This window comes from Talpa occidentalis, unplaced genomic scaffold (genome assembly GCF_014898055.3).
Source record: "Talpa occidentalis isolate TD23 unplaced genomic scaffold, MPIMG_talOcc4v2.1 talOcc4.14, whole genome shotgun sequence".
NCBI lineage: Eukaryota > Metazoa > Chordata > Mammalia > Eulipotyphla > Talpidae > Talpa > Talpa occidentalis.
The window spans coordinates 13,490,469-13,605,503 of record NW_023601433.1 but is presented as its reverse complement, the minus strand read 5'-3'; the positions used below and the strand labels follow the sequence as shown (position 1 = coordinate 13,605,503).

General features: G+C 40.7%; 4 protein-coding genes and 1 long non-coding RNA gene across 7 annotated transcripts; 3 read left to right on the top strand and 2 right to left on the bottom strand.

Annotated features, from left to right (window-relative positions):
• Positions 1–4,565: 4,565 nt before the first annotated feature.
• MTMR10 (myotubularin related protein 10) lies at positions 4,566–49,583 on the top strand. Its single transcript, XM_037510104.2, has 16 exons — positions 4,566–4,672; positions 5,152–5,212; positions 14,836–14,972; positions 15,259–15,331; positions 15,860–16,002; positions 22,692–22,782; positions 30,025–30,190; positions 31,841–31,928; positions 32,011–32,099; positions 34,241–34,371; positions 35,822–35,891; positions 37,066–37,136; positions 40,843–41,012; positions 42,939–43,109; positions 45,264–45,446; positions 45,980–49,583. The coding sequence occupies exons 1-16, from the start codon at positions 4,613–4,615 to the stop codon at positions 46,574–46,576; spliced, it is 2,301 nt and encodes a 766-aa protein (XP_037366001.1). The 5' UTR covers positions 4,566–4,612; the 3' UTR covers positions 46,577–49,583.
• Positions 49,584–49,685: 102 nt separating this feature from the next.
• Positions 49,686–69,821, bottom strand: FAN1 (FANCD2 and FANCI associated nuclease 1). 2 transcript variants are annotated; one of them, XM_037510103.1, is made up of 14 exons: positions 69,785–69,821; positions 67,778–69,165; positions 65,850–65,990; positions 64,078–64,279; positions 61,583–61,816; positions 60,524–60,655; positions 58,003–58,111; positions 56,798–56,917; positions 53,737–53,901; positions 53,230–53,377; positions 52,451–52,554; positions 51,697–51,891; positions 51,009–51,137; positions 49,686–49,938 (listed from the first exon to the last, which is right to left on the bottom strand). In XM_037510103.1, the coding sequence occupies exons 2-14, from the start codon at positions 69,012–69,014 to the stop codon at positions 49,801–49,803; spliced, it is 3,054 nt and encodes a 1,017-aa protein (XP_037366000.1). In that variant the 5' UTR covers positions 69,015–69,165; positions 69,785–69,821; the 3' UTR covers positions 49,686–49,800. The 2 variants fall into 2 exon arrangements, with proteins under 2 accessions (XP_037366000.1, XP_037365999.1); XM_037510102.1 differs by lacking the exon at positions 69,785–69,821 and adding an exon at positions 69,416–69,650.
• On the top strand, positions 52,352–68,980 carry LOC119244355 (uncharacterized). Its single transcript, XR_005124955.2, has 5 exons — positions 52,352–52,576; positions 55,915–55,993; positions 57,470–57,517; positions 60,125–60,268; positions 67,817–68,980. It is a non-coding gene; the product is annotated as an uncharacterized LOC119244355 (long non-coding RNA).
• Positions 69,822–72,517: 2,696 nt separating the features above from the next.
• MPHOSPH10 (M-phase phosphoprotein 10) lies at positions 72,518–88,212 on the bottom strand. Of its 2 annotated transcripts, XM_054694792.1 has the most exons (12): positions 88,045–88,212; positions 85,438–86,176; positions 84,863–85,011; positions 84,179–84,350; positions 83,872–83,892; positions 82,040–82,181; positions 81,217–81,284; positions 79,232–79,369; positions 78,498–78,608; positions 75,742–75,849; positions 74,515–74,745; positions 72,518–74,145 (listed from the first exon to the last, which is right to left on the bottom strand). In XM_054694792.1, exons 1-12 carry the CDS (start codon positions 88,131–88,133, stop codon positions 73,999–74,001), a joined length of 2,115 nt encoding a protein of 704 aa, XP_054550767.1. In that variant the 5' UTR covers positions 88,134–88,212; the 3' UTR covers positions 72,518–73,998. The 2 variants fall into 2 exon arrangements, with proteins under 2 accessions (XP_054550767.1, XP_037365998.2); XM_037510101.2 differs by lacking the exon at positions 83,872–83,892 and having other exon boundaries at positions 72,519–74,145; positions 88,045–88,211.
• Positions 88,213–88,643: 431 nt separating this feature from the next.
• On the top strand, positions 88,644–111,502 carry MCEE (methylmalonyl-CoA epimerase). The gene is made up of 3 exons (XM_037510100.2): positions 88,644–88,741; positions 97,712–98,049; positions 107,334–111,502. The coding sequence occupies exons 1-3, from the start codon at positions 88,687–88,689 to the stop codon at positions 107,484–107,486; spliced, it is 546 nt and encodes a 181-aa protein (XP_037365997.1). The 5' UTR covers positions 88,644–88,686; the 3' UTR covers positions 107,487–111,502.
• The last annotated feature ends 3,533 nt before the right edge of the window (positions 111,503–115,035 follow it).

Sequence of the window (115,035 nt, the reverse complement as noted above, 5' to 3'; positions counted from 1 at the left end):
TTGCCTCTCCCTTCTTGTTACCAGCAGCTGCTGCTATTCAATGTCTGGATCCCTTCATTCACGAGCTCGAACTGGTAATAATCAAATGCAATTGTTTCTTTTCTCTGCTTAGAATACTTTAGGGAAAAAAGTGATTCCTTTCACCCTCTATTTGATTATATAGTAGTACAACAGGAATAATGGTCAATTGATTTTTCCTATTTGCCAGTTGTAGGGTAAGTATCAGGCTTTTCTGTCCTCCCGCCATTAGGATTAATGATGGATCCCTGTGATCCTGAATGCAGGCACCTGGAGTGGGGTGTGGGCACACATAGGTGGGTACACCTGGGCTGAGACTGGGCTTATAAGGGCGTCATCACGGGAGGAACCAGCAGAAGAGGGCAAGAGAACGAGCAGGAGAAAAGTGAGCAGTGGGAACGGAACCACCAGCAGAGAAGCACAGACCGGGCGAATGAAAAAGAGAAGCAGAAGAGAGAGAACCAGACCATGAGTGAACGTCGGAGAGCCAAGAGTGAAGATTCGCGGGGGCTGGGAGGTCTGCCAGCCTCCCGGCACCCTGGCCCCCCGCCTGCCATGTACCTGGTAAAATCCCAATAAAAGCCTGAAAAAGCCACCAAGGGCTCCAGGGCTGTCCTTTACCCATCTGCTGGGATCAGAGAGACCCTGCACTGTGCTATCCCTGCAGCTACACCAGTTTTCAAGGGAGTGAATTTGTTCTCATCCTCCAAAGGCAATGGGTAGATTTAAATAGATCTTCAATATTTGCCATTTCCTTTCTAATCTTTTTTTAATCTCTCTTCATTGATTTTAAGATTTTCCCGCTCCTTTTCATCTTTCACTTCGCTTAAGTCATAATCAATTGTGTTTATTCATCATTAGGTTTATTTTTCATTTCTGAAATAATTTTTTCTCTCTGAATTCTGGTCTGAGCTTGTTCATTTCATTTTTGATGTTTCTAATTCTGATTTAGTTTGTTCGTATCCCATTATTTTCTTAGCATCTTAGCTCACTTTAGAATTGTGGGTGTTAGCTCCAATCTGCTTTTGGACAGCTTTCTGCCATGCTTTGGTCTGTAGGGGTGTTATTCTGTTATTATCTTTTTGTTATGGTCATTTTCTAGAGGATTTGACTTCCATACTTTCCTGTTGCCTTTTTTTATTGTGAAATTAGTTTTATTTTTGATAGTTTTCAGAAAAGCTTTTCTAATTTCACAGAGAACCCTTTTGTTTTTACAGTGTAGTATTAAAAAGAAAATTAAATCTGATTAAATTTGGAGATCTTTGTCCTCCATTTTTATCTAGACCTTCTCTTTCCTTTGTGTTCATTGGCCCAGTTTTGTTTCCAGGCCCCCCAGCATTTGGTCCTTTCCTGGCAGGAAGTCCTAGTAGATCAGCTTCAAGAATTTCTACGACTCTTATTATTCTAGTGCCTCCAGACCTGATGCTATTGAGAAGGCAGTGTCTTCTCTGAGAAGGGAAAAACTCAGCTGCTGTTCTCCACTCCACAGGCTGGGCTTTCTGGTGAACACCTTCTGGTTATTTTGGACTTTTCCAGAGGACTCAGTGATTCCTTTTACTGATAGCGCAAAGGTCTTATGATTGCTTTGGGTTTGATTCCACTTCTATTCTGCAGATTATGGGGATAACATTTCACTTAGATTTGTTGCAGATGTTGTCCATAGGATTTTGGTTTTGCTTTATAGTTACTTTTTCTGATTTTGTGTAGCAGTTAAACAATTATGCCACTGCTGTCATCTTCCATAATCCCCCACCTTGGAGAAATGGATTTTTTTTTTTAAATGTCTTAATAACCATCTTACAGGACCACATATTCAGAGAGCGGCACAGCTGTGTAGACATTATCCATACCACTTTTAACCTTTTCCACTGCTACCACCCTCACCTCCTTTCATCTGGTTTGTTCTAATAACCCCCACCTTGTCTCCCAGCTTCTACAATGCTGTAGCACGACAGTAGTGGGAATGATTATTTTAAAATGTCAGATCACATCACTCTCTGCTCAAAACATTACAAAAGCTTTCAATGTTCAGCTTGATCTTTCTCTCTGACCTCCTCTTCTACTGTTTCAACTGCACTGAGGCAACTCTCACCTCAGGGCATTTGCACTGCTTTTCATGTTTCCCACCAGGCTTTTTCCTCACAACTTTTGGTCTGGGCACAAATGTCATCTTTTCAAAAGGGCCTTTAAGATCTCACCCTACCTCCCACTGAAGAGTGGAATGCTCATTCAGCACTTTTTTTTTATGGCACCTGTTATCTGAGATGTTATCGTTTTTAAACTAGCTTTCTACTTATGATGAAAATGCCATAAAAGCAGGAACTTTGTCGTCTTATTCAGTGACCTGAATAAGTCCTTGACACAAGTTAGTATGCAATACAAATCTGGTAACTGGATGAGTGAATACAAAAGTAGTTAGAACCAAATTGGTATTCAAGAAATGTTAGCTCTTTTTCTCTTCACAGGAAATGCTCTTTCTGGAATGCCACCATTCCCAATGATAAAAGAAACAATAATGGAAACAGAAAAATAGCAGAAGCAGAATAGTGATGGTAGAGCCAAAAAGAAGGGCATGGTCAACTACTCCAAGCTTAGAGTATCAAGGTGATGAGGACTGCTAAGAGGCTATAAGACAAATGTTATAGACTGCTCTGCGTCCTCTCAATACTTACATGTGAAGCCCTCATCCCAATGTGACTGTATTGGGAGATAAGTCTTTTTAGGAGTCAAATTAGCACTCCCATAAGAAGAAACACCAAGCTCCAAGTTCCCCCCAAGTCCGTCAACTTCCCCTTGGCTGTGTGACTATTAGTCACTGCCTGCAAGCTAGGCAGAGCACTCTTACCAAAAATGTACCTTGTCTGTACCTTGATCTTGACCTGCCCAGCCTCCAGAACTATGCGGAATAAATACCCATTGTTTAAGTCACCCAATCTATGATATTTTGTTATGACAGCCCAAACAGATTAATACAATGAGATATCTGGAAATATCGTAACATTTGGTTAGGTCAGTGACAAACCTGGAAATCAGAGTTTTTCCTCTTCAATTGTATGGTTACTTGTTACAGTTGTAGACACTAAGAAAACCTGTACAGCAAACCTAAATCAGAGTAAGTCATTAAGTATAAAGAACAACCCACATACTATTTAAAAATATTTGTGGGGTGAAAATCCATTTCGTGTACAGAAATCACAAGTTAGTCACTAAAATGTATATGCCTGGCCTCCCTGGTGGCACAGGGGTTAAGCACAGCACTGGAAATGTATCCGCAGCCTCTGTAGCACTGAGTTCTATCCCCTGCTGGCCAGGGAGTTACCCACATGGCGCAGCAGACCTCTCCTGTCTCACCTGCTGCTCCCCTCAGCAGTGTATTTCAGTCAATCCACCTGTTCCGTTCCCCACTCTGTTTCTGGTGAATCCTCTCCCCCCACAACTCTGGCCTGTACCCCAGTTCTTGTATGCAAAAATAAATAAATCTTTAAAAGAGTAAAATAAAATAAAATGTATGTGCCAAGCAGTGTTTTTAACATCTATACCCCCATGGATTGGATGTTCTGAAGCAGAATTGTGCTCCCTGGGCTTTTCATCATTTATCCCCCCTGTAGAAGACGGGCAAGAAAAGAAGGACGGTAACTTGCTTAGTTACCTATGTCCACATTAAAGTCTAGCAAGAAGGGCAGAACTTAACAAACTAAATCGAGGCCGGTTGCCTGCCAATGTCACCTGCCCACAGGTCCCAAGTCTTAGCATCCCATGGAAACCAGCAGTCAGCTCAGCTGGTAGGACACCCCGCCTCAAAGATTTGCGCTTAGAAGGGAAGATGAAGAAAATCTTCCCCAAATGTGGAAACAACACCATTGAGGGACTATCATCGACGGTACGGACCGCGCAGAACCAGTGGCCCTGGTCACTCCCGGGCGCCGCGAGCGTCCCTAGCCGAGTCCCGGGCACCAGAGTCCCCTTCCCTCCGCCCCGGGTCCCCCTCGACGACTTAAAAAATCAAAGATCGGACGAGCCGGGCGACTAATGAGGCTCGGGTAAGGGCGCTGTCCGAGGATATGAAGCCCTCGCAGCGCCGGGTCGCGGCCGCCGCGCGCTGCCGCCATGGCCCCTGCGGGCCGCCGTAGACCCCCGCGGGCCGCCCTGGGCCCCGCCGGCCGCCGTAGGCGCGACCCGCCCGCCTGCCTCCTTAAGATGGCCGCCGGGCCCCGCGCCCCGCGGCGCCCTCGCTGAGGTTCCGGCTGCCCGCGCCGGGCGCCCGCCTTTCATTCGGGCGCCAGCGCGGCCTAGAGGCCGGAGAGGCCGGCCGGCGGCCCCGCGCACCGTCTCCCTGGGCGGGGCGCCGGGCCCCTTCCGGGGATGGGCCCCGGCGCGCGCGTCGGCCCGACGCTGCCCCCGCTCCTCCCCGCGCGGGCGGGCGCTCCGCCGCGTCCCCGCCCGTCAGTCCGCCGGGCCCGGCCGGCAGCAGACGGGGCCTGGGCGGCCGCGCCGGGAGCACAGAGCCCGCGGGCGCCCGGAGGCGTCCGCGCCGTCGCTGGCCCGCGGCGGGTCCAGGCTTCCGCCCCGGCCGCGGCGAAAAGGCGGCGGCACCATGTTCTCCCTCAAACCGCCCAGACCTACCTTCAGGTCCTACCTCCTGCCGCCGCCCCAGGTGAACGGCCCTTTCCCCGCCGGCGCCCCGGGCCCGGCGCTTCCGGGGAGACGCCGGGCGGCCCGGGGGAGCCTCGGGGGCACCCCAACTCCTGCGCGGAGCCTCCGCCGGCTCGGTGGGAACTTGCAGAGCTCCGCCGCGACGCCCGACCCCGAGACCTGGGCCCGGGGTGTCGCGGAGGCACGAGTCCCGGGGGGGCGCCCCGAGCGCGGCCGGCTGCCCGGGAAGCCGGGGTGCTGCGCGCGGTTGGGGACCGGGCGGAGGAGGCTGGCGCGGGCGCTTGTCTTGTTTTATTGTGAGATGCCAGCTGGAGAGCGAGCAGGTCTTAGAAGGGGCTTGGTCTCGTGGGAGCAAGTGTTGGTGGGGAGTTCCTTGTCCGTCGCTTGTCACTTGTGTCGTAACTTGGAGAACCACATTTGCTGTAGTGTCTCGCGGGGGAGGGGAAGGAGTTTTGACTTCTTTTGCTGATGTTTTTTCAGGCTGACGATAAGGTGAATTCGGAACCGAAGATCAAAAAACTGGAGCCAGTCCTTTTGCCAGGTACTAGCGGGTACTGGAGTGATGCGTTCTGGTCTGAGATTATGGTGCCTCCTAGAATCATGTGGTTAACTTTTCTCCTCTGTTGACTTTAAACTTTGTCCAGTTAGAAGTACAACGACTGAGGGTGGAAAAAATACAGTTGGTTAAAACTAAGCCAAGAGTAATGATCGATTGATGTTTGTGCTGGAAGTCTTAAGCATCACAGAAAAATCAAGGGTATCGCTACCTCGTTTCCTTTTTTCTGTTGAATTTTTTTAAGCCATCTTTAATTGCTTAGGCAGTGAAAGTATTCTTTGTGTCTGTCTGCAACTTGGTGACTTAATGATTAACAGATTATCATGTTAACAGTATGAAAAGCAAATTTTATCTATGTCTATATGCCAATAACAAGTTTAGTGAACTTTTAATTACTTGGCAGTTGTTTTTGAGGGTGTAGGCTGTGTTTGCAAACTGACTTGTTTGGGTTTAGAAGGGGGTTTCCCAACAGGTACTATTGACATTTTGGGCCCCAGTACTCCTTTGCTGTAAGGATTATCCTGTGCATTATAAGATGTTAGGCAGCATTTTTGGCCCTACCCACTAGATGCCAGTAGTACCCTCCTCCTCCAACTGCTAGGTGTGACAACGGAAATGTCCTCAGATATTATAAAATCTTTTTCTTTCTTTTTTTTTTTTTTTTTTTTTTGACCTGGGGGTGGAGGGGAGACATATTTTTTCCCAATTGAGAATCACTGGTTTGGAACAAAATTTATGTTGGAGGACCTCAGATGTAGAGATAGGGCTTGGTGGCAGATAGTTTAAAGTATATAATATATTATTTGATTCGTATTTCAAATTGTTCGATAATTAGGAAGAGTCAGTCATTTGCTATGATTATGGGAGAGGTAGGCAGAGACTCAGGAATACTTGTTTAAACCTGAAGTATAATCAAATACCCGTTTGTGTGTCTACCATCAACATTTGAAAAGTCTCAGGCAGTACTTAAGGACAAATCTAGTAAAATGATTTGAACTTTCTTTATAGTACTGTAGTAATTGGGCAAATATTGAAACTGCATTCTGTGCTTTGTGAAAGTTTATTAAGAACAAATACATTAAAGATGTTAACCTATGGTTCCATATGGTAGATGCTAACTCTTTAAAAGTTGTTTTAAACTTTATTATAGGAGTTACAAATATTTTCCCTCGAAAATTTTACCCAAAAGTATGTACTAAATAGTCCTTTGTGCTTTTACTCAGAGTGAGCAATGGAATTAATAAGTAACTTGCTCCCTGTGTCCGCTGTTTTAGTCTTAGTCATTCCAGGCATTTAAAAGTCAGCTGTGGGGAACAGCTCTTGAACTTTGGCTTCCTTTACTTTGTGTGACTGGCCCCGTTCTTAGGCTTTTATTTCTCTTTCCCGTATTATAATATAACACCAACAAAGAGCATGATCTTAGCTACAAATGATGGTATTTTTTTTTTAACTTTTGTTTTAGAGATGCTCATGAAAACTGTTAGTAAATGTTATTAAACTTAAAGAACTTTACATCAAAGGATTATCCAGTCTATAGAATTGACTAAAAACATAACCTTTCCACTCAAAATGTCAGAGCTTCCTGGAGAAAATGTAAGCTCATTCCTGACTAAGTGGTTTACTTGTCCTAGAAGTAGAGGCTAAACCCAAGTCTTCTCACCATGTTCATTTTTCGCCCATTGGCTCTGTGTGTACATGAAGGCTCTGGTACCCTGCATTCTGTTTACACCTGCTCATTCCTTATAGAACATTTAGCCAGTCCTAAATTAATGTGTCTTTTTTCCCCTCTTCCCAACTCCTGTTCTTATCTTCTCAGCATCGCCTTCCCATTCTCTTCTCTGTTCTGATTTATCTGGGCAATAGGAGATCTTTTGTGTTTCTGCTTCACTTTTCATGTCACATTTCTCCTTTTTTTTTTTTTTTTTAAAGATTTATTTATTTATTCACACAAGCACTGGGTACAGTCAGAAGCGCGGGAGGGTAAGAGAATTCACCAGAGCCAGAGCTGGGAACAGAACAGGCAGACCAACGAGATACACTGCTGAGGGGAGCAGCGGGCGAGACAGGAGAGGTCTGTCGCGCCACGTGGGACCCTTGCTGGCGGCTGGGGATCGAACCGGTGCTGCAGAGGCTGCGTGCAGCTTCGCAGCCTAGCGCTCAACCGCTGAGCCATCAGGGAAGGCCCCCATGTCACACTTCTGATGACCACTCAGACCTCTTTTGCTCCTTCTTTAGCCTGCAGCTTCCTGCACTATCCATGAAATCTGAAAGACAAGGGGAAATTACTGAAATATTGTTGACCTAAAGACCTGGGCTGGGTTAGGGCTGTTATCGAGAAAACTAATACTATAGCTCTGGCCTTTGTTACACTCAGAAACCAAGAGAAAACTTGGCCATGTCACCTGGGGCTTTACACAGGCACACAGAACAAGAAGCAATTGTTCAGAGATGCATGTTATGTTCAATTGCATGTTATGCTTTGGCGTAATGCCTGGGTTCAAGGATATCCTACTTCAGTTGCCCAAGGTTTGAACTTTTAATTCAATAAGCAGGTGAAAATTAGAATACAAAATGAATTATTTGTATGCAGTTACCATGAGCTCTTTTGGAACTTAACAAGTCTAAATTTAAGATGATCTGCATCTTTCATTAAGAAAAGAAAACAGAAGAAACTGACTAGTAATTTAATTTAGAGTGTGGTTTATGTTAGCAATTTTCAACTTGCCTAGTTCCTGAAATTCCTTGAGATAGAAATAGTTCCTGATTCAACTTTGTGTCCCTGAAGTCTAGCAAAATGCACTGAGACATTAATTGAACGAATGACTGAATGAAAGGACCCCTCAGACCACCTATTAAAATAGTATTGTCAAGTGCGTGCATGTGCACATGTGTGCACACGTGAACACGCACACAGCAACCCTCAGATTCAGTAGTAACAGGAAGACTTATTTTATGCCATGCGTCTCTGCTTTCTCCCAGAACCATACTTCTCAACAAAATTATAGCTGACCCTGGAATTAAAATACAGCCCTCTGTCAAAGCAGCTACCTTGGCTTTCTCGTCATCTTTCCGCCGTTATATGAATCTTGTTCTTTTAATGATTGTGTGTATATGTGTAAAACCACCCAGTCCTTTTGAAAATAGGAAGAGTGTGAATTTTAACGTGTATCTGTGTTCCAGCTTATATTTGTTAAAAGCAAGTATTGCCAGATCATGCTCATTGTAGATAGCTGCTGGATGGGTAGACTGGTTTCTCTTGGGTGCCTGGTTCTGTGCTAGCTGAGCTTCCTGTGAACAAGGTAACCTATATCAGTGGTTCCCAGATTCCAGCTAGAACCTGACTGGCATCAGATAAGGAAGAAGTTTTTACAGCCCTTATTCAAATTGAGAAAATTAAGAAAAATGTAGCTTTTTTTCATAAAGGTAACTCAGTTTCATTTAAAGGATTGTCCTTTATTCTGAGATTTTTGTCCTTTTAGTTCCTTTGGCACAGGTATAATATTCTTTTCTTTTTAAGCTGGCGAAATGAACACTAAGAACACTTCATTGGTTCCCTGAATTGTTTTTGTAGTATACAAAACAATTTGTGGATACTGGTTTGTGGATGCTGAACTGGGAGCCATTCAATGAGATATTATACTATTCAAGGTGCAATTTCATGAGCACTCACAGAACATGGATTTTGTCTGCCTGGGAGTCTTTCCACCATCTTCTGAAAAAAAGGCAACCTCCCTCTTTTAACAAATTTGGCTCCCCACATCTCTACCTATCCTTAGGTTCTAGCGTGACCAGTAAGGATGAATAACCTACCTCAGATAGTAAGCCTGAGTACAGATCTGCTCCAAGTATTTTCAGAGTGATACTAATGGACGAGCTCTTTTTGGTCTTGCTGTCAGTGGCCAGAATTCCAGAAAACCTGTCCAAAAAGAGTAAAGTCACACATTGAGAGAAGCAGAGACACTGACCTCATTATTGTTAGCCACTGCATTTCAAGTATCCTCCTGCCTACCTCACAGATACTTAAAAAGATCCATGACCTTTGGAGAGTTCTAATGGTGCTCAAGGTCCCAGGTTCCATTTTCCGTGAAGTCCAGCTACAAAGCCACAGAATTCCCTTTTTGCTAAGTTAGGTCCATACGCATTTGTTAACACTTTGAACTATATTCCTTAACTAAAATGTAATGAATGTGTCATGACTTTTCCAACAACCCAGTAGCTTACAGATTGCTCCTCATAACAGCCCTATCAGCTCGGGTATCGATGTATCTTCATTTACCAGAAGAGAAAACTAGTTGTAAAGGGGAGAGCCAGAATTCTAAGACCGACTTCAGGCTGTGCCTTTAACCACTAAGCAGCAGGACCTACCTGTCCCCATGCTGGTGATATTAGGGTACAGAGTTACGCTCTGGAACTAGATAGAGGGCCAACTGGATGTCAGTTTAAAGGGAGTTCTCTCGTGAGGGAAAAAGAGCTCTCTGTGGCTGTGCCCTTTCCATAGCAGGGACGAATTTTGACCCAGCTTGAAGAGTGACTTTCAGACAATTTCATTTGCCAGAAGATGGACTATCTTGGGAGGCAGTGGACTTCCTGTTACTGGCTGCTGAAGCAGAGACTGGTGGAATGCCAGCAGCTTTGTTGTAAGGATGTGAGATTTGCATTGAGTGGGGCTTGGGGGCCTTGTCTCTCTCCTGGCTCTGGGACATGGATCTTTTTAAGGATCTATTTGGTAGGAGGGAGGATGACTTGAATTCTGTGGCTAACAATAATGAGCTCATTGTTCTGCAGGTATTGAGTGCTTGTTTGATGCTGCCTGGCAGAGGAGTAACAATTTGAAAGAGTCAAAGTCCGGCACTTAGTTTCAGTTCACTGGGGAAAAGCCTAAGTAGAGGAGAATAAAGGTTGTGAGATCTCAGAGCAAGGTCACCTGAGCCAGATTTGGGGGAGGAAGTGATGTGTGCTCTGCATCTAGAGTGCCTCGAAGTCTCAGCCTTGAGCTAAGGCTGTGGTCAACTTAGCTCTTTCCTGCCGTCTGTGATGCCTGTAGCGCTTTCTATCAAGATAAACTATTCCATGCATAGATGGATAATGAATGCACTGACTGTCAATCTTTTGTAATCAATCAGAAAAACATAGCCGTGGGCCATCTAGAACATGAAAGTAGTCTTTTTTTTTTTTTAGCGTCTTGTTTATTTTTTTTAATATATTCACGGTTTGGACCTTTATTTTTGTTCTGTTCTTGTTTTTTGCCTCACTGTCTCATTTCCTCACTTCATTATGAATCCCCCTTCTTTGGGTGTTGTAATATGTTTTGTTTTTAATCTTTTTATAGGTAGGCTTTAGAGAGATCATTGTAATGTTTTAATGCATGCATACATTGCCATTGAAAAACCAAAGTACTTGTAACTTGCCCCTTGAACTTTGAACAGTGTCATCAACTGCAGTGTCATAGCTTAGGTTTGTGCCTCACCTGTAGAAGCTCTAGAGTGTGTGGGGTGGTCTGTGGTTCCCTCCGTAGGCTGCTGCTACAGCACCTATGTCAGCATTTCAGTACTCACCTTACTCCCAACTATCAGTCTATTAGTACCTTGCAGCTCCTGCGCAGAAACATTTCTTGAACCTCCATACATGAAATCCCGTTAAACAGGATAAAATCCAAATTTGTGAATCTGTGGTTTGCTAACTCTTTACCTTGCTCCCCTATTCACTGTTTCCATTCCTCACTCCTCTCCCAGATCCCTTATTCCTTATTTAGGCCTTTGTTTCTGTTGTCATCACACGTCCTCTCCAGCTTAACTTCTTGCCTTCAAGATTTCCTTCTAATGTCTCCCTAAGGACTGCGTTGCTAACCTTGCATGATTACATGCTTTGTTGTATTTTGTGTGACCTTCAGAGTCAGATCCTGCAGAGCTTCCTCCACAAAAGGATTCCTTCAAAGGAATCCATGAGGGTTGGAATCAGCTTTTTCAGACTCCCGTTCATGTTGCTCATCTGAATTTCCTCCCATGAATCAGAAATGTTCTTTTTTTTTTTTTTTAATTTTTTTTTAATAGAGGCATGTTTTATTTATTTATTTGTTTGTTTATACATACACTGGGTACAGTCAGAAGCGTGGGAGGGTGAGAGAATTCACCAGAGCCAGAGCGGGGAGCAGAGCAGGCAGAAGGACCGAAGTACACTGCTGAGGGGAGCAGCGGGCGGCAGGAGAGGTCTGCGCGCCATGTGGGACCTTCCTCCGGTGGCTGGGGAGCAGCAGGGGATCGAACCGGCGCCGCATAGGCCGCGGGCAGCTTCGCAACCCAGCGCTCAACCGCTGCGCCACCGGGGAGGCCCCAGAAATGTTCTTTTTTTTTTTTTTTTTTTAATAATAAATTTTATTTTTATATTCCCCCATACAATTGCAAACGCCCCATTCTGACCCCAATCCTTCCCCTCCCGCCCCCCGCCCCCCAAAAAGTGTCTCTGGTTCATAGTTTTTTGTTGATTTTGATTTTCACTTTCTTATATTCATTTTCCTGGTCCCTTATTTAAGTTTTCTAGATTCCTGCTATGAGTGAGACCATCCGGTATTTTTCTTTTTCTTTTTGGCTTATTTCGCTGAGCATGATCCCTTCCAGCGCCATCCATGTTGCTGCAAATTGCATGTGTTTATCTTTTTTGAATGCTGAGTAATATTCCATGGTATATATGTACCACATCTTCTTGATCCAGTCATCAATTTTGGGGCATTTGGGTTGTTTCCAAAGCTTAGCTATTGTAAACAGTGCTGCTATAAAAATAGGGGTGCAGGTGCTCTTTGGAATGGATGTTTCTGTGTCCTTTGGGTAAATACCTAGGAGTGGAATTGCTGGATCATATGGAAGCTCTATGTTTAGTAGGTCCAGAAATCTCCACACAGCTCTCCACAGTGGTTGGACCAGTTTGCACTCCCACCAACAGTGCAGAAGAGTTCCTTTTTCTCCACACCCTCGCCAACTTTTGTTGTTGCTAGTTTTTTTAATATGTGCCATTCTCACTGGTGTGAGATGGTATCTCATGGTAGTTTTGATTTGCATTTCCCTGATGACAAGTGATGTTGAACATTTTTTCATATGCCTGTTGGCCATTTGCATTTCCTCTTCAGAGAAGTTTCTTTTTAGCTCTTCTGCCCATAGAAATGTTCTTAATGGCTTCAAGAATGGCTAATCCTTTCCAAAAGGTTTTCAGTGGGCTTTTCCCAAAACCATCAGAGGAATCACTATCTATAGCAGCAATAGCCTTACAAAAAGTCTTTCTTAAATACTAAGAGTTAAATACTAATTCCTTGATCCATGGGCTGCAGAGTGGATGTTGTATTAGGCGTCATGAAACAACATTCATCTCCTTGTACATTTCCATCAAAGCTGTTGGGTGACCAGGTACTATGCCAATGAGCAGTAATCTTTCGAAAGGCACTTTTTTTTTTCTTGAGCATTATTTCTCAACAGTGAGCTTAAAATATTCAATAAACCGTGTTGTAAACAGAGGTGCTGTCATCCTGGCTTTGTTGTACCATTTATAGAGCCCTGGCAGAGTAGGTTTAGGGTTGAGTGGAGCCCTAGGATTTTCGGAATAGTAAATGAGCATTGACTTCAGCTTCAAGTGACCAACTTGAGCCCCTAATAGAAGAGTCAGCCTGTCCTTTGAAGCTTTGAAGCCAGGCATTAACTCCTCTCTGGCTATGAAAGTGTTCCTACAGCAGGCTGTCTCACTACATTGGAAATCGAGTGTTTAGTGCAGCCACCTTCATCAGTGACCTTAGCAGGACCTTCTGGACAACTTGCTGCAGCTTCTCCATCAGCACTTGCTGGTTTACTTTTACTTTCATGTTACGGAGACAACTTCTTTATTTAAACCTCATGACCCAACCTTAAACTTTTTTCTGCAGCTCCTTACCTATTAACTTTTAGAACTGGAGAGTTACATCCTTGCTCTGGGTTAGATTTTAGTTTAAGGGAATGTTGTGGCTGCTTTACCTTTTTATCCAGACCTCTAAAACTTTCTCCATATAAGCAATAAGACTATTTTACTTTCTTACCTTTTTTTGTGTGTCACAGGCGTAGTATTTTAATTTCCTGCAAGAACTGTTTCTTTGCATTCACAATTTGGCTGTTTGGTGAAAGAGCCATAGCTTTAGGCTTGTCTTGGTTTTCAACGTGCCTTCCTCTCTAGGTTTAATCATTTCTAGCTTTTCATTTAAAATGAGAGATGTGGGCCTCCCCGGTGGCGCAGTGGTTGAGTGCTGGGTTGCAAAGCTGCCCGCGGCCTTTGCGGCGCCGGTTCGATCCCTGGCTGCTCCCCGGCCACCGGAGGAGGGTCCCACATGGCGCGCAGACCTCTCCTGCCACTCGTTGCTGCCCTCAGCAGTGTACTTCGGTCCTTCTGCCTGCTCTGCTCCCCGCTCTGGCTCTGGTGAATTCTCTCACCCTCCCGCGCTTCTGACTGTACCCAGTGTATGTATAAACAAAACAAACAAACAAATAAATAAATAAAAAACATGCCTCTATTAAAAAAAAAATAAAAAAAAAGATGCGTGATTCTTCCTTCCACTTGAACACTTAGAGGCCATTGAAGGGTTATTAATTGACCTATTATAATTTTAGTATTTTTGTGTCTTAGGCAAAAGAAGGGCCCAAGGAGAGAGAGCAGAGGGACCAGCCAGTGGGTCGGGCAGTAAGAACATGCACATTTATTAAGTTCACGTGCAGTCTTATGTGGGCACAGTTCATGGTATTCCAAGATAATCACAATGCTGATATCAAAGATCACTGACCACAGAGCACTGTAACATATAATAATAATAAAGGTTGAGATATTGTGAAAATCGCCAAAATGTGACACAGACAGGAAGTAAGTCCTTGGTATTAGAAAAATGGCACCAATAGGGCCTCCCCGGTGGCGCAGCGGTTGAGCGCTGGGTTGCGAAGCTGCGCGCGGCCTCTGCGGCGCCGGTTCGATCCCCGGCTGCTCCCCGGCCACCGGAGGAGGGTCCCACATGGCGCGCAGACCTCTCCTGCCGCCCGCTGCTCCCCTCAGCAGTGTACTTCGGTCCTTCTGCCTGCTCTGCTCCCCGCTCTGGCTCTGGTGAATTCTCTCGCCCTCCCGCGCTTCTGACTGTACCCAGTGCATGTATAAACAAAACAAACAAAGAAACCAGCAAACAAATAAATAAAGCATGCCTCTATAAAAAAAAAAAAAAAAAAAAAAAAAAAGAAAAAAAAAGAAAAATGGCACCAATAGAATTGCTTGATGCAGGGTTTTCATGGACCTTCAATTTGTAAAAAAAAAAATGCAATACTGGGAAGCACAGTAAAGTGATATGTGAGAAAGGAGCTGTGCCTGTAGTCAGGAACGCAAACATGGGTGAGCCATTCTGTTCTACCATTCTGATTCCCACACCCTTAGTCTCCATCGCTCTATCTTACAAATGAGTACAACCCTTCATTACTGTTATTGTTGTAAGTGCCAGCACATTCAGTTTTTAGCTTAAGTTTTCCTTGTTACTGCCATCATCATGAAATAATCTTTCTAGGTCATACAATAACTGTTGAACACTTTATGGTTGTAGCTCACACAGTATTTTTCTTTTTAAGGAGAAATTGTTGTAAATGAAGTTAATTTTGTGAGAAAATGCATTGCAACGGACACAAGTCAGTACGATTTGTGGGGAAAGCTGATATGCAGTAACTTCAAAATTTCCTTTATTACGGATGACCCAATGCCATTACAGGTGTGTTTTACTTATTTACTGTTTTATTGTCAAGGTGTTTGACTCTAAACAAAATACTATATAAAGCACAGGTACGAAGTAAACATGAACACAGCATTTCTTTCTCCCTTGCTGTAGTACTAAAGTGTGTTCCAAGATACTGCATCCTTGTGATTGTCATAGCTGCACAGACAAAAAGCCTCTTCTTTTTAAAGTAGTTATCACAGTTTCTCATTGCACCTCAAAATAATGCTCATTGCAATGTTATCAGGAAAAGAATTAACGTGAATATAATTTTTTATTTCAGAAATTCCATTACAGGAACCTCCTTCTTGGTGAACATGATGTTCCTTTAACGTGTATTGAGCAAATCGTCACAGGTATGTAGTATTCTTTCTCACTTCATCAGTGCTGTTTCTACTCGGGAAGTACTCCTTGAAGAGTCATCCATCTTAAATACTTGAGTTGGAATTTTATTTCTGTTGGTTTCCTTATTTTCCCTTCATTTCTCTCTCTCTCTCTCTCTCTCTCTCTCTCTCTCTCTCTCTCTCTCTCTCTTTTTGAGTACCAGAAACATGAAGAAAATGTTTAAAAATGGCAATATGAAATGTATTGCTGTTTTTATATTCTAAGTCTTGTCTTTATAATTAAAATTTTAATCATTAAGTATGCTTAGATGGTGGTGGGTTTGTGGAAAGAATCATTTACGGTATCTTCACACACAGAATTCAAATTGATCCCCCAAAGTGCTAGGAATGATAGACAAGTATGAACGATTGCAGAAAAACGGTGCTCAAGTTCTGGGTGGCCTTACAATGATTTTCAGTAAGAGTTTTTTAGAAGTATACTAAAAAGTGAGTAATAAGAAAGAATTTTTACACATTTTTTTCTTTATTTTTCTTTTTTAGTAAATGATCACAAGAGGAAGCAAAAAGTCCTAGGTCCCAATCAGAAGTTGAAATTTAATCCAACAGAGTTAATTATTTACTGTAAAGATTTCAGAATTGTCAGATTTCGCTTTGATGAATCGGGTCCTGAAAGTGCCAAAAAGGTAATAATGCTGTTAAGTTTTATTGAGTTCTCGCGTTCATACTGTATTGACCTACTTCAGTTCTGTATGGAAGTTCTTGCTTCTCAATTGCTCAGATTTGGTGATGTGTTATCAGATATCTCCTATGTAAAGTCAGTCAGGAATGTAAGTAGAACTATTTCCCCTGACTAATTTATGGCTGCTTGAAAGGATGCTATATCATCTCTTTATTTTCATTTGTTCCTAAAATCTTTAAAACTGTCATGTGAAGATTACTCTCTCTTACATTACTGACTGGTTTCTATCTTAGCTAAAATGATTGAAAAGGTGGAGATATATTATAATTGAGGCTTGGCAAGATTTTTAATTTACTACCCCAGTGTTTGATTAACAAATTAAAAATTGGACTTAGGGGGCCTCCCCGGTGGCGTGGCGGTTGAGCACTGGGCTGCAAAACTGCCCGCAGCCTCTGCAGCGACGGTTCAATCCCCGGCTGCCAGTGAGGGTCCCACATGGCGCATAGACCTCTCCTGCCGCCCGCTGCTCCCCTCAGCAGTGTATTTCGTCAGTCTGCCCGTTCTGCTCCCCGCTCTGGCTCTGGTGAATTCTCTCACCCTCCCGCGCTTCTGACTGTACCCAGTGCTTGTATAAACAAATAAATCTTTAAAAAAAAAAATTGGACTTAGGTTACATAAGGGTTAGGTAAATGTATAGTTAAGGTATGGCCTAATAATTACTGGTACTTTAAAGAAATCTTAATGAATTAATTTGAGTAATATTTCACAGGGACGGCTAAATAGTAGACACTTTTTACTTGGTTTGTTTTTTCCCTGCATTCCACTGAATGTTTATTGCCTACTCATGGAGTAAGATTCAAAAACAGAAATCCTCCCTTCTTTGATTCCGTGGATTAGTTTGGCAGAGGAATGACACTGCTGGACCTGGTCCAGTCTGTGGTGTGGCAGATGTAGAGAATATTAACAGAATTTCCAGGAGAAACCTGCTCCCATGTATTGGGAATAGAGGAACAGTGTCTTAGTGAAATAGGAAGTTGCTTTTTCTCAGAAATGAGGCAGCTTTTGTACCACCCAAAAATAGATGCATTTGTTTTGCATTGTCAATAGACTTATTGCAGTAACTTTTCTGTTGCTATCAAAATGAGGCTGGAAAAAAAGATCATAAGGCAGCTGTCTTCATACACTTTGGTGAGGAGGTAGATTTAATTTTAGGACTAGAACCAATAGTTTGAGATGACTATCTTAACATGCGTGACCATGGGACTAGGTTTTCTAGCAAAGTGATAGTGGGTTCTATGGCTAAAAGCTTTCAAATAGCTGTGTGTCTTACAACATGTTTCATTATTGAAAATTTAACTGGATCACTTAAAGTTCTTTTCAGGTGTTTAATTCTGCAGTTTTTGATTTTTGACATTTTACTCATTTGAGATGCCTATTTTTATATAGAAAGACTTTATAATTAATTAACTAGTACACTATATGTGAATATTTTAGCCAGGTTGCTGTCTTGATCTTAAATACTTGTAATTTAATTAAAGCATCAAAAATCTACTTATGAAAATCTTATTCAGGATGTATAGCATCTCAATAATAGGGATACCACAGAACTTAGGCAGTTGAGTTAGGACAGGATACTTTTTAAGTAATGAAATGATCCAGTGGTCCGTTATTCTTCAGAAACTTAGATCTCTCATGGTCTATTATATTTTTCAGACTATTTCAGTAATTGGAAATAATAGTATTTTGGCTTAGTTTCTTGAGCCATGTGGGATATTTGTTGGTTATTTTTGATGTGTGAGGCAGTGTCCAAATTTAGTTAAGAAAATAAAGCAGAAGGGGCCTCCTGGGTGGTGCAAAGGGTAAAGCACCGCGCTATGAAGCAATCCACAGCATAAATTCAATTCCCAGCCGGCCAGGGAGCAACCCACATGGCGCGGCAGCCCTCTCCTGTCTCACCCACTGCTCCCCTCACCAGTGTATTTCAGTCAGTCTGCTTGTTCTGTTCCCCACTCTGTCTCTGGTGAATCCTCTCACCACCCCGCTACACCTCTGGCCTGTACCCCAGCTCTTGTATGCATAAATAAATAAATCTTTAAAAAAATAAAGAAAATAAAGCATGAACAAATGAAAAATTACAGGACAAAGTAAAAGCATAAATGAATAAGTACCAAATGAATGAAATTGGTAATAAGTGGTCTGGAAATTCAGGCCACCTCTTATCTGTTGTGCTGCTGATAACTGATAAAGGGGCTTCATTGAAGTGTGTATACAAAGCAGGTGAGTCTGACTTTCTCTACTTTCCCAAGACCAAGTTTCTCACCAAGTCTTTCTCCTCTGTCTTAAAATATGAAAGATGTGCTACCTTAAGCCCAAAAGAAATGCACTCTTTTTGTCTTTTCTACAGTGCTGGGGGTCAGGGATAAGTAGAGGGGGGCAAAAAAGAGGCAGTAGAATATGGAATCTTTTCCCCGGATCTGCATATTTTCAAACAAGCTTTGACTGCCAAAGCTTATAGGCTTCATGAGTTAAAAACAAAAATTCTAGCATATTCTTTTATTTCAAGTGAAAGTTTTCATCTAATGTTAGTTAACAGCTGGGAAGATACAGCTTGATTTTATCATCTAGAAATTTTGAATGCTGAGTTTTCTCTGGAAATGTTTCGATTTTTACAAGTTGTTTCAAAATGACCACATGCATAGTTGAGTTCTCTGGTAGGTAAACCATTGGTAATTTTGAAATATGGGAAGCATTTATATTTCTGTTTGAAATATGAAATCACGAAATACTAAATTGGTTCACATTTTGTTAAATGTGAAGCCTCTGGTAGTCGAGTGGGTGTTGCCTGAACTATGTCAGGACTGAATTAAATGAGTTTTGCTGCTGCATCCATTAGCATTCACCCTCATTGTTCTTGGGCTACCACAAGAAAATAGCGTGTTTGGGAAAGGTCTATATAAAGAAAAAAGAAATTCGATGATGCAGAATTGAACATCTAAACTCAGAACAACTTTGAGCCACCATTTCCTTTTGAAGAACTTTTGCTCAAAGCGGAAAGATAAAGATTTGTTTTTAATGATTTATCACTTTAAAATATATCTACACACACACACACACACACACACACACACACACACACGAGATGGTAAGTGAAATAGATGCTCTTTGTGTCTACTTCATTTTGCATTTATTTAGTTGATTGTGAGTCACTTGTTCAGGCATACTTTGTAGAAATGAAAATTCAGCTCGTCTATTTAAAGTTGACCTTTTTCTGAACTGTCATTTTTACTTTGACTCTGAGACTTAACTCCTTGGTGGTTGGTTTTCAGACAGAGATTTGCCAGTGTGCTAGAACTTGATGAGATTTGAACTTCTTAAGTGCTGTACCTCCTACTAATTTTAGAGGAGAGCCATCATCTATGGGTACTTCTGACTTCTGTCCAGACAAAAAATCATCAGCCTTGGTCAAAAAAAAAAAATCACTTCAAAAGTAGTTTACTTATTTTCCTGCAATAAAATATTTACCACAATTTGACATCTTTAATACCAAGAGTTTCTTCATCACCAGGGCAAATGAACTATTTCAGAGGGAGTTTTTAAAGATACAAAGTTTGTTTTTTTTTTTTTTTTAAGTATTTTTAATGCATAGGGAGGACACTACAAAATTTAAATGATTTTATATAGAAATAAAAGTTCCTTTTTTAAGCCTTTGAAACTCTTAGTAATAGAAAAAAGGAATGTGGACATAGGCTTTAACAACAGTGTGTATTTAAAAGTTCAAGGGAAAGAACCCCTGGCTTGCTTTCTCTTTTCAAGAGGTCCTGTAGTAACAATGTAATCAAGTCGTCTGTGCCTTTTTCTGGATTCACAAAGATACCCCTTACTTAAGCTTTACAAAAATAAGTTATACACACATGTAATTACACTCCCAAAAAGCAGCTTTAGTTTAAGTCCAAAAATCAACCACTGAGTAAGTGATTAAACAAAGTTTCAGTATCACAGTATTTTTTTATAGCCTTCTTTAAATGCAGATGTTTATTAGGACATACTCACTTGTTTTCTAACCTTTGGACTTTTGGAAGTGGGCTACATTATATTTTACCTAGCAAAATGACTTTTTGTTTTTGCTTTGTGGCCAAATGTACATACTCCATAATCAATGATCTTTTGTGTAAACACTGCCTGTTGATTCTTTTCTGAATGTCTTAGAGAAAGTGATAGACTTGTACTATTGAATTGGAGCATTTCCATTACAATGTTAATAAATAGCTTTGTCAACAATATTTTTAGTGCTGCTGTTATCATAAAGTACCTTCAGAAAGCTACTAAAGAGGTGGCAAGAATGCAAAGGTCTTCGCCCTTTATTCAGATTTACAGAGATGTCCTTCCTGATCTGCTTCTCTATAAATAATTAACCTACTTCTCCCTGTCTGTAGTGCTTCCTATACCCTTCCCTTCTGGATCTTTTTTCTCCTTTAGCACTTAAATTATTTAACTTGATGTATTTTTTATTCTTGTTTAGTGTCTGTCTTCCCCACTAGAATGTGAGATGAGTGAGGACAGGGATTTGTGTCTGTTTTGTCCACTGCTGTAGCCCCAGGACTTAGAACATGATGGACGTTCAGTAAATATCTGTTGAATGAATGAGAGATGGGGCATTACCATGAAGGAGCTGAAGGAAGTAAAACCAAGAACTCCAATGCCTACTTTATATGTGGATAAACCACACACATAACTCTTAACATGAATACTTTGGAAGTACAGCTACATAAGCACAATGAATGAAAGAGACACTGTTGGAACTGTGCAGAGAGAACAGAGGTTTCTACAATAAATGGTTCAGTCTGGAAGATTTGTAAGAGATTAGAATTGAACAGAGGTGACAATTTCAGAGAGAGCATGGTTGGCTAGGCAGAATGTGGCTGGAACTAAGAGGAGATAGCTGGAACTAAGTCAGATAAAATATGGCAAGCAGGTGTTTCTCTGACCAGAGACTACTGAGAAGGTGAGGGAAATCAGACAGAAGACAGCCAGTTTGGTGAAAAGTTAAAAATAAGATATAATTTATTCTTTTATCTGGTAATCACATCAGATTATCCAGGGAGCAAAGTTACTAGTCAAAATTCCACTTTCAAAAGAGAATTCATAAGTGTTACAGATTTTGTTTTAAAATGTAGGAAAGCCCACAGAAATGTCTTAGTGAGTATAACTTAAAGATGTGGCTATGGTAGTGCAGGAAAATGGAAGAAAAATGAAAAATAGTCTTGAAAAAATTGTAACAAAGCTTAAAGGTTAAATATGGTCAGAGAAATAAAAGTGATGAGGACTTTTGCTGCTAGAAGAATTGCTGTCAGGAAGACTGTTGGGCAGATTGTAGATCGCTCTCTCCTAAATTTTTTATGTGGAACTCTCATAGAAAGATCTCTATATGCATCAGAAAAATAAGACTATTACAAGATGTTTCAAGCAGTCTTTTTCGATGGTGGTTTTGGCCAAAACTAGTAATAAACCCTGTTCCATTGATTGTATGTTTTAATTTAGTAACACATGAAACCTTTGTTTATAGATAACTTTTTAAAAATGTTTTAAAGACAAAGCTAACACATGCTTAATAGAGTTTGTATCAATCTACCCCAAATACCAATAGTTTGACATGGACTAACAAATTTTTCTTTCTTGCTCACTAAGGAATTTCATTCTGGCTTAATGCTTTTCCATCTAAGTGATATTTAATATTTTTAAGTAAGGTCTTTTGTTCTTTCCTTGCATATGACTTTAATTTCCTCTTTCCTCGTTGTTCATTTAAGACTTTTCTCCCAGCCTAGTCCAGGGCCTTGTAATCATAGAGCCCCATCCTTCTTACTTTTCAGTAGCAGTTGAGATAGTAATAACCATATTCCCATGTATGGAGCCCCTCCAGCAGCCAGGCATGCATTTATATTATTAATCTTTATCAGAGCTAAGGGCATTGTCTTTATTTTACAGATGAGCAGACTGATGCCCTAGATAAACTGACTTGACACAAGTTTCATGGCATGTGCATGCTCGAGTTAGGACTCACACCCTGACATGTTTGATTGGAAAACCCATGCTTCATCCACCTCAAGCACAGTCTCAAACTATTTTATTTTAAACTCAGCCTTCATTTTCAAATGTACTTCTTTGAGCCACCCATGTCCTTCTGGGTTTCTTGCTAATCGTGTGTGTGTGTGTGTGTTTGTGTGTGTGTGTGTATCAAGTTTAGATTTTTTTAATCCATGAGGTATGAATATTTAACTTTTCATACCTTACATTAAATTGTCCATATTGTTGGTATGAAATCATTATAGTCCACTAAAAATGAAACTTTTATTTTAGGTGTGGGTATGTCATGGCCTTTTGGAGAATGCTTCTGTAGTTTTCAAGTTTTATTAATTTGAATAAAATTACTTTCCTGTTAAAATTCAACTCAGCAGACATATACTGAATAGTTTCCATGTACTCACTAAAGATTAAACAGTATGTGAGGGTCACAACAATGAATAAGATATCTGGCCTTAAGGAGCTCTTTCAGATTCTAGATCAACAGAAAACTATGTAAATAAGTATCTATAATTACTGCCCCAAAATGATGCTCCCAATAATCAAGGCCTTATTGTACATTTCATTTAACTAAGTGTGTTAAAAATCAAATTCTAAATGTAGAATTTTTCCTAGGTATGCCTTGCAATAGCTCATTATTCCCAGCCAACAGACCTCCAGCTACTCTTTGCATTTGAATATGTTGGGAAAAAATACCACAATTCAGGTAAATATGAAAATATTAAATATTGTGACTAACTTTACATTGTGTAAATTTTATTATGTTTATCAGAAGGCTTCAAGTACATGAACTTTAATGATTATAGAATGACTAGCTTTTTAACTGCTAGAGAAATAAGCACTATAATTAACAGAGACAGTATTTGTCAGATTATTTCTTAAAAAGTGACCAGGCCGAACCCTGTCACTTATGAACCACTGTAACATAGGCATATAAGAATCATGTCAAATAATTTTACCTATATCAATGGCTTGTATGTTATGATGAAGGAAGATACACTTCCCCCTCTCCCCCCTTTTGTAATTGATAGCTTGAGTTAAAGTAATCTCCTCTTTTTTAATTTGATCTTTTAAGCAAAAAGTGAAAAGATAGTTAACGCACATAATCTTTTCTGACAAAGTTTGATTTCATGCAAAAGTTGAAGTGGTTATTTTTTAGTGGGCTTCAATAAAAAGTCAAAATAATGACTTTCTATTATGGAATAAGAATGATGAAAGGAAGAGGACCATTTGTCCAAAGGACAGGTGTATTCTGTGCATTTTCGTAAAGTTCTTTCCACATGTCTGTGTCAGCAGTGACATCACCAAATGAAAATTCCAGATGGTTGTATAATTTTGTACTTTCTTTTTACCTACAAATGTAACTTTAAGCAGCCACTTTAAAAATCTCATGAAAGGATAGATAGGAAACAGGTCATGTCTCATATTAACCCCTTTTTGGATTAGTAACCACTTGTCTACTGCTTACTGAGGCATTTATGCCACTTTTTATAGAAGAAAAATAAGTTCATTACATACTTAAAATGAGAGATCATTCAACCTTGCTTCCTATGGATGGAGAACTTACAAATTATTACTAGTAGTAGATTTTTTTACAATTAGTTACCTAAAAACATGGTGGCAATTTAAATAACATGCACAATCAAAAAATATATTCCAATATCACTATGTTGTAAATAAATTATAGGAACAGTACACAGTATCTGCAGATGCATATGGTACCAAGTACATTTTCACTACTTTAAAAGATAATTATCCACATGGTAGAGATGATACTGTAAAAGCATGCTTTCTAGAATGAGAGGCTTTTGTGGTACTAATGTTTATAGAAGTTAGATAACACAAAGTATAAGTTAATTTTTCTTATCAAAATAATTGTATCTTAGGTTTGAACAATGCAGTTTACTTTTTTAAGTTTATTTCTTCTATAAGGAAAAGTAGTCACGTGCCACATAATGGTAGTCCTGACAGGCTGCATATATCAGGGTAGTCCCAAAATCCATGCTGCATAGTGATAGCATAGCCCACACTGCCATTGTATTACAGCAGCATGAAGTCATGGATGCCCAGCTCCTCTTCCAGGATGCCCTCCTGTGCTGCTGTGTAAATGAAAAGAGAAGAGTTGTTTGGAGAATAGCTTATATTCTGTGATGTGTACAATGGTGAATTCACTTGCTACACATTGATCAGAAAGTACCTTAGTCGTTATATGACACATGACTATTGTAGATCCTGCACTGTTAATCAGGTGACTCTGCCTTTGGATCATCATCGAGGTGTACACTGTGATCATCAGGGTTATCTGCCATAAGATCTTCACCCACAGCTGCAAGAGAGTAGCTGAAGTGAAAGTTTCTAGAGATGTAAGAGTTGTAGGAAAGAGTCTTTGATTCCCACTTAAGTTTGTTTATGTTACTGACCAGTTGTTGATGCTACTCTCTTTCTGGTGGAAATGATCCAGTCCAGGGTACAGATCTGTAACTTCTGCAGTACTGTAATGACATGGATTCAGCAAGTAGAGTAAACTTCATTATGCATGTGGTGACCTGACCCTTGCTTAAGTTTCTTTTCAGTTTTCTTCATTCCTGGTGGGCCTCTCTGGGTTAATAATACTTTAAACAGTTTATTCAGACCATAGCTCTTCTGTGGATGTGCATATTTGCATCAGTCCTCTACATATTCAGTTGTTGATAAAATTTGATAATACCTAAAATATTCAGGAACTCTTTTTTTTTTTTTTTTTTTTTTTTTTTTTTTTTTTTTTTTCCTTCCATGCTTTTATTTACTTAACAAATTTTTTTTTTTTTTAAATATTAAATTTTATTTTTATATTCCCCCATACAATTGCAAACGCCCCATTCTGACCCCAATCCTTCCCCTCCCGCCCCCCACCCCCCAAAAAGTGTCTCTGGTTCATAGTTTTTTTGTTGATTTTGATTTTCACTTTCTTATATTCATTTTCCTGGTCCCTTATTTAAGTTTTCTAGATTCCTGCTATGAGTGAGACCATCCGGTATTTTTCTTTTTCTTTTTGGCTTATTTCGCTGAGCATGATCCCTTCCAGTGCCATCCATGTTGCTGCAAATTGCATGTGTTTATCTTTTTTGAATGCTGAGTAATATTCCATGGTATATATGTACCACATCTTCTTGATCCAGTCATCTATTTTTGGGCATTTGGGTTGTTTCCAAAGCTTAGCTATTGTAAACAGTGCTGCTATAAACATAGGGGTGCAGGTGCTCTTTGGAATTGATGTTTCTGTGTCCTTTGGGTAAATACCTAGGAGTGGAATTGCTGGATCATATGGAAGCTCTATGTTTAGTAGGTCCAGAAATCTCCACACAGCTCTCCATAGTGGTTGGACCAGTTTGCACTCCCACCAACAGTGCACAAGAGAGGAACTCTTTTTAGATTACATCCTTCAGACTGCTTCTTTGACAAGTACTTCATAAGCATTACACTTGGCCAGAGTTTTGTTAAGATTCTTCATAGGATAACATCCTTTAATATCCTTCCATGCTGTTGCAGAAGCATAAGCATCTTTAAGATCAAAAGAAGCCTGAAATTTCCACACACCACAGTCAGAATTCATTAATTTGTGAGTGAAAGATGCCCAATAATCCACTCTTGAACTCCTGGATGACACCTTGATTCATTGGCTGGATTAAAGAAGTCCTTTTTGCAGGCAGGTAGGTGACAAAGCTGTTTCCAAAAATAAGATTTAAGAAAAGAATCTTTTAGCCAGCCTTACTAGGCAATTTGAGACTTTCTTTCCTATTTAGCATCACAGGAGTTAAAAACCATTTCTGAAGAGCTCAGCCTTATCCAAGTCCTTCTGTGAGGACCCTGGAGTACAGGAAAATGGAAGCACCCGCAGGCTGTGGGCCATGACTACTGGCCCCACAGGATGCACTGACACAAACAAGAACAGTGATTCTGTTTTTTCTTTTAACTTGAAAGGGACCAGAAAGACTGTTTTTATCAGACATGTTGTTATTTTGCAAATAATGTCCACAACGTATAGATTTATCTTTGCTATAAAATTAGTAAAATGTCAGATTATACTTTAAAGAAGCAAAAGCCCCCTGAAGTTACTACTGCTTCAGCATTAGCAACTCGACTCCATCGAGTGTGCTTGCAAATTGTGATGTACGCTCACATCAGAAAAAAGTACATTTTCAGCAAAAATTTTAAAATTAACCATTTTGGTCTTGGTATTAGATTTTCTTTTAAATGCTTATTTGGAAAGCACAGAATACACATTTGAAACATGAAGGGATTTTTTAAGGTTGTTCCTCCTCAGGTGTTTAAGATTCTAAGTATAGCTATAAATGATTGTGACTGACGCTCTTGTCTCTTGAATCCTGGTCGTTCTTAACCAGCCACGTGCTTCATAGTTACTGGAGGAACTTTTAGAAAAACAACCATGCAGTTTCCACCCAAGCCCACAAAGTCGAAACCTCCCAGTTAGGGCAGTCTGGTTGACTCACCTCTCTTGAACTTAGTGCTCACAGTTCTATTTTTGCCACCTTTTTTATGGCTTCTGGTATATCATCACTACCATAGGCTTTCTTTTCTTAGGTTGACCACTGTTGTGTTTGCTGTTGCTTGAGGCAAATCTAAATATGCATGAGCTAATTAAGTGGAAACTCGAGTAAATCCCTTGAGGCAGTCTAAGATTAGTTCAGAAGATGGACAAGTTAAGGAGTGCTTAGTGTGTAGTTTCACTTCTAGTCAGCTGAGGAGCTGTGTCCTAAAATCTCAGTCAGACAGCAGGCAAAGGAGCTGATATACCTAAGGTCTCCCGCTTTGCCAGTTTGTTGCTGCAGTCAGTGATTCTTTCGAGGAGCAGGCCACAGGTAGTGCTTTCTGGAAAGCACTAGAATGTCTGGACTCTCAGCTGCCAGGTTGAGGGCCAGGTACACATTCTAAAATGAGCTATTACTGAAGAAGATATAGTGCATGTAAAAGGCCTAGTCCTGGTAGTTGAAAAATGGGAAAGTTTTGAACAAGCAAAACGGCAAACAGTATAAGAGCCTTTGGAAATTCTTACTTTATGTCAGAAAAATTTTCCTATTCTTACTTGTATCTTGAGACTAAAATATTACCAGATAAACAGTCTAATATACAATAGCACATTCTCAACCTAACTTATTTAAGTCTGTAACTTCAAAACTTAAAAAGTAGTCAATGCTATATTTTCAGCTAGGGGTATGCTGTCAGGCTATATAATTTTTTAAATGTTTTGAGTGTGTTTCTTAAACATTTTTAACAGTGGCTGTCCCCTTGTTGGGCAAGGACTTCCAGTAGTGTTGAAGAGTGCTTGCCTTTATAAAGCTTAATGAGGTTGATAACTTGCTGTGTGTTTCTGATAAATACACTTCTCAAGTTAAGGAAATGCCCTTTCATTCCTAATTTACTAATGTTTTTGTTTAATCATGAGCAGGTAACTATCACATGTTTTTCTGTACTTACAGACTAATTAGATACATTCAAATGATGAATTAGATTTTCTAATTGAGTAGTTTTCTGTGTTTTGTTTGTTTGTTGGTGCTCTGTAACACTGTGTGTAAAGTGGGGCTGGTTGGAAATCCCATAAAGGTTTTGCATTCTGGAGAGAACCTGATTCCCCATTCCTCAGCGCATCTTCAGGCTGTTGCTTCAGAGAAGTTGCTGGGGTAGAGTGGACTCCAGGATATGTGTTTAGAATTCACATTTTACTTTTTAACAAACTCTGCTAAAGTTAGGATCACTGGAGAGATCTGATGCCACTTAAAGGCTAAAATTCAAAATTCCTTGGGGGTGGCACTTTAAGACCCTGTGTAATGTAGAATAGCACTCCCTATCCAGTGTAGAATGTTCTCTCATCTGCACTGTGCAGTGGAGGGGCCACTAGCCTCATGGGGCTCTTAAGCACTTAAAATGTAACTGGTGGGACTAGAGAACTGAATTTTTCATTTTAATTTCAGTTTAAATTGCATGTGTAGCTAGTGGCTACTCTCTTGGGCAACACAGATCTAGTGTCTAGACCCCATCTAATTTCCCCACCTCTCTTTCGCCATCCCTTGCATTTCTGAAGTTCTAATTGTGTTTAATTTTTTAATGTTATAAATTACACTATGTTTTCTATGTACTCTATCCAACATGCCTACTACTTTCTCACCAGCTACCTGGCAACATTTGACTCACTCCTTAGGACTCTGTTCAGCTGTGTTCAAGTTGTGGGTCCTTTCCTCCCCAGTGAGAGCTTCCTCCTCCACGCTCCCCCTGCCCTCGGACATCAGCGCCCTGTGACTAGTGCTGAGCCTCCCCTTCACTCTCCTCCTATTGCTTTCAAGATAGAGATAGGATCTTTTTAGGTTTAAAATGTTCAAGTCTTAGCATATGATTGGTTCTCAGAATACCTGATTGCACCGGATGTTACAGTCCCTAGGAATGGGCATGGCATATCAACGTGACAATAAAGAGTTTCTCATGGCTGTAGGGGAAAGTGGGAATTAGGGATAATTAGAAGTAAAGTTCATTTCTGTGAGGGCTCTTTGAGAGAAACCATTTAGGTTTGCTTTATTTAGATGGAATATGAGCAGCATCAAGTTTGGAGCAAGGAGAACATCATGAAAGCGTAATTTCTGGGAAACGTATCTTGTAGCAAGCTGCAGGCTAGTTTGAGTAGAGCAGAGCATCATATCAGGGATGTCAGCTGCGAGACTGCCACAGTTGCAACCTGCAGCAGTGAGACACTGAACCAGGAAGGATTGGGCTCCCTGTCACCCAGGTTGCCAGGGCAGATATAACTGACAGTTGGGGCGACTTCTTTGTCTCTACTCACTCTGCAGACCCTCTTGAGGCTGTGGCCAAGCTCCCACAAGGTAGCAGCACTCCTCTGTGAGAAGGTTTCTTGCTGGGGAAATTCAGGTCTAGGCCCTCTCTTTGCTGACATCTGCATATGGGACTGCATTGGTGAAGTACGAGGAACCTATGTGAGATTGTCAAAGGAAAATTGAGTCAGACACCAAGAATTTTATAATAAGCAGTAAAAAAGGGTTGAAAAAAGTCTATATTAGAAAAATGAAAGATTTGGATAGCTTAAGAGATGATTGTTGGCATCATTCATTTCTAGGCAAAATGTATGCAGAGAATAGATTAACTTGTATCTACTCACGAAGGGGGCAGGGATATAGGAGGGATGGAAGACAATTAGAAGTTTAGGAGAAAATAAATGGAGAAGAAATGTAGTCAACAAGCATTGTTCATCGTTGAAGAAGGTGGTCCATAAAAGGGGGATGGAAAAATGTTTGCAGAAGTCTCTCCTTATCCTTGAAGGAGACGTCCCACGACCCCCGTGATGTCTGAAACCACAGAGAGTGTGGAACCCTGTGCTTTTGTCTCCTCTACTCAAAATACTTAGTGTGGTAGCTTAATTTATAAACTAGGTACATAAGGGATTAATAATATGAATAAAATAATATGATTGTAACAATAATATATTGTAATAAAATGTAGGTAAATGTGATCTCTCTCTCTCAAAATATTTTATGGTACATAATAGCTTCTGGCCCTGATTGGCTGTGGAGAGTGAAACTTCAGATAAGGTTATTATGTAGCTAGAGTCCTGTAGTGTGATTAAGTGAAATTTCTTCAAAATCAAGTTTACCTGTTTGTTTAAAGGCAAAGGAGAAAGACCCAATGGAAGGACAGAAAAAACAAAGGTGCTGAAGAGCTGAAAGAGATGGACCAGGACAAGAATAATTGAGTGCTTTGGAGAGGGGAGACTTGCCTTTCTCAGGACTGCTGGAACGGGGGACATGGTCCTGGAGAAACTTGAAAACTGAAGCAGGGAGGAGATAACACATCAGAGTGTGTTTGTGATAGGACGTAGGAAGAGAGGAGAGGGAGTATTGGATGAAATATGGCAGTTAAAACAAAATTAATTTGCTTTTTCCTATAGCCAACAAAATTAATGGAATACCCTCGGGAGGCGGAGGAGGAGGAGGCAGCAGCCCCAAAACTCCACTATTTGAAACTTACTCAGACTGGGACAGAGAAATCAAGAGGACCGGCGCTTCTGGGTGGAGAGTTTGTTCTATTAATGAGGGTTACATGATATCCACTTGGTAAGTCCATCTTCACCAATGTTGTTTCCAGCTGGGAATGTCTTAATAATAATCCAGCTCCACTGTCAGCAATAACTGTGAAGATATGGTTAATGGAATATTTGTTTTTAATAATGTTTTGTGACTATTTGGGGCCTTTAAACATGATCACAATATCAATATCCATTGAAAGAAATGGACAGTAATTCTTTGTTATTGTCAATAATGCATCCAGTGTTTGTTTGCATTTATTGCTTGTAAATGTGTTTTACAGACCTGTCACACATTGAGCCTGCGTGGTCTGGCACTTTCACTCTGCAATGGTCTCCTCCCACTTTCTTTCTACTTACTATTTATTTATTGGCAAAACCTGGTCATTTGTTCTCCAGAACTTTCCACACGCTAGGATAGCTGTGTCCCCATGGTATCTTTTAATGTTTTCGTCTGCCTCAGGTATTTTCCATAAAATGTCAGTTACCTCTAGAAGTTTAATGACTAGATTCCGCTTCCCAGTCTTGGCACAGATGCTTCATGAGGTTGCATCGTGTGTGCCTCCTGTTGCATCATCTGGGCCCTCAGCCTCAATCTGATGCTGACTGACCATGGGTCCAGCATTTAATCTATCCCATACAAAGTTCCCCTTTCATATAATCAGTTTAGTCACCAAAAAATGGTTTTCATCAGGAGGATCATTACCCAGATCCTTACTTCATTAAGAGTTGCTGTTGATGACATTCTGTCATTCATTGTTTTCTATCAGACTTTTCATCAACTCTTTAGTACCTGAAATACAGTTTATACAAGAAAGGTAGTATAAATGTTTACTTTTTCCCTTCATTTAACCAAGTTTAAGATTAATAAGCTAATTCCCTACACCCTCTCTCAAAATGATCAGAAAAATGGTTTTTAAATTGGTTTGTTTAATATCTTTTAGTGGTCTTGGTTTTTGGGAATACTTCATTTAAAGATCATTAAAGTCTTCACTGGTTCTTGCAAATAAACAGCATTTTTGAACAAAAACTGCTCTTAGATATCACTGGGTGGTCCAATACCAGGCGCTTCTAGGAGTATATTTCTGGGGCAAAGGTGCTTTGGAGCAATTAGCTTGAGCCTTCTGCCTCCCCTGGAATATAAACTTTGTGACCAGTGTGTTCTGCTACATTATTTGTTCAGGTCTGCTTCTATCTGCCTGCTTAGCCTGATGGAGGAAAGAAGAGAGCAAGAGGTTTTCTAGTGATACTTGTTGTGTGATTCATGCTAGAGTCTGAGTTTGAGGACTGGGACTGGAAAGGAGAGGAAGATAAAAAGGATGTAAAAACTTATTAGCATGTCTGTGGGTTGGGTTGGTTTGGTGTGCCTGGAATCTCTTTACCCAGTCACTATTAAGAGAACAAGATGGGTAGACTTTTCAGAAACGGCCTACATTTGATTAAAAGTCATTCTTGAAAATATTTCAAGTATTCTTTGGATTTTTCCCCTGCCATACATATAAATTGACCACATCACATATCTTAGACTAAGATATCAAGGATCATTAGTATCTTCCACTGTGCCCATCTGTGCCCACTAAGTAGGGGATACATATCTTAATTGTGAGTGGGGGCTACAGAGCACACTTATCCTGCCAAAGCATAGCACTCTTATGTTACAATTTGTTTTCCTCCCCTCCAGCCTTCCAGAATACTTTGTTGTGCCAAGTTCTTTAGCAGACCAAGACCTAAAGATATTTTCCCATTCTTTTGTCGGAAGAAGGATGCCAGTAAGTGATGTCTGTTAGAGATCAGTAATTCTGGTGTTTATTTCTTTTACCCAGTGAAGTGAAGGCTCTGCTTCTTTCCTAGCTCTGGTGCTGGAGCCACGCCAACGGCAGCGCTCTCGTGCGAATGGCCCTCATCAAGGACATGCTGCAGCAGAGGAAAATAGACCAAAGGTAATGAAGAAATGGTCGTTACGTCAGACATTTTTATCTGTCCTAAATATTTATAGTATCTAAATTTAAGTTATACTATTTTAATTCTTTGACTCATTAAACAATTGAGGATCTTACACTGCAGACATCTTGCCATACATGGCCTTTAACATACTTTCATAATGCAGTACGTCAGGATGGTTCAAGGCTTTCGTGTAGTTCAATGCATCTTATTTAACGTCTATAATAACTAGGATGGTGGTTTTAATTAGCCATCACAAACTGCGAAGGTTACCACGACCTCCATGGCATCAAAGTAGTAGGCAATTCCAGTCTTCTCAGGGCAGTAGCGTTCTGGGCCCTCTGCTCCTGATGCTTTCCTTCCTCCATGCCACTCTGCCTTCTAAGCCTATTGTCCTTTCTGCAGGCATAGTCTCTCTAAGACCATTTCTCTATATTCCCTTCCTAAAGAAATTCACTTGTAGCTGTGACTTTAATGACTACAGATTTTTATCTCCAGTCAAGTTCATGTCTTCCACATGTAAGGTCTCCAAGACCCTTGAAATTCATTATGTCCAAAATCAAACCCAAAGATATGGCTACCATACCCTCTCCCAGCCTGCTCTCAGGTGCCTAGGAGTTATGCTTGATGCCTTCCTCTTTGACTTCCCATCTCCATGTCCAACACATCATCAGATTCTGTTTCTTTACTTTTCAGAAATCTTACAGTCCATATGCTTCCACCCGTCTCCGCCCTACCACTGTGTTGCAGAGTGCCCTTGTTTCTCCGCATTGGGTCTCGTGCCACCCCTTGTCCTCCTCCTGGACTCCAGCCAGCCTGGACTTGCCCTGGTCTTTTCCAGTTCCTGATAAATATGGTCTTTTCTATCTCCTGATAAAGTAGCCATGTTCCTTCCTTCTGGCCTGCCTTTCTCATGCTTATCCACAAGTGCTCTCTGCCCCAGTACTGTGTCCTAGTACTCAGTCTTCAGATCTTACTTCAGACATCACTTCTTCCTTAAGATAAGCCTTCCCTATCGTAAGGGATATTTGCACAAATTAGATCAGACCTCAACTTACACATTCTCTTTGGCTGATTTTTTTCATAACCCTTATTTTGACTCTTAATTGTGTGGGTGTTACAGTTCAGTTATTGCCTGTCTTTCTTACTAGACTGTAAGCTCCGTGAAGTGAAGGGACTAAACCTGTTTTACACACCATTATATATTTAGCACAAAGGAGCGACCCATGACTAATTGAATAATTAGTCAATACTTAATTAGGTAAATGAAGAACAAAGAAACAGATCTTAGGAAACAGACTCAGAGAGTGCCTCAAAAATTGTTCATCATAGTCTATTATTGGTAGCACAGGATCTTAGGGTTTTTCCCACAGCACCTTAACTTAAGAAAATCACATATCCTGAAGCCAGTGTCTGTCAGGTGGCCTCAGATCACCCTTTCCAGAGAGGAAGAACTATAATTTATACAAGTCTGCATTCTCTGGCATATTTTAATTTCCTTTTAATCACTTTAGAAATGAACCCTAATGTGTCGTACTGCAAGCCTTGTTTTCAGTGACATAGTTGCTACTTAAGTGCTCTGTTAGGGGTGTTGCTGTTAAAGTGAAAATGGCAAAACTCTTTAGTGATGGTTCTAAAACCTTATGGCAGTTTGAATTATTTAAATTTTTTAAGCTAAGAATTATTTTAATTTCTTAAATACTCCATTCGTCATAATTGAGACAGATTCTCTTTGTTGTCCAACTTCATCTTGACCCCTTTTTTCCGCTTACTGACCTTTTCCAGCTTTCTGCAGCAGCCATGTTTGTGGCCTTTTCACTAGCTGTCTTTCTGCCTGGAACATTTGTCCCAGATCATTACAGGTCCCTGCTAACTTGGGTTAGCTTTAGTATCTTAAGGGAGGAGCCTTTTCTGACCATGTTACCCTACTCTCCTGCAGTCACTCAGTTCCATCACCCCTGGCATTCACCACGGCCTGTTCTCTCATTATGTATCCCCTGCCAAGAATGTAAACCCATGAAGGTGGAGACCCACTGTGTCTTGTTCAGCTCTCTAACCTCAACTCTTAAAGCGGTGACTTAGCTTACAGTAGCTGTTTAAAAGATACATGTGACTAAATGAATGGATTTTGTCTTTTTAGGATTTGTAATGCAGTAACTAAAAGTCATCCACAGAGAAGTGATGTTTACAAATTAGACTTGGATAAGACCTTGCCCAATATCCAAGAAATACAGGCGGCTTTTGTAAAACTTAAGCAACTGTGCGTTAATGGTAACTTCATTTTTATTTTTTATGCATATATATGTATATATAAAATGAATGGGAGAGCACAGCACTGTATGAGGCATGTGAGAAAAAGTGATATACCTTAGAAATACTGAAACAGATCAATTTTAAATAGAGATTCGTTGAAATATTTGCACAAATTATTGTATATCTAAAGTTCTTAGAAAATGAAGTTTAAACTGCTTTTCTTTTGGAAATAAAAATGAATCAGTTAATGGGGGCCTCCATGGTGGCGCAAGGGGTTAAGCACCACACTATGAAGCAATCCGCAGCCTCTGCAACATGAATTCGATCCTCGGCCAGCCAGAGAGGAACCCACATGGCGAGGCAGACCTCTCCTGTCTCGCCCGCGGTTCCCCTCAGCAGTGTATTTCAGTCAGTCTTGCCTGTTCTCTTCCCTGCTCTGTCTCTGGTGAATCCTCTCATCCCTCCCCCCACCCCCCCCGCCCTGTACCCCAGCTCTTGTATGCATAAATAAATGAGTCTTTTTTAAAAAAATGGATCAGTTAAGTCACCTTCAAATCATGAGGTATAATAGATAGTAATGTGTCTGCCCAAGGGAAAAAATGTTGCTACCTTGCGGATAGACTTACTAAGATTTTTATGCATATAGTTGTAATTTAAGATATACGACTTGACATGGATTTTTGAATAGAGCTGTGGTATAATCTTTGTGGCCTCAGAACAAATGCTTTTCATGTGTTCCATGTGCCCTGAAGGAATAACTCCTAGGGAAGTGTCTTTGGCACAAAGTGAGTCCCCCTTGATGTGTGTACAGAAAGACCCCCTAAGTCACCTGAGAGTCAGGAGACACGAACATGGATGCATGTCCTGGAAGGAGAGCTGGGAGAGTGTGGCAGTGGTAAAAACACAGAAACATGAATGGTTACCAGTTGTCTAGTGAATTCAAAGTGAGTGACGCCTGGGGTTTGTGAAGTGAGAGGCACCTTGAGATGGACCGGGACTCAACTGGGTAGCAAGTCACATGCCCTACGAGGAAGTTGCCCTCATTCCTGCATGGTCAGCATAAGGCCACATGAGGCAGCACTGGCAGAAAGGGAAGAGGAGAGAAGCAGTCAGGGCCAGAATCATCAAGGGGAAGTGGGGACCGGGCTAGGGGCGTTCTGAACTGAGTAGGAAGGTAGGGACTCACCAGCTCTTAGGAGGCAGAGGTGTTTGGATGCTCCAAGATTTCTTTGAAGGAGCCAAAAATATGATGGAGGCCTAGGGAATGCATTGGTTTTTATAGAATTGTAATTTACCTTAAATGTTTATATTATTAAATGAAAATGAATGGCACTTCCTTAAAGCCAGTTCTTAAGGAATATTTCACTCTCATGTTGATAATGTAAAATTAAGCTTTCAACACCCAAAAATGTGTGTTTGTATATACAGTGTTATATACTGATATATGGAATTACCATGTTTATTACAGAGCCTTTTGAAGAAACTGAGGAGAAATGGTTATCTTCACTAGAAAATACTCGATGGTTAGAATATGTAAGGTTTGTACAACTCCTTTCCTTCTTTTTTATTTATTTATTTATTTATTTATTTATTTATACAAGAACCAGGGTACAGGCCAGATTCGCGGGAGGATGAGAGGATTCACCAGAGACAGAGCGGGGAACAGAACAGGCAGACTGACGAAACACACTGCTGAGGGGAACAGCGGGCGCAACAGGAGAGGCCTGCCACACCATGTGGGACCCTCGCCGGCCAGCCGGGATCAAACCCGCACTGCAGAAGCTGCAGACAGCTTCACAGTGCTGCGCTCAACCACCTGCACCACCCGGGGAGGCCCCTCTTTTTTTTTTTTTTAATAATTCACAGGAGGTACAAAAATAGTATAGAGAGCCAGGTAGTCTTCAGTTTCCCCCAGTGGTAATATCTTACATAGCTAGAATATGCTGTCAAAATTAGGAAATTGTGGTTCAAGCTACAGGCCTTCCTCAGATTTCACCAGTTTGTATATATTTATCTGTGTGGGTGCATGTGTGCATGGTTCCGTACAGTTTAATCACATGTATGGAGCTGTGCTACCACCACCACAGTAGAGACAGAATTGCTTTATCACCACAGACTCCCTCATGCTCCTCTTTAGACTCGCCCCATCCCTGCTCCTGGCAACCTAATCTCTTCTCCCTCTGTAGTTTCATGATTTCAACAATATTGTGTAAATCAGCTCATCCTTTTTACAAAAGGTTAATGGATTTCCCTGATATAAAAATCAAAAGGTAATCTGTTGAAAATCATAAATACTGAAGAAATTCATAAAGGTTAAGAACACAAATACATAGAAAGTAAAATTAAATTTGCTTTATTTCACGTATTTTTTTACTTTTTCCTATTTTCATCTTTTTAAAATTTTTTCCAGCACAATCCCTAGTATCACTTTGATCTTTTCCCCCTCCTTGCTCCCTATTAACCTCAAAAGCCTCACTTCATTTAATGTCCACTAGTTTTTATAAGTATTTTGCTTTGTCAAATCATCTGCTATGAAAGCATTTGTTGTTGCTTTACTGGACATAATTCCCTCAAATTCCTTCCATTTTGCTGTAAAACTGGCAGCATTTTGTCTTTCCTTATGGCTAATATTCCGTAGTGTGATGTCAGGTACTTTTAAAAAAATACTTGTAGTGGAAATTTGATGTTTTTACAGTGTTTTTCTCTTTTCAGGACATTTCTTAAACATTCAGCAGAGCTTGTGTACACGCTGGAAAGCAGGCGCCTCTCTGTAGTCCTGCAAGGTAACTGATAACTGAAAACATGATCACATGCCAGCTTCACCATCTCTTATTTACTACACTATTACCTGACACACTGCAGAGTTTCCACATCTTCAGAGTCAAACAGTAGCACCAAGACTGCAAGCACAAGAACAGAAAAGAGATCAGTGTTCTCTCCGGTGTGATATCCTGTCCTCTTCCTTTTATTGTGGGGAGGGTGGGTCATAGCTCTAACTGGATTTGTACAAAGTATTGTCTTGACAGAGCATTCATTTACTCTTGTCTTTTTGATTCATACAAAGTTTAAATGCCTCTGGCTCATTCTAGATTGTGACTCTAAAGGAAGTTTGGTATCAGCAAATTGACTTGTATATACCAGTGGTGTGACTTTTTTCCAACGTTTATTAGTAAGAATAAACTGCAGTATAAAAATCATAAAAATCTTTCAGTTAAGGAAAAGGATAGTTGAATATGAAATAACTTTACAGCTAATGGAATTTCTGAGCTTACAGATAAAGTTAAATGAATCATGAACTAGCTACCTAATTTTATAATATACTGATATTGCATAGTAGGTAGTTCTACTATGCTACTGAAACTTCCAGGAGCATTTTTACCAAGTGTCAATTTAACTAATTTTAACTAGGTAAAAATATTTAAAACCCTTGTGGGGGGAAATACTAATAATGCAAGTAATATAATAATACAATTCCAAGTAATCCTTTCACTGAAGTGATCTGAGTGTATTTAACATGTGTGCAGAGACTAGTGACCAAGCAGTCTCTCCTGTAAACCAGTGAGTATTCCCATCCTGTTGCAAAGTTCCACTCGACACATTTCTTCATGCACTTGACCTCAGAAGAGGTACTGAGCCTATATTTACTAACACATTTTTTTTAGAATTTTTTTTAAGTTTATTGAGGTGTAATTTACATGCATATTTCAGTTATTTTTAGTAAATACAGAGTTCAGTTTTAGTAATTTTCCATCACCCCAAAAAGATTCCTGTGTCCAGTCCCAGGCAACACTAGCCTGCTTTCTGTCTCTCTGGGTTTGCTTTTTCTGCATATGCCATATAAATGGAATCAACATGTGCTCTTCTGCCTCTTCCCTCTCTCACTTAACATACATGTATTTGAGGGTCAGTCACGCAGCATATATCAGCAGTTTGTTCCTTTTTATTTTTGAATAGTGTTCTACTGTTTGTAAATACCTTTAATTTTTTTTTTATTCATTTCCTGTTGATGGACATTTGGGTTGTTTCTACTTTATGGCTATTATGAATTATTCTGTTGGGAACATTCAACAAAAAAAGGTCTTTGTGGGCACACATAGGTTTCTTGATTAGCTACTGAAATTGCTCAGTTACGTGGCAGATTTATGTTAACTTTATAAAAGAAACTGCCAGACTGTTTTCTAAGGTGGCTAGAACACATTTCCCTTTGTCTCAGAAATGTATGAGGATTTCTATCTCCACGTGGTCGCCAGTACTCTTCTTGCTGTCTCCAGGCTGTCATCACACTGGTGGTTGTGAAGCGTGGCGCTCATTGTGCTTTGTGTCTGTGTTTCTCCAGTGCCTTCATGTGCTCATTGCCAGTGGGTATTGTCTTTGGTGAAATAGCAAGTTTTTTGCCCATTCTTCTATTAGGTGGTTTGTCTTACAGAATTCTAAGAATTCTTGACCTATTCTGGGGACAAGTCCTTTATATTTTTACCTAATTAGCAAACATTTTCTCCTTTGTGATTTGTCTTTTTATTTGGTGACTTCTGAAGCACAGTTTTAAGATTTGTTATGAAGTCCAGTTTATCCATTATCTTCTGTATGTATCATGTTTTGGGTGTCATGTCTGAGAACTCTGCCTTATGCAAGGGTCATGAAGTGTCTCTCCTTTGTTTTATTTATTTATTTATTTATTTATTTATTTTATTTTATTTTTTTGTGGGACCCTCGCCGGTGGCCGGGGAACTAACCAGCGCTGCAGAGGCTACGGGCAGCCTCGCAGCCCAACACTCAACCACTTCGCCACCAGGGGAGGCCCTCTCCTTTGTTTTACTGAATAAGCGTTTTATAGTTGTAGTTCCTAACTTTCGATCTCTGACCCATTTTGAATGAATTTTTATGTGTGTTGCATTTCCTTATTGAATTGCCCCAACCCAGTTTATTGAAGAATCATTTCTCTATTGAATTGCCTTAGCATCTGTCAAAAATCAATTGACTGTAAATTAGAAGGGTTTATATTTAAACTCTTAGTTCTACCCCATTGATCTTTATGTCTCGCCTTATTCCACTGTCACACTTATCTTGAGTACTGTAGTTTTAAAATTGAGACGTGTATGTACTCAACTTTGTTTTCAAAATTGCTTTGGTTATTTTGGGTCCTTTGCCTTTCTCTGTGACTTTTATGATTAGCTTAAAAAGCCTACTGGAATTTTGATAGGAATATGTTGAACCTATAGATAAATTTGAGGAGTATGCCATGCCATCTTAGCAATTTTAAATCTGCCAGTTCATGAAATGAGCATCTATTTTATTTGGAGCGTCGTTTCATTTATCAGTAATGTTTTACAGTTTTTCTGTGTAAAAGCCTTACACTTACTAAAACTCTTAAGTATTTCATTTTTGATACTATTATTAATATGATTGATTTCTTAATTTCATTTTTACAGTTTTATTGTATACTCAAAATGTTATTATGTATGGAATTCTTGAGGCTTTTTCATTAGATCTAGTAGTTACTTTGTGGAGTCTTTAAAGATTTTTTTTTACACATAGGGTCACATTGTCTGCAAACATTCTTATTTTCTTTGCCTTTCCATTTTGCCTTTTATTTATTTTTCTTGTTTAATTCTCTGACTATAGCTTCTAGTATAATGTGTAATAGAAGTGGCAAGATCAGGCATCCTGGACTTGTTCCTGATCTTAGAAGGAAAGCATCCTATCTTTCACTAATAAGAATGGTGTTAGTCTTTTTTTAGAGATGCCACTTACAGTTTGAAGTTCTCACCATCATGGTTTGCTGAGAGTTTTTATCTGAAATGAATGTTGGATTTCTGTTACACAGATGTGTTTCTGCATCTAGTGGGATGATAGTATTATTTTTATACTTATTAATATGGTGTGTTTCATTCAGTGTCAGATGTTAAACTGACACTGTATTCTTGTATTCTGAAATAAATTCTCACATTCACGAGATAATTTGGTTTACTTATATTTTGTTGCTGACTTACACGTAATCATGAGGGCTATTGGACAGTAGTTTTCTTCTCATTTCTTTGGCTGGCTTTGATAGCAGGGTACCACTGACATCATTGAAAAGGACAACTATAATAGACAGACAGAAAATGGATGATACTGACAATCTCATTCCTCTCATCTACCTCTGAGTCACCATGTGGAGCTGTGGGTAGAAAGACTGTATTTACTATCCTTGACAAAGCAGAAATGGACTCTAGAAAGAGTTGTATCATGAACTATCAAAATGTGAGGAGTGCACTTCCTACTTTCTGTAAAATATTCATGTATAAAGGGCCATCTTCATTAAATTCTAATTATAGTTTAGTTGATCTTAAAAATCTATAATAGTTTAGAGTTGCTGGAATCCAGTGAAGCTTCCTAACATGGATTGTTTTGAAGGCAGCTTAGGCACAGAATACAGAATTGTTTACTTTTCCTTCCCTTTCAGCATTTTTCTATAGATTAATAATTTTCTTTCCATTTTATTGACAGAGGAAGAGGGAAGAGATTTGAGCTGCATTATAGCCTCTCTTGTGCAAGTGATGCTGGATCCCTATTTTAGGACAATTACTGGATTCCAGAGTCTGATACAGAAGGAGTGGGTCATGGCAGGATATCAGTTCCTAGACAGATGCAACCACTTAAAGAGATCGGAGAAAGAGGTAACAAAAAATCTTAACATTTATTATCAATCTTTAAGTATATTCAAGTTAAAATTCATGTCATTATGTGAAGGGATGTTACATCTTAAAGAGGAGGCCTCCCTGGTGGCACAGGGGTTAAAGACAGTGCTATTAAGCTACTGCCAGCCACTCCAGCACAAGATCGATCCCTGGGTGGCCAGGGAGCTACCTACATGGTGCAGCAGACCTCTCCTGTCTTGCCCACTGCTCCCCTCAGCAGTGTATTTCAGTCAGTCTGCCTGTTCTGCTCCCCACTCACTCTGGTGAATACTCTCATTCCCCGCACCTTTGGCTTATACCCCAGTTCTTGTATGCATAAATAAATAATAAATCTTTAAAAAAAAAAAAGTCTGAAAGACTAGGAGGCTCTGTAAAGTATGAATTTAGTACACCCTAGCTGCCTTAGTCTAAGACTAACTAGTGATTAGAGTCCAAACTGGTGTTTAATATCATTATAACTATAGGGGTGAAATTCTAAAAAAATTTTCTATTGAATTTCTCTAAATAGAAAGCTCATTAAAAAAAAGGTTGCATTAACTCTTCTGCAAAGTAGATTGAGCACATTAGATACTTCGAAAAATCTGTTTTGGAGTGCTACATTTTCTTAAAATGGAGTGCATGGTGTAAGATGAGAAAGTTTGAGAAGGAGATCTCTGATAGCTTTGGATCTAGTGCCCCCTTGGGTCCATAGGTGACTGGGAAAGGCACTGCTGTTATCTTAGGAAGAGGTCCATTTCAGAGAGCACAGTTTGACTTGTCTTTCATGTTTAATAACAAATTGTATTAGTCGAGAAAATCTCAACAGTGAAATACTTCACTTTTAGTGCTGGGACTCACTCCTTGAGATGCACTGGGCAAGAGGCAGTGGCTGTCAGTTGCTTTGCTTGGGATTCATCATGTGACTGAGAGGCTGATGCCAGCAGCTTTCTGAAACAGGAAGTTTTCTGAACCTACAGGGCCAACCAAAAACTAATTATACATTTGGTTTTTGGGTTGAGTTTTTTTAGTTTTTCTTTCCTTAAATGTTCTAAGTGACTGTTTTCAGGATAGGTTTAAATATATATTTTACTCTGCCCCATCCATGGAGACAACCTGCCTGCCTGATTACCTCACCATTTCAACTTGGTGTGCTCACTATGGAGTTGTGATATTTCTCATGGTCAAACAGATTTCTTAGGTTGATGTAAGTGATGTTTAATCTACTCACTTACCTTAGCTCATGTTAGGAGCTAAGAGTTTTAGGCTTAGATGGCCTCTCTCTCCTTAACAACAGACATAAATTTGGTAGTAAATGTGAACAACTCAAGGATCACATTAAATAATTCTGGTTTCTCAATTCCACTCCTAGGTATTTACCCAAATGACACAGAAACATTAATTCCAAAGGGCACCTGCACCCCTGTGTTTATAGCAGCACTATTTACAATAGCTAAGATTGGGAAACAACCCAAATGCCCAAAAATAGATGACTGGATCAAGAAGATGTGGTCCATATATACCATGGAATATTACTCAGCATTCAAAAAAGATAAACACATGCAGTTTGCAGCAACATGGATGGAGCTAGAAGGGATCATGCTCAGCGAAATAAGTCAGAAAGAAAAATGCCAGATGGTCTCACTCATAGCAGGAATTTAGGAAACCTAAATAAGGGACCAGGAGAAAGACTAATTATAATAAAGTAAAAATCAAAATCAACAAGTAACTATAAGCCAGAGACATGCTACGGCGGGGGGAGGAGGAAATAGGATCAAAACAAGGGTGGTGGGAATCGTATGGGGACTATAACCAAGATGAAAATGCATACATTGTGCAAAAATGAAAAATGATGTTAAAAAATATGTACAATTTAAAAAATAATTTTTTAAAAAATAAGTAATCCCGCTTTCTGTTTCTATTTGCCAGTCTCCCTTGTTTTTACTATTCTTGGACACCACGTGGCAGCTGTTAGAACAACATCCTGCAGCTTTTGAGTTCTCAGAGACCTACCTGGCCGTGCTCTATGACAGCACCCGCATCTCGCTCTTCGGTACCTTCCTTTTCAACTCTCCTCACCAGCGGGTGAAGCAAAGCACAGTAAGTGACATTGTGGTCATAGCTACTTATTTAACTACTTTACTGAGATACTATTGAAGTACAGATAGCTATGTGTTTAAAATATATATTTAAAACAATATATAATCTAAAACAATTGTCACAGTCACTGAGTAAATTAGAGACGTAGACATCTAAGAACTCATGAATGAGCATTTTATGGTTTGTCTCCATTATACATTGTTCATAATAAGCCAGTTTAAAAACCAAATGATTTTAACCACCTCAAGTGTTTTGTTTCTGTATTTATGTTTTCACACTAGGGCTGTGGGGATAGTTATGCACACGGTTTGAGCCTTCAGAGGTGACATGAGGCTAGGATATCCTAAAGCCTGTAAGGGTTTGGTGTAAAACCTGGGCACATGGGCCTGGGTCCTAGGGGCAGCGGTGCCTTCAGGCACCTGAGTGCAGGACTCTGGAGACTGAGAGCCACCTGCTCCTCACCCTTGCTCTTGATTGCATTCTGGCCACGCCCATGTGTGGTTACAAATAAATTCCTAACTGGAATAAAAGTAAGTGTATCATTTGCTTTTGTGCTCTAATGCCGTATTTTTTAATTTGGCTTTTTTCAAAAGCTTTTTCTGGCAAATACACTACCCCTGCTCCCCCCTTGGTATTTTCATATTCATGATTTGATGTAATAGCTGACTGGAGGCCCAGAGGCACTTCATTTTCTCATGGGGAACTGCCCTTCCCCTCCCACACAGCCAGAGGCCTGTCTCCCTTCTGAGGGAGATAGTGATCAGATACTGTTTGGGAAAATCCACTCTTCTTTGGAGATAAGTATTTTTAGTTTTTACATTTAGAAAAACAGACTGCTTCCTAAGGTCCATTAAAATATGTTAGGGTTTATGTTTTACTAGATTTCAGCTCTTAAAATAGTATTTTCTAAAGTAGATGAATTATTATCCATGCATTTATATGAGGAAATTTCAAATAACACAAAATGTTAATTATATTTGGGGTCCATTTAATGAGTTTTACTTGGAAGTTTCGTAAAGGGCCCTGTGGGGCACCTTGCCCATCACCTGCGGGGCCTGCACCAGCAGCACAGCCTGGGTGGTGCCTGACTGCCATGGAACGAGTGAAGACTCCTGGCTTGTAGTCTAACCTTGCCTAGCCCTTGCCTTTTCCCCCTAATTTCCAAAGAGATTCTTATATTTTTGTAGAAAATTTGGAAAATTCTGAAGGTACAGAGCAGAAAATAAGAAATCAGTTATTTCCCACCGTCCAGAGACTAAGGATTCAGGGATATTTCCTCCAGAGAACAAATCTGTATGGGAGCTTGCTTTTGTCACCCAACCAAGATGAGGCTCCTTCACCACATCATTAAGTGTGACAGAATAGTTGAGAGGTGCACATTTCCCCCTCCACAGCAACATCAACTGCCTCCCGCAGAGCTGTGCTACTTGGCTTTGCTGTTGGGGGAAACCCAGCCACCAGGCGGCAGGTGGCCAGAGCAGGGCTGGAGGTGGGTTCCTGGAGCAAGGGGCCCAGGACCTGGGACCTACTATCTCGGTGTAGGGTCCTGGGACCTACTATCTCTCTCAGAAGGGAGACAGGTCTCTGGCTGTGTGGGAGGGGAAGGGCAGTTCCCCATGAGAAAATGAAGTGCCTCTGGGCCTCCAATCGGTTATTATATCAAACCCACAGAGGTGTGGATTCCCGCTGCCTGCTTCTGAGCCGTGCTACAGATACTTAGTCGCTGGGCAAGTGAAATGTAGCCACGCACTTGGAAAATGAAGGGGTAAGCTAGAAGACGGTGCTGTCCATCCACACATCGTTTTGTTCATCCACTTACATTTTCACACACAGCAGGTAGTTGCTTAAATGTATGATCATGTGCTTTAAAAATTAAATTACTGCAATTATAAAAATAACTGACACATTGAAGACATTGTGGTATCACTTAGTGAAATCTTACTTCTGGTAACACCACACCCATGGCCCACGGCTCCAAGAGCATCTTCTCTCGGAGTGAGACACGCTGCTGTAGTGGGCCTGGGTGCTCTAGATCAGAACTGTGATGTGTAATGATGAACAGTTCATCCAGAAAGGAGAGTGGGGAGAGGACTTACAAGAGAAAATCTTTAGTTCAACATCATTTCACATACACTTGTCTATTTTATTTTGCAGGAATTTGCTATAAGCAAAAATATCCAGTTGGGTGATGAAAAGGGCTTAAAATTCCCCTCGGTTTGGGACTGGTCTCTTCAGTTCACAGCAAAGGATCGCACCCTTTTCCATAACCCCCTGTACATTGGGAAGAGTACGCCTTGTGTGCAAAACGGTTCTGTGAAATCTTTCAAATGGACAAAGGTAAATTACAAAAATACACTAACCATAAAAACCTGGTATTTGTTCACATACAACCAAAGACATCTTTTACAGAACACGGTGTTAAAAGTCACTTTCCATGCCAGCACTGCTAGTGCAGGTCTTGAGCATCATTTACTCTCTAACTGAAATGACTGTGCCTTGACATCTTGGTGACTGACGCCCACAGAACCCTGGTTAGCATCTGAGAATCAGCAGGGTGCAGCTCTGAGCCTGGGAACTCTGATCCTAGAATCCATGAGCTCTGCCTTTTCCTTTTCCTAGTGAATTCTAGATGTTTCCCTAACCCAGAAGTCTCAGAAATTTGCACTTAAGCAAATGCATGGGTAGGACGTATCACCTTCCCACCAGTCTCAATAAGTACAGCTTTGGGGAGGGGCTGGATGAAATCTCATAAAAAGGAAGGAGCAAAAATGTCCAATTTTCCTAATGCTAAGTTTATTCTTGCTGTTGGACCTTCTCATCTAGAAAGGGAAGCTTTAGGAAAATAATGCTAACATCTCTCTTCTGTACAGAAAAGCTACAGCTCCACATTGCGAGGAATGCCAGCTTCCTTCAAGAATGGAATCATCAATGACCAAGAGTTACTTCCAAGGAGAAATTCATTGATATTAAAGGCGAAGCCAGAGCCTCCTCAGCAAGCCAACAGCCAGAGCAGGGGTGTGGAAGAGTATTTTCAAGAATGGTTTTCCAAGCCAGTTGACCTGCACGGTGTCCTGCTGCCACATCTCTCCGGAACACACATAAAGCTGTGGAAACTGTGCTACTTCCGCTGGGTGCCCGAGGCTCAGATCAACCTCGGGGGCTTCATCACTGCCTTCCACAAGCTCTCCCTGCTGGCCGACGAGGTGGACATGCTCAGCAGGACGCTGCGGCAGCCCGGGGCCAGCCCCGTGGAAGCCTGCTCCCCGGAGCTGGACCAGAGTAGGATGTACTTCCGGGCCAGCAGCCCACCTCAGACCCCGGGGACACCCGAGTTCCTCTCCTCCTCATTCCCCTTTTCTCCCGTAGGCAATCTCTGCAGACGAAGCATTTTAGGAACACCGTTAAGCAAATTTTTAAGTGGGGCCAAAATATGGTTATCTACCGAGACCCTAGCCAACGAAGACTAAAATCACTGTTTTCTGAACATTCGAGAAAAGCTATGAACTTTTCCTCTGGATTAAATTGCTGACATAGGCATTTGAAACTTAATTTTATACATTAAGAATAACAGTTGAAATTTGCACTAATATTTTAAAACATGCTGAGTAATGCTTCCTGTACAATTTTTTTTTTTAAAGATAGATAAATCTTGTTTTTTTATGTCCTCTTGTCATTTTCAGGTCTGGCTCACTTTTAGGTGAGTTACAGGCAGACTTTTCCCACTTTTTAGTACTGTGAGCAAGCTAGTCAGGTTATGTCTGCAACATTTATTTTGTCTGCATCCATTTTTCCTGCCACCTACTAAATGTTCTCTGATCTTTGGCCATATTGGCAATGCAAGATGCAGCAGGAAAGTTAAGAAATTAGTGCTTAGAATATTTTCAAGACACAGCCAGTAGCCCCCCTCAACAGGCATTAGTAGGTGTTCATGTATTTTTCTGGTCATTTTCTATTCCTTCTAAATGAACTCACCAGGGGTTCAGTGTCCAAGGCCCTAATTTATTTTAGATCACTGTATTTGGGACCGTAGATCACTGTGTTTTAAAATCATGAGTTTGCTTTTAACTTCTTAGGACTAATGTTAAAATGATATGCACTGTTAACTTTTAAAGCATTTGCTGTAGATAATGTAATTAAACTTAGAAGTGCCTTTGACATTGATATAAGGTATAAATACCACAGGAAAATATGTCTTTAAAGTTAACTTGTTCAAGTCCCACTGTATATTGGAAAGAGACTGTTCACGCTAATCTTCACACCAATAGCCAGGAATCCCCTCAGTCACATTTCCCACCCCACAATCCCAAGGGGTGTGAGGGTTAGATGCTGCTTCTGTCCAGAGCAGTTGGAGTTAAGTGCTGTCTACACCAAACCCACCCCCAAAATAGAGGGCTTTCCCATCAATATTTCCAGTGTGCTGAAGTGTCCTTGGCACTGTCCCTTGGAAATAATAACTACTAATGGGGTCACAAGTCAGGTGACCTGCACAGATGTCCCTCTGCCCTCAGACAAAGCTCTTAATTCTTAGAGAAATAAAATGCACTTCTGTCAAAATACTGCTGTTTTAATAGATGAAAAAAAGCCTCACCCCACCCCCAGCTTTTGACAGCAATATTAATTGACTGAGAAGCAAGCAAAGGTGTATTCTTGGCCTAAAATGCCCTTGCTTTCAAACAGCGTGACAAGAGCCTCGCCAGAGCTTCAGGGTCAGCATTTAAGCTTACTGTGGTGGTGACATTACCACCAGTTCCCCACACCCCTCAACCCCAGGTACACCCCATTTCCTGTTCAAAAGATGGATGTTTTCAAATTTGGCTATTAGAATTTCTTAAATTGACATCTTAAGCTTTAAAAACATTTTATATTAAAATGTCTAGTTGCCTTATTTCCTTTTCAAAAACAAGTTTTTTTTTCAAAAATTACCTTTTATGTCATGAATAGCCATTTCTATTTGAATTTATTTGCCTTTTAAAAATTGATAGTCTATATTTAAAGGGATATTATCTTAGAAAATTGTGCATATCTTGTGCATAAACCCAAAGTTTTTGCCAACTTGTTGCCTAGAAAATAAGGGCTTTGTTCAGTTTATATAAACAGCATTTTTGCCATTAAACATTTTTATAATCCTTGATTGGAAGCCAGTGCCCTTAAAACACCACAGCCTATCATGCCGTCGAGAGTGGAGTAATTCTCCCCTTTTTTATTAAGCTTCTTTATTCTTACAAATTAATCTAAATTTGATACTTTGGGGGAGGGCTGATCATTTAATTCTCTTCCTTAACACATTTATTTCAACTTTTTTAGCGACTTCTTTTGTTAATTTACAAGGTAAAGATTAGGTACTATTAATACTGTTTTAAAATAGAAAATGCATATTTTTATATGATAATCAAATGTAGTACAGTTTTTCATTTTATTTTTGCTGGACAGTTGTTATAGCATGATTATTGTGCCACAATTGATTGTGCATAATATGAAAAACAACTATAACAGCCTTAAATCCTAGCCATCGCAAAGCTGCTTGGTACCTCTGCCAGCAGAAAGGATGTTTTGGCGATGAAGTCCCAAGTGTGGGTGCAGACGTGGAACCAAAGAGCTGAACACTCAATGCCCCCAGCCCTGCGGCGAAGCCTTTGCTGATCAATGCCACCCAGATGTCAGCCAGCTGCAGACTTCCAGTACTGAACTCAAAAGTGACAATGTTTTGCTGTTATTTTATGATGGAAACCAATTTTAAAACCAAAAATGTCTACTTTTTAAAGAAAAGTACATTAATTTGTGCTAAAAGAGGGCAAACACTTCACTGTATCCTTCAACAAAATCTGCTCCAGCAGTAACCTCAAGTAGTTAAAAACTTGATTTTGGGGAAAAACTAAAACCTTGTGCCTAAAATTGATTATGACTTGACTGCAAGTAGGATGAGCAGGAAGCTGAGAGATCTTGTTCAACAGTAATGAATGTGAAGGAAATTCTGGTTGCTGAATAAAATTTCCACAAAGTGTTTGTTGTAGTTATCAATGCAAAAATCACCTACCAGAACATAGAACAGCTGAATGTACATAAATCCAAGAATCTACTTCCAGTATACTTATTGGAAACTGTGTGTACTACTTTTATAAAAAACCTGCAGATCATCTCATTTGGGTGTCAGTAAGTCTAATAAAACAGATCACATCCAACCCCTAAAATGACCACAAAGGTTTTGACCTTTAAAAAGTTCATTACTTGGGCCTCCCTGGTGGTGCAGCGGTTGAGCGCTGGGCTGCGAGGCTACCCACAGCCTCTGTAGCGCAGGTTCAATCTCCGGCCACCAGGCAAGGGTCCCACATGGTGCGTAGACATCCTGCGGCGCCCGCTGCTCCCCTCAGCAGTGTACTTCGTCAGTCTGCCTGCCTGTTCTGCTCCCTGCTCTGGCTCTGGTGAATTCTCTCACCCTCCCGCACTTCTGACTGTGCCAAGTGCTTGTATAAATAAAGAAATAAATCTTAAAAAAAAAAAAAAAGTTCATTACTTGCCTTGTGGCTAGACCAGTGTATTCTAGCCAATACAAGTTTTTGTAATATATAGACACTGTGCAAGATGAGTGGTTAAACCGTCAAGTTTATTACCACCAGTAACAAAATTAAATACAGGGTCACTTTATGCTTTTGAAATCTTATATATATGACTGATATTCTCAATTCTACAGCTCTTAGTTAAGACCTTTGCTCTTCGCTCCAACTGCAACGACATGGCAGACTTCTACTTCAGCCCCTAACTTCTGCAACTCATCCAGCCAGATCATTTGCTTCTGTGAAAGACGGTCACTGGGGCCTTTAACTTCCACCAGCTGTAAGGTAAAGTCATAAAAAATTATTAGCATCTTATTGAAAATGGGCCAATGAACTACAGTAATTTGTACTGTTCACATGCCTGACTTTGTAGCCTACAAGGCTCATCTTAAATTCATCTCAGAAGGCCCAGCGCACCTCTTAGGGGCCTTCCTATATACTTTACGATGGTCTTTATCATAAGGATTAAACTTCACACATCAGCTCCATGAGGGCAGGAACTGAGTCAATCTCATTCACTGCAGATTACTAAGCCTCAGGACATGGTGATGAAAGGCATCCAAAGTGAAGTTAGAAGAAAAAAATTTTAATAGACCTATTAGCAGCCTAATAGATGTCTAATCAGAATTCCTAATGGGAAGAGGTGAGAAAGTTATTTGGAAAAGTAATGGCTAAAAATTTTTCACATTTTATGGAAACTAAACCTAAAGACCCAAGAAGCTTCATGAATCCCAAGCACAGAAATCTACAATTATAGTCACATGACACCAAAAGCTTGATCCGTTAAAGAACAGGTAAGTTAGACATAGTCAAAATTTAAAACTGCTTGTCAAAAGACACCAGTAAGAGAAGAGAAAGACAAGCCACAAATTGGGATGAAATACCCAATAAAGGGACTTGTATCCAAAATTCTTTTTTTAATCTCAAAACTCATTAGTAAGAAAAGACCCACCCATGATGGGCAATAGGGTGAGCCAAGGAGGGCACCCAAAATCAGGGAGTCTAAAGAGCTCCCATCCTCCGCTGATGCCCTACAGGAACCCCACCCTTTCAGAGTGGGATGATGCCTTGTGTCAAACCACAGGATACAGCAAGAGAGACAGAATGTCACCTTTAAGAGCAAGTTACACAGACTTCTGTCTTGCTCCCCTGGTTCTCACTTGCCTGCTCTTAAGAAACCAGCGCTCTAAGGGCTGTGGGGGAGAGCTCCCCACTCCCCACCAGTGGCCCCTGGGTCCTGCATTCAACAACTTAAAAGGGACTCAAACTTGCCATCATCGTGCAAGAAATGCCTCAAATATCTTTGATAAAAATCACAAATATGACCTTGCATTATGGCTCAACTGACCTTAAAACGATGATTTTGGGAGTTCCACACAACCAGGTCGGGGAGGCCTCCTCGGCAATGGCGGAAATCCACAGCCAGGCGCCTGCACACACCACTGAGGATGGGACCCCCCAAGCAGGAAACAAGATCCTGAACACAAAATCCATGGATCATTAGTCATCCGCTTATAACCGAGACCCTGAGATGCTTCAGTGTTTATGAGACAGAGAAAACTCAGTGTGTAATTCAACAGAAACAGGTTCCATGAACAACAGGTGCTGTGTGCTGCCTGTCTTGGCCTCCAAAGCCATTGGCTAAGGTCCCGACTGGCCAGTTCTGGGACACCAGCTTGCTTTTGGTCAGTTGCATACTTCTGCCCAGTTGGGAAAATCCCAGGAAGCCGATGAGGAAAAGGGAATGTGGAGTGAGCGCTTCGGAGTAAGACAGCCATGACTCCCAGAGACCAGAGGCCAGCAGTCAGGGAAAGATGGTATGTGCTCTCTGCCCGGGGTCACAGGTCACGCAAAGGGAAATAGTCAGCTGGAAAAGCCATCATTGGGACTTGCTTATGTCCTAACAAGTCCCCTCAGTAACAGTGGCAGCTGGGCTGGAGTTACATATATATACATGCGTACATACATGGATATACACATGTTCATACAGACACACACATTCACATTGTTTGGGAGTATGCTGTGCAGATTTTCACCTGAGCTTGCTGAAGAGACGAGAAGCGATCCCAGCTGACAAGGGAAGCCACTTTGCCTTCCTGGGCCTGCCACGTGGCTGCCACCCAGGCCCTCAGGCTCTCTGCCGGGGCACTGTGGATCTGCTGCAGCCGGGCCTCGATGGCTGGCCGCCTGCTTGTGAAGAAGCTGTCTGTACACAAGTCCAGGGGGAACGCCTGTGTTGCAGGAAAACAAGCTCTCACAGTGGGCCGGAAAAGAACCAATTAATCAGAAGAATATTCACTACCTACAGAGTTTAGGAATTGGCTGGTTTGATTAAATCAATACATCCTTTTCCTCAAACGATATGTAAAAATTAAGTACTCTTTAATAAAAAAGCAATTTCTATACTGGTATTTTAGAGTTTGTGAAAAGAACTGGGTTCCATCAGCAGAAGTGCTCATGTGCAAGTGACAATGCTCATGGCCGTGCCCAGCACAGCACCTTCCGGACATGCGCTCAGGAAGGGCTGGGGCTGAAGGGCCATACGCTGAAGTTTCCAGTGGGAACGCTGAAGGTAAACTGGGCTTAAACATTTAAAACAATGAACTTGCATTTTTCTGTGAATCAGATTTTAAAATGAAAAGCTATTCTAAGAACATTAGCATCATAATGCAACGGGGGGCAAGGCGGGGTTCTGACAGCCCCCGACGTGCTCACGGGTGGGCCGGTCCCCCCAGTGACGGTGCCATTCGCGTACAGAGCGCGTCCGCTTGGCCCACAGTAACTGGTTACCTGGTAGGTGTTTCTGAAGACATCTGGTATCCCATCCGTGAAGATGATGTCCCACAGGAGGAGGCCACAGAGTGTGCTAAAGGTGGACCCTTCCCCGTGAATACCTAAGACAGCCACACAGGAAAGGTCAGCTTCCTCACTGCCTCAAAGCCACCACCACCACCGCCAATTCAGTTGTGAAGGAAATAAAAGCTATTTTAGATAGGAAAGCAAATGCTGCTTTTGTGCCATTCCTCACTCAATTTTACCCAGTTCTTACTTACATTCTCCCACCTGGGGGATCGAGAGCTCATTTTACAAGGAATTCAAATGACTGCTCTTTCTAGTAACTTCTCTGGTTCCCCTGGTGCTACTCACCCAGGACTCACCATCCAACCTTCCGACAGTAGATGCCTGGCTCTGAGGCCAGCCTATTGCTTTCAGTCATGGCCTGGTCCCTCTCCTCCTCTGGGCGCTCTGGGCACAAGCAGTGGCTCCCTGGGTCCTCTACCGAGGTCCTCACCCTCCCTGCCCACAAGGCTCTCTGAGAGCAAAACCAGCCTCACTCCTCTTAACATCCCACCCAGAGCACCACTCCTCACACACACCCGGCAGCAGGTGCTGGCCAAGTGGAAGAAAACGCCTTTAACAACGGTTGTTAAAAGTTATTTTCCACCACCCCTGGGTGGGTAGCTCCACCTGCCGGGGACAGGACAGAAAGATGACAGCCACCAAGTGCTGACCACCGACCCCCAGGCTCTACCATCGGGTGCCCAGGCGGCAAGAGATGTGCACATTACCCTGGTCGAAGCCTTCACATCTATAATGGGCCAGAGCCAGCTCCTCCACAGAGCACAGGACGGTGGCAGGGGCGGCCCCCCCAGCCTCCATCATAAACACGGACTTGCCCATCCCACGCTGTGGGCACAGCCGGCCCGTGATGGTCACCTACAAGGCGGTAAGAGAAGGCCGGTTAGCCCGTCAGTGGAGGCCTCTGGGAACCAGACTTCTGTGTCCTGAAGACACGTGTGCCGAGCAGAGCACCAGTGTATGACCCACACTCCGATGCCTGCAAAGATGGGAACAGGTCACTACCTGGGCCCCTGATTCAGGAGTTTAACAGCAAGCTGCTCCACCCCGGGGGTGAGCAAACCCCCCTTCAGCCTGCCCAGCCCTGAGATGAGAGGCCCTGTCCAGACAGGCGTTCAGTTGTTTTCACACTAAACACTGCTTATAAGTTTCTTCCAAGGAGAAAACCAAACAGTCAATGTTTTTAAGTCCAAAGTGCCCAAAGGCTATTTACGTACATGCTTAACATCTTCCACCGTTATTTCTGGCAGCTGCCGGAAGAGGTGTCTGTACTTCTGACAGCTCGGAGACTCTCTCAGGCGCACGGCTCTCTGGTAGAGCGAAAGGCGATGCCCCGTCCTGACCTCTGGATCCGCCAGCCCTGCTGCGATGCACTTAATGGCCTAGCAAAGAAGACAGTCCCATATCAGGATCCCAAAGGCCCCACAGCAGCAGCCATTAATTTTGTGTGACAGGAACCCAAACATTAATGAATTAATTATTCAATTGTGCTAATTAACAAATGGCCAAAGCAGCATTTCCAGAGATTAAAGCTATTCCTGAGATCCTATTCTGATGCTTTTAGTGCAAGTGAATCCTAATCCCTGACTCTAAGTGTGGGGAGCACAGAAGCCTGCTGGTTATCTGTGGTAGATGTGGACATGGTAGAGCTCAGTTGCCACCCCTCAGGGCCTGAGAAAGAGAGGGCCTTGGATGGCCCTGGATGGCAGGGTGGAGGACACGGGTGGGACAGGGGGTGAGAAAGCTCTCTCAGGGCACCGCTGGGGAGCTTTGAAAAAAGACACATGTCCCCACCCCTGATCACAGGATGTGATCAGGGCAGGGCAGGGACAGGGACCCAGGCATCCGATCCCTCCAGGGCCCTTAGCTGAGCCCCGCACGCACCCGGGGTGGTCCAACTCCTCAGTTAGGGAGAACCTTAGGTTTGGAAGGGCTGGATACATTTCCTAAGGTTATTCATAGTTGAATACACAAACAAAAATACTGAAAACCACAACAGGGTACCAATTCACGCCTACTAGGACTATAATCAGAGAAATGGAAAATGAGTTGGGAAGATGTGGGAGCAACTGGAACCCTCTCACACTGCTGGCAGGAATGTAAAAAGTGATTCAAGTTAAAACCAGCTTGGCAAGTCCTCAAAAAGCTAAACACACCAATTCCATTTCTGAGCACAGGACCAAAAGAATTGAAGGCAGAGCTTCAACAGGGGCTTGCACGCCATGTTCACAGCAGTGCTATTCTTAACAGCCAAAAGAAGGAAGCAGCTCAAGTGTCCATCAACAGATGAATGGATAAATAAACCGTGGTCTATTTGTACAGCAGAATATTATTCAGCCTTGAAAAGAAAGAAAATTCTGACACATGTGGCAACATGGAAGAACCGTAAGAACATTACACTATCTGAAATCAGTGAGTAACCAAAGAACAAATGTTATAGTAAATATCTAGAATAGGCAAACTCCTAAAGACAGAAAGTAGATTAGTGGGTACAAGGTGGGGGTTGGGAATAGGGAGTAATTACTTAACAGTTTCAGAGTTTTCAGAGTTTCTGTCTGGAGTGACGGCAAAGTGTGGAAATAGAGGTCAAATTTGCACTACATTGTGTGTAATTAATGCCACTGAATTGTATGCCTAAAAACTTAGAATGACAAATTGTATTTGTATTATATATTTTACTACAATAAAATAATAAAAAGCAAAAAAAAAATACCTTGAAAATCAGTGACGGGTTAGGCCACCATTAGTGGAGGTTAAGAGGGGCTGGGAAGAGAAAAGGAGGCCTTTTGGGGGTGCTGGCTGCAGGGGAGGGATTGGCCCCTGGGCACTTCACAGGAACAACCTGCTAGCAGATTTCCTTACTGGAGAAGCACGTAAAGTGAGTGACGTGCAAGGGGTTAAGACATAGGTTGCTATGAAGCTGTCCACAGCCACTGCAGCATGAGTTCAATCCCCGGCCAGGGAGCTACCCACATGGTGCAGCAGACCTCTCCTGACTTGCCCACTGCTCCCCTCAGCAGTGTATTTCAGTTGATCTGCCTGTTCTGCTCCCCACTCTGTCTCTGGTGAATCCTCTCATCCCCCCTCATCTCTGCCCTGTATGCATAAACAAATAAATATTTGAAAAAAAAAAAGCAAGAAAGTGAGGAGTGGCATCAGAATAATGAAGATTATGAGTGTGACTACAGAGAATTAGGATTTTCCATCCAACTCAAAAATTAGCCCAGGGGCTCATCCACCTCTGAAAGTGACTGATGCTCCAATTATGAGAAGTGAGCGCGAGGGGAACATCTATAAAATTTTTGAACCTTTCTTCATTGAAAGAAAGAGGCCAGACAGCCTTTCTCCACATGTGCTCTGGGCTCATGGATGCTTTCTTTCTCTTGCTATTTCAGCTCAACAAACAGAGAGGTGAGGCCGCACCACACCTGTCTCCGAGAAAGGAAACTGCTCTTTCCTCTGGAAGCACTTTAGGTAACAAGGCACTTTTTCATTAGAAGCAATTAAGGCAGTCTACGCTGTGTCCACACCCAAAGTCAGTTTTTCCACCACTGCATCACCCAGATTCAACAAAGATGCCACTGGGAAAACCAAAGGTCCCAATCCTCTCCCTTTAACACAAACGCACCCCTGGCAAGAGGCCTAGAGCCTGGGGCAGCAAACATAGAGCCGCTGCAGCAGCTCTATGGGGCCCCAGTGAGGCTGCTGGCCACTGAGACTACCAGCATACCCACTTCCAAGGGCCCTGCCGGCCCCAGGGATGAGCAGCGCCTGGAGGGAGAAGGAGGCCTCCTCGGGGCTGGTCAGACAGTGCATTTGCCAATGGCCTCACAGAGGGCCCCTAAAGTCCCTGCAGTAAATCAGGGAAAAGAACAACTTCCATCTCTCTTTCTACCTGCAGGCCCCATGGAGCTCATAAATAAAACCACCATTTCCAAAACAAAGAGCACCTTCCTTGAGAGCACCTGCAAGTGTGGAGACAGCTACCCTGTCTAAGGCCCCCACTCCTTAACTTTCAGGTCCCAATTCCCAAATCCCAGTGCAGACTCCCCCGCCAGCCATCTCCCAAATCAATGAAGAGAAGACAGAAGCAGCCTGCCGCCTGCTGGGCCTGTGTTAGTGTCCCTGTTACTCCTCTTGGGGTTGGAAAAAGACAAAAGAACAGCAAAGAAAGTACAAATTACATTTAGATTGTTAAGGAATAATACCTACTATTTTTTTTTAATTTATGCAAAAGTAAAAAAAAAAAAAAAAAAAGGCTCAGGCATAGTGAGTTACCGGCTCCAGGCGTTTCAGGTGCTGGTGTAAGTTCAGAGCCAGCCTGTCCCACCACCGGCCTCTGCTGTCAGGACAGTACACTTGCTGGGACAGAAGGTTCTCAAGCTCCTCCACTGCTTCCTATGGCACCAACAAAGGAAGCTCATCAGATTCACACATACAGAAATGGTCACTGTACTGAGAAGCCAGTAAGACAGGCAAAGGGCATGCATAAAGCTTCCCTGTGCATTCTAAATAAGGCCAGGGACCCAGGACTGAAAGGGATTGCAAGGCAACCTCTGGAGTGGGCCCCCCAAGCTCTCTGAGGCATCCCTACTTTTCACCTAGGTCCACTGCCAACTGGGAGTAAGCAGAGGTCTGGACTGTATTCTCTATAAAGCAAGTCAACAGCTCAGGGCCACAAACAAGAACTGGTGGGGGGGCTGTAATCCCACAGCTTCTGGGAAGCCAGCAAGTTACAGGATGACAGCAGAGGAATTAAGGGTGGACAGGACAGTAATGAGGGGTGTCCTCATCCCCACTTCAACAGGGAGTTCTTCTGTGGAGATTTATATACACACACTTGGTTCATGCTTTGTGTAAGTCTTCTGTGGCTCAAGGATGTCTTTGAAACATCTGAAGAGTCTCAGAAAAATGCACAAACTCTCATGTGTACACCATTGGGGTTCACAGGTCCCCAGAAGCTCATCCAGTGGATCTTCTTGAGATTCATGGACCTAGGTAAGAACCCCATCTTCGGTACACCCTCTTAGTAAAATACCATTTTAATATAGAAATGCTAAACATGAGAAAGTTAACTAGTAATCTCATGATATTTTGTGTGAGGAGAGAACCAAATCTCTGATTGTGATTGTAAATTATTTCCAGACTGTCCGCAACAGCTGTCAGGGAGGCCCATGCAGGTATGAGGTTTCCAGCTCAGAGACCTCCCAAGCCACACAAGGAGTTCCAAAAGAGACCAGGCCTAGGCTGCAGAGACTGTGGCTCCCGAAGGCTCTGTCCTTGACCCCCGGGGCACATGTCACTCACAGCAGAGAATGCCAGGGGTAATCTTCAGGCTTCTCTCTAACCCCGGGGACACAGGAAGTGAGCTTTATCAAATCACTGAGAGCTGACCACAGACAGTGCAGCAGAGGGACCAGGCAGCTCTTGTCAGGCTGACTGCGGCCATGCCAGTGTGGAGGGGCGGGGACTCGAGCTCTAACCTTGTACAGGTGGAGTCTCTGCAGCACTTCCACGGACCGAGACAGAATCCTCGTGTAAATCCACCCGACCGTGAAACACCGCAGAAAGACCGGTAATGTCTCGTGGTACCTACAGTGAAGATGTACACCGGCTGCTTAGTAATTCAGTCTATTGTTGCAAGACAATTACAAGACATAACAAAGCAGACTGGATTCCTATCTTTTGAAAAGACAGATCCTAAGCACTGTCAGTTGCATCCAATTTCTGCAGCACAAACCTACATTCTCACAGCAGGCCCCATCCCCAGGTTACTTAGGTCACCAAATTTGGGTCTCAGGCCAAGCCAAGGGCCTACACCTGTTTTGTATGTCATGCACGCTAAGCGTGGTTTTCAGAATTTCGATGGTTAAAATAAATCCAAAGGAAAATAACTTTCTGTGGCAAGTAGAAATTATATGAAATTCTTACCTGAGTGTAAATAAAGTTATTCTGGAATCCGCTACCCTGGCAGAACAGACACAGTGTTGTCTGCAGAGCCTAAAACACTGCTGCGCCTTTCACAGAGACCTACCAATAATCTAACTTCCTGGCTTATCTTTCTTTTCTTTGTCTTCTTTTTTTTTTTTTTAAAGATTTATTTATTTATACAAGCACTGGGTACAGTCAGACACGCGGGAGGGTAAGAGAATTCACCAGAGCCAGAGCGGGGAACAGAACAGACAGACCGACGAAATACACTGCTGAGGGGAGCAGCGAGCACGGCAGGAGAGGTCTGGTGGCCGGGGATCGAACCGGCGCTGCAGAGGCTGTGGGCAGCTTCACAGCCCAGTGCTCAACCGCTGCGCCATCAGGGGAGGCCCTCTTTTTCACTTTTTTTTTTAATGAAGAAAATAATTTATTAATGTGTTTGACCATTTATTTTATTGTTTGGCTTGAGTAATGGTAAAAAATTTCCCTACACTATCTTAGAGAAATCCTCTAATGTACATGCACATCCCAGAGGTAACATGTCCACACAGGTCTCCTCATTTCTAGAAAACTGTTTAAGTTCTGGACCTACTAAACATAGCGCTTCCATATGATCCAGCAATTCCACTCCTAGGTATTTACCCAAAGGACACAGAAACATCAATTCCAAAGAGCACCTGCACCCCTATGTTTATAGCAGCACTATTTACAATAGCTAAGCTTTGGAAACAACCCAAATGCCCAAAAATAGATGACTGGATCAAGAAGATATGGTACATATATACCATGGAATATTACTCAGCATTCAAAAAAGATAAACACATGCAATTTGCAGCAACATGGATGGCGCTGGAAGGGATCATGCTCAGCGAAATAAGCCAGAAAGAAAAAGAAAAATACCGGATGGTCTCACTCATAGCAGGAATCTAGAAAACTTAAATAAGGGACCAGGAAAATGAATAACTATAAGAAAGTGAAAATCAAAATCAACAAAAAACTATGAACCAGAGACACTTTTTGGGGGGTGGGGGGCGAGAGGGGAGGGATTGGGGTCAGAATGGGGGGGTTGCAATGGGGACCCCATTGCAATGGGGGTTGTAATGGGGTTGCAATGGGGGTTGTATGGGGAATATAAAAATAAAATTTATTATTTAAAAAAAAAAGAAAAAAAAAAACTGTTTAAGTAAATGGTTCAGTTTTGGTATGAATTACAAAATACTCCAAATGAAATATGAGCAAAACTCACTGCTCCCCTCAGCAGTGTATTTCAGTCAATCTGCCTATTCTGTTCCTCACTCTGTCTCTGGTGAATCCTCTCACCCCCCGTACCTCTGTCCTGTACCCCCATTCTTGTATGCATAAATAAATAAATCTTAAAAAAAAAAAAAAGAAATATGGGCAAAACTTTTTTTTTTTTTTTTTTTGGGCAGCAAGGGCCATTTTCCTGGCTATGATTTTTAAAAGTCAGTATTATTTCTGTATTAAATTTTATGCCGTTTTTTCCTAAAAGAGATTATACCACGAGATATTACTTTTCCTCATCATTGTGTAATAATAGAAAAAAACTTTTCTTAACAAATAAACACTATATTTAACATTAAATAACAAAAAATAAACAGCATCATGCGCTGATAAACTTTTACAGTAAATGTTTGATTTAGCTTTCTTTTTCAGAGTAACATCTGCTTGCATTTCTACTGGAAGAACATATCTACCATGTTTCCCACAACCCACATCTCCCCCAAATCTACATTCGGCCAGCAATACTAAGAGAAGCCACACAACAACACACTACTACACCAGATGGCAAGATAGAAGGTAAGTGTTCATTCACTTGAATGTCTGTTGCACAGGGATCTGAGTTATATAAAATACACTTCAAGCTTTCCTACATCTCCTAGTATTTTACATGGCACTTTGCATAATGTAAACCAAGGAGGAAATTCAGTTCCACAGCTGGCTTGACCACAGAACAAAAGGAGTTTGTTCTTCATGAAAAAAATTACCTTAAATGGTTGGAACAATTTGGTCAATAAGTAAATTTTGACAGGCACCTGAAAAAAAAAATCTCACCTCAGAGAAGGGTGGTTTTTCAGATTGTTCCAATCCCTTTTCGCACACTGAGAGAGCTCATTAGCTTCCTTCCAGTTCCCACTAGCCATTGCAGTAGAAATATCATTCAGCATGTGCGAGGCAGCTGCATATCTAGGGGGGTAGAGAGAGGACACACATTATCCAGTTTCAAGTGTGAATGATGTAGATAAAAAGAATCACCACATCTCTCTACTAGATCTAATTCTGAAGTTGTTAAAGTATGTTTTTGAAAATATGAGGATTATTTAAATGTTATTCTGGTGATAATATACTCCTCCACTGGAGTGTCCTAGCGGAACTGATACTGATTACTCAGTTAGAAAGAAAAAAAGACCCATATGTACTATTACATAACATGCTCCGTGCTATAAACATGATGTCAATCAACTCATCCTTCCCCATTTTGTACTTACTCATTCATCCATTCATTCATTCCTTCATTCATTCAGCGATCTGGCAGCAACCACATAAACATGTAACTGACTTAGATTTATAATCTATAAGGTATAGCTTCGGTAACAGCAATTTAGTCAAGAGTTTGGTGTGACTTATGCTGGTCAAACCAAACAGTACGAAACAGACTGGTGAAAACTTCTGATTTATCAAGCACATCACTCTACTCATCATCATTATTAGCTTTATCTTAAGTTATTACAAGGTAAATATTCATCTTCAGTCTTATTCACACCAACAATATACTCACAAGGCAGGTTTGTTCAGATGTCTGTATTTTTTAAAAAGCTCTCTGCAAAAGCTTTTAAGGACTATAAGCCAGAGAAATTTTGTGTAGCTCTCACTCAAAACTTATTGCTTTGGCAACCCTAATCTAAGCACATTTCTATATTTCCCTGATAGTCTTAGAAATGTTTACAAGTGAGGCAGAATGATAACAAGCCAAAGAAACTTCAAAAACTGCTTTGGTTATGAACTTATGTTTCTACTGCGGCTGGCAAAAAAAATACTAAAACTTCTTATAAAATTATTATTTTATAAATTAAAAACCACACAAATAATTATAGCCAAAGAACTTGATCTTACCTGATAAGATCATCTCTATCTTGGAAGATTTGGGTTTTCCGATTGACGGTGTACCTGGGAAACTCCATCCGACCAAGGTTGACCAACAGCACAGTAGAGAGCTGTCCCTGACCACCACAGGCGGCTTCCTCATCTTCCAGAGAGTCAGTCAATGAGAACAGTAGCAAGATCCGGGAAAACACAGCCCGAGGGCCTCTGCAGACTCTCAGTGACTGTCCTGCCAAGTCTTTAGCCCTGAAAAACAAAGAAAACAGATATACCTCTCTGACTTTTTAAGCATTTGGATATCATGTTTTACAAGTTACTTTCAGATAAAGTGAAGATAAATGGCATTCATTAGTCTAAGTCTGAAGCAAAACTACCACTTCCAAAGCTGTGTGACACTGGAGTATTACTTAACCTCTCTGGGGCTCAGATCCCTATCTAGGGACAGTGAGAATTTAATGAAATTAATTAAAGTTTTATACACAGTTTGGTTAAATAAAAGAGCAAATGAAGGTTGACACTGGTCATGAATGTGTAAAATACCAGCAAATTTATAAAGTCTTAATTTATTTGACATTAGCAATTCTCAACTCTTGACTGAAGTGACACTTTAATTAACAGGCATCTGTTTGAAAGGTCATTATCAAAGGTTTTGTGTACAGGAAGTAGTATAACTGCATCCAGGTTAGCTGCTGTTCTCTGACATGCAAAATGGTCCAGAAGCATCTCTATTCCAGGGTAAACTCAGAGTGAATTCAGTTTGATTCTGGATGCCTCCAAGGGCTTGAGATTCTGAATCAAATCCAGGGCTCTAATAACTTTGCATACACATCCAAAACAGAGTTTCTCATTCTCCACACTGATATCTGCCCCGGGGGTGCTGTCCTGCGCATGAATAACAGAAGGCTCCGAATTATGCCTGGCCTCACTGCACTAAATTCCAGGAGCAACTTCATGACTCCCCACTTCTTCATGACAACCAAAAATGCCTCCAGACATTGCCAATGTCCCCTGGAGTGCAAAGTCATCCCCATCTGAGAATCACAGCAGAAAACCTCACTTTCCTATGCATCCCAGAGGCTATTAGACAAAGCAGTGCTGCACCCCTGGGGATGCTGTAGAGATCAGGGCCACCATCATTACGTGAGGGGACGGGGTGGGACTCCAATCACACCACCATGTAATCAGGACCCACACACTGTGAAGAGTGATGAAAAGCACCTACTTCCTTCATTCCATGCACAGCCCAGAGAGTCCCAGTGGACCAAGCCTCTGAGCTTCAGAAGGAAGCGTCACACATGCTAAAGTGAGTGGTGGCTATCCAGCAGGATGAGGAGAATGTAAATAGTGAGCCTTGCGCTGTTCCCTCATTGTAAGAGCAGAGTAAGATGAGGGACACTGCCCTCCTGTGGGGCTGTCAGACAAAGAATCTACTGCTGGGCTCAACAACAAAAGAAGAATCAAGACAATCTTAAAGGGCAGTGACTTCAGAGCAACTAAAATAGCCTTAAGAATCTCATTTTCCTACAAGCCCAAAGTCAGTCCATAAAAAAAAAGTATTTTCATTTATTTATGTTCAATGCTAAGTGTTTATAATGAGAGGGTTGCTAATTTTAATAAATATTCACTCACTTGAGGTTAACAAAATATTTCAGAAACAATTAGTAAAGAAAGGATTTAAAAAATATTTAACATACCACGGGGATGAGGACTTTAAACTCCTAAAGTCAATTAACTATAAATATGTAACTTATTAAAATACTTTTAAACAATCTACAATATAAACTTTAAGTGTTAGCAGTAACACTTTTCTTAATGTATGCCTTATTTATACCTATGCTTTAGTAAAGATTGTTATTTGCAGTATCTTCTCAACAAAGATGGGCTTTTGGCACATAACAACTGAAGGCTACTTGTGTGCACAAGTGCCCACAAATATGTACATGTATATGTATGTGTAGACACACACACATTATATAAAATAACTAACAGTGACATCTCTTTTTTAGTGTTTTCAAAAGTGTTGTCATTCATCCTCAACAACTCCAGAATAGTGGATTCCAGGCTCAGAATCAGTGGATTCCAAAGCTTATAGCAAACATTTATGTTTAAACTCAAGAAAAGTTACATATTAATATTGACAGATTAAACTTCAATAATATTTACTGAAAAAAAAATTGGCTGAATAGTTTACCCTTAAATTCTTTAAGAACAGTAGTTGAGAATGAATTTATTTTGAATAATAAAATACTCTTAAGTATATACCAAAGGCCTACTGCCTTTGTTCCCCAGCCTCGTAAATTTTTTTGGTCTTAGAAATTAATATAAAAAAGAAATTATGAGTAATATACAAAGAAAGAATTCAGTCTAATGTAATTAATATTCTGTCTTCTCAATCTAATTATACCTGAAATAAGCAATTACAATTAAAAGATGTACCATCTACTAGAGTAAGTTTACATGTACTATCAACATTTCAATGTTTTTACTGCAACAGTAGCCAACAAAACCTTTTTAAAATTACTGCACTGATTCCAGGCTGATTCTTGCTCCAAGTACAAACTGAAGGCTGTCTGGCCAATTTGAGAAAGGTGTCCACCAGCTGCTGTTTCTGCCCATTGGGATTCACCAAGTGGAAGGTCTTTGCCAGGGTTTTTAGTTCAGGAGCAGAAAGAAGTTCAAGCACTTCAGAGAGTTCTTGCAACTCAGATTCTAGAATGGTTAAAAAAAAAATTTAATTAAAAATAGTTGTAAAGAATTTCATTATTGGGGCCTCCCTGGTGGTGCAAGGGGTTAAGACACAACCTATGAAACTATCCGCAGCCACCACAGCATGAGTTCGATCCCCGGCCAGGGAGCTACCCACATGGCAAAGCAGACGTCTCCTGCCTCCCTGCTGCTCCCCTCAGCAGTGTATTTCAGTCAGTCTGCCCGTTCTGTTTCCCACTCTGTCTTGGTGAATCCTCTCACCCCCCACACCTCTGGCCTGAACCCCAGTTCTTGTATGCATAAATAAATAAATCTTTAAAAAAAAAAAAGAATTTAATTATTGGACCTCCCAGGTGGTGCAGCAGGTTGAGTGCAGTGCTGTGAAGCTATCTGCAGCCTCTGCAGCACGGCTTTGATTCTCAGCCAGCCAGGGAGATACCCACTTAGCGCAGCAGACCTCTCCTATCTTGCCCGCTGCTCCCCTCAGCAGTGCTTTCAGTCGTCTGCCTGTTCTGCTCCCCGCTCTGTCTCTGGTGAACACTCTCACCCTCCTGCGCCTCTGACCTGTACCCCAGCTCTTGTATAAATAAATCTTTAAAAAAAAAATTCATTATTTCCTAGCTTTATTTTCTCTAAAAAGAAGGCAGCTTAGTCAAACACAAATGAAATAAAATTTTACTGTAGAAAGTTCGTTTACCAAACCAATTATTAAAGAATATGAAAAATAGATATAAAGGTTAAAACATTACAGAACTTCTCACTGCAGAGTAAAGGAATATCTAAATAAAATATAAAGACTTACATTCACTCTTTTCCTGATTATAAAAACTCAAATCAATTGTGCAAAAATAACAGCTCTCCTCTCTCCCCACAGGCCTCTGGCTGAGAACTTATTAAACATACAGTAGACATCGTGCCATTATGAGACCCAGAACCATGGTAGACCTGAGGATTGTGCTGAATCAGACCTGGCTAGTCCCTACTTTCAAGTTATTCACAGTTCAGCAGTGCCTTCACCCTCCTTTTAGCAAATAGTTATTGGGTATACACTGCATGACCTGGGCACAGGCACTTACCTCCTCACACAGTGAGTGAATAAGCAGCCATGCCAGGCAGGATAACTGCTATAAAGACAAAACTGGACAAGGCCAAGTGAACATGGCAGGGCAGTTGTACACAGGTGGTCAGGCAACTTTATGAGGTGACATGCAGAAGAAGTGGGTGAAAAGAGGCGGCAAAGGTATGGATGAGGGGGGAAAGGTATGGATGAGGGGGCAAAGGTATGGCAACAAGAACAGGATCAGACAGAGGAGTGGTCCTGAACCTGTGATAGTCAAACAGATAACAGCAGGGAATCTCTATTATGCTAGGAAAATGTAACCCAGGCTGAATCTGGCTTTAACATCACATGAATAACTTATTATACTCCAAAGTGTAAAAACTCTGCTAAAAAAAAAAAAAATACTATTTTCCAGGCACCATGGCAGGAGCAGGCACCACACTATGACCACCATTCTGCAAACTTAATTCTTATGAATATTTTCACTTTGCACCTTCCTTCAACCAAGCATACCTGTCTGCAGAAAGCCTGCCTGCTTTAATTCTCCAATCACTGGTGTTAAGTCAGAAGCAATCTCTGCATAGTCCAATTTATTTATCTTAATCCAGCTGAATTTACGTTGAAAAAGTCGTACATATAACTTTTGACCATTATCTGCAATAAAGAAATATAGTGAAAAATATTATTTCTCCTCAAAAACAACATACTAATCTCATTTACTCTTTAATACTGGATGAGTAAAATATGAGACATACATGAAAGCTTGCTCAACTCATCTTCTAAGAAAATTTCTTTCTTCCTTTGGGAGATGTAATTTATTTCAAATAGGAAGTCCCTTGCCTTGTGCGCCTGTTGCACAGGACAGAAAGAGCATCCAGGATGGAGAGCCCTGGTCCAGCTCTGCCTTCTAAATTATGCATGTCTTTGAACCTGAGATCTCATTCTCCTCCATTAAAAAAAAGGGGGAGGGGAGAATAATACCATATTCTTAAAGCTGGGGGGAAATTAAACAAGATGAGGTATTCAATGTGTGAAAACTACTTTTTAAAAGCTGCAATATTGGTAATGATTATTGACCATTTAAAAACTTCTAAGAACCAGGCACCCTATTTTCTAGCCACCAACATTACTATGCCCTCAGAGATGTCCTATCCAGGATTCCAGTTGTGTTTTCTGCTTTTAGTTTAATATACATTATTCCATTTCTGGTGGAAAAGAATTTTCAAAAACTAAAGTCTAGGTCTCTTAGGGCAGCTCCTCTCTATCTCAAGATCTCAGCCAAGCTGCTGGGTCTATTTCCCTACTACTTTGGTTATCTTTAACTTTCTGCCAAATCTAAAATGGTATACTTACGCTTCTAAATTTTTCAGTTTTCCCTTTTTTTTTTTTTTTGAAGAGGCAAAATCAATTAGAAGTCGTTCTTTTCAGAGACACTAAAGATTCTCCGTGGAGCACCATATACAAGAATGCTGCAGAACATGCAGTTGGGGACCATCAGTTTTCATGATATGCAAGCATAGAGCCACCCACTACACGTGCTCACAGGGATGGATGCAAGCAGCACCCAAGCAAAGGTCCGTGAAAACTCCAGACAGGAGTGGGTGAGGACAGCACAAGTCAACAAGGAAGCTGTGTGGATTTAAAACAAGAAATCCTCCTCCAAATATCAGCAGCACTGTACAGGATTTTTTTCTTTAACCCACTGAACAGTCATGACCTCTACGAAAAGTTCTTCCACCTTGGGAGGATATCAGGTCCACAGAGCCACCACGGCCCTGCAGGAGGGTGCAAATAGGCTGGCTTTTTGCTTGGAACTGGCACTATGGGCTTAGGGCCACCACTGAATGCCAAGGAACTGAGGCAGAGACCAATGTTTTTAAATGTACCGATTTAGCTTGAAATGTTTCCATTTCCTCCACACCCTGACTTTTAACAGGGTGAGTCCAGGGAACTAAAATACTGTTGGAGGAAAAAAGCTGCCTCAATACCTGTTTGTTCTATTCCTGTATTTTATTTTACTAACTTTTGAAGAAATGGTTTGAGAAAACAGCAAAATAATCAAATCTTGATTATATGCTCAAAAGGCAAAGTACACTTTTCTAAGTCACACAGTACTTTTTAAAATCTAGAAACAACTGTTTTATAACCACCAAACACACATATAACATACACCAAATATAACCTTCTATTATAACCAGAGTAGCACTTGTAAGGCATAATTCTGCAGAAGCAGACATCAGCAAGAGAGCGCACGCGCGCACACACACACACACACACACACACACACTCACGTATCCATCTCTAGAGGAACCTGGGAGAGCTGACTCCCAGAGGGCTCACTAAGCCACACTGACTCCTGGTGGCCATTACATTACTACCCGTCACATCACAGTCCAAATCAGGGCAAGTGGGAAACAAGAAAGCAGATAGGATCAAGATACCTGATAACTGATAAAATTTCATTACAATTCCCTTCTCAGCTTCATCAAAGAGCATCTGATCATCTTCATTCTCAAACACGGCTTTCAGCACCATGAGGAAACTCTGAAGATAGTAAGGATGACTCGGCCGTGCTGGAATTGTTTCAGCGGGAACATTAGCGCCTGATCCTTGCTCCAAAGGAATCTTGCCAATGATTTCACTCCTGAAGCCACCATTATCTTCCAGAGGAAGTTCTTGGAGGCTAGTCAAGTTAGAACCAGCATGTGCAGACCCAGGAGATCCTGTCTCCTGATGTGATGACTGTCCTGTAACTTCTGAACCAACTGTCATCTTTACCTCTTCACAACTTGCTACCTCGTATTTTTCAACACCTTTTCTATCTACTTTGATATTCTCCTTTGCAAAACTGTTCTCTAAAGCAGACTTTAATTTATTCCCAGGAGTTAAATCTGGTGAATATAACATGGTAGCAGTATCTGAAAGGGCGGGAGTGAAGGCTGATTGCCCACGTTCCTGGGGGGCCTTTAAGCTTCCAGCTTCCACTATTTGAGTGCATTCCACAGCATTCTGTTCTTTAAAATCACAAGTAAACATATTTTCCTTTTGAGAACTATTCTCAAAAACTGGATCCTTGTCCTCAATCTCTGTACAGTTATCTACCAGGCTCCTGACTGCAGTGGATGAGGAACTCGGTGGACTATGATTGACAAATTCCTCATTCTTATTCATTGATCTTTTAGCCTTTATGTATCTTCTGGACAATTTAGATGACAGACTTCCCAAAGGAATGACTTTCACATTGCGATATGACAGTTCATCTTGATTTTTGTGCACCAAATCATCCTTACTTTTAAAGTAGGGGCTTGTCTGCTGTTTTATGCCAATTTTTGTTGACTCACTTTGGTAAGGGGTTAAATTGGTCTTAGGTGATAACAATTTCTCTGGGGTAACATTTTCTACCGTAACACTGGTTAAATTCATTGTGGATACATTTGATTTCTTTAAGCCAGTATGCCCCGAACCAGCAGGAGCGATGTCACCATTGTTAGCACACACTTCATCGAGGTGCTGATTTAATTCATATCTTGGCACCATTTTACTACAGATGGGGCATGCAAGTTTTGCAGGGGGTGCATTGTTAAAAAATGAAATAATTGAGTTAGATTCATTTTTTTTAGCCTTGCTAGTTGATAAACTTCTACGAGGTCTCTTTTTCTCAGGTTTCCTTTCTGACATGATGTGTATAAGGAAAACCGGGTGTTTCAAGTAACAAAACACCCGATATCACCGGGGAAAGAGAGCAGTGGTTTACTTTTACCTCCCTGACTTGAAATAAAAGTGGAGTTTTATTTGACTTCATGCTCTTCGTTAAGGCAGTTTCTTCTTCCTACAATATAAAGCACGTGGATTAAAAATATGTTTAGGACGTCAACAACAGAAGGGGCCAAGTAAGCACTCAACAGGCGCTGGCAGTATCTTGGCATGAGGACAAATGCGTGGACCTGGGACAGCCAACCGAGATGCCACTTGGAGCTCTACAGGCAACCGCAGAGAGTCCCTCAGCCCTAAAACGACAGCGGTGGCCTTCCCAGGGCTCGTTTCTCAGATTTCTCTTTAGGACCTAAACCTACACTTACCCGTTTCAAAAGGGGACACTTGGACTATTTCAAATCCTGTTTTTGAAGCCCCTGCCTTGGTAACTTTCTCTGGGCGAGACCATGCCCATCTGGGCTCCACCTTGCTTTAGAGGCCCGCACAGTCCCCAAGTCGCGGGCCATAAAAACCAGAGGAGTCCCCGCTGCAGCTTCGGCCACCGAACCCGGGCACTGCCGGCCCGACCCCAACGCCCGCCACCTGGGACGCGCACCTGCGGCTCCGCCACCCAGCCCGGGCCGCAGCCCGCCCCCCGGGGCCCCACCGCCAGGGGCCGCCCTCCCGGCTGCTGCCCCGCCGCCCGCCGCCCGTCGCGCGCCAGTGACCCCAGCCCGGGCGCCCCGCGCTCCCACCCGGCGCTGCGCGCTGACGGTTCCAGACATTCCCAGCCGATCCCCGGGTCTCCGCTCGTCACAGGCTCGGCAAGTAGAGGCTCGAGTGATCGATCTTCCCTGTCAACCTTCCGGCTTGGAAGACGCTGCGGAGCCCCAGGAGGCAACTCCGGCGCTTTCTTCCCCTCACGCCTGGAGGAGGCGGGCCGCCCGGTGCAAGCCTGCAGGTACAGTCTGAGGGCCCCTTTCCCCAGTGCATGGGGTGGTTGCTTGTTGGGGGGCATCAGCGTCAAAGTGAAGGGCCTCCTGGGAGAAGACCGGGCACCTGCGGTGAGCGAGGAAGCGCCGCGCGCGCACCTGCCTAAGGTAAGAACTGTGAACAACCCCAAAGGCAAAGAAATAACGTACTCGAGTTATTGGGGAGTGGTGGTCCTGGGGCATTTCGTACTGATGTTTGCTTTTATTTGTGAAGTTGTGCAATTTGGTTTTTCAATAATGGCTATGGAGCAGATAAAGAAGTAAATCAATGAGTAGGCAGCCTTTGCTTCTGCACAGCGTTCTTTCATTTTTTTTTTTTTAGTAAATTTTATTTTTATATTCCCCATACAATTGCAACCCCCTTATTTTGACCCCAATCCCTCCCCTCACCGCCCCCACCTCCCATAGAGTGTCTCTGGTTCATAGTTTTTTGTTGATTTTGATTTTCACTTTCTTATAGTTATTCATTTTCCTGGTCCCTTATTTAAGTTTTCTAGATTCCTGCTATGAGTGAGACCATCCGGTATTTTTCTTTTTCTTTCTGGCTTGTTTCGCTGAGCATGATCCCTTCCAGCGCCATCCATAGTGTGTCTCTGGTTTATAGTTGCTTGTTGATTTCGATTTTTACTTTGTATTGATTAGTCTTTTTCCTGGTCCCTTATTTAAGTTTTCTAGATTCCTGCTATGAGTGAGACCATCCGGTATTTTTCTTTTTCTTTCTGGTTTATTTCGCTGAGCATGATCCCGTCCAGCTCCATCCATGTTGCTGCAAATTGCATGTGTTTATCTTTTTTGAATGCTGAGTAATATTCCGTGGTGTATATGTACCACATCTTCTTGATCCAGTCATCTGTTTTTGGGCATTTGGGTTGTTTCCAAAGCTTAGCTATTGTAAACAGTGCACAGTGCATTCTTTAGAAAGGAAGATTATCCCCCAAAGACAGCATTCAACATATCTTTAAGTCAAAACAACTTTAGGTCGTTTACTTAGAATTAGAAGGTCTCCTCACCCCCAAGAATGGTTCTATCTTTTCCAGTCAGTGTCTCGATGTTCTTACCTATGTACACTAAAATCAAACTTAATAATTGTTGGGCAGTTCCAAGGTAACAAAAGAGATTGTAGGGATGTGACCTAATGGCTTAGGATTCAAAGGTGAGAGAGGGGGGGTTTAAAAGGACAGAGAGAGAGGATGATCTGGAAAGGGTAATTAGAAGCAAAGGCTTCTAAACTTCCACCTTCGGGTCAAATAAAGACCAGAAGGAAAAAAGAAAAAAAGAAAACAAAATATCAGCCACCATTTGAAATAGCTGTTGAAGAAGAACTGTCTTTAGGGAAGATTCTGGTTTTAATTAGATATAGGAATTAGTAAACTTTTTGCATCATGGAATTGTTTTTCTGTATGGTGACTCTCATGGACAGTTTTAAAATTCACAAAGTAGGCAGATTCTGCTTCTAGCCAAGACAAAAAATCCTGATCTCTTTCACTTTGTATATGAGGTGAGAAAGACACAGCACTGCTGTTTTTCCTGCCAAAAATGCATAACCTGAATCTAAACATAAAAAACAAACCCAAATTTGAGGAAAATTCTATTATAATTTTGCCCTGTATACATCAAGAATGTGATACCCAAGAAGACAAAGGAAGGCTCAAGACCTGGTCCTCTTAAAGAATGGGGCAGCCAAACCCAGTAAGATATGCTGGGATGACCCTGGACAGGGGAGAATATCTGGAAAGGACACTCTTGGGACAATTGACAGAATTTCAACAATTTCAACATTGTATCAATATTAAATTTCTTGATTTTTGATAATTGAGTCTTCGTAAGTGAATATTCTTGTTCATGTAGAATATTAAAAATTATCTTTTAATACAAAATACTAGAATATTTAGGGGTAAAAAGCCATGTTTTCAATTCCCTTTCAAATTGTACAGAAAAGAGAACTAAGGCAAATGTGGCTAAATTTATTGGAATTTTTCTGTAACTTTATAACAATTTTAAAATGATATAGAATATAACAAAGTATCTCAAGTAAAAAAACATAAATCTAGGCCACAGGTATAGCACTTTTTACTCAGCATAAATGTAAAAATGACAAATGCTATCAGTACCAAATGGTGATATACGGTAAGTGCAAGTATGTACAGCTACTTTGAAAAATAATTCGGGGCCTCCCCTGGTGGTGCAATGGTTGAGCACTGGGCTGCCCGCAGCCTCTGCAGCCCCGGTTCAATCCCTGGCTGGTTCAATCCCTGGCCGCCAGCGAGGGTCCCACATGGTGCGCAGACCTCTCGTCACACCCGCTGCTCCCCTCAGCAGTGTATTTCGTCAGTCTGCCTTTTCTGTTCTTCACTCTGGCTCTGGTGAATCCTCTCACCCTCCCGCGCTTCTGACTGTACCCAGTGCTTGTATAAATAAGTAAAAATCTTTTTTTAAAAAAAGAAAAATAATTCTTTACCTTTTGAACTTTCTGCTCAGCAATTCTAAAGAACACTTGGAGTTAGTGTGAGTACAGGATGTTCAGATTGGCATTATTCTTGTCAAATTGGAAATGAACATTTTCAAGAGAATGAATAAAACTACTTTATTCACGCAATATTATGAAACAGTGAAAATAAAGGCATTATGGATAAATTTGAGGGAAATTAGTGAAAAAGCTGTAGAGGGGTACATATGTTCTATTTTCATAAAATTCAGGTATTAGCAAAATTAAACAATGTGTTGGACTAAGGATATGTGAGGATATGCTAGATACAAATGCAAGTGATAAACACAATTCAGACCCATGGTTCCTTCTTCACCTCTTTGTGTAGATTAGAAAACCATATGGAGGAGAGCAGTGTATTTTGTTTTTGTAGATGCTGTAGCATGCTGCTAGCTTAAAGTATGTAACATTCCAGAATGCACACTTCCTAAGGTTAAGAATTGCTATCTGTTTTTGCTCTGTTGTATCCCTGGTACCTAGAACATTGCCTGGCACACATCAAGTACAGTAGGTCCTTGAATGTTTTGTCATTTGAAACATTCAAGATCTACTTTTGTTAAGTATCTTCTCACTAAAATTTGTACTCTTCAAAAGTCCATGATTGATGGCGAGGACTTACTGTATTTCAAATGAATATAATGATTCAAACATTACTTTGAATGTGAGTGGAATGCTATAGCTCACATAGATGTGGGGGGAAAAGGGGAGACAAAAGGGATTTTCTCTCTGCATACATCAAACTGTCCTTAGATAAAATGAATTCCTCCCAGATCAATCATCATTGTTTTGACAAATTGTAAGAGAAATAATGAAGGGAAAGAACTAAGCCAGCAGTGAGTGAGAACTGACAAAATGTCTGAATTTAAAAAGAACAACAAAAACAGGAACTCTTGGGACCATATAAGTGAAATCACCACTAATAAAAATGACACACTAAGATTAGAGTGAGGCCAGGGTTTACTCCTGGCACACTGGTGACAAGAACACTGTCCTAGCAGAAAAAATTTAGTACTGACAGGGGCGCCATCATGGCCAGCTCCTGCAGCAGTACACAGAAGGCAAAGAGCCAACCTCCCAGGCTCTTCTTGACCACAGGGATCATCTCTTTGATGAAAAACCAGAAGCACATTCCCTATTGCTTCTGCTAAACCTTAGGTTTCATTGCCTACCCATCTGGAGTAAAGCTTAAAGCATTTTCATCAAAGCACAACATGAAACCCTTCTCAGCCTGCCAGCCACCTCCCCACTCACTAACTCGCATGCCCAAGCTGCCTTCACTCAGCCCTGGCAGCATGGGAAGGGCCTTGGAAACTAGGTCCAACTTTATACCCAAAGAAAGCAACATGGGGCTTCCAAAGATAGTTTGGAATTTGTCTTTTCAAACTGTGGAATTCTCTGCCATTCATGCAAAAAAATAGTTCTGAAAAGTTTTATTATAAAACAATGACAGAACACAAATTTACACATTAATATTTACATAATATTCAAAATATTATAGCTTTAATTTATGAACAGAAATTTCTTTTCTTTTCTTTTTCTTTTCTGTTTTCTTTGCATCACTGATTTGCATTTTTACTTGATCTTGTAATTTAGAAAAGAAGGCTTGAGATGACTTTAGGGCTTTGTCTTTACCTTCATCCTGTAATTAAAAATAATACATGCTCATGTATTATAAGCTATAATTATATAATTATAATTGCTATAAATGGAGAAAAATGATCAATTAGTGTAATAGAAGTTTAAATATGACGAAACACTAGGAGAAATTATGGAAAAAATCACTCAACAGGAGCATGACATATGTTCTGTGCTACTAGAGGACAAGGGAGTGGAAGAAAAACCACCACTAGGTCAAGTCACTGTGCAGGCCCTGAGTTAAAAACTCAAAGCCATGGGCAGCCTCTTCATCTGTCGTGGGCTCAGTCACTCCAGCTGATGTCATCTAAAGTTTGCCATTTGCTTCCCCCCAAAATCCCTTCACAGTAGCCCCCCCACCCCCCATCCTTACCTTCAGCAGCGAAGCTTTGCCAGTTTTGGTCAGTTGTTTTAGCTTCTCTGAAGCTACTGCTTTGCTGTATTTCCCTTCTTGATCTGGGTTGCTCTTTTCAAGCAGTTTTCTCCGCTTTTCCTTTTCCTTTATTTTCATACGCTTCTGATATTTCTTTTTCCTCCGTTCTCGTTTCTTGTCTGTAGCTGTTTTCTCAGCAGGTGTTTTTATATCTCCAGCTTTATTTTTCTCCTATGAAAAAATAACCACCAGCATAGTAATTAATCTCACCTAGTAACTCAGGGAGTCAGAGGAAGCAATTCCACAGAACGCGATCCACTGGCCAGCTATGGTGTGGGTGTAGAGAGCACCCCCACTCTCTCCAAAGAGCTATGGTGACCCAGCTCTTGAAAAGCTGAAGCACATCCCCTGGCAGGACAGTGTCACAATGAAGGGCCAGTTCACCAATTACATCACAAAGGCAGCCTGGACAGAGGGGCTCACACTTGTGGAGAAGCAGCCCCCTGGCATGTAAACTCCACCAAGGGCTTCGGGGACATAACCACAGGCAGTCCCAGCTCTAAGCTGCTGCTGACAGCCTCTGGGATGGTGGCAGGGGTTCCCAGAGATGGAAAGGAAACCCCTCTAGCTACTAGCCTATTACTGCGGAGGTGGGCCCTGAAGGAGTGGCTGTGGGCGTAGCCACACAAGTGAGGCGGGATAAGAGTCCCTGGTGCTGGGCCACATCATTACTGTGTACAGCGTGAGCTTCGATGTCCACAGGCAAGGGACTACCTTGCCTCTGTATGTTCAACTTCTTCCGATATCTAAATGCTCTTCTAGACCCGACTCCACTACCGATAAGCACAGGTTGGCTAAAATAAGGCAGAGCAGCCTGTTAATTTTCAACTTAAAACGTCACTACTAATTTTCAAACTGGTTTATAAGGACATACTTGTATTGGATATTACAAACAGTTCTTCATACTACTTCTCATAGCTCTACCTCGTTATGATGCTTGATTACAGGAAACTGGTGTTTGACTATATAATGTTATTCGTTTGAATAACATTATTTGAATATTTGAATAACATTATTTGTTATTCATTTGAATATACTGAGAAACTACTGAGATATATTAAAATAGAAATCAAAATCTCAAAGGAGATCATGGGAAACAAGAGATATGGCCGTGTAAGCAACTAACTTATAGACAGCTATGTCTTGTTTACCACACCGCCTTCTCACCTTGACTTCTTCTGGGGCCAGGAGAGCTGCATCGCTCACGCTCACTGGGGCTACTTCCTCCATGGTTATAGCTGGCAGATTTGACACAACTTTAATCTCTGGAACAGGCTAGAAAAGAGACAATACATTGCTTGAACAGGAAATCAGAAGCACCCTAATACAAATTATCTGAACTGCGAACCTTTTAAAGTGTAACATACAAAAACACTTTGTAAGATTACTTAAAACGCTGAGATGTGTTGACAGCAAGCGTGGTAAGCTAACTGTAAGGACAGCAGTGTTGGCGGCAGCACAGGCTGCCTGAAGGTTCATATGACCCAAGAGTATTTTAGGGGCTGTGTGACGCCACACTATACCAACAGCACTTATTTCTACACTTTTTCCTGACATTTCTACTACATCCAAAAGCCAGCTCCTCATCTGTTGTTAAACGCTTACCATCTGCCACGCATGTGGACATTCTCAAACAAGCTGATCGACTTTTAACAAAATCTGTTTTGTGTGAATATTATTATCTTGCCTGTGGTCATGCAATAAAGGCTGGCTATAAGAAATACATGGGAAATGATGCAAGGAAAATGTTTTGCCAAACAAGAGTCAAAATAAACTACTTGATAAAAATTTTTCTCACCTTCAGGTACTAAAAACAGAAATATCAAACTGCTCTGGAAAGATAAAGCACTACTGAAATAAAACCTTTAAGTTTTTACAGAAAACTATGCAAGGAGAAAGGAGAAAAGAATGCAATGCTAGCTGAAGGGCCATTTGTTGTTTTTTTCTTTTTTGTAAGAATTGCCCAAGAAACTCACACCGATCACGGTAATGAAAGGACAGTGGTGGCTAGTTGTGGAACACTTACACCAGGGTTCACATCTAGCCCTCGCACAGCTCCGGGATGGCCACCAGGGGCAGGGACCCTGTCAGCCAGAGTGGAGTGAAGTGTGGGACACAGCGGTGTCCTGGGGCGAACTCGGGGTTGAGACTCATGAGGAAGGGCTCTACCACACAGCCCATCACTGACTCCTTATCGCAGTGCTGCCCCTCCTCCAGATATTGGCCCCCCAAAACAAAGACAAGCCATAAACACAACAAAGGCCTGGACTCCAAATAAGAGAAACATCTCTTGAGTGTGATATAAGTCATTTCCTCTGCTGAGCCACCACTCATTATTAGGTAACACAACACTCTAGTCTACAACTTAAAAAGAGAAAGGAGAAAATGGAGCAGCTCCCAAAACAACAAAATATAACAACTAGTTAAGGGTCTATGAAGATAGCACACGAACGCCCGCCTGCATGTAAAAGATGGCAGCATTGAGGGAACCTGTGCAGAAACCCTACATTTCTCCAGAGGGATTAAGAAAGGCTGCGATTTGGGGCATACAGACACAAATGTATTCATTCACTTCTTATCTGATTCCCAAGATTCCCAGGAATGTCTGAGGGCATCCCCACGTCAGAGTCTATGCTAGTGTGAGGAACACACCAGTGAAACCAGCAGTGAACAAACTATACACTGTGCTGGCTTGAAAAGGAGAACAAGCACTGGCTGCAACTGTTCTGTGGTGCTGTGAGCCAGAGAGGCACAGTAGTGAAAACAGCAAGAAAGGGATGGAGATTTAGTCTGAGACCTGAGAGACAATAAGGGGCCAGATGCATCAAGAGGAAATGCAGCCTAGTGCACTAGGGCCTGGGGAAGGGCTTGCAGGAAGGAGGCAATAAAGGCACCGGAAGACCAATGGGGCCAGGGGAGAGGGCAGGAAGGAACCAGATCACGTGGGGTGTTGTAATGCGTGGAAAGGGTCATGTTTTTTGCATCAGTAAGACTTTCTCACACTAAGAACTTCTGGCCAAAGGGGGTTGGAGGATTCCTCTTTACTCTTCATCTGTTGCTTTTACACATCTCAAACCAGGCACTCCGGGAATCTAAAGGTTGTCCCTGAACCTACCACTACATTCCTGTAAATCACACCCAGTTAAATAGAAACAAAAAAGCAGGTAATAAATGCTAATTGTCTGAGAAGACATACACAGGAAAAACCATCTAACCATCAAAGAATCAGGTATTGGCGATTACCTCTTCTATATAGATGACATGTAAAGCAATTTGCCTAAACCACAAAGCTAGTTAGGGGTAGAATCAGACTCAGGTTCTGACTTCTAACTAGTCCTTGATTCATGACATCCAAGGGGCAACAGGTTGAGCAAATACCAAAAGAATGACACAAGCACATTGTAGGGGTTCACAGAAGGTGGGGAGCAGGAGATGAAGCTCCGTGGAGAACACAGGCAGCGGGCCAAGTCTGGGTGAGAGCCCACAGGTGGAGAGGAAGAGCTCTAGAGAGGTCTGGCTTGGCTCAGGGAGTATCGTGCAGTAAAGAGCATGAACCCAGAGTCAGATCCTACCTTCTAAGCCTGTTTCCTCATCTGCAAAATGAAAATGGTAATATATTTGCCTCCCTTTCTCGTGGATTAAGAGTAATATAATAAAGAGCCTAATAGGTAGTGGGTACTCAGTAAATGAGGAGACCCCATGGCTTAGGCTGGGGGTCTGGCAGGGACACACGAGAGATCAGGTGGGGGGCGGCGGGGAGGAGGGTGTTGGTGTTGAGAACTGTTCAGGACCAGATAGGAGGCCCTGCATGAGATTTACAGGGAATTCCTGCTAGTGTGTACTGAAACCAAATAAAGGATTAGTCTCACAAAAGTTCAAAGAGGAACTAAGAGAATTACTCACTGAAATGTTATCACACTTACAGGTTTAGGGATGAAGTGAAAGTTTGAAAGGGCATCCAATTTTAAGAAGAGGGAATCCATCATTTTCTGAATTTCTTTGTGCTCTGGATTTTCTTCTTCTGCAGTTTTTTGCTTAGGAATTAAGTTCAACAACATGAGACCAGAGGCATTAGAGCACTGTTTGCTGTTGCTTTTAAGTGACATTAACAAAATCTGGTAGGATCTTAAATGAATTTTGCAAAATAAAAATGCCATCTCAACCCCAAGCACATATTGGCCACAGTCCCAATAAGTAAAACATGAAGAAATAATCATTATATGGCAGGTATAATATTTTCGGGAATTACAACTTTGCCTATTTAACCAGATCATTTTTTTAGAATCTAAGTGAAAAAAAAAAACAAAGCACCCTACCACCCAAAGATCTGAATCAATTCAGACCTTATAAAACATCCATAACTTCAAAATATTAAAGATAAATGATTTTAAAATTGCAGCACTACTATAATGACACAGCTAGAGTTATAACTAACTGTGAAAGGAGCCAGTGGCCCATGTCTAATTGCAAACTTCCCCCGATTCAATGGAACCTTGTAACCTCTCTATTCCCAGTATGTTGTTCCACACTAAGTGAGGAGGCCACAGAGCTCCAGATTTGTTCTGTGAACTTCAATGTCAACAGTGGAACCAGTATGGCTGGTTCTCTCTTCGTCTCTTCTTTTACTAACAATGGTTTTCCTCAGCGGCTTCCTTACCTGATTGAGTTTGATGTATTCCTGTTCATAAATTTCAGCAAGGCTCAATTTACTCTTTTCATGGTCTAATGTTAAACGTTTTTTATATTCATACGCATCCTCTTTAGGTTTTTCTTTACGTACTACATCATCCCAAGCCTGAAACATGAAAGAGACATGGAACATAAATCTATCATTTCTTTCTAAAGAAGTTTAAGACATCCTCTGGAAGTTAAGTAAATAGCAGCAAAAAGAAAATTTTCTGAAATGAATATTCAAGTCACAGAAAGTATTGTTAAAATCAAAGAAGACATTACTCAAATATCCTTTCTGGGTTTTTGTTTTTCTACCCCCTCTGTGCCTCCCCACCTTTTTGTTTTGTTTTAAAGCATCTTCGGCCATGAGCTCTAGATCCTATAAGGCCACCAACCTTAATATTCCACATTTTCCTATCAGTTTATTTGAAAGTCAAGATCAAATTTGCCTTGTTTCATTTCAAATTTAAAAACACTTTGCTAAGTGTAGCAACCCTTTAAACCTCCCCTATAGAGCTTCCATATGATCCAGCAATTCCACTCCTAGGTATTTACCCAGAGGACACAGAAACATCAATTCCAAAGAACACCTGCACCCCTATGTTTATAGCAGCACTATTTACAATAGCTAAGCTTTGAAAACAACCCAAATGCCCAAAAATAGATGACTGGATCAAGAAGATGTGGTACATATATACCATGGAATATTACTCAGCATTCAAAAAAGATAAACACATGCAATTTGCAGCAACATGGATGGCGCTGGAAGGGATCATGCTCAGCGAAATAAGCCAAAAAGAAAAAGAAAAATACCGGATGGTCTCACTCATAGCAGGAATCTAGAAAACTTAAATAAGGGACCAGGAAAAGGAGTAACTATAAGAAAGTGAAAATCAAAATCAACAAAAAAACTATGAACCAGAGACACTTTTAGGGGGGCGGGGGCGGGAGGGGAGGGATTGGGGTCAGAATGGGGAGGCTGCAATTGTATGGGGAATATAAAAATAAAATTTATTATTAAAAAAAAAATGGAAATTTACAGCATTTGTCTAAGCTATTAAACTGTTGCCATTAGATGTAACATCAGATATTGGTAAGTTTAGACAGAAATTTTTAAAATGTCAATTACTATTAAAACTTCTACAGGCTAATAGATAATACACAATATGTTTCTAAGTGCAAAATGAAATTTTTAGGGCCTCCCTGTTAGCCTAGGAGTTAAGCCTCAGTGCCTTCTCTGCTGTGGCCTGAGTTCCATCCCAGGCCAAAGAGTTAACCCACATATGGTGCAGCAGACCTTGCCTGTCTTGCCCACTGCTTCCCTTGGCATTGTATTTCAGTAGATCTGCCTGTTCTACTTCCCACTCTGTCTCTGGTGAATGCTCTCACCACCACACCCTTGCACCTCTGGCCTATACCCCATTTCTTCTATGCATAAATAAATAAATCTTTAAAAAAGAAAAAAAAAATAAACCTCCCCTATTTTAGACACAAGTATAAACAAACATTTTACATGTTATAAAGTCAACTTTTATTATACAAGTCATATATACAAATTTTATTCTACCTACACAAAGACAAATTTTTAAATAAAAACTTTTTTGCTAGAATCTTTGAAAAAATAGGCCCGTCATGTTTCATACCAGACACTGTGGCTAGACATAGAATCCCACCACATCAGTCAGAAACCAATTACCACACCCACCACTCCCCACCAGCCTCACACCAGGCTGCCCAACAGGTCAGTAAGGCCAGAGAGATTGACAATGGCTCCAGCTACCCCTTTCTCTTCAGGCACTATGAAGGGCAGCATCTCACAGCAAAAGCTTAGGAAAGTCTAGGATTTTCAAATGAAGAACTGACACAAAACTTCTGTTAAAATAAAGAGCAACATTATTCACACTCTCACAATACACTATTTCCAAAAATTCCAGGGAATTTTAAGTTCAGTTAAATTTCATTCTTACTGACCTGATCTCTTATCCTCTGCTTAATGATATCTTCTAGTTGAAGAGTGGTTTCCTCTGTGATTACAGGTGCTAAAAGAAATATGGTATGTGCTCATTAGGTTGATATAAACTAGCCCATAGGTTCTCAAAGGGTGGTCGTTGAATGAGAAGTATCAACAGCACTTGAGAATTTGCTAGAAATGTGAACTCTTGGGCCCTACCCCACACCTCCTGAGTTCTAAAAAACAGGGGAAGGGGACACCTGTTTTAACTAGTCCTTCTAATGTTCACTCCTGTTTGAGAACCACATTCTCTTTAGCACTGAAATAAAATGGAAATTCATTTTGACTTAACGGGTACAAGAAAAAATTTGGTGAGATGATAAATGTTTCTGGCTAGAGCTCACAATTTATTCAGTGGACAGTAACAGAGAGAAGAGTCTTGTAAACAGAGCACTGTAAGAAATCTGATAATGGCTTATATATTAGGTATCATTAGTATATCAGAAATTCTTGGGTGGATGAAGGAGAATGTCCTAGTTTTTAGAAGACATGTAAAAACACTCACAAATGAACTGTCACAACATTGGTAGTGATTCGGTGGGGGGGAAAGTACACAAACATGTAGGTGTGAGAAAGTAAACAAGGCAAAGTGTTAACAATCAGAGAATCCAGTTGAATGTCATACAAATAATTGCTGCACTGTTTGTTCAACTTTTCTATACGTTTGCAAGTTTTCAAAATAAAAAGTTGAGGAAAAAAACATCACCCCCAGTCTTTCTGTGAAACAGAACCACAGAGAAGGCACAGCAAGGACCCCTCCAGAGGCCTCGCAGGCACACCTACCCATGCGGACGGCATGGTCAAAGTGCAGGGTCTCCTCCAGGAGGCTGTTCTCTGGTCGCTTTTGGGCTGTTATTTCCCCTTGAAGCTGCCAAGGTTTTTTTTGCAACAAATCTTTTTCTAACGATGCAATTTTTGCATTCATCTGAGAAAGTAACAGAGTTATCACACATTTAAGAAAAAAAAATTTATTGTTGTGTAAAGCAAATAGGATTTCTGAAGTGTAGCAAGAAATGTATTGTTGTAGCTCAATACAATTCTGGTTTTTGTCACCATTTTATTATGCCAGTAATAACTTGTGGGCCTCCCCTGGTGGCGCAGCGGTGAGCGCTGAGCTGAGAAGCTGCCCGCAGCCTCTGCAGCACCGGTTTGATCCCCGGCTGCCGGCGAGGGTCCCACATGGCGCGCAGACTTCTCCTGCCACCCACGGCGCCCCTCAGCAGTGTATTTCATCAGTCTGCCTGTTCTGTTCCCCACTCTGGCTCTGGTGAATCCTCTCACCCTCCCACGCTTCTGACTGTACCCAGTGCTTGTATAAATGAGTAAATAAAATCTTTGAAAAAAAAAATAATAACTTGCTCTCCTGTCGCTTGATGGGGTGAGGAGGTGACCTCTTTTTCCCACTGATTTGAAATGCCACGTTTATAACATATTAAATGCCCCCATCAGCACTTGAGTATACAGTTAAGTCCTCACTAATGCCATTAATATTTAGCTCAGTCTGCAGGGATTGTTTTTCCTCATCAATGACATAATGAAAGGAAGGTGAACAAACTACATTATTCTAGGACCTGCTATATGTAGACAAATGATCTATCTATTCACTAGCTAAAATGAATTTTAAATAGAGCATTCCAAATTAAGTTATTTTTTTGATTAGAACATTAGCCTGACTCTTGACTTCACATACCAAATTGTAATTATATTAACTTCTATAGTGATATCAGGGTATCAAGTGCCAGCTGTTCCAGCTGTCTTATGGAGTTCTTTTATATGTTTCCCAATTGCTTTTTCAGTTTATATGCTTGTTCCAGTCTCTGCAAATATTAATGCTCTCATTTGTTTTTCTTGCCTATCTTTTCCTTTTGTAGTTGAACTTGTTAACACTTTTTGAAAAATGTTAAATAACAGCACTAATGGTAATAATGAGTACTGTCATATCCTTGATTTTTAAAAAACAGTTCTAAAATTTCACCATGAAGCACCTTTGGGTTAAATACATTTGTATTTCACTAGGAGTAAAAAATAAAATAATTGGGCCTCCCTTGGTGGCACAGTGGTTGAGCGCTGGGCTGTAAGACTGCCCACAGCCTCTGCAGTGCAGGCTCAATCCCCAGCCGCCAGCGAGGGTCCCACATGGCGCGCAAACCTCTCCTGCCGTGCCCGTTGCTACCCTCAGTCTGCCTATTCTGTTCCCCGCTCTGCCTCTGGTGAATTCTCTCACCCTCCCACGCTTCTGACTGTATCCAGTGCTTGTATAAATAAATCTTTTAAAAAAATAAAATAATTAGGAGTGGACATCGAATTTATTTAAAAAGTGTGTGTGTGTGTATGACCATATAGTTTTTCTCAACCTATTACAACCAAGAATGAAATTAATAGATTTTCTAATTCCAAATCAAGAGAGTGAGGCTCACTCTGTTATAGTGGTATTATTCTTTCATTGTGCAGTTTTGATTTTTTGCACCACTATTCAGGAGTATGTGTTTTAATGTTATTTGGTCAGGTTTAAATATTCATGTTCTAATAGCTTCACAAGAAAACGTTTAGAAGCTTTACTTTACTTCACTCTTTAGAGATAGGCAGTACAACTTCAGAGCCGCTGAAACACCTACAAGGAGAGGCTCACAGGACAGCTGATCAGGAAAGACACACCGCAGGCATGAAGACACCAGAGAGGAAAAAAACAGGTTTTACTGATGGGTCAGAATGGAAAGCTACAGTTCAGAAACGAAACATTGATTTTTACAAATTAGCTGCTTTCCACTATACACAGTGCTTTAAAGAGTAGCAATAAGATTTTTGTTTTGTTTTATAAATGATGATTAATAGTTTCACCAAGAAAAACAAGACATGTTAGTTAGCAGTCTGGGTTTCAATCATATTAAGTAAGCAAAAAATACTTAAATTCTTAAAAATTACCTTTTCCTGTCTTTTTTCAAAGGAGGATTTAACTTCATCAGAATCCTTTTTTACATTCAAGGTGTCTGTATCTTCAGTTTCCTCACTGTCAGGCAAATCAAAGGTCACTCTTTTCAAGCTTTGTTTATGTTGTTTATTGTCCTCACTTTCTTCAAGGTCACTCTCTTCATCCCTGTAAGACCAAAAGACTAGTGAAAGGAAATATATGACGTTTCATCAGAAAAACAAAAGAAATAAATCTTCTAGTAATAAACATTCTTGTTAGCTATATCTAGAGGAACTAAATAGTCAGCACTTCTAAAGTCATTCAGTTACTAAGAAGCAAAAGAAAGAATTAGGCAAAAAAAAGTGTCCAACATACCAAAAATAAATTATTCATTAATCTATAGTAAAAATTCATCTCACAAAATTAACAAGGGATTTACTGGCACAAAAAAAGATCAAAGTTCATTGTAATAAAGGTTGATTGCTACTGCCAGTGATATTTATCTCCATTAGGGGATCACTAACATCTCTTTAAGTCCAGACTTTCTTCTAGTTATCTTGAGACTACATGATCTTAGGATACCTCCTGTTTGATTTTAGCAAATCTAACTTAAAACAAATACTCATTCCACAAATATGAGTGCATGTATGACTGGGGAGCTCCAGCTTATAACGTAAATGACAATGCAGAATACTCACATTTCAGAAAAGCTTTCTTTTCCCTCTTCAGCAATTTCTTCCTCTTCATTTGAAACCAGTTCATCACCATGAACACCTGCTATGTCTTCATCACTTTCAACTGGATCAAAGAAATCTTTGTATTTCAGGTCTCTAGAACTTTTACCTGACTAAAACAAAAATACTCAGTTTCTTTTTAAGGATAGGAAAATACATTAGGTTTAGGTTACTAAATAGGTTTAGGTTATTAAATAGGAAAAATTGGCATCTCATAAAACTAGCATAAAACCATGAGAGCAACTATGATGTAACAAACGGAACAGAAGTATAGATTTACTTATAACTGATAAACACAATATTCCAATCTCTAAATCTAACTATAATTATTTCTAAATCTAACTACAATTATGTTTCTTAAGCTACAAAACAAAGGAAAGCTTCAGTTTAATTTTTCTAGCCATTTTTTTTTTCAAGTGACCTAAACAGAATGTCCCTTAATCCCTGGTAGATTTTGAGATATTTTAAACCTCTTTTTCAGAAACACAGCAATACCTAATTTGAGGTAGAAAGTACTCTTTCTTCTCCCAAAACTTTACCTTAAGATTTCGCCTTCCAAACAGTCCTCCCTCATCTTCATCAGAATCAACATCTTCAAAAAAATTAATATCCTCCTCCTCCTCCTCCTCATCATCATCTTTTTGCTCTGCTTCTTTTTCTATCTTTTCTAAAAAGTTCTCCATTTCAGACAGTTTGAAGAATTTATCATCTACTATGGACTTCTCTCTTGTTTTACCAGGCATTTTGTTGTGCGCCTTGTTCTGTTTTTCCAATATGCTTTGCACTTTGCTCTGTCTTTCCAATTTGCTGATATCAAAATCAAGATCAGAATCCTCATCACTGAAATCTGGGCTTCTCCTCAGATCAACTTTGCTAGGGTTTTTAGCTCTCTCGCCCCCTTTAGAATCATCACCACTCAGGTCTGATGCGTCTTCCTCCTCCAAATCTTGCTTTAGGTCCTTCTGACCATCAGCCCCCATCTCAGAGCCCTCCTCCTCCATCTCAGAGCCATCCTCTTCACACTCCTCCTGCTCTTCAGTCTCTGGGAGAAGACTGATGTCTTCATCTTCAATGGTTTCATTAACTTTATTCTGAAGGTACTGTAAAACTGGCTCATTTTGCAATTCCAGCTGTTGCCAAATCTGCTCATCATCAAAATTGTTAATCACCAGCTTTTGTAGAGGACTTCCATGGATCCTACCATTCTCTAGTATTTTATTAAAGTCATAAAGTACTTTTGTTAAAGAAGTAAAGTTTGATGCCAATCCATCTTGAATCCTATTAAGGAGGCAGGAAAAAAAGGAAGCTAAGTGGACTTAGAATTGTGGGTAATAATTTGACAGCACTCTGAATTAAAAGGGGGAAAAAAAAAGCCCAACTCCTATGTAAAATTGAATGAAATGTCAATTTTAAGTGTAAATTCTGACCCTCAAGAGTATATTAAATTACCACATTGATAATATAAAAAGTATCACTTAATTATCTGTGAATCTGCTACAATGATTTTAGGTGGGAAAACTATTACAGATCTATTTGCCTAGAGATATATATTGAATCCTACCTTTAATTTCTCAACTCCACCACACTATATACTATTCTACTCATTCAGTTAGCCAATGGTCAACATTTGCTTTGACAAGTGTAGTTAGAATACCTCTCTGAGGATGTCTTATCTGAAAACTATACATAGGGAGACAGTCCTAAAAAATCTGGAAACATGTACTCTAGGCCGAAGAAACAGCAAGAACAAGTTTCCTAAGATGGAAATCAGCTTGGTGAGTTTGAGAAACATAAAGGCCAGCATGACCTTTACCTGCTGGGAAAGAAGGCAATAAGTAAAGTTAGAAAAGTAGGTAGGAGGGCCTCTCCTGGTGGCACAGTGGTTGATCGCTGGGCTGCAAAGCTGCCCTCACCCTCTGCAGTGCTGGTTCCATCCCCAGCCACGGGTGAGGGTCCCACATGGCGCAATAGACCTCTCCTGCCGTGCCTGCTGCTCCCCTCAGCAGTGTATTTCGTCAGTCTGCCTGTTCTGTTCCCCGCTCTGGCTCTGGTGAATTCTCTCACCCTCCTGTGTTTCTGACTATACCCAGTGCTTGTATAAATAAATAAATAAATCTTTAAAAAAAAAAAAAAAGTAGGTGGGAGCCAAATCATGTACCACTCTGAGGAAGGAGTTTGCCATTTTAAGTGTAAATACTTACAAAGGGCTCTAAACAAAGGGAAAAATGACCTAATTAACGATTAGAAAGATGATATGTAGAGGGAAACGAATGAAGGTAATCCGAAAGTTAAAGATGGAAAATTGCTAGGGTTTGAGCAGTGGATGAGAGAGAAGTCATCTAGTTTACCATACAGCTTAGGAATAGAACTGTCAGCATTTGCTAACGAATTAGACTTAGAATGAGAAAAAGGACATCAAGAAAGTCAGTTACATGTCTGAATCACCGGAAAGATAGAGGTGTCATTTACTGAGATGGGGAAGACAAATGGTGGTGCATGGGTAAAGAATTTTAGGGAGGGCAGGTTATAGGGGAGTAAATAGAACAGTTCATTTTGGACTTAAGAAGAAATTTGAGATGCTGAGCCTATGGAGTTGTAGTTACTCTAAGTCTGGGGTTCACGGGAAAGGTCGCAGTTTGAAATATAAATCTGAGTCGTAATTTCATAGGTTGTATTTAAGTCCTTCAACAAAATACAAAGAGCTTGTGTTGGGTGCAGAGAAGATATTAATTCTCAAGAAGCTCGGCCGTGGGGCGTGAAGAGCCGGACGACAAGTTAATACTTTAATAGAATATGATGGTGGGTAAACACTGAGTGCTTTGGAAGTAACAGGAGGAAAGAAAGAGCAGCCAAGGGACAGAGAATTAGAGGGATGGGCGGGGGTGCATAAGCCTCTAGGGAGGCCCCTGGCCCTTAATAACTGAGCATAGTTTGATTTCAACAACACACGACTGGGAGAATCGCACTTCACAGCTTTTGAACAATTTTTGAAACTTTAAAAGACTCCTAGCGTAGACTATCTGAAATCTGGGGAAACGAGACCTGCACTTACGTTACCTTCCCCCTACTCCAGAACTTGGGGGCCGGCAGTCGGCGGCCACGTGAGAGCAGAGCCGCACTCTGAGTCCCCGACTCGGCGCACTTACGTGAGGAAGCATTCTGGCCGGCCCGTGGCTTTGCCAACCTCACTCAGGCACCGCTCCAGGGTCCGTCGACGCCAGACCTTCGGAGGCATCGCCGCTCCCCGCTCCAGCCACAGCGCCACATGCAAGGGAAGCGGGCTGCCCGGAAGCCGCACCACACAGACGACCCCGGCGCAACCTGGAGCCGAGAGGCAAAGGTTCCGCGACGCAAAGGTTCCGGACCCACCCCCTCCAAGAGCCAATGGCAGCGCGAGTACTGGCTGGGCTTGAGCAGAGGGGCGGGGTGGGAAATCAAAAACAGACATTGGTCAGCCCAAGCGCCTTTGAACTTTCTCCAAACTTTCTTTTTTGAGGGACTCCCAAGGGCTGACGCGTTCTCGCGTGAAGCGTCTTCTTGAGATGCAGCAGGTGGCTTCACTACGTCGTATTGAAAAAGAAGAGCAGGCCGCCCCCAGCGCCCACAAGGCGGCAGCCCTCGCCACGCCCACTAGCTGCGTATGACCCCGCCCCCAGCCCCTGTCCCCGCCCCCAGCCTCTAACCCCGCCCCTGACCTCTTGCCCCGCCCCCGCCAAGTTGCCCCGCCCCCCGGCCGAGCTCCCTGCTCCTTGGGACTCTCGTCGGGTTTGAGGCGGGCGCTCTCCAAGATGGCGCGCGTGGTGAAAGCGGCTGCGGCGTCGGTGCTGGCTGCGGTCGCCGGAGGTGAATACCCGCGCCGTCGGGGCGCGCCGGGGGCGGGGCGCGCGGGACGGGAGGCCGGGGCAGGGCGAGGCCGCGCGGGGGCCAGGGCGCCTGGATCTGCGCGCTACCCCGAGAGGCGCGCCCTGCGGCCGCTGACGGCATCTCTAGGCGCAGGTCGGCGCCCCCGGGAGCTGCAGGTTAGCGAGAGGATTTCCTGACGTACTATTTGCGCCCCGCAGCTGCCCTGGGAGAGCTGTCCACTTGACAGCGCCCCTTTCCTTTGTGGCCCCAGAGGGGCGGGGGGACCTGCCCGAGGGGACGTCAGGGCGGGACAGAAATAAGTGGGGTGAACGCAGAGGGACTTGGTGTGTGAGAGACTGGGGGGGCCAGAAGGAGCAGGGCAAGTCCTGTACCCTAAACTGTGAGCTGAACTTCAAGCGTGTCCAGTATCGTGGTGGAACATTTGAAGGTCAGTGGTGTGAGGAATGCCAGAGGGGTGTTTTTCCTTGATGTGTTTATTGTAATGTGCATACACAGGGGAGATAAAAGCCAGCGGATTTGAAAGGTGCCTTGAGTTCTCTCCAGCTTCATTTAAAAAAAAAGTAAATAAAAAAAAAAGGTAAATCAACAATGACAATAACTCGTTTACTGACTCCCAGTCTATCTAGTTTTCTCTCTTTTCTTCCTCTCATCAGAGAACAACTGTTTCCCTTAATCTGAGATTCCTTATTAGAAAGGAAATACCAAGTGTTAATGCTTCATAGTTGCTCCAGAACATTTGCGATATATTCTTAGCACCTTCAGAAAGTGTTCGAGGATGAATCTTTAATAATATCAGATTTGTCTCCTAGAAAGTAGCCTCTGTTCCACCTGTTGAACCTTATAGTTCTACTTATTCTTTGAAGTTCCATCTCAAACTGAGCCAGTTTTCTGTTGATCACTGTCTTTCTTAGTAATCACCAAGTTTCCTGTACATCTACCAATACAAGTCACCAGGACTAAGTGATGAGACACTCAAAGAAGTGTACTGTAATAGTTTTGGCTGTGTCAACTCTTCATCAGTTTAAAGAGCTGATATGTATACATGGAAAAATATAACAGGCTGAACACACTTTATAAAAATAAATCCCTATTTAATAGGCAATACTCAATTTTTAATACTAGCACTCCATCCTGCCCCTCCTTCCATTCCTTGGTAAACTACAAGTCAGCATCTAAGCTCACATACCATTGCAGGTATCTCTTTGCAGGGAAAAAAAAAAAAAGTGAAGTCATTGCTTATCTGTTCTCCTTCCCTTAGAAAGTAGATATTGCCCATAGAACATACTCTAAAGATATTAAAATTGAAGAGCCAAAAGAATGGAAAAGAATTTCAGAGGAACAAGTAAGTTAAACATAATGGGTTAGCAACATCAGCTTTAATGTCAGACAGACCTGGGCTTGAGGCCCAGCTTTGCCACTTAGTGTGACTTTGTCTCTAAGTAAGGAAAATAATATCCCTTGTTCCATAGAGTTATTGGAAGAATTATAGTTCTCACTGAGCTATTACTATTATCTCCATGTAATGATTGTGAATACTGATAGAGGGGGACTACCACACAATGTACTCCCACTTCAGATTGTGTGATTTCATAGTTTGCTTGGGCAAGATTACTTAGTGGTATTGATCTATAACTTATGGTGGAATAAACCTATAGGTTTCTACTGGGAAGGTGAGATCATAATAGAGAGATGCCATGCTTTGACATTCTGTTCTCCACTGATAAGGCCAGCAGTATGGAGAATGCCGAGAGACTAGGGCCTCTGCTTGGGATAATAACCAGCTTATAGGTTCTTTACAGGCAGATGTTACAAATGTGCTTTCCACTTCTGTATGATATTAAGAGAACTTCCCAGATTAAAACAAAAATTGTCTCAGTTTGGGTGACTAATTTTAACTTGGAAAAACTATAAATTCGTATTCCTATGTCAAAAAGTAGAAAGAACATGTTTACAATACCTTCCAGCAGCATTATTCCACCAGGATGCCAGTGGTCACTAAATGCTGAAATGCTGCCAAAGGTGTTCTAAAATCACTCCACATTTTCCAGAATGAAAAGGCGAGTAGTCTCCTTATCATAAAAAGTAGTAAATTGTGAATTGAGGAAATGAAGAAATAAATACAACAACACTATATGTCCAAAAACATTGCAAAGTATAAGCAATTTTTGGTTAGTTAAAAGGATTTTAAATATAAATGCAGTACCATGTACAGGGTAAGTACACAATCACCTTTTTCCTTTAAAAATATACAGTGTGTTAGAAGTCAAATGCTTACATTTATAAGTTATTGCTGTAACCTTTCTGAAATTGCCAACAGTGATTGGAATGTTTTGTACTCTTTACTATGTACTTTCTGAGCCCTTTATATGTACTATTCAGTTTAACCTCATTTGGCAATCCCGTGAAGATATTATCTTCCAGTAGGAGGAAACAAAGGCACAGAAAGAGTAAGCAGTGAGCCAGAGTTACACAACTAGGCTAGTTCAAGATTAGACGAGGGTAGGCTAGCCCTAGAGCCCACATTCTCAGCACAGTGCCTCTCACATGATACTTATAAAACCGGAAGGTGAGCATATAAGTAATAATTTGAAATGAGAGGAAAAGCATTTTATGTATATATATTTAATATAGGTGAAATATATGTTATTCTATAATATATAAGTATATGTATATTTTTAGAAATTTATTCAATAGTTGTTACAGGAAGGGACTATAACTTCCGACAAGTTATAAAATTATTGCAAGAATGAATACTGATAATGATTCATGTGTCTTTTGTAACATTGGCATAAAGGAAAAATAAAAGCAAAATAGTGTATTCATAACTTGGCTTTCATTAATCCTACCACTTTTGATGCTTAAACCTTAAATGACCCAACTTTTATTGTGGATAAATATGGAGAACATAAAAGTTACCATTTTACCCATATTTAGGTGTCCAGTTCAGTGGCACTGCTACATTTCATACTTTTATTTAATCATCCCCACCTTTTATCTCCAGAACTTTCATTATCCCAAAGTGAATCTCTGTACCATTTAACAATAACTCCCACATTATTCCCTCTCCCTACCCTCTGTTAACCACTGTCCTATTTTCTAGATGAATTTGACTATTCTAGGTTAATGTTTTGACCTTATATGACTGACTTTTTTTGTTTTTGTTTTTTGTTTTTTAAGATTTATTTATTTATTTATACAAGCACTGGGTACAGTCAGAGGCGCGGGAGGGTGAGAGTATTCATCAGAGCCAGAGCAGGGAGCAGAGCAGGCAGAAGGACCGAAGTACACTGCTGAGGGGAGCAGCGGGTGCCAGGAGTGGTCTGCGCGCCATGTGGGACCCTCCTCCGGTGGACGGGGAGCAGCCGGGGATCGAACCAGCGCTGCAGAGGCTGCGGGCAGCTTCTCAACCCAGTGCTCAAGCACTGCGCCACCGGGGAGGCCCTGACTGACTTGTTTTTAAGGTTCATCCATGTTGTAGCATGTGTCAGAATTTCATTCTTTTTTGAGGTTGAATAATATTCCATTGTTTGTGTATGCCACATTTTCATTATTCTTTTGTCTTTGGACAATAGAGTTGTTCCCACCTTTTGGCTATTGTGAATAATGCAGCTACGTGCATAGCTATATAAATAGCTCTTCAAATCCCTGCTTTCAGATTTTTTTGACACATACCTAGAAGTGGCATTGCAGGGTCATGTAGTAATTCTGTGTTATGGCTCCGCATTTAAGGAACATTAAGTCTTCACTGAAAAGCAGGAGAAGGGGCCTCCCCGGTGGCGCAGCGGTTGAGCGCTGGGTTGCGAAGCTGCCAGTGGCCTCTGCAGCGCTGGTTCGTTCCCGGCTGCTCCCCGGCCATCAGAGGAGGGTCCCACATGGCGCGCAGACCTCTCCTGCCGCCCGCTGCTCCCCTCAGCAGTGTACTTTGATCCTTCTGCCTGCTCTGCTCCCCGCTCTGGCTCTGGTGAATTCTCTCACCCTCCCGCGCTTCTGACTGTACCCAGTGCTTGTATAAATAATAAATAAATAAATCTTTAAAAAAAAAAAAAAGAAAAGCAGGAGAAGCTCAGAAAACTAGATAGATCAGATTAAACACACACGTTCTACCAGCTCCAAAGATTGGCTTTATGACAGGGTTTGTTGTGAGAATGGAAATTGAACCTGTTAGACAGCAAGAGTGACCAAGTCACATGATTGTGAAGAGAGATTTACTTTGATAACATTGTCATATATAGATGGGGTAACAGAAATGTGGTCTATTTTGTTATAATTATAAGTATAAAATTATTCCTCAGAATAGTTTTAAACAGGTTAAAAATAAGTGTATGGGGTATAAAATCATCTGGTTAAATGTTGAAAATTTAAGAACTTCTTGCCAGACTAGCTTGAAGGTTCTTCACATGATTGACTTTCTAAGTATGTTGTTTATACAAAGCAAGAAGGCAAAAGTTCAGACTTAACAAACTTACTGTGCATTCTAAAATTACATTATGTGAAGTTTGAATAACTTTGCAAATATATTTTAAAAAACACTGAATTGTATACCTTAAATAGGTGAATGTCATAGTACATAAATTATATCTAAATAAAGCTGTAAGAAAATGTTATTACAAGTGATCATTCACAATTTTATAACACTTCATTAGCAAAGTTAACATATAATTTCTTTAGCTATTTCGTGTCCATAATGTCCTTGAATATGTGATTAAACCTTATTTGGAGGTATTTGGAAAGCCTATGTGAAATAAGTGCAATCTGAATCCAAAGAAATGCAATGTGATTTTTAATTAGGGTACCCAAAAATATTTGATGATGACAATTGTAAAGGAGAGACAGGTTAGAATTCACATAATACATCAGATTTGGAAGCATATTTATTACTTACACTTAAGATTCCTGACATGTGTGGTCATTTGTTTCTTAAATCTGTACTTACTCATCTTTACACTCTTGCTTCTTTTTTTAACACTCCTGTTTTTAAGTATCTTATACATTTTGTTCACACATATAGTTTTTCATGCAAAGTAACCGTTATTGGAATAGCCACAAATTACCCATTACGGAGTTCAGAGTAATACAAGTCTGCTGTATCTTTCTGAGCTGAATGGCAGAGACACCTAAAACTAAAGAGTTGTGAATTCCTACCATTTGAAATAAAAATATTTTTTAAAATTGACAGAAGTCAAAGGAGAAAGTTGGATTTTTTTCCCAGTTCACAACAAACTTCTCAGGAACATAATTCTTTTATTATCTGTAGGGATCTATATCACCCCTTTATTCCATGTTCCCTACCCCAATTTTCCTGGCCTGTAGGATTCTACCCACAGATTTTTACTGCTAGGAGCATCTTCTTTTTTTTTTAACTAGTTAACCCACTTAACATACAATTACCATTTTAAAATGTACAACTTAGCAGCATTTACCACATTCACTGTGTTGTGCAACCATCACCTGTAACTAGTTCCAAGACACCCTCCTTCCAGCCCTGGCAACCACAATTCTGCTTTCTGTCTGTGGATTTACCCATGCTGGATATTTTATGTCAGTGGAGTCATATGATATTTGCCCTCTTGTGTCTGACTTCTATACTTTAGCATAATGTTTTCAAGGTAAATTATGTTGTACTTAACTGGTTAGTGCCTCATATCCAATGTAAGCAGATGAGTCCATGTGTAGATAGAAACAGCACTCCATTCACCCTCAGGTTCTGAACATTCCCGATTCAAGTTTATGTCTGATTCCCATTTTTCCATTATTTGGGGTGTTTAGGAGTGGAATTTCAAATGGTAATTCTATATTTAATTTTTGAAGGCCCGCTAAACTTCTTTGGGGGCTGCCCCAGTTTACATTCTTAGCAGCAGTGTTCAGTTTCTCTACATCAACGCTTAAAAAATAAACAGGTGCAGCAGACCTCTCCTGTCTTGCCTGCTACTTCTCTTAGCAGTGTCTTCCCATAAGTCCGCCCTTTCTGTTCTCCAGGAAAAAAACTATCCGTACTGGTGAGTGTGAAATTGTAACTCATGGTTTTGATTTGTTTTTCCTTAATGACTAGTTATATTGAGTATCTTATGTGCCTTTTGGACATTTTTATATTCTTACCCTTCATTTTAAAGAAGCTGAATTATTGAAATCTCATTAGTATATCACTGTGTTTACTTCTATCTTTTTCTGTCTAGAACTTACACTTTAGAGACCAAATCAAACTAAAAGTATTATAAATGAAAAAAATTTTATGAATAAGTTTTATAAGTAAACCAATAACATTTCCTTTCTCAAAGCATTTTACATTTCTAGAGATAAGATAAACCCACATTGCCACAAAATCTTAATTTCGTTATTATATAAAAACAAACATTGTTATCTTTCTAACATATAAAGTGGGTTTTGTGTTCTAGTAAAGGAAAAAGAACCAGAAATTCTAATAAACTGTTTCCTCTCCTACTTAGAATCTAGTGATAAGAAAGTAACAGAGATTACGTTGAAGCTTCTAATAACATGAGTTGCTTGAGCTTCCTTTTCAGTGCCAGAGTGTTTGCAATGTCCCTGAATGCAAATTGACATAGAATATAAAACTAAACTTGGACTTTTCTAATTTGTTCCTCTGAAATATGTTCCATTGCTGATAATAGGGCATTGCTATCAAGGAACCTCCAGCTGCTGCATCTTCTGTAGCGATAACACTGGTAACAAGAATTCAGAAATAAAAAAAAAAGAAAAGAAAAAGAATTCAGAAATACCCAAACTCAATATTGGACATACCCTTAAAATTCCACGGAGCAAACGACTTATTAGTCTGCCTATTACTCTAAAGTTCACTGACCCTTCCTATATTTGTATTCTTAATACAAATGCCTTCTATATTGAGCTTTCATTACAAACTGCACTTGTTTCAGATAGGCAGGAGAAAATGGAAGGGGAGTTCGACTAGTGATTTTGTTGATGGATAGCATTTTAAAAATTCACTACCACCAAACCCTCAAGAAGTAGTTTCTTGGTCTCCACACATAACTCTGCATGCCACTCATTAGCAAACAATCTTCTTACGTCATTAACAAGAATGGCTAAACTTAATGTGTATATACTAGGAATATCTGGTACCTTATTGTATTTTTCACACCAACTGTCTAATCTTCACAACAAAGCAGCAAGGTAGATATTTAGAGGGTAGTAATGGTATTTTTAAGAAACTAAAATAAAACACAATAGAAAATATCAGCATATCACACCTAGTGAGGATTAGGTATTCTTTTTGTCAAATTTGCTTTCACTTACTCATTTATGTGTGTGTATACTGGGTTGGAATAACTTGCATTTCATGATAATGTAGTGAGGCCACAGAACCAGGCCAGTGATAAGAGAACCTTTGGGTGTGTCGGTAATCAACAGTACAGGCCAGGGCATAGCAAGGGACCTCTTAGGCAAAATTTTGCCTTCTACTGACCTATGAGGGATCCCTTTCATCAAGCAAATGGTGGTACAGTTGTCAATCCCAAGGGAGTAGGGTATTGTTACAGTCTGAGGGGAGGACCCTAAACACTTCTGCCCATTGCATCTTGTTATTGGAGACAGTGAGAACACAAGCACAGGCTGGAATGCTGCTTTTCAATAGAGAAGAGACGAGCAAGATCACCTTCAGTAGTGAATGCTACTGGGCCTCTCCCAGTGGCCAGCATGGGGCAGTTTGCCTGAATACACCCCTCTTGTGCCGCAGTAGGAAGGACACTGTTCCCTCCCCACAGAGGCCAGAATGACAGTGCAGGTGCCATAATGATCATGTGCTTTGGAACAACAAAAGAGTACTCACTGAGTGTGAAACAGGGAAAGCTGTCCAACGCAAGCCTTATTATAAGGCTGCATGGCTCTTCATCTTAGTGAGGAAGCATCCAGGCCCAAGGCCCATTCCTGTGTGGCTGAGTGGTAGCAGAAGGTCTGAAGCAGGAGAATGCCTTTCCAAGCAAGGTTGGAAATAGTGTCAACCGAAATAAATAATTTCCTTGTTGTTATCAAACATTTTGGTGAGGGAGTTTTATGTCAGCTGTGATACTAGGTACTGTTTAAAGCATTTTTCATTAAAGTTAACAACTTGTGCTCCTCAGTTTGCTATTTCATAATCTTACTAAATAGTGTCAGTTTATATTTAGAACTCATGTGTGTATGTAATTTTCATCTGGGGAAAATCTGGCTCTTAAAGTCCAGTATTTGGGGGAACAGAGAAATAGAATAATACACGGGAAGAACGCATTTCCATCTTCTTCAGTTTCTGAATTAAAGGTTTTTTTATTTTTTGGGGTTTTTTTTTTTTGTTTGTTTGTTTTTTACATTCAGAAGCAGTATATCTCTAGTCCTTCATAATTATAAACAGAAACAAAAAATCTGGTCTCAGAGGAAATCCTCATAAGTTTAAGTACCTCTTGATCCATCCTTGTTTTTCTCTCAACTTGAGATGTTTCCTTTAGTTGACAACCAAATAAAATATATATTAAAGAGTACTGTGTGGTTAAGGTTTTATTGAACTTATTGTAGAATAGAAAACAAAAAGTTGGTCATAGTTGGGGAAGAAAGTTGCTTGCTCTCATCATTGAATGTCCATTACCTCACTCTCACATTCAAACTTATAGCCTTTGTGGAGTGCAGCAAATAAGTAATTCTTAAAGATAATGCAGCTGCTGTTAGGTGTTATCAGTAAATATAAAGTACTATTAAACATGTCATTCTTCTGGATTCATTTGAAGGTCAGAATTAGCTTTATAATTCCAGACAGTTATTTAAATGGGCAGAGCAGAGTGTGTAATTTTGAATTAAGTTTTTCCATTTATCTCCCCAGTTTAATTTCAATAATTAAAAAGAATAAGTACATAAATAATTTTTGTATGTATTATTTATTTTTTTAATTAATTTTAGTAGTGCATTAAGTCTCAAAAAAAGGGTTTCAGTGGCTGTTCAATTTTTCAGGGCTCTTTTCCAGACTTCACATTCCAATTTCAACAGTAAGAGCCTTCTCTACCTCACAGTCCTTGAATCAAGCACCAAGTCTCATATGGAACCTGGGTCAACTCAATCATGTAGCCATAGCAGTGCCAGACTTGGACAAAGCCAAGGCATTTTATAAGAATGTTCTAGGGGCCCAGGTAAGTGACGCGGTCCCTCTTCCTGAGCATGGAGTGTCTGTTGTTTTTGTCAACCTGGGAAATACCAAGATGGAGCTGCTGCATCCGCTGGGAAAGGACAGTCCAATTGCAGGTTTTCTGCAGAAAAACAAGGCAGGAGGAATGCATCATGTCTGCATCGAGGTACTTTGCTTGCTGTTATGTATGGTGTTTTTGATTTCCCTCTTATAAAATGTCTTTTATTCTTTAAGTCTATGTATTGCTGCAGTTATCAGAAACCATGATTAAATTCTGTAAGGGGAATGATAGTGTTGGGCCTACTCAAAGATGAAGCCATAGGGCCGCCCCTTGTGGCGCAGGCGGTTGAGAGCCGTGCTGTGATGCTGTCCACAGTCTCTGCAGCGCTGGTTCGATCCCAGCTGGTGAGGGTCCCACATGGCCCGGCAGACCTCTCCTGTCTCGCCTGCTGCTCCCCTTAGCAGTGTATTTTGTCAGTCTGTCTCTGTTTCTGGTGAATCCTCTCATCCTCCCATGCGTCTGGTTTGTACCCCCGTTCTTGTATAAATAAATCTTTAATCAAAAAAAAAAAAAGATGAAGCCATAGATATATTCTCTTTCCCTCTAGAAAACTGCAAAAAAATAAAAATAACGTTTTATCAAAATCCGGATTCAGCAGTCCCTGCAAAGGCTGGGTGTTGGCCAGCACACTTTTCACCCTTCACCCTGGTCTTGGTCTCAGCTGCTTTCACTGTTACAGGCAGTGAGGAGAAGCAACTGAAAGGACTTTTTAACGTAAGACTTCCTATATTCACGCTATTATAATTATTTTCTATCCTTAAAATTGTAATATCTTGTTCCTTATTATAAAAGCAATGCATTTTCAATTACTATGGTTTTTAAGATCTTCTGAATTGCATTTGCTAATAATTCTGGAGAAAACCTGAAATGTAAGACAGGAACATTGTCATCAGAGAGCTTTTATCTGTAGATGTTCGTGTTCATATAATTGCCTTATGGAATATCAATTGATACCAGTTATATTTCAATTTAAATTGTTTTGCTCGGGTAATTCATTTGATAGAAGGAATGACATAATTAATAGCAAGATCTCATTCCCAATCCAGAAGAGAGGTGAATTTATTCTAGAATATATGCAAGGATTTATTTAGTTCATATTGTAAACATTTGAGATCCTAAAATGTATGCACAATAAGTACTTGAAATTCAGCAGTGACATGGAGGGGCAGCTATTAGCTAATTACGGTGTACTGTGATAAGCAGAATCAATAATGTGTCTGCTCAGTCACACAAAGAGAAAGATATTGATTACCCCTGCCAGGCTGAGGGGTGGGATGGTGTCACAGGCTGAATTACAGTGAATGTCCCAGGAAGGTATTCCAGGCAGAGGGGATAGCATGTGGAAAGACATGGAGTTATTGTAGCAACTAACATTGAGTCCTCTGGCAGCACATGGAGCACCAGTGTGCACTGTTTCCTTTAAATTCCTAGTTTCCCTGTGAGGGTACTGTTAATTCCCTTTCACAAGTGAGGAACCTTGAGACTTAGAATAGTTAATTCGCCCATGGCAAGTTTAGTGTACATGGCAAGACTAGTGTTCAAACCCAGATTTGTTCTGATTCCAGGATCTGCACTGTTAGCCATGGCACCAGATTGCCTTCATGGTGTTAGCTGAGCTTTATATTTGAGGGGGGCAAGCCATAAGACATTAGGCCATGGAGCTAAACGTGGCTTGCTATTTAACCTTTATTCCTTTTTCAGGAGGTTAATTTTGGCTAGAGTTTTATTTCACTGGACTTGGAGGGTTTAAGACCCCTCCCAGGTTGAGAAGCAGGATCATCTGTCTTTGAATCCACTCTTTCCTCTCTGGCACTACACTGTTCCACATCAGAGAGCCCACGCCTTCAAAGGAAGCCACTATGTGAGTTAGAAGTTCAGTTAAGCAAAGAATAGTGCAAGTTCAGTAATTTAACAGCAAATTCAAAAGCAGAGATTATAACAGCAAATTCAAAAGCAGAGGGAAATGAAAATGTATGTCTATAAGATGAAGGTAGATAATGGGAGAAGTTGTTGGCTAGTCAGTTGCTATATTAGTATAACAACTTCCTCTCCCCATCATCATCATTCCCTGCACTCCATAAAAAATAAAGTGGTTTAACTAGATAGATATTCCATTTTTCTGTTCTCATTCTAAAAGTGACCTGTCCCAATGCTGCTGGGGCAGCTCCACTACCTATAATACGTCACTTACCAGTTACGCCAGGCACTGCCATTATCAGCCAGAAGGGAGGGAAAGCAGAGAGAGAACAGCCTGCAAGTGCCTTTAAAGAGATAATCCAGAAGTCACACATCATGCCCAATCATACCGCTTGGACTCCAGCCTCTTACATTTGCCTGCAAGTGGAGTCTGGCCAGGCAGTATGTGCCCTTCTATAACTTGGGCTCTGTTGTAATCAAAAGAAAGAAAAGAAGAAATGGGCACTGAAGGCAAACAATCTCTTCACCCTTGGTAACTTTTTTAAAAAATGGTATTGCCAGATTAGCGTTTCTGAATAAAGATGTGCTGTAATCTGGAAACATTTAAGAATTAGTGTCGTCTACTACAGCAGTCTTTGAGATGGAAAGTTGTCACTAGATGCAGGGGACTTGGTTTCCTGAACCACCAGATGGAGCAAAATTCCTCACCTGTTCTTCAACAGAATGTATTTTTTTAAAAAAGCTACTTTTTTTTAGATTTATTTATTTATGCATACAAGAACTGGGGTATAGGCCAGAGGTGTGGGGGGAGGGTGAGAGGATTCACCAGAGAAAGAGCGGGGAACAGAACAGGCAGACTGACTGAAATACGCTGCTGAGGGGAGCAGCGGGTGAGTCAGGAGAGGTCTGCTGTGCCATGTGGATAGCTCCCTGGACGGGGATCAAACTCGTGCTGCAGAGGCTAAGAATAGCTTCATAGATTGGGTCTTAACCCCTTGCACCACCAGGGAGGCCCCAGCATGTATTTTTGTTGCATGAAGCTAATATTTCATGATTGTTTTGCTGCAGATAACTTAGTCGATTCTAATTTAACGTAGGTCTGAAACCCTTCCACCAAAAGGTACAGAAAGTGGTAGAACTAATCAGAAGATATTTCTTTGGTCATTTCACTTACTATTGTATGTACAACATTATTTCCAAACTCCAGGCTATTAAACAGTTCTTTGATTTTGCTCAGCATTTTGTGGTTGAGGAATTTGGGGGAGGGCTCTGCTAAGCAGTTCTTGCTTGTGATCTGTCATGGAGTTGTAGTCATGTGAAGGCTCACCTGGGCTGGGTGACCCAGATGCCTCACTCACCTGGGTGCCTGTCAGGTGGGTGCTCAGCTGGGTCTTCCTTATGGGATAATGAGGCTGGATCGTCAGGTGATTGTGCCAAGCGAAGTAGGTTAGAAAGTGAAAGACAATTACTGAGTGATTTCTCTCATGTGTGGAATATAAATAACCAATGAAAACAAACTGGCAAAACAGAACAAAAATGCCTCAGACTTGATGAAAACTATGCTGGTTACCAGTGGGGAGAGGTGGGGTGGGGAGGGGATAGGGTATTGGCCTTGGAGCTTTGGTGGACACAAGTGAATCCACATGTATAAGTGTTAGGTGTGAAATTGTACTCCCAAACATTTTTGTAAACAAAAGGCAAATTAGTAACATTTTAATAGGAAATTAAATAAAAATGAGATAGAAAAAAAGATAACGCAGCAACTTTTTTCATTGAGCTGCATAGTCCTTATGAAAGAAAACTTATATAACTCTAAGGTAAAAGGCTAGTAAGGTAATTAAATTCTTGCATACTGGAGGATAACTGTTCTTCAGTCAAGAAGGGAGAAAAGGACCTCCCTGGTGGCACAAGGGGATAAGATGCAACAGTGTGAAGCTATCCGCAGCCACTGCAGCACGAGCTCAATCCCTGGCCAGGGAGCTGCCCACATTGTGCAGCAGATCTCTGTCCTATCTTGCCCACTACTCCCCTCAGCAGTGTATTTCAGTCAATCCGCCTATTCTGTTCCCCACTCTGTCTCTGGTGAATCCTCTCACACACACACACACCCCACACACCTCTGGCCTGTACCCCAGTTCTTGTATGCATAAATAAATAAATCTTTTTTTTTTTTTTTTTTTAAAGGAAGGGAAAAAATTCAGCTTTTTAAACAATTCCATTCTCAGGCTGGTGTTAAGGTAACCCATAGGCAGTTGCCAAGCTCTGTGAGTGGTCTGTGTGTCATTGAGTCCCAGATGTGGGAGTTTGATAGGATGATGACAATTCCCATGAGCACAACCAAAAAGTGGGCAGTTCGAGGAGGAGGTTTTTAACTTTTCAGGTTATTAAGTAAGAAAGAATTTTTAACTTCTCATCTACTGCTAACATCGTTTCATCAAAGAAAGTACATTTTATTACCAAACAAATAGTAAAAAAGAAGAAAAAGGACAAATGGTCTTGGTATTAAGAGTACTGTCAATTAACCAAATTTAGTTTTGATTATTTTTTAATGTTTTGCTATCAACTGGTGAAAATTGCAGGGGAAAGCCGCATTTAAGAAACTTTCAACATACCCAGGAGCAGCAAAGATAGCAAATGTGGAAGTTTGGGAATTATATCCTTCTGAAATCATTTCAAAGAATACACAGGAGCCCTCTGAACCCCACACAAATTGAGAACAATGTTAGATGTTCAAAATTCCTTAATTTTTAGTTTTTGAGGAAAACATAATTGAAAACATTTCATGTCAACTTTTTACTTTAAAGTTCATGGATTTATGTCAGATTGAGGGTTGAATCCATTTAGTGTTAATTTCAATTAACACAATTATAATTTTATATAAAATTAAAAGTCTATTTGTGGCATCAAACAAGATGCCATGCATCATTAAAAATGACACATTATTACTTGTTCATAAAATTCGGTCAGTGAGAACCTCATGCTTTAAGATATTTTCATAGTTATTTAGTCCAACTCCTTATCTTTAAACAAGATTGTATTCCCATTTTCGAATGAAACAATTGAGGACTAAAGAAAATTCTGATTGTGACAATCTAAAAAAATTTTTTTAAAAGATTTATTTATGCATACAACAACTGGAGTACAGGTCAGAGGTGCAGAAGTGGTGGGGGCAGGATTCACCAAAGATAGAGTGGGAGCAGAACAGGGAGATCTACTGAAATACACTGATGAGGGGGCCAGCAGGTGAGACAGGAGAGGTCTGCTGCTCCATGCGGGTCAGCTCTCTGGCTGGCCAGGGATTGAACCCATGCTGCAGTGGCTGTGGACAGCTTCACAGTGCTGTGCTCAACCCCTTGCACCACCAGAGAGGCCCAATGTAAAAAATTTTTGATTGGATACTCTCACTCTAAATTTACAAATGAGAGGGGGAAACCAACATAAATCCTCAGAAACAGATGAGCACCCTCTCCCCGCCTCAAAAAAAAAAAAAAAAAAGCTGGTAGGATGTTTAAGTGAATTGTCCAGATTTTCACTAATGGCATCCAAGATCTTCAAGAGCCCTATGATGCACAGCTGTAATTGTTTGAAGGATTATAAAAGCAGATTTTTAAAACGGGTTTATTATTGACTGTTACTTTTATTACTTAGGGGGACAGACTTAATTTCCCAAATCAAATTGCTTTGTATTTCTTATAATCTTAAAGTAGATAATGCATCTACTTTCAATTTAGAAAATTAAAAGACACTTTTATTTATTCTTTTTATACTGCCAAAGAAAACATTAGGAGCACTCTTAAAGAATTACATATTTTATAGCAACACTCTAACAAATGGAGGAATGTGGTACAAGATCTTTAAAACCAAAGTTAGTGATAGAAATAGTAATAGAAACAGAAGGTAGTAAAAAGTCAATTAGGTATTTTCAGAAAAATAACTATAATTTTGTAAGTCTTAGAAGTATTTCTTGGATTAGGGGATATTGAAGAAGCAATAAACTGAAAGTTGGGATGTACCATCTGAATTAAAGATATTTGTATTTGGATAGAATGTTGATAAATGAAAATATTCATGATCACATATAGAACAGGTTATCAAGGGCATTATGAAAAACTTCATGATTGCGTTTGGTATCATCAGTAGGAAAAAATAATGTAATGAACTCCCATCAAGGAGTTTTCAAGGTCTTGCCACATGTGCTTAATCTTTCTTTTTTACTTTGTTAAACTACTTTAAAGTAATTCACAACATGTCATTTTACCTTTTATCTCTTAAGAAATAACCGCAATGACGTTATTATATCAATCAAAATTAAAGAAAAATCTTTTGTCACTGTCATAAGCACAGTCCATAAATCAGATTTCTTAAACTGATTCTCAAGTGTCTTTATCTGGATCCAAGCTACAAAGGTTGTTAATCTCTTTAGATTGTCTTTTAAAAATTACTATTAATATCTTATACTAGTATGGTATGTTTATCATAATTAATGACCAGTAGTAACACATTACTAACTAAAATCTATACTTTATTCAAATTTCCTTTATTTTTACCCAGCATCCTTTTTGTGTTCCCATCCAGAACACCACATACATTTGGTCATCATGTCTTTGTGAGCTCCTCTTGCCTGTGACAATTTCTCAGACTTTACTGGTTTGATGACCTTGACACTTTTAAGGACTTCTGGTCAGTTATTTTGTATAATGTCCCTCAATTGAGGTTATCTAATGATTTTCTCACCATCAGATTAGGACTATGACTTCTAGAGAAGACCACATAGGTAAAGTGCCCTTCTCATCACATCATCCCAACAGTCAGCATGACTGACCACTGTTGATGTTGACCTTAATCCCCTAACTGAGCGGGTTTCTCCACTGTGAAGTTGTTCTCTTATATTTTTTACCTCATTCTCCATACTATAGTCTTTAGAAGAAGTCACTGTCTGAGGCAAACACCCAAGGAATGAAAAGTTATTATCCGATGGTCTCACTCATAGCAGGAATCTAGAAAACTTAAATAAGGGACCAGGAAAATGAATATAAGAAAGTGAAAATCAAAATCAACAAAAAACTATGAACCAGAGACACTTTTTGGGGGGTGGGGGCGGGAGGGGAAGGATTGGGGTCAGAATGGGGCGTTTGCAATTGTATGGGGGAATATAAAAATAAAATTTAATATTTAAAAAAAAAAAAAAAAAAAAAAAAAAGAAAAGTTATTATCCATCTCCTTGATAATTCTATAAAGTATTTGAAATTTTTCTGCATGAAAGATTTTGATATTCTTCCCCCATTAATTTTTTGAACATTTATTCAATTATTTATATATTCAATCATATGTCACTTTGGACTTGTAGATATTTATTTTATATATTGGATTATAATCCAGCACTGCTTTATTTTGTTATTCTAACTTAGCTAATAGGATCCTGGTTAGCTCCTCTGTCCTTTTAACACACCTCATCTTTTCCCCCCCACCCTTCCTTACTTTCTGCTACTACAAGATGCTTGTCTTCTACATTCTGTGCCCCATGCTAGTACCAGCCACTTCTCCAAGGAGCCCTGGTTCTTTCTCATGGGGTATGGTGTTAGACCCCATGATCTGGGCTCTGGATGTGCTTGTTGCTCAGGAGGTATTGTTCTAGGTCACCTCAGTTAACAGGCAAGGACATGTAAGTGTGTATACATATATACACATATCTATAAATATTTCTATATGGAGCCAGTAGAATTCATATGTTGTCTGTGATATTGTGATTTTAATAAATATTATAAAAATATTTTTGTACCTTTGTCCCCACTTTTGGCACAGAGCTCTTAAAACCACTGGTGTTTCCTAGGCAACCTAAAGATGGGAGGTTACCAGAGGACCCTACCAAGTGACTGAAGGGTTGGAATTTTCAGCCCCACCCCCAGCTTTCAGTGGGGGGAGGGGGTGGGACTAGAGATGGAATTGATGGCCAGTGGCCAATGAGTGAATCAATCATACCTATGTAAGGAAGTCTATAAAAGCCCAAAAGATTGGAGTTCAGTGAGCTTCCAGCTTGATGACCACTTGGAAAGTCATTCAGGGAGAGTGACATGCCCAGAGGGCTCAGAAGCTTTGTGCCCTACCTCCTTCCTTGTCCTATTTATCTCTTTCATCTGACTGTTCCTGATTTTATCCTTTTATAATAAACTGGTAACCTAGTAAGTAAAATGTTTCTCTGAGTTCTCTGACCATTTAGCCAATTAATCAAATCTCAAGGAAGGGATTGTGGAAACCTGATTTATAGTCATTTGGTCAAAATCACAGGAAGCAACCTGGACTGCAGTTGCCAGACACCTCAGGTGCAGGGCAGTCTTGTGGACTGAGCCTTTCTGGCATCTGATACTCTCCCCAGTGTCAGAAACTAAGTTGAATTATGGGACACCCAGCTAGTGTTTGGAGTATTCCTTGATACATGGGGAGAACCCACACACACACACTGGAATTGGTATTAGAACATTTAATGTCTGTATCGCACACTCATGAACACATGAGTCCATACTGATATCTCTGATTCTATTACCACATGAACCACAGAGCCTTTCCTTTGCCTCCTGCCATCTACCACTGTCCACCTACTTAAGTGTTTTTATATATATGATATTAGTTTTGATGACAGTTTAATAGTGATTTTCATGTATTTGAAGTTTTAATCTCAAAAGTCTCAAAATTTTCAAAAACTACCAAGTGATTTGGCAAGCAGGAGGTTTGGGTACTAGAGATGTATCCATATTTGTTTCGTACCTACTATGTGCCATAACTGTGTGCTGCAAACTTACCTGTTACCTCATTTTAATCTACAGTCCATTTATATGGAAGACCTCATCTCCCTACTAAGGATGATTAACATCTCCAAGACTCTTAGGATGAAACAATTTTTGTAGTACCACCACTAGTACTTCTAGAAGAAAATATTATGAAGTTTAGTATTTATGATTTTAAGTTACTTAAGGAAAATATTTACTGATGGTAAAAATTCTTAAGTATCATATTACTCCCTAGCAACTTCTTTTCCTCTCTGGAATATTAGGCATATTTTTCTTTTTTTTTTTTTAAGATTTATTTATTTATACAAGAACTGGGGTACAGGCCAGATGTGTGAGAAGGTGAGAGGATTCACCAGAGAGAGAGCGGGGAGTACAACAGGCAGACGGACCGAAAACACTGCTGAGGGGAGCAGTGGGTGAAGCCGGAGAGGTCTGCCACACCATGTGGGTATCTCCCTGACCGGCCGGGAATTGAACCCGAGCTGCAGAGGCTGCGGACAGTGCAGCACTCAACCTGCTGTGCCACCAGGGAGGCCCTAGGCATATTTTTCATGATTGTTTCAAAGCAGTTCTGCCCAAGGAGAGATGCAACAGATTGCAGGAGTTCCCAGTTTCTTCTGAGACTTATAATAACTATAAATTGTTATTTTTATGACCTCAGATATGTTCTCATTTTTTTTCCTCAAGGTGGATAATATAAATGCTGCTGTGATGGATTTGAAAGAAAAGAAGATCCGTAGTCTAAGTGAAGAGGCCAAAATAGGAGCACATGGGAAACCAGTGATTTTTCTCCATCCTAAGGACTGTGGGGGAGTCCTTGTGGAACTGGAGCAAGCTTGATTTATTTTTGCAAGAAATAAGTTGATCAGCCTGAAAAAAACTTAATCAGAAGGTACTTCATTGCTCCTGTCATTTAAAAGTTGAAAATTAAGAACTCAATTATAAAAAGAGATTAAAACATGTAAATAATATTTTTGATTTTTTTTTCCTCCTGATTTGGAGAAAATATTGATTATAAAATAATTAAGGAACATTAAAATCACATAAGAAATAAATATTTTGTGTTCTAAAATGGGGTAGTTGAGTATGGTATGTTGCGTGAAAGGGTGTGAGAGAGAGAGAGAGACCCTCACAAAGGAGTTAGGACAGATGGGAATTCTACCACCAAACCACTAATGCCTGATGCAGAGCAGTTACAGAAGTCCTGGGTTACATATTAGGGGCAAAGCTGCTTTTATGGATGTTTTGGACCAAGTTTTTCAAAGGAAACTGTTTAAGTAATTTTACATCAAAGTTTTGACCTTATCTGGAACCGATCATGTTCACAAGTTTCTTGTAAGCTGTTGTTTTGAGTCCTAGTGCTAGGTATAAAAAGGAAGTTCTGGAGAAAGTTTGGTGCATGATCTAGTAGGTGTATAGACAGCTAAAAAAAAATTTATATTTTTTTAAAAGATTATGCATACACGAACTGGGGTACAGGCCAGAGGTTTGTAGCATGAGAGGATTCACCAGAGACAGAGTGGGGAACTTAACAGGCAGATCGACTGAAATACACTGCTGAGGGGAGCAGTGGACGAGACAGGAGAGGTCTGCTGCGCCAGTTCTGCTGTGGGTAGCTCCCTGACTGGCTGGGGATTGAACTCATGTTGCAGAGGCTGCGGATAGCTTTACAGTACTGTGCTCAACCCCTTGCACCACCAGGGAGGCCCTAAAATATTTTTTTTTAATGGTAGACATAGAGAGGGCAGTGAATTTGTAGTTGCTTATCACCCAAGTGCTGGAACACCAAAACAAACCCCAGGGGAATATACAAAGTGTGTAGAAACCCATTGCCAAGAAGCTTACGGGCCAGTTGGGAAAACTACTTCATAAATTAGCTATAAATACTTTAAAAATAACATATGAGTGAGTCAAAAAGGAATATAGATCTTGAGGATAGAGTTATATCTGGTTTTTAATCAGACTTCTAAATGTAATAGAAATAAAAAAATATCAAGGATACAGATGTATGGAATGCATACATAGTGTACGGCAAAGTGGTAAACATCTTAAGTTCATGGAGACTGAATGTTGAGTGAATGGGTAGGTATGTATACACAGAGCTTATTATGGAAGACAAGTGTAACATCCAGTATCATATGGGTGGTTTTGGGGTGGAAAATAAAGGGACTTAAATGCTGGTTAAGTATCTGTAGTCAACTTGAAAAGATAAATGTTGATACTAATAGACTGGTAAACTACATGTATATATGACAATTCCACTGAAAATAAACAGAGAACACTCGAAATACACATGAATCAAAATGAAATACTAAATATTGTCCAAATAACTAACCTGAAGACCGGGAGGGGAAAACAGGGAAAAAATAATAATAAAATGAAAGACCTACATCTTGACATACCAATAATTACATTGAATGTAAATGGTTTTGGGAGACTGAATTAAAAACATGACCCAATCAACCATATGGTATCTGCAAGACACCCAATTCAAATACAATGATACTGGTAGGTGAAGAGTAAAAGAATGCAAAAGGATAAACTTTGCAAACAATAACCTGAAGAATCCTGGAGTGGCTGTATTAATATCAACGTAAGACTCAGAGTTGTTGAAGCAGTAGTAAAATCAAGATGGACAAAGGGCTTTTTATGGGCTTGGTGCCCTCTTCAATCCGATCCCCATGTTGAACTAGCAGTTACAGAAACTCCAGTCTTCTCTGGAGTTTCTGTAACTACTATGTCGCACAGGTTTCCCAGCAGCCACAGGGTGTGAGCATGGATGGCACCATCCTGTTGAGTTTAGAGCAAAATAGCGGTTAGTTCTGTGCCTTTTACCAGCTGGACAAGTATTTTATTTTTAAATGCTTACTGTAGGCAGAAAACTGCCTTTTGGTTTTAATTCAAATCTTAGTTGTTTAAATGCCAACCACAGACAGTTTCCTATTTATGGTGGTTTGACTTAGGATGTTTTGACTTTATGGTGATATAAAAGTGATACAATTTCAGTAGAAAACATACTTTGAACTTGACCTTTTCCTGGACCAGTGACTTGTAGTAAGACGCTCTCACAATGCGGGGCAGCAGCAGGAGCCACAGCGCCCAGTCAGCCACAGCACCAGCAGGAGAAAGAAGCCGGCTCCATAGAGCCTCCTACCGGCTGTTCTCCAGCCTCAGAGTGTCGCGGTAGCATCTCAGCAACCAGCGAAAACTCCATGTCAAGTCTTCAGAAGCCTTCAGATCCGGGGAGCTTTTCAGCTGTGCATGTGAGTGAGGGGTCCCCAACATCTACTCATTTTCACTTTCAGTCCCGTCTTCAAGAAATTACAAGAGAGATTCAGCATTTTAGTATCATTTTAGCATTTTAGGCTTAGCGTTAGATGATTTTGCCCAACTGTGGGCGAATGAAGTGTTGCAAGCAGATTTAAGGTAGGCTAGGTTAGGCTATGGCATTCAGTAGGCTAGGTGTATTAAATGCATTTCAAATTACAATATTTTCAACTTATAACTAGTTTATCAGGTTATAATCAAATAAAAAAACAAGAAAGATGTGTCTTCTTCTTTATTTTTACAAATCAAAAGAATTGGGTGTTGTTAAAGAGGAAAGCTGCCTTGCTTTCATGGAGCACAGCACCCAGAAAGTGCATCCTGAGAACTCGGAGGGAAGGGAAGCAGGGCTGCCCCCTGCTGCGTGCACAGGTGAAAGCCACCACAGTGGGTGTGACTGACAATCTTCAGAGACTAAACCAAGAGATTGTTTTCAGATGTATAACTAAGTAGTTCCTTCCAAACTCCTGTGAAGATGATCAGAGATTCAAGCTCAGAGTAGAAAACAGGAAATAAATATAATTTACTAACTGAAATTCTAATCATTTGCAAGAAGGCTGTGGATGACTGCCTGGGAACAAAAATGTTTCCTTATCACCTGTTCCTTTGGTTCCTGATTTCCTTTCTTTTTTTTAATTTCCTGTCTAAGAACTGATGCAAACATATTTCTATAGCTAAGTGGAATAAAACTATATTCTTTACCTAATTAGTTGCTGACTTTTAAAAACTGGCTGCATATATAAGCTGTTTCCCAATAATATAACCCTTAATAAACATTGACATGTGCTCAAGATTAATTTGTCTAAAAAGTTTGTTGCAAAGAAGTAAAAAACAAAACCAAATCCAGACCCCAGTGTGCTTTCAACATATATAGTCCATTGTCATCTTCCTGTCCAAATGTAGTTTGGGGCAGATAAATCAATATTAGGTGTTTGCATTATTATGCTCCATTATTATGACCACAAATGATTATGAGACAGAATTGTGTGGTGTGCTATGACTTCCTTCCCTGTGAAATGCTTTCTTTTCCCTTGAATAAATACTTACATTTGTGTTTGTTTCATTAGCTATATATGACCCCAAACCATCAACCATCTTATCCTATTTCAATTTTTGAGGTGTCTTTAGGTTGTTTCTTAATGGATGATATAATTTTCATCTTTATGACTTCTTTCCTTAAGCCTTTGGACCTACTCCAGTATGGGTTGAGCTGTCTTCTACACTCAGCTGAGATAATGGAAAACCAAAATACTTCCCTACCCCTGTACTGAGCATTACCACGGCCAGGCCAAATACCTTATTACTTACTCCAGGAAACACTCTGGAACTGAAGCAACTAAAATAATTTACTAATCAAGACTCACACTGGCTGATCAATCTCTCAGAAAAAGTTGCCTAATCTCCTAGTTCAAGGAAAAAGAAAAATATCGGATGGTTTCACTTACAGCAGGAATATAGGGGAACCAAACAAGACATCAGTGTAAAAAAATAATAACAGTACAAAACACAACAAAGCAAAAACAGACAGTTATAAACCAGAGACATCCTGCAGGGGAAGAGGCCAGAGAGGGATCAGAGGGAGGGAGGGAGGAGCACAGGGGACTGAGGTGATGGTGCACGGGTGCAGCGGGGAAGGAAACTATGGGGACTACCCCTGAGAGGGTGGGGGGAAGCAAACATTGTTTAAAAATGAACAATGATGTAAAAAAAAATTTTTAATAAATGAAAAATAAATAAATCTCCTAGTTCAAACCCTAAATTCCCTATAGGTAACCTCTGGTTTCCCCTTTGTTGAGATATTACTAGACTTCTGTCGAGGTGACTTTCTCTTTTCATTGCAGTAAGTCTAATAGATTTGGCTTGATCAATAGGTTTGTTTAATTGAATGTTTAATCAATAGGTTTCTGGAGGCAGTTTTTGAGCTCAGCAGTCAACAGCTGTTTCTCTGAGATTTTTATCATCATCTTGGAGGTTCCTTTTGCCTCTCTTTTGTGATGATCACACTTTTAAAAATATTTTGAAAATATTAAAAGTTAGATCATATAGTGTTTCGCTGTCTGATTTATTTCACTTAGCATGATGCCCTCAAGGTCCATTCATTTTATCAAAAATGTAAGAGTTTCTTCTTTTTTTAAGATTTATTTTATTCATTTATGCATATAAGAGCTGGAGTGTAGGCCAGAGGTGCGGCAGTGGTGGGGGGAGGGAGGGCCGGGGGACTGAGGGGGGATGTTGAGAGGATTCACCAGAGACGGAGTGGGGAGCAGAAAAGGCAGATATACTAAAACACACTGCTAAGGGGGCAGCTGGCAAGAGAGGAGAGGTCTGCTGCCCCATGCGGGTCAGCTCCCCAGCCAGGGATCAAACTCATGCTGCAGATAGCTTCATAGTGCTGAGACTTAACCCCTTGCACCACCAGGGAGGCCCAAGTTCCTTCTTTTTTTATAGCCAAATGCTGTTCTATCTATCTACCTACCTACCTACTTCTGTTTCTCTCTATACACCTTCTTTCTCCATTCATCTATCAGTAGACAGGTTTTCATGTCTTAGCTATTAGAAATAATGCTGCAACGAACAAAAGGGTGCAAATAACACTTCAATGTATTGATAATATTTTAAAATTTCCTTCAGCTATATTCCCAGAAGTGAAATTGAATGGGATTGCTGAATCACATGGTAGCTCTACTTTTATACTTTTATGGAACCTCCATACTGTTTTCCATAATGCCTGTACCAGTTTCCATTCCCACCAACAGTGCACACAGGGCGCCCTTTTCTCCACACCTTTGCCATACCTCTTGTGTTTTAGATGACAGCTATTCTAACAGGCGTGGGAATAACTCATTGTGATTTGGATCTGCACTTCCCTGATAATGAGTAGTGCTGTTGAGCCCCTTTTCATGTATCTGTGGACCATTTGTATGTCTTTTTTGGAAAAAAATGTTTATTGAGATCTTTTGCCCACTTTAAAATTGGATTATTTGGTTTTTTTACTTCTGAGTTCTTTACACATTTTGGATATTAGCTACTTATTAGACATGTGATTGAAAATATTTTTTCCTGATTCTATAGATTATCTTTTCATTTGCCCATAGTTTCCTTTCTTCTTGTGTATTTTAGATTTTATGCATTGGGTGTCATTTCCCAAAATATCATGGGTAGGCCCATGTAAAAGAGTTTTTTCCCCCACCATGTTTTCTTCTAGTATTTTTATGGTTTCTGGTCTAACATTTAAGTCTTTAATGCATTTTGATTTAATTTTTGTGAGTGGCATAAAATAGGGATCTAGTTTCACTCTATAGCATGTCAAAATCCAATTCTCCCACCACCATTTTTGAATCACACTGTCTTTTCTCCACTGGACATGCTTGACTCCTTTGCCAAATATTAGTTGACCATATATGGATGGGTTTACTTCTGGGCTCCTGATTCTGTTATATTGATCTATGTGTCTATTTTTATGCCAATACCATACTAAAGTTTTATGATATAGCTTGAAATCAGGAAGTATAATGGCCCCACTTTGCTCTTTCTTTTTCTCAGAATGGTTTTGTCTCTTCTGAGACTTTCATGGTTTCATCGGAATTTCAGAATTTTTTTCTACTTCTGTAAAAAAATGTTTGATTTTTGTATGTTTGTTATTATATCTGCTCATCTTGCTGAATGCTTCTAAGAGTTTATAAGTTTCTTAGTTGGTTTTCGTAGGATTGCTAAGGAGGCAGTCATACTGTCAGTGAATCATAATGTTCATTTAACTTGCTTTGAAATATTATTAAATATCATTTCTTTTTCTTGCCTCATGACATTAGATAGGAGAGAGTTAATAATGCTACTTAGTAGCCAAGAGAACAGAAATCATTGAATAACATGATTAAAATCATTCCTGATTTATTATTATTTATTCCTCAAGCATGATGCATCCTGTAGATTTTTGGTAGATTTATTAGTTAGGACTGCATTTAGCTGCACAAAAAAGAAACCTCATGCAGTAACTTAAAGAAACAAAGGTTCTGTTATTGTCACTGAAAATGTGCAGAGGAAGGCACATTTCCAGGCCTCTTTCCAGCTTCCTGATATCATCTTTATTGTGTGGTCTTGTTCTCGTAGTTACAATATGGCTGCTGTTCCTGTAGGTCTTGGGTTGCTTTCTAGGCAGGAAGGAAATGGAAGGTCAAAAGTCTGAGTCTGTCTCCTTTATCTGAAAAACATAGATTTCTCAGGAGTTTGAGGATTAGGCTTCCATTTTCATGTTTTTGGCTGCATCTGGATTATGTTACAGTCCTCAAGCAGTGAGTGTTTTTTACTGGCAATGTGCCACCTCTTCCATTAGTAAGGAAAAAGGGGGTGATGATGGTAAGTGAGCAACACATATTATCTACCATGGTCCCTTACCAGGTTATAAATTTCATTTATGTTCTTACAATTTAAATTGATTCTATTTGTTTAAATTTTAATTGATTTTATTTTTAGGGGGGAAGGCCTCAATTGAATAGTCCATATGATTTTTATTTTTTTACTGTGATAGATTTTATGATGCTAAATAAACCTTATATTTCTGGAACAAAATCTACTCTGTCATCTTCTATTACATTATATTATGATTTATAATAAGATATGCATATCTGCTCCCCCAGTTCCTGACATCAGGTTCCTAAAATGCGTGTAAATTCCTGAGCAAAAGAGCGCTATGAGCATCTATTGTTCTGAATATTGGTGTTTGCACCCAGTTCCTGACAGAGCACTTGAACCTATTAGAGTTCTTATCTGACTGTATTGATATGGTGAAAAGAATTTAGAGAGAGCTCTCATCAAAGATTCTAGGGAGGAAAGAACAACATTTATTGTGGATCACACAAGGGGGCAGCAACTGCCTGGAGCCACAGTCCTGGACTGAGAGGCGGGAGTCTTGGTCTGTCTCTCACTGGTGATTGTGGCCAAGTTTTTGTGGTTTTCCTATTAGCCTGTGCACTCAATAACAGAAGGTAACACCCAAGGGCCAGGCTGTGGGGGGCCTGTAACAAAACCCTTGTAATTTCCCAGGAGGTGACTCTGGGTGGGCCTCTGC

Excerpts from the sequence above, each read along its gene's own strand:
- MTMR10 (XM_037510104.2), top strand. The coding sequence starts at position 4,613 with ATGTTCTCCCTCAAACCGCCCAGACCTACCTTCAGGTCCTACCTCCTG. Across the intron at positions 4,673-5,151 it reads ACCTCCTGCCGCCGCCCCAG|GCTGACGATAAGGTGAATTC; the intron begins GTGAACGGCCCT and ends ATGTTTTTTCAG. Across the intron at positions 14,973-15,258 it reads ATGACCCAATGCCATTACAG|AAATTCCATTACAGGAACCT; the intron begins GTGTGTTTTACT and ends TTTTTATTTCAG.
- FAN1 (XM_037510103.1), bottom strand. The coding sequence starts at position 69,014 with ATGTCAGAAAGGAAACCTGAGAAAAAGAGACCTCGTAGAAGTTTATCA. Across the intron at positions 51,138-51,696 it reads CGTCTCTTCAGCAAGCTCAG|GATCTTGTTTCCTGCTTGGG; the intron begins GTGAAAATCTGC and ends TTTTGTGTTCAG. Across the intron at positions 49,939-51,008 it reads CCCAAAATCATCGTTTTAAG|CTGGTGGAAGTTAAAGGCCC; the intron begins GTCAGTTGAGCC and ends TTTACCTTACAG.
- MPHOSPH10 (XM_054694792.1), bottom strand. The coding sequence starts at position 88,133 with ATGCCTCCGAAGGTCTGGCGTCGACGGACCCTGGAGCGGTGCCTGAGT. Across the intron at positions 86,177-88,044 it reads CGGCCAGAATGCTTCCTCAC|GATTCAAGATGGATTGGCAT; the intron begins GTAAGTGCGCCG and ends CCTCCTTAATAG. Across the intron at positions 81,285-82,039 it reads TGACCATGCCGTCCGCATGG|CACCTGTAATCACAGAGGAA; the intron begins GTAGGTGTGCCT and ends TATTTCTTTTAG.
- MCEE (XM_037510100.2), top strand. The coding sequence starts at position 88,687 with ATGGCGCGCGTGGTGAAAGCGGCTGCGGCGTCGGTGCTGGCTGCGGTC. Across the intron at positions 88,742-97,711 it reads GCTGGCTGCGGTCGCCGGAG|GGCTCTTTTCCAGACTTCAC; the intron begins GTGAATACCCGC and ends TCAATTTTTCAG. Across the intron at positions 98,050-107,333 it reads TGCATCATGTCTGCATCGAG|GTGGATAATATAAATGCTGC; the intron begins GTACTTTGCTTG and ends TTTTTCCTCAAG.